The 124650-nt window shown below is 55.0% G+C and overlaps 1 protein-coding gene across 6 annotated transcripts; it reads right to left on the bottom strand.

Annotated features, from left to right (window-relative positions):
- Nucleotides 1–9879: 9879 nt before the first annotated feature.
- Nucleotides 9880–86496, bottom strand: OSBPL5 (oxysterol binding protein like 5). Of its 6 annotated transcripts, none has more exons than XM_063728350.1 (22): nt 86335–86496; nt 54385–54541; nt 51883–51965; nt 47925–48005; nt 47572–47673; nt 46010–46213; nt 45131–45215; nt 33536–33710; nt 33026–33218; nt 29965–30149; nt 28890–28971; nt 27829–27927; nt 27092–27188; nt 25630–25728; nt 16845–16942; nt 16354–16443; nt 16135–16271; nt 15475–15660; nt 15040–15166; nt 13111–13249; nt 12400–12502; nt 9880–10893 (listed from the first exon to the last, which is right to left on the bottom strand). In XM_063728350.1, exons 2-22 carry the CDS (start codon nt 54518–54520, stop codon nt 10755–10757), a joined length of 2640 nt encoding a protein of 879 aa, XP_063584420.1. In that variant the 5' UTR covers nt 54521–54541; nt 86335–86496; the 3' UTR covers nt 9880–10754. The 6 variants fall into 6 exon arrangements, with proteins under 6 accessions (XP_063584420.1, XP_063584422.1, XP_063584421.1 ...); XM_063728352.1 differs by having other exon boundaries at nt 46133–46213; nt 86335–86463; XM_063728351.1 differs by having other exon boundaries at nt 33047–33218; nt 86335–86458.
- Between the last annotated feature and the right edge of the window lie 38154 nt (nt 86497–124650).

The raw sequence follows: 124650 nt of genomic DNA on the forward strand, positions 1-124650 counted from the left end.
CCTGGGCTGTGCTGTCTGCCCATCCAGGCCCAGGAGGCTCACACCTGGAATGAGAAGATAGAAATACTTATGTACTGGAGTTTAGGATCAAAATAATCTCTGGGTTGTTATGATTTCCTATGAATTATTGACAGACTGCTTCAGTGGCCTCCAAGGGCTCCGGCTATCTGTGTTGGGTTTGCTTCTCCAAACAGCTGTACTATGAACATGATAGAAATCCCAGGCTCCCTCTGACCTCAGAAACTGAGGCTACCGAGGGTGAGCTAGTGGTCAGTAGGAGGACAGCTCTTCCACCTCCCCAGACAGGGCTCACCGCCCAACTGCCCGTGTTGCAAATGAGAGCAGGTGAGTGCTCTGTGGAGTCAGAGACTCTGCTGTCTCTATATGAAGCGTTATGCTGGTTTCCACCGAAGGACCTGAGACCTGGCAGAAAAGGATGCATTCTCCATTTGACATCCTGTTAAATCAAGTTTGGCCTAAAGCTGCCTCATTCCATATTTTAAGTTCAGCCTAAAGGTTTCTCTGTACATCATGAACTAAAACCTAAATGGAGGTGCAAACAGAGTGTAGACGACTCTTGTCCAGTCACTGAGTTTTGGCCCATCAGAGGTGGCCAGCTGTTCAAACTGTGTTCAAATAAGGCAAACGCCAAGTTGTAGCCAATCCAGCTGTCTCTGTACCTCACTTCCGTTTTCTGTACGTCACCTTCCTTTCTTTTTCTGTCCGTAAATCTGCTTCTGCCACGTGGCCATGCTGGAATCTCTGAGCTTGCTCTGGCTTGGGAGGCTGTCCCATTCCCAATTATTCTTTGTTCAGTTAAACTCTTAAATTTAGGCTGGGTGCGGTGGCTCACGCATGTTATCCCAGCACTTTGGGAGGCTGAGGTAGGCAGATCACCTGAGGTCAGGAGTTTGAGACCACCCTGGCCAAGATGGTGAAACCTCATCTCTGCTAAAAAATACAAAAAAATTAGCCAGGCATGGTGGCGGTTGCCTGTAATCTCAGCTGCTTGGAAGGCTGAGGCAGGAGAATCACTGGAACCTGGGAGGCAGAGGTTGCAGTGAGCTGAAATCATGCCACTGCGTTCCATCCTGGGCAACAAGAGCAAGACTCTGTATCAAAAATAAAATAAAATAAAAATAAATAAATTTAATTTGGCTAAGGTTTTTCTTTTAGCAATCTCATTAACATTTCACTTAGACAGTGCGGGCCTCCTTAGGCATGTTTCCTAAGGGCAGGCCAGTTCTTTCTTCTGGAATGTTTTCTCCATTTCTCACCTTGGCAGCCCTCCACCAGCCTTCCTGATATGAGGCTCCCTGCTGCAATGTTAGAAGAGTGGACCTGGCTCTAGGAACTTCCTTTCTTTTTTTTTTTTTTTTTGAGACGGAGTCTTGCTCTGTCTCCCAGGTTGGAGTGCAGTGGCGCGATCTCGGCTCACTGTAAGCTCCGCCTCCCCGGTTCACGCCATTCTCCTGCCTCAGCCTCCCGAGTAGCTGGGACTACAGGTGCCTGCCACCATGCCTGGCTAATTTTTTGTATTTTTTTAGTAGAGACGGGGTTTCACCGTGTTAGCCAGGATGGTCTCGATCTCCTGACCTCGTGATCCACTCCCCTCGGCCTCCCAAAGTGCTGGGATTACAGGCATGAGCCACCGCTCCTGGCCTTTTTTTTTTTTTTTTTTTTTTTTTGAGTTGGAGTCTTGCTCTGTTGCCCAGGCTGAACTGCAATGGTATGGTCTTGGCTCACTGCAACCTCTGCCTCCCAGGTTCAAGCGATTCTCCTGCCTCAGCCTCCCAAGTAGCTGGGATTACAGGCGCCTGCCACCACATCTGGCTAATTTTTGTAGTTTTAGTAGAGACAGGGTTTCTCCATGTTGGCCAGGCTGGTCTCGAACTTCTGACCTCAAGTGGTCCACCTGCCTCGGCCTCCCAAAGTGCTGGGATTACAGATGTGAGCCACTGCGCCCAGCCAAGTCTACCAAACATTTAAAGAAGAACTAACCCCAGCCAGGTGCGGTGGCTAATACATGTAATCCCAGCACTTTGGGAGGCCGAGGCAGGAGGATCACTTGAAGCCAGGAGTTCAAGACCAGCCTAGGGAACATAGGGAGACCCCCGTTTCTCCACAAAATAAAAAATAATCAGCTGAGTGTTGTGACGTGCACCTGTGGTCCCAGCTACTTGGGAGGCTGAGGGAGGATTGCTTGAGCCAGAGAGGTCGAGGCTGCAGTAAGCTGTGATCATGCCATTGCTCCCCAGTCTGGGCAACAGAGTGAGACCCTGTCTAAGAAAACAAAAAAAAAGTCAAAGGACTTGAAAAGACGTTTCTCCAAAGAAGATATAGAAATGGCTAAAAAGCAGATGAAAAGATGCTTGGCTGAACATGACGGATCATGCCAGTAATCCCAGCACTTTGAGAGGCTGAGGCTGGAGGATCACTTGAGCCCAGTAGTTCAAGACCAGCTTGGGCAACATGGAGAGACCCCCATCTCCATTAAAAAAAGAGAGAGAAAAAAGATAAGAAAAGAAAAGATGCTCAACATTACTAATCATTAGGAAAATGCAAATCAAACCCACAATGATATACCATTTCAGACCCATTAGGATGTCTATTATCAAAAAACAAAACAAAGCAAAAGAACAGAAAAGAGGTGTTAATGAAGAAAATGGAACCCTTGTGTACCACTGCTGGGGATGCAAAGTGGTGTCACTGTTGTGGAAAACAGTTGCTTGAAAAATTAAAAATAAGTCAACAAAAGCAGATATAGACAAATGTGATTGCATCGAACCAAAAAGCTTCTGCATAGCAAATGCAACAGTCATCAGAGTGAACAGACAACCTGCAGAATGGGAGAAAATATTTGCAAACCGTACAACTGATAAGGGGTTTATATCCAGAATATACAACAACTCAATAGCAAGAAATGAACCTAATTAAAAAATAGGCAAAGGACTAAATAGACATATCTCAAAAGAAGATATGCAAGTGGCCAATAGGTATATGAAAAAATGCTCAATATCTTGATCATCAGGGAAATGCAAATTAGTACCACAATGAGATACCACCTCACACCTATCAGAATGGCTATTATCAAAAAGACCAAAGATAACAACTGTTGGTGAGGCTGTGGATAAAAGGGAATCCTTGCTCATTCTTGGTGGGAGTGCAAATTATTGCAGCCATTATGGAAAACAGTACAGAGGTTCCTAAAAAAATTAAAAATAGAACTACTATATAATCCAGCAATCTCACTGCTAGGTAGATGCTCCAAACCAGTGAAGTTAGTATATCAAAGAAATATCTGCACTTCCTTGTTCATTGAAGCACTAGTCACAACAGCCAAGATAGAGAATTAACCTGTGTCCATCAACAGATAAATGGATAAAGAAAATGTGCCATGTATACACAATGAAATACTATGCAGCAAGGAAAAAGAAGGAAATCCTGTCATTTGTAACAACATGGATAAGCCTGGAGGACATTATGTTAGGTGAAATGAGCCAGCCCAGAAAGCCAAATGCTGCATGATCTTACTCGCATGCAAAGTCTAAAAAAGTTGAACCCACAGAAGTGGAGAGTAAAATGGTGGTTACCAGGAGTTGGAGAGGTGGTGAGGAGGTGGCTGGGGAAATGTTGGTCAAAGATTCCAAAATTTCCGTTAGACAGGAGGAGTAACTTCCATGTATAACATGGTGACTACCGTTAACAACAATATATTAACCGGGCGTGGTGGCTCACGCCTGTAATCCCAGCATTTGGGGAGGCCGAGGTGGGCGGATCACCTGAGGTCAGGAGTTCAAGACCAGCCTGGCTAACATGGTGAAACCCCGTCTCGACTAAAAAGACAAAATTAGCTGGGTGTGGTGGCGGGCGCCTGTAATCCCAGCTACTCAGGAGGCTGAGGCAGGAGAATCGCTTGAACCCGGGAGGCAGAGGCTGCAGTGAGCCAAGATCGCACCACTGCACTCCAGCCTGGGTGACAGTCAGACTCCCTCTCACAGAAATAAAAAAACCCACAAAAGACCAACAATATATTATATTCTTGAAAAATGCTGAGAGAATAGATTTTAAGTCTTCTTATCACAAGAACAACTATGTGAGGTGTGCTTATGTCACTTAGCTTGATTTTGCCATTCCACAATTGATACATATTGTAGAAGATCACGGTGTACATTGTAATATATTCAACTTTATCTGTCACTTTTTTTTTCTTTTTCTTTCTTTTTTTTTTTTTGAGACGGCGTTTCACTCTTGTTGCCCAGCTGGAATACAATGGCACAATCTTGGCTCACCACAACCTCCACCTCCTGGGTTCAAGTGATTCTCCTGAGCCACTGTGCCTGGCCCTGTCACTTTTAAAGAATAAGGTAAAATAAGTAAAAATAGAATTACTGTATGATTCAGAGATTCTACTTTTGGATATATGTTCACAAGACAGGAGGAGTAACTTCCATGTATAACATGGTGACTACTGTTAACAACAATATATTGACCAGGCGTGGTGGCTCATGCCTGTAATCCCAGCATTTAGGGAGGTGGAGGTGGGCGGATCACCTGAGGTCAGGAGTTCAAGACCAGCCTGGCCAACATGGTGAAACCCCGTCTCTACTAAAAATACAAAATTAGCCGGGTGTGGTGGCCGGCGAGAAGAGAAAAGGGGGCCCCTCGCAGGCCTCCCCTTCCCCAGCGTCTCCAGGGCAAGCACCACCTCTAGCCTTGTTCTCCCCCAAGATGTCTTGGGAGTCCCTTCCAGCTCTGGTCCCCAGCCAGCACCCCCCACGTCTGTCCCTCCTGCTTTTGGGTATTACATACCCAAAAGACCTGAAAATAGGTGCTCAAACAGGTATTTATACACCCACATCCATAGCTGCATTATTTATTTATTTATTATTCATTGTTTTCATTGCCGTTGTTCTTTTTTTTAACTTTTATTTTAGGTTTGGGGATACATGTGCAGGTTTGTTATATAGGTAAACTCGTGTCATGTGGTTTGTTGTACAGGTTATTTTGTCACCCAGTACCCAAGAGTTATTTTTTCTGATCCTCTCTCTCCTCCCACCCTCCACTCCCAAGTAGACCCCAGTGTGTGTTGGTCCCCTCTCTGCGTCCATGTGTTTTCATTATTTAGCTCCCACTTATAAGTGAGAACATGTGGCATTTGGTTTTCTGTTCCTACATTAGTTTGCTAAGAATAATGGCCTCCAGCTCCATCCATGTTCCTACAAAGGACATGATCTTTTTTATGGCTGCATAGTATTCCGTGGTACCACATTTTCTTTATCTGGTCTACCATTAATGGGCATTTAGGTTGATTCCATGTCTTTGCTATTGTGAACAGTGAGCAGTATTACTTATTTCTTTATTTTTTATTTTTTGAGATGGAGTTTTGTTCTGTCACCCAGGCTGGAGTGCAATGGTGCAATCTCGGCTCACTGAAACTTCCGCCCCCTGGGTTCAATCGATTCTCATGCCTCACCCTCCCGAGTAGCTGGGATTACAGGTGCCCAACACCATGCCTGGCTAATTTTTGTATTTTTAGTAGAGACGGGGTTTCACCATGTTGGCCAGGCTGGTCTGAAACTCCTGACCTCAGGGCGATCTGCCCATCTCGGCCTCTCAAAGTGCTGGGATGACAGGCATGAGCCACCGCGCCTGGCTGCAGCATTACTTGTAATAGCCAAAAGGCAGAAGGAAAAAAAACTGAGTATCCATGAACAGATGAATGGATAAACAAAATGTGGTCTATTCATACAAGAAAATACTAATTCAGCCAAAAAAAAGAAGGAAATTCTGGCACATGTAACAATGTGAATATACCTTGAAGACATCTGAAGTGTTGACTCATTGTAGTTTTGATTTGTTTTCCTTACAATTTGTCAAAGACCTAAATATAAGAGCTAAAACTGTAAAGCCACTGACCAGGCTTCGGAATTTGGCGTCCCCCAGCACAGGCCCTCCCCATCCCTTCCCCAGTACCCCTGCCCCCCGGCCTAGCCCAAGACGTTTTCCTTGCTGCCTGGCCACTTCCTAGGGAGGGGAAGAGGTATCTTGACTTTCACCCCTGACCATGCACCCCAAGAGGGTCCAGGCTCCACCAGCCTGGAAGAGAAAAGGGGGCTCCTCACCGGCCTCCCCTTCCCCAGCCCCTCCAGGGCAAGCACCACCTCTAGCCTTGTTCCCCCCCCAGGATGTCTTAGGGGGCCCTTCCAGCTCTGGTGCTCAGCCAGCACCGCCTGCATCTGTCCCTCCTCCTTCCCTCATTCCCACAATATTTTCTGAGCAGAGTTGGGGGCAGGGGCAGGTTGGGGAAAGGCCACCATTGCTCCTGCAGTCTCCTGTCTGGTCTGGGATGTGGAACCGAAGCCCAGGTGGCTTAGCCAGTCATAGCCCCTCAAATGGCATGGCTCAGGGCAGGGGAGGGCTGGGGACTGAGACCAGGAAGGGGTGCCCTGCTGCAGTAGGGCAGGAGGCACAGCTCTGGAACCCCCATCATCAGCAAACGTCACCACCTGCCGTTTTCTCTCCAGGGTCCGCATACAAAACTCACCTGGAGAACCCTTCATTGATGGACCCAAAAACCATGTTCAGGGTTTTATTATTTTATTTATTTGTTTTCATAATATTAATTTTATTCTACAGTTGTCTTTAAACCGAAATGACACTATTTTCTTTGTGCCGATATCTGTACTTTCTGGAGAATGAGTGTATAGGCCCCCTTGAGAGAGAGGCCCTCCATGGTATGGTTTTGGTGAGGTTGCTTGGAAAAAACTCATGTCTGGACTGATTCTTAAAGCACACCGACCCACCACGCCGCAGCTTTGGGGTCTAAGTGTAGATTATTGTCATCACTGCCTGCTCCTCACTCTGTGTATTTGGTAATGCACATATTTCCTAGTTTCTCAGGATGTTCCCCAGGTCGCCAGCCTTCTCTGCAGTGGCGTCGGCAGGTGCAGCGGGCCATGCTTTCCTCTGTGACCTTTCTCCAGGTCTTTCCAGGAATGGAGATGCAGCATCATCATCACAGGTGGTAAGCCCCATATCTTTGCCAGCAATTCCAGCAGAAACATTCAGTGTAGCTAAGTCCTGCCTTGCAGAAATGTCTCTCTTGAGGCGTGCAAACCACTTTAAGCAGCTCACTCGAATCACACTCCATAAACTTACACAAGTCTCTCCAGGTGAGTAGGAGCTGATTGGAAATGGGCTTCAGTGGACATAGCTCTGCGGTCAAAATCCCAGATGGACAGATTTGGAAAATATGGGGGGGCTTGGCGGGGGGTGGTGGCTCACGCCTGTAATCCCAGCACTTTGGGAGGCTGAGGCTGGTGGATCACTAGCGCTCAGGAGTTCAAGACCAGCCTGGCCAACATGGTGAAACCCCGTCTCTACTAAAAATACAAAAATTAGCTGGGCGTGATGGTGTGTGCCTGTAATCCTAGCTACTGGGGAGGCTGAGGCATAAGAACTGCTTAAATCTGGGAGGTGGAGGTTGCAGGGAGCCGAGATTGTGCCACTGCACTCTAGCCTGGGCAGCAGAGTGAGACTCTGTCTCAAAAAAAAAAACAAAAACAAAAAAAGAAAAGAAAAGAAAACATGGTGGCACCTGTCATCACAGCCAGCAACAAGCACCATAAGGTCTCTGGCCAGCCTGTTACGCTGGTTTCTGTCTTGCTTCCAATTAGAGATATAACAGGACACACAGGAAGAGTGTCAAACACACATCAGGAATCAAACGCTCCTGGCGCATGAAATCCGTCACAGTCTGGCATCTGCAGTAAGCCCTGCAGCTGAGATACCAACACAGTTGGCAGCATGGAGGATTTTCTTCTGATGAGCTGGAAGCTCTCACTGCGCCCTCTTCAACACAATCAGTGCAGCCTGGGCTTTTGATTTCAGACCAGTTGATTTCCCCTGAACCTTGACAGCCTCTATGGCATATTCATTTGATGAATCCTGCCCCAGGAGCTCCAAAGAGTGACATCTGGAGCTCTCCAAATAGTGACACTGGCTACAATGAACCTTGTTGAACATTTGAAATGCTGGTCAGGTGCCCTCCCTTCCACCTCCTGCAAAGTTGCAAACCAAGGCCAGGTGATTACGGTTGTAAAGTGCTCCCTGAACACCTGTGTAGGCACCTCTTTGGGCATCAGCTGAATTATTCCCTTAGGATTATGCTCACCCTAGACACACTGGGGTCTGGACTCTGTTTTTTTCCTCTGGGATAGTTGCTTTCTCTTCCTTGTTGATTTAAAATAGTTCTCAGCAAGAGGCTGGGAGCCATGGCTCACACCTGTAATCCCAGCACTTTGGGAGGCCAAGGCAGGAGGACCGCTTGAGGTCAGGAGTTTATGAGCCTGGGCAACATAGTCAGACTCCTGTCTCTAAAAAAAATGAGCTAGACATGGTGGTGTATGTCTGTAGTCCCAACTATTCTGGAGGCTGAGGCAGGAGGATCGCTTGAGCCTGGGAGGTCGAGGCTACAGTGAGCTTCGATTGGACTACTGCACTCCAGCCTGGGTGGCAGAGTGGGACTTTGTCTCAAAAATAAATTAAAAAATAAACAGTTCTAAGATAGAGGGAGAATTCTGGAGGGGATTCCAGTCTTGCCCCTGCGTGTGTAAGGTGCTGGGGTGTTGGGGGAGGGCCCGCCTTGTGGTGAGCTGGAGCTGGTGGGAGGCAGACCCCTGGGTAGGCTGCCTCTGGGCAGGGCATCTGGCTGAGCACGTTTGCTTTGCACGGGCCTGGGGTGCAGGTGGCAAGATAGGGGTCCCGGGCAGGGTGTCTGGAACAGCCTGCCCCGGCATCAAGATGCAGAAGGCTGTCACCCCCAGGGCTCACACTCTGAGCTCATGTTTGCCCCATGGTGTGTGGCCTCCACATAGGGGCACTGGAGCCAGGCAGGGCCCCCCGCCCCATCCTCCAGGTGGTTCGGCAGGGGGGAGGTGGGGTCTTGGGAGTCCTGGCTGGCTGAGGCGGACATGAGGCTCCTCAGAGGAGCTGGGGGGGCAGGACCCCCTGCCTCTCCCTCTGCCCCAGCCACAGCCCCTCCTCTCCTGGGGCCTTGGGGAGTCGAGGTGGGGAGGTGCAGAGGGAGGTGGTGACCCAAGGCCCTTCGCGTCCCCCTCTCCTGGGCGCTGCCTGGCTGCCCTCCCTTTCATCACCCTTGTCCTCTGGTTGCTGTGAGGGGTGGGCTGCAGTCTCCCTCTGCTGTCACTTGAGGCCTGTGGTCAGGTGCCCCACCCCTCCTTCAGGGGCACCCTGGGCAGGCCCACTCACTGGCCTTGGTGTCTGAGTACCAGGGGTGGTGGCCACAGTGGAACCGAAGCAAGGGGCAGCGGGTCAGGTGGTCCATCCTGGGGGGTCTCCTTCAGTAACTGGCAGCATTGGCCTCAGGGGCTGTGCCAATGCCTCCCAGCAGCCTCTGAGGTGCCTGGAGCGCCTGTGGGCAGTGTCACTCTGTGTTCCCCACTGGCTCATTCGGTGATGGGACTCCAGCCTCCCAGCATTTGCTCCACAGGGCGGGCCGGCTGCCCACGGCTCCCTGTGAACTCTGCACCCTCCTCCCTCCCGGGCCCCTCCACCCAGCCTCACACAGCTCCACGCTGGCCTTGAGTCTTTCTGGGAAGCCCTCCTCTCGTTTCCAGAAGTCCCGCAAGAAGAGCACACATATGTGTCTGTTTATTTCAAGGTGTGGAGCACAGACACATCCCCAGATGGGGGAGGAGGGGAGACAAGGACACGGGTACAAAAACTGGAAACAAAACCATCCGCTACAGCTCAGACGGCACCGCCACGACGTAGTTTAAGGCTCTCTATGTATATATATGTGTAGAGGCTCACACACACGCACACGCACACGCAGAGCGGCACGGACACGGGGACTGAGGCCAGACGTGAAGGCTGACTGCGGCTCGCAGCCCGCCTAAAATATTGCAATTATGTTTATTAAAAAAGTGTAAAATGGGAAGACTGTGCATCGGTCTGAGTAAAGTGGCGAACTTGAGCCTCCCCGGCTCGGGTGCGGGGCCAGCTAAGCCACACCCCTGCGCCCCCCACACCCCTGCACACACCTGCACCCACAACCACCTCCACCTGCGTGTGCCCCCACCAGAGCGAGCGTCCGGGTGTGGGGGTGGGGTGGTTCCAGGACCTACCTCTGTGGGGCTCCCATCCAAACCGCACATGGTGGAATAAAAAACCAAAATGCCCTCCCCAGAGCGGCCCTAACCTGTCCCTGGCACCCACCAGTGGCCCCACTAGGGTGGCCCTGGCAATGTGGACAGGGTCTCCGGAAGGCAGGCCTATGCATCCGTGTGTGGGGGGACTCCTGGGCCACTCGGGGCTCCCTGGCTGCTCCTCCAAACCTGCCCACTCACTGCTGCTGGGGTGTGACCATCCAGGGCCCCTGCAGGCCCTCCCACCCTAAATCCATCCATCCCCCATGGCAAGTGGAGGCTGGACAGGGGGTGACACGGCAAGATGGCCAGGAGTGCGTCGCACAGCAGAAGCTGCATTTGGCTTTAGCATTAAGGCCGGCGCTGGGCAGAAAGCCCTGCAGAGAGGCCAGTGCCCCCGAGAGGGGCCCAGCACACCTGGGCCCGCAGCGCCCTTGTGGCCCCGGGTCCTTCCTGCGCCTGTACTCCCCGTCACAGTGGCTGTGCTTGCCGGGCCTCTCTGCCTCCATGGAGCAGGCTTAAAGTGCTGGGTGCCTGGGAGGGAGGGCTCGGGGCTGGCCAGGAGCTCTGCCCCCAGGGCTCCTATTTGAGGATGTGGTTAATGAACAGCTGACACGCCAGGAATACGCAGAGCAGGAACCAGGATCGGGGGCTCTGCAGGAGGCCTGGGGTCGGTGCCTGTGCTGCCCGTGCTGTGGAGCTCAGCATGGCCGAGAGGTGCCTGCAAGGACAGGGGACAGATCGTGGGGGCTGTGCCAATGCCAGCAAGTCCCCCTCCCACAGGCCAGGACGGTGCCCTGGGTGCTTGACCAGGTGCTGGACACAGGGCTGAGGTGGAGACGGGATAGCCCTCCAGGGGCATCAGAGCGGGTGGGGGTGGAAAGCTTGTTAGTGGGAAGGCTCCACAGCACCATGGCTATACAGGGATTCCCTGGGCACATCCAGGGCAGAGGAGGGTCAGGGATCGGGGAGTCAGCCTTTTACATCCTCCCTGTCCCAGCCCTGTGGTTATGGCTGAGTCATGCCTCTGCCATCTGCATATGTTGGAGTCCTAACCCCTTCCACCTCAGATAAGACTGTATTTGGAGATGGGGTCCTTAAAGAGGTATTTATTTAAATTGAGAACATTAGGGTTGGCCCTGGTCCCATGGGACTGGTGTCCTTATATGAAGAGGAGATGAAGACACAGACACAGTGAGAAGGTGGTGTCTGCCAGGCAGGAGAGAGGTCTCAGGATAAACCAGCCCTGTGGCACCGAGATCTCGGACTCCAGCCTCCGGGACCGTGAGGGAGTAGACGCTGCTGTCCGAGCCCCTTGCCGGCAGTACCCTGCTGTGGAGGCCCTGGCCCTGAGCTGGAATACTTTGCCGTGGAGGGACCTGGCCTCTCACGTGGTATCCAGTTTGCTGCAGAAGCTTCTGGCTGAGTCCTGGCCACCTGCCTGACAGCTGACCTGCTTCTGGGGAGCCAGGCCTCCCTGTTTCTCTGCCCACACAGCCTCACCAGGGAGCACCTTCTGGAAATGCTTACACGGGGACAATAACAGTTCTCCAAGGCTCTTGAGCCTCACAGAGCCCGGGCCTGTGCCCTGGCTGCATTTCACCCTGGGGTACTGCTATCAAGCCCACTTTACAGAGGGAAGGCTGAGGTGTGACAGCCAAGGTCCCACAGCCAGTGAGACCCTCAGCCTAGCTCAGAGCCAGGAGCTTTGGACCCGAGAGGGACCTTGTGCTCTGCTCCCCATCGGTGGGATCTGCTGACAGGAAGGGGCCATGTGGCCCTGGTGGCCTGCACCCGCCAGCTCTCGGCCACTCCCATTTGCTCCTTCCCCAGCCATTCCTGAGAAGCCACTGTGCGCAGGTGCGGGGCCATCACAGTGAGCCCAGACTGCCACCTCGCTCTGCACACCTCAGGGTCTCTCCTGGGGCTACCCCAGGCCATGCTGGGCTGGTACCTTCCTCTAGGCTTCAGGACATCTCCGGCTCAGTATCTGCCAGGCATGGCCAACTTGGCTGGTTGATCATCCCGCACCGCCTGCCACTCTCACACCCTCTCTCCTGCCCTCGGCGGTTGTCTTCCTTTCATCACCCTGGAGGTCTTGTGGGTTCCAGCTCCAATGACAACCCTGGCCGCGGCCTCCTGGCCTCCCCACCTCCCGCCCTAGCTCTACCAGGTCTCTCGCACTCTCTGACCCGGAGTCCGGACGGACACCCTGAGTGTGGCCCACCTGTGCAGCTCCTGCTGGGCCTCTCGGATGGAGAGGATGGCCTCGTGCAGGGCCTGCAGCCGCCGCGCCTCCTTCCTGCACCGAGGGCATGGGCTCTCACCACCTGGGATGGCCCCGAGGGAGACACAGGAGGGGAGGGGAGAAGCAAGGATGAGCTGGAGGCCCGGTGGGGCTGGCATATGGGTCACAGGGTCATATCCAGCTTGGGCCTCCGCCCCACCTCATGGGAAACCTGCAGGGCCAAGCTGGAGACACGGAGATGAGGGAGGGGCGCTGAGGATGTTTCTGGAGGGAACTCCCAGGCTGGACAAGCCACTAACAGGCCTGGGAGGCAGAAGTGGCCAAGGCAAGGCCCATCCATTAAAGAGGCAGGGACAAAGTCGGGGAGACACAGCTCCCGGTGACAGGAAAGGAGCAGAGGGCTGGGGCAGGATGCCACTGGACCTACCCCTCCCGCTGCTGGGGAACCCCTGGCCTGGGCCCACTCCCTTTCTTCCCCGCCCCCACCATTCCCCCTGTCGGCCCTTGGGCTGCCTCCCAGACTCTGAGAGGGCAGAGCCTGCTGGGGGGCCCCTCAGGGCAGCAGAGGAGCTTTCGCTGGGAGGCTGCCCTACATCTGGGCAGGTGCTTCTCTGGCCTCCCCTCCAGCCCCGTCAGCATCTGAGGCGTCCACCAGACAGAGGCCTTGGGGCTGGGCCCAAGGGGGCTCACCAGGGACAAAGTCACCATGCTGCTCCTCATCTGAGAGCTCTGGGCAGGACTCAGGCGTGGATCCGCTGCTCTCCGTGGCCTGGCTGTGGCCGGAGGGCTGGTCGCTGGCCTTGCGAAGCCGCTGGTCTGGGCCAGATCTCTGCAGAGAAATGGAGCTGCTGCAGCTGAAAGCCACCCACACCCCCTGCCCAGGCCCCAGGGACATGTGGTGTGCTCATGCCAGGACAGTGCTAAAGGCGGCAGCCAGCAGGGAGGGCAGCTGCTGGGCTGTGGAGCTGGCTGGAGGGATCTGTCTCAGCTCCAGCATGGCCTGGAGTAGCCATGGTCCCTTTGGGCCTGTTTCTTCGTGGGTGAGACAGAGTTGCTGACCCCTCACAGTGAGCCAGGGCCTGCAAGGCGGTGCAGACACACCTGCCCTATGCTCACCACGGGGTTGCATCCAATAAATGCAGAGATGATGGCATGGGGGGCCGAGGGTCGTTCTGACCCCTGAGCCACGAGGACAGATGAAAGCCGAGGCCACTGTGGGAGCTGGCAGGTCCATAGGAACCCCAGATGGCTAGGGTCCCCATGTCAAGGGGCATCTCCTGGGGGGAACCCCAAGACTCAGCCAGCTGCTCACAACCCCAGGAGTGCAGGCAGAGCTCATCCATTCAGCCCTTACTTGAGCTCACAAGGAACCCAGAACAGGAACCGATGCTCAGGGGTGGGGAAAGAGCAGAACCTGTCTGTGGGACCACCATGTAACAATAGGCCTTCGGGACCAGAGAGGTGCCAGGGACGCTCCGCGTTGGGTGTGGTCAGCAATGGGGCAGGTGAGGTCAGAGCCGGGGCAGGTGGGGTCAGAGGTGGGGCAGAGGGGTTTGGCCACAAGGTACTCCATGGGACAGTTTTTGAGGCATGGCGGGGCCCAGGCTGACTGCAGGGGCTGAGGGGTGGGAGGCTGCAGAGGGCATTGGGGGTGGACATCTGTTGGAGATCGGTGGGGAGAGGCTGAGGAGTGGGACTGGGAGGGGCTGGGGCCAAGGGAAGGCAGGAGCTAGCAGTCTGGCCTGAGCCCGGGGGGATGGAAACAGTGCTGCAGACAGAGGGGGTGCATCTGTCTGCCTTCCTGAGGCTTCTTCCCTAGTCCCTTGGCAGGCAGAGCATGGGACATGCAGTCAAGGAGATACTGCGGCCCCCAGCTTGCTGGGGAAGTTAGGGCCATCAGGCAAGCATGGCCTCTCATCTGAGTCTGGCCCAGACGGCATCAGCTGGGGAACACGCCCCCATGCTGCCCGCTGCGGGTGAGCACTGGCCGCGCTCTGCAGGCTCTGCAGGCGCTGCAGGCTCTGCACGCAGTAGGTGCACGGCTGGTGCGGTGCAGCTCAGCACACCTGGAACGGGGGGCGTGTGGGTTTGGCGCCACCTGGTGGCCGCCCAAGGCATGGCACCAAGACACACCCTAGGCAGCTTCCTCGGGTTTCTCCCTGGAGCCTCCCTGCTGTCCTGCTTCCCCTTTCCAGATACAAGATCTCTGCAGGTGCTTCCTCCTCCTCCTCCTACCTGGGCAGGGCCCTGGGCTGCCCTGACCTTCTGTTTCCTGATCAGTGGAATGGGATAATGTGGCTGCTAACTTGGCAGAGGGAGACTTTGGGGGCAGTGGACAGAGACAGCAGACACAGGGTCCTACACGCCAAGATGCCCCTAGAACTAAGCATCCTGCAAATCCCGGTTTCCTGAGTCCCATGCTGGGCAGAGAAGGAAAGGGGATGGGGGGCTGGGGGATGAGGGCGTGAGGGCCTAAGGTTGCGTCCCAGGTCCGCTGGGAGAAAAGGGCCAAGACTTAGCGGAGCGACGAGAAGGGAGGAGCGAGGTGAGGAGCGAGGGGTGGTGGTGGCCACACGTGCAGCTAAGACCAGCCCTGGGTAGGGCCTGTGGGGTGCTGACCTCGTGCCTGGGCCCTGGGCTGCCCAGGAAGGTGGTCTGGCGGGCCACGGCCTCCTGCTGCAGGGTCCGCAGGATCCCGTCTTGCTCAAACTGGGCAATGTCCTTCAGGGGGTCCCAGGGGCTGTGGCTGGAGGGTCCAGAGGGCATCCATCAGCACAGGCAGTGGCCCTCAGGTGAGGGGGCTGTCCTGGCCCAGGCTTCAGCCCCCCAACAGTGGCCAGAGACCTCCAGGAGAATGACCACTGCCCACACCCCACGGGCAGGGCCTGCAGTAAGGACTGATGGTGGGGGCTGTCACTATCTGACCCTCCCCCACCGACTCCTCCAGGGGACAGGCTGAAGGTGAGAGGGAAGCCAGGAGCCCCTGGGCCCTTCTCAGCCTGTCTGCTTGGCCCAGCCCCACCCTGTGGCCCCCAGGGCTTTGCCAGCACTCACTCCTCGTATCGGTAGTGCCACTCCTGGGTGATGGGGTCCAGGTGGAACAGCTGTGGCTTCCAGGGCATGAGGCTCTCCTGCCGCTCGCGGGCCCGCCGCCGCTGTGCCTCCTCCAGTGCAAACTTCTCCTGTGTGGCCCTGTGCTGGTCGCCCTTGCTGATGGCCCTGGTGACGTGCTGCCAGAGCCTGCGGGCCAGCGACCCGCCCTGAGCCAGTGGCCCAGGCAGCCCGACCCCTAGGCAGCTGGGAATCAGGGCCCCTTGGCACCAGAAGGAAGGCACACAGCAACCTCTGCCTGATTGCCTCCAGTGATAGGGAGCTCACTACTTTGAAGGGAGCTTTTCTTTTGTCCATGAGATGGGTTTTTCCAACACTGAGCTCCCATCTCCCGCCTGCAGGGACCTCCCTGTGCACCTGTTGGTCACCCGCCAGCAGTGATGCAGTGAGAGGTCAGGGGAGCCTGCTCCTCTCCAGGCCACACCCCCTCCCTCCATCTGTCCTTTCCAGGACACGTGATCTGTCACCAGGGGTGCACCAGGCCTGCCCTCCCTGCCAGGGACATCCTGGGGCCATGCTGACAGCACTGCAGCCCTGCTGACCTGCCTGCCCGGCCATGTCGGGCTGTGATCAGCAGGGTCCCTAGGTGCTGACAGGCCTCACCTCTCGGACTCCAGCTCCATCTGCTCCTCCAGCGGTACCGTGTGCTGCCTCAGCCTCTGCCTGCGGACCTCCCCGCTCGGGGTCCAGAAAAGCGCAGTGCTTCCACTCCCTTCCTCCTTGATAAATACGTCCCTGTCCTGCCCCAGATGGCCAGCGTGGTCAGAGGCTGGCCTGGTGATGACCGCCCGGCCGTGCCTGCCCTGAGGGACGGCCCCTTACCCAGTGGCCACTGAGGCTCGCCAGGACTTCCTCTCCGGACGTGATCTTTCCCGAGATCTGGTTGATGCTGGTGCTACCCCCGAAGAAGGGCTGCAGGGCCACACCCAGAACAGAGCCCAGTGAGCGGGGGCTGGGGCCTTCAGAATCACATCCTCATGGGGGCACGGAAGAGTTATTCTCTTGGGGTGCCTGGGAGCCCAGGAGGGATGGACCCAATACTCGCCAGCGAGGCCTTTGGGACCCCCACGCCTCCGCTCAAGGATGTAGTGTCCCTGCCACAGAGACACGGCCTAGGCTGGCTCCGCTGTGTGGCTGCAGGCAGCAGCCTGCCCTCTCTGGGCCCTGTCTGTGTTCTGGGATGTCAACAGCCGCTCCCTTCATGTGCACTGCCTTGGGGAACCTTCCTTGGGGCCTGGGGAGAGTGTGAGGGGGATCCCCAAGCCCTCGTTCCTTCCCTGGCCTCGTCTTCCCCAGGCTGCAGCCAACACTACCTTGAGTTTGAATTCCAGCTCGGCCTGGAAGTTGTTCTTCGCGCACTCGATGGTGACCTTCCCACCCAGCTCCATGGTCATCGTGCCATACAGGATTCCTGAAATGCAGCCAGTGTCAGGGGCCAGGCGGCCCCAGCCCTGCTGAGCCCCAGGCCCTGCTGAGTCCCGACCCAGCAGCACCGATCCCTGGGAGGCCTGTGTCAGTCCCCGGGAGGGTGAGAAGGACAGGAGACGCTGGGAGCAGAACCCCACAGGGAGAGGCTGGTGGGGGTGCGGAGCCTGGGAGGCGTGGAGCCTGGGAGGCACGCCTGGTCCCTCAGGGACCACTAAAGGGGCTCTGTCCTCGCCAGGGCCTTTGCTCATGCCAGGTGTCGCCTCCTGTTCCAGGCTCCCGGGAGGCCACCAGCCCTGTGAAACACGCATCGTGCTTCATTTGACTCTGCAGTTCCCGCTCCGGCGTCGGGCTCCTGAGGGCAGGCATCTTCTCGCTCACCGCTGCGTCCCAGGATGGCACCCAGAACACAGCGGGCACCAGCACCCATGATGGCATCCCGTATGTTTAAAAAAATTAATACATCTTTTTTTGTTTTTTTTCAATTAATGAAGGAAAGAACAACTCTTCCATGTCTGGCATACGGAGGAGTTAATCTAATTAAAGCACCACCACCACCGCCATCAAAAGCAAACATTCGCACTCTAAAAACCACTTAGAAATATGTGGCAAAATATGTCTCTTAAAAATGAAGAAAAGGAACAACAAGCTACTTGTTGCAACAAAGGCTTGAAACACCCCCAAATCCCTCCAGAGGGGGCTGCATGAGTGCACCCTGGCCCATGAGCACGATGGAAAGCTATGCAGCCTAGAAAGACAAAGCGGCTTCTCTGTGCAGCTCTGGGGGGTCTCCAGGCTCCACGGAGAGGAAGAAGGCCCAGGAGGCGGAGGTTGCAGTAAGCCAAGATCACACCACTGCACTCTAGCCTGGGCAACAGAGTGAGACTCTGTCTCAAAAAAAAAAAAAAAAAAAAAAAAAAGAAAGAAAAACAAAGCAGATCTGACCTCCAGATTGTGATCACTAAATATTATTTCCTAGTGAAAGGAACCTGGAGCTCCCTGGAGAAATGGTCGATTTGAGGTCTAGTGTAGGAAATGTCCTAGGTGCACACATGGTCAGGGCAGAAGGAAGGATGCCAGCAGAGCTACTGGGGTGTGCAGGGGGCCCTAGAGCCAACTATGGCCCCCATTGGCCAAAGATGGGGCAATTTCAATATCAATAAAGTTAACAACTGAAAGGTTCTGAAATCACCAAATACGTTCCTATCAAATAATACGTGGCAATAATGACCTTTGCCAGTCACCTTTGGAAGACAGCAGGGGAAAAACTCATTATTTTGAAAATATAAAAAACCTGGGATTTATCCTAAAACAAACCAATCCTGTTGGGTAACCACATAGTAGACAAGGGGAAGTTTCTCTTTCGAGAAGCCTTCCGGTGATTAAGTGAAAGAGGATGGAACGTCACCATCTAGCAATGCCTGCTACATGAACGGATCCAGGCGTTGAGAATCAATGTCCGCTAATGTCACAAAGAACAACAGGCCCTGTGCACCCTGCTGTGGAAAGACACAAAACCCCCGATTAAGCGTCGTGTTGAAAAAAATTGTGCTGCACGTGATCATGCATCCTGAGATCAAATCAATTGGTGGTTTATAGGAAATCCCAAGGGCAGAGGAATGCAGTCAGGAAAATCCATGCTGGAGGGGACTAGGAGGAAATGACTAACACACTGCAAGGGAAAAACAGGAGGCAGGGACATAAAGAAGACATAAACACAGGGCAGCCATGCACGGAGCATGGCCTGATGCAGAGACCTAGCCAAATGGCCAGCTGTCACGTGTGTGGGGGATCAAGACACAGGCACGTGGCAGCTGGGGATCTGAACCTAGACTGTAGAATCGATGACAACAAAGAGTTTGTTTGTTTGTTTTTGGTCTGATGATAGTATTGTGGCTATGGTTAAGAAGGGAAATCCCGGCCTGGCGTGGGGGCTCACGCCTGTAATCCCAGCACTTTGGGAGGCTGAGGTAGGCTGATAACTTGAGGTCAGGAGTTTGTGACCAGCCTGGCCAACATGGTGAAACCCTATCTCTACTAAAAATACAAAAATTAGCTAGGTGTGGTGGCGCATGCCTGTAATGCTAGCTACTCGGGAGGCTGAGGCAGGAGAATCATTTGAACCCAGGAGGCAGAGGTTGCAGTGAGCTGAGATTGCACCATTGCACTCTAGCCTGGGTGACACAGTGAGACTCTGTCAAAAAAAAAAAAAAAAGAAAAAAAAAAAGAAAGAAAGAAGGGAAATCCTTATCTTTAATGATATAAAATAAAATAAAATACACAAATGACATGACATGATATTTGAAATTTACTTCCAATTAATTCAGCGGAGAGCATGAAGGTGGGTGGCTTGCTGTGCTGTGGGTACATGGGGTGTACTGTACTTTTATATATGTTTGAAATTTGCCATAATAAAAAGTTGAAAAAAATATATGAAGCACGGATGAGTCAATGAGCATGCAAGAAAATATGGGAATTCCCCCACAAGAAAAAATAAAGAGGGAGAAGACGGGAGGAGGAGAGGAAAGAGGGAGCAGATGGGAGGAGGAGGAGAGGAAAGAGGGGGAAGACGGGAGGAGGAGGAGAGGAAAGAGGGGGAAGATGGGAGGAGGAGGAGAGGAAAGAGGGTGAAGACGGGAGGAGGAGGAGAGGAAAGAGGCGGAAGACGGGAGGAGGAGGAGAGGAAAGAGGGGGAAGACGGGAGGAGGAGAGGAAAGAGGGGGAAGACGGGAGGAGGAGAGGAAAGGGGGGGAAGACGGGAGGAGGAGAGGAAAGGGGGGGAAGACGGGAGGAGGAGGAGAGGAAAGAGGGTGAAGACGGGAGGAGGAGGAGAGGAAAGAGGGAGCAGATGGGAGGAGGAGAGGAAAGAGGGTGAAGACGGGAGGAGGAGGAGAGGAAAGGGGGGAAGACGGGAGGAGGAGGAGAGGAAAGGGGGACGATGGGAGGAGGAGAGGAAAGGGGGGAAGACGGGAAGAGGAGGAGAGGAAAGAGGGGGAAGACGGGAGGAAGAGGAGAGGAAAGAGGGTGAAGACGGGAGGAGGAGGAGAGGAAAGAGGGGGAAGACGGGAGGAGGAGAGGAAAGAGGGGGAAGACGGAAGGAGGAGAGGAAAGAGGGGGAAGACGGGAGGAGGAGAGGAAAGAGGGGGAAGACGGGAGGAGGAGAGGAAAGAGGGGGAAGACGGGAGGAGGAGAGGAAAGAGGGGGAAGACGGGAGGAGGAGAGGAAAGGGGGAAGACGGGAGCAGGAGAGGAAAGTGGGGGAAGACGGGAGGAGGAGGAGAGGAAAGGGGGGAAGACGGGAGGAGGAGGAGAGAAAAGAGGGGGAAGACGGGAGGAGGAGGAGAGGAAAGAGGGGGAAGACGGGAGGAGGAGGAGAGGAAAGAGGGGGAAGACGGGAGGAGGAGGAGAGGAAACGGGGAAGACGGGAGGAGGAGGAGAGGAAAGGGGGGGAAGACGGGAGGAGGAGGAGAGGAAAGAGGGGGAAGACGGGAGGAGGAGGAGAGGAAAGAGGGGGAAGACGGGAGGAGGAGGAGAGGCAAGAGGGGGAAGACGGGAGGAGGAGGAGAGGAAAGAGGGAAGACGGGAGGAGGAGGAGAGGAAAGAGGGAAGATGGGAGGAGGAGGAGAGGAAAGGGAGCAGACAGGAGGAGGAGGAGAGGAAAGAGGGGGAAGACGGGAGGAGGAGGAGAGGAAAGAGGGGGAAGACGGGAGGAGGAGAGGAAAGAGGAGGAAGACGGGAGGAGGAGGAGAGGAAAGAGGGGGAAGACGGGAGGAGGAGGAGAGGAAAGGGGGAAGACGGGAGGAGGAGGAGAGGAAAGGGGGGGAAGACGGGAGGAGGAGGAGAGGAAAGAGGGGGAAGACGGGAGGAGGAGGAGAGGAAAGGGGGGGAAGACGGGAGGAGGAGGAGAGGAAAGAGGGGGAAGACGGGAGGAAGAGGAGAGGAAAGAGGGAAGACGGGAGGAGGAGGAGAGGAAAGAGGGAAGACGGGAGGAGGAGGAGAGGAAAGAGGGGGAAGACGGGAGGAGGAGGAGAGGAAAGAGGGGGAAGACGGGAGGAGGAGGAGAGGAAAGGGGGGGAAGACGGGAGGAGGAGGAGAGGAAAGAGGGAAGACGGGAGGAGGAGGAGAGGAAAGGGGGGGAAGACGGGAGGAGGAGGAGAGGAAAGAGGGGGAAGACGGGAGGAGGAGGAGAGGAAAGAGGGGGAAGACGGGAGGAGGAGGAGAGGAAAGAGGGGGAAGACGGGAGGAGGAGGAGAGGAAAGAGGGGGAAGACGGGAGGAGGAGGAGAGGAAAGAGGGGGAAGACGGGAGGAGGAGGAGAGGAAAGGGGGGGAAGACGGGAGGAGGAGGAGAGGAAAGAGGGGGAAGATGGGAGGAGGAGGAGAGGAAAGAGGGGGAAGACGGGAGGAGGAGGAGAGGAAAGAGGGGGAAGATGGGAGGAGGAGGAGAGGAAAGAGGGGGAAGACGGGAGGAGGAGGAGAGGAAAGAGGGAAGACGGGAGGAGGAGGAGAGGAAAGAGGGAAGATGGGAGGAGGAGGAGAGGAAAGGGAGCAGACAGGAGGAGGAGGAGAGGAAAGAGGGGGAAGACGGGAGGAGGAGGAGAGGAAAGAGGGGGAAGATGGGAGGAGGAGGAGAGGAAAGAGGGAGCAGACAGGAGGAGGAGGAGAGGAAAGAGGGGGAAGACGGGAGGAGGAGGAGAGGAAAGAGGGGGAAGATGGGAGGAGGAGGAGAGGAAATGGGGGGAAGACGGGAGGAGGAGGAGAGGAAAGAGGGAAGACGGGAGGAGGAGGAGAGGAAAGGGGGGGAAGACGGGAGGAGGAGGAGAGGAAAGAGGGGGAAGACGGGAGGAGGAGGAGAGGAAAGAGGGGGAAGACGGGAGGAGGAGGAGAGGAAAGAGGGGGAAGACGGGAGGAGGAGGAGAGGAAAGAGGGGGAAGACGGGAGGAGGAGGAGAGGAAAGAGGGGGAAGACGGGAGGAGGAGGAGAGGAAAGGGGGGGAAGACGGGAGGAAGAGGAGAGGAAAGAGGGGGAAGACGGGAGGAGGAGGAGAGGAAAGAGGGGGAAGACGGGAGGAGGAGGAGAGGAAAGAGGGGGAAGATGGGAGGAGGAGGAGAGGAAAGAGGGGGAAGACGGGAGGAGGAGGAGAGGAAAGAGGGAAGACGGGAGGAGGAGGAGAGGAAAGAGGGAAGATGGGAGGAGGAGGAGAGGAAAGGGAGCAGACAGGAGGAGGAGGAGAGGAAAGAGGGGGAAGACGGGAGGAGGAGGAGAGGAAAGAGGGGGAAGATGGGAGGAGGAGGAGAGGAAAGAGGGAGCAGACGGGAGGAGGAGGAGAGGAAAGAGGGGGAAGACGGGAGGAGGAGGAGAGGAAAGGGGGACGATGGGAGGAGGAGGAGAGGAAAGGGGGAAGACGGGAGGAGGAGGAGAAGAAAGAGGGGGAAGACGGGAGGAGGAGGAGAGGAAAGGGGGACGATGGGAGGAGGAGGAGAGGAAAGGGGGAAGACGGGAGGAAGAGGAGAGGAAAGAGGGGGAAGACGGGAGGAGGAGGAGAGGAAAGAGGGGGAAGATGGGAGGAGGAGGAGAGGAAAGAGGGGGAAGATGGGAGGAGGAGGAGAGGAAAGGGGGAGCAGATGGGAGGAGGAGGAGAGGAAAGAGGGGGAAGACGGAAGGAGGAGAGGAAAGGGGGGAAGAGAAAGAGGGGCATTTGTTGATCTGAGATCTTGGTTTCTGAGGTTCCCGTGGGAAGTGGCGGACAGGTCCTTGGGTCAGAGTAACCAGGAGAGATATTTTCCGAGACATTTCCACTAAGCAGGCACTCTCACATGGCTACACCCTCAACAAGAGGAACAGTCGCAGAAAGGCCGTTCATTCCAGAGGGAGAGTCAAGGAAACATTTGTATTGGGCCTGCGCTCCAGGGGTTAAAAAGAAACCCCAGAACTCTCCATGAATGTGTAGAGTACGTTTGGGATTCAAATCTATACTTCCTCTGTGTCCCAGAAACAACCTACTAAGGAAATGTGAGAGCCAACAAAACAATTTCAGCCAACAAAACGAAAACAAACAAACAAAAACCTAGCAAATTAGAATCCCAAGGTTTTACTAAATACAGCCATTCTTTGAATAATTATTGAGCACCTTCAAGGGCAACACTATGGACAGTGGGGACATAGCAGCAAACAAAATAGAATATGAGAATGACCAGATAGAGATGATAAAACAACTATGTTTATTACAATGCTCAAAGATTTATAAGAAAGGATTGCAAACATGACCAAGGAACAACGTATGAATATAAAAAGAACAGGCAAGGCCGAGCGCAGTGGCTCACACCTGTAATCCCAGCACTTTGGGATGCCGAGGCAGGCGGATCACCTGAGGTCAGGAGTTTGAGACCAACCTGGCCAACATGGTGAAACCCTGTCTCTACTAAAAATACAAAAAATTTGCTGGGTGTGGTGGCGGGCGCCTGTAATCCCAGCTACTCAGGAGGCTGAGGCAGGAGAATTGCTTGAACCCAGGTGGTGGAGGTTGCAGTGAGCTGAGATCACGCCATTGCACTCCAGCCTGGGCAACAACAGTGAAACTCCAACTTCGTCTCAAAACAAAAACAAAAACAAAAACAAACAAAGAAAACCGGCAGGTTTGAAATGAAACCAAGTAGAACTTCTCGGGAAACAATATATCAAAATGGAAAACTCAGTGGATGAGTTACACATCAAGATAATTAGAGTTAAAGATACATCTAAATAAATTATCTAGAATGCAAAGAGATAAGAGATATGATGGAAATATTAAGAGAGACAAAGCAGAGGAGGAGATGGTTTAAATTCTGTCTCATTGGAGTTCTAGGAAAAATGGAGAAATCAGGAGTGAGGCACTTAAAAAAATGGCTAAAAATTTCTGGACTTCATCAAAGCCACGAAACCTCAGGTGCAAAGAGTTCAAACAAACAAAAACCCTCAATCAGCACAAATTAAAAAGAAATCCAGATCTATCAAGCCATAAAAAGACATGAAGGATTTTTTTTTTTTTTTTTTTTTTTTTTGAGATGGAGTTTCGCTCTTGTTGCCCAGGCTGGAGTGCAATGACATGATCTCAGCTCACTGCATCCTTCACCTCCCGGGTTCAAGCGATTCTCCTGCCTCAGCCTCCTGAGTAGCTGGGATTACAGGCATGCACCACCACGTCTGGCTAATTTTGTATATTTATTAGAGACAGGGTTTCTCCATGTTGGTCAGGCTGGTCTTAAAATCCCGACCTCAGGTGATCCATTCGCCTCGACCTACCAAAGTGCTGGGATTACAGTTGTGAGCCACTGAGCCCGGCAAGGATTTTTTTTTTTTTTTTTGAGATGTGGTCTCATGCCAGCCCAGGCTGGCATGCACTGGTGCCACGATGGTTCCCCAAAGCCTCTGCCCCCTGGGCTCAGGTTATTCTCCCACTTCAACCTCCCAAGGCTGGGACCACAGGTGCACCACCATGCCTGGCTGATTTTTTGGTACTTTTTGTAGAGACAGGGTTTCGCCATGTTGCCCAGGCTGGTCTTGAACTCTTGGGCTCAAGTGATTCCCCCACCTCTACCTCCCAAAGTGCAGGGATTTATAGGCATGAGCCACCACGCCTGGTGGAGGAATCTTTAAGTGCATATTGCTAAGTGAAAGACGCCAATCTGAAAAGGCTCCACACCATATGATTCCAACTATATGACATTCTGGAAAAAGCCAGGGCCTGGGGGGACCGAGGAATATGTGGCTCCATCTATTCATGTCTAATCATAAGAGATTTTTAGGGTAGTGCAACTATTCTGTGAGATGTGGTAATGGCAGAGACATGTCCTTCTGTATTTATCAAAACCCACAGAATGAGCAACACAAGGAGTGAAAGGGAAGGTGAACTGTGTACTCAGTTAGTAACAATGTATCAGTATTGGCTCATTGATGGTACCAAATGTAGCACCTCAGTGTGAGATGTTAATAACAGGGGAGACTGTGTGTAGGGGACACACAGGAACTCTCTGTACTTCCTGCTCAATTTTTCTGTAAACACAACACTACTGTAAAAAAGAAAGTCTATTAATGAAAAAATAAAAAAGAAATCCAAACTTTGAAACACTATAGCAAGACTACAGGGCACCAAGGCAAGGAAAATATCTTCAAAGCAGCTACAGGGAAAAGCAGATTGTGTAACAAATACGCTGACAGCTGATCATCCCCAACAGCAATGGAAGCCACAAGGCAAGCAAAACGCACATATTCAAAGGGCAGTAAAACAGCATCTACGTGGAATTACCCACCTTCAAAAGTCATGGGCGAGGTTGGGTGCGGTGGCTCATGCCTGTAATCCCAGAACTTTGGGAGGCCGAGGCGGGCGGATCACCTGAGGTCGGGAGTTTGAGACCAGCCTGACCGACATGGTGAAGCCCTGTCTCTACTAAAAATACAAAATTAGCCAGGCATGGTGGCGCATGCCTGTAATCCCAGCTACTTGGAGCCGAGATCACGCCATTGCACTCCAGCCTGGGCAACAAGAGCGAAACTCCATCCCCCCACCACACAAAAAAAGTCATGGGCAAACGAAGGCAAAGTAAAGATACCTTCAAGCAAATAACCAAAGGGTTTTGGCATCTAGCTGCTCTCACAGAGCCTGGCTCTGACCTCGGGGTGGGTGGCTGAGCCTCTCACCTTTGCAGTGGGCATAGGGCATGGTAAGGGTGTAATCCTCGGCTCGGTTCAGGAAGGTGAGCGTGGCTTTGCCATCCAGCAGCGCTGACAGCGAGTTCCCTGCAGAGACAAGAGGCAGCAGGACCAGTGAGTGCGGACAGCCCCTTCACACCTGAGGCCACCCCTAAGTCACAGGGTCTGAGCTCCTTCCAACAGCTGAACACGCTCCTGGCACTTCTAGTGGTGTGACTGTACATGAGTCACTTAACTTCTCTGGGCCTCAGATTCTGTAAAATCCCTGACCAGTGTGCACAGGACATCTGTGCTGAGAGGTTATTTCACCTTTGACTTGTTAGCGGTTTATTGCAGTCACAGAACTGAAGATTCACAGGGTAGAGGCTGCAAACTTTTTCAAACTCGACTGAGCCCTGCTCAGATTTTAAACATCCCTGTGGAGGGGGTGCGCCCTGCTCGGGGCCATGAGTCACAGGTACTGCTGTTGAGGAGAGGACAGAGTTGGAAAAGGTGGGCTGAACCTGAGGGTCGCACCTGGGACCCCCTCCCAGACTTCCACACACCCAGCAGAGAGCCGAGCGCACAGAGGCAACAGGCGCACACCTGCCCATGGATGAAACTGATGAAAAAGGTACAACGGATGGGACGAAATGCAAACGAACACTTTCTGAGCACCCAAGTCTGCCAGGCCCCAGAGCAGTGCAGTCCAATGGGGCTGTCTCTGAAGACCAGAGCTTCCCTCCTGCCTGTCCCACTCTGGGGCCAACACTGAGCCTGTGTGATGTGGCAACAGAGGGACTGCAGTTTCAGTTTCATTTCTTTTTCTTTTCTTTTTTTTTTTTTTTGAGACAGAGTCTCACCCTGTCACCCAGGCTGGAGTACAGTGGCACCATCTTGGCTCACTGCAACCTCCACCTCCCGGGTTCAAGCGATTCCCCTGCCTCAGCCTCCCGAGTAGCTGGGATTACAGGCAGGTGCCACCATGCCCGGCTAATTTTTGTATTTTTAGTAGAGACGGGGTTTCACCATGTTGGCCAGGCTGGTCTCAAACTCCTGACCTCAGGTGATCCACCCACCTTGGCCTCCCAAAGTGCTGGGATTACAGGCGTGAGACACCGCACCCAACCTTAGGTTTCATTTCATTTTAGCCAATTCAAATAGTCATGCAGTGCTCTGGGGCTGCTCAGGCCCAGTCCGCACCTTTCCATGTAGGTGCCCTCTCTCAGTCCTCACAGCGTCCCTACAAAAGGTGCCCACTCTCAGCTCAGGGGAGCTGCGGGCCAGCTCTGCCTGATGGCCGGGTCTGAGCACTTCACCACCTCACCACCACATGGTCTCTGACTACGAGGGGTTGGGAGGGACAGGCACATGGCCCCCACCTGAGATCTTGGTCCACTGGCTCCTGGAGCGCCCCCCGACCATCGCATTTCCCTGAGGCCCCAGGGAGCGCCCGGGGTGACCCCCTCACCATAGAACCTGGACTTGGCTGTGATGCTGCCACTGATGCAGAAGCCGTCCTTGCGGTTGCTGACGTGGAAGGCAGACACGGGCGGGTGGTGGGACACCTGCGTGCAGGGAGGCGGCTCTGTAAACGGCCCCGGAAACAGGTAATCCCAGGAAGCGAGAGCCCAGCTTCCCCCAAAAAACCCCTCCCTGTCCCTGACGCTGCATCCCCTCCCCCGGTCCCAGGATTCGGGTAGGGGCCTTCCTGGCTCTCGCTTACGACGCCTAGGGCAGGTAGGCCTCAGCTGTGGGGTTTGCGGGCCCTGAGTTGCCCCAGAAGGCCCCCTTGGGAGATGGGACACACTGTCCTCTCCCTAGGGAGACACTGTCTGCTGTTACAGTCATGGTGGTGTCTGCACCTTTTGCAAGAATCCCTGTTGGCAGCGGCTGGGTCCACAGCCCTTCCGGTGCACAGGATGTGGGGCCCCCGGGAAGCGGGCCCTCGGGGTCACGCTTGCCCCTGCCTGCTGCCAGGGCCCCGCCCCCACAGAGCCCCGCCCCCACGGAGCCCCGCCCCACAGAGCCCCGCCCCCACGGAGCCCCGCCCCACAGAGCCCCGCCCCCACGGAGCCCCGCCCCACAGAGCCCCGCCCCCACGGAGCCCCGCCCCACAGAGCCCCGCCCCCACGGAGCCCCGCCCCCACAGAGCCCGGCCCCCACAGAGCCCCGCGCCCAGGCTGGGTGCAGCGGAGGTGCTCTTGCCTGCTCTGCTATGTAGAACGTGCGGCTGTCAGTCTGGGGGTGCAACCAGCAGCAGCGGAAGGTCTCCCCCAGGATGGGGTTGTACGGCTTCTTGATTCCCTGCAGACAACAGAGACTTGTGTGAGGAACCAGGTGGGTAAGGGGCCCGCTGTGCAGAGCAGGTGAGGGATGTGGACTGAGGGGCAGCGTGGGTGGGCTACCCGCTGCCTGCTGGCCTGGTTTGCTGCTAGCATCTGGGAACAACACCTCACTTCTGCTTTGTGGGGACTATGCTTTGCCTGTGGCTTACATTCTTGGGGGACAGCCTCAGGGGAATCCTGTCCTCTTCTTAGCTCGGACAGGGGACACGAGAACCTGACCTTGTCACACTCTCCTTGGACCCTGGGTGTAACCTGCACACAGCCTGCTGAAAGCTACGGAAGGCACCGGGCAGTCAGAAGTCCTGCCTCCACCCCAAACCTGCTGTGTGACTCGGGCCATCCTTTCTCCTCCCTGAGCCTCAGTTTCCCCATCTGCACAATGAAGAAGTGGAACCAGGGTCGTGGTTTTCAAACTTGCTTCCCATGGAACCCCAGGGCTCTGTGGTGGGGTCAGGGGAGCTGCGGGCCCTCTCGCTCACTACAACCAGAGCAGCCCTGCTATCATTGGAGGCCTGGGTTTGGGGTTCTAAAAGGGGGTTCCATGGCTAAAAATGTATGAAAACCACAGATCCCAAAGGTACCTTGAGGTTTAAGGTTTCAAGCCCCTTTCTTTTGGCACCATCTGTAACACGGCCTGAGGCTGTTTTCTTGGGGGGTGGGGGAAGGGGTCCAGCTTGGGGCCTTGAGGGATGAGACCACCCTTGGGGGCCTGGCCTGAGCCATCCAGGGCCCCAACTGTGGGAAGTGGGGCCCTGTCCCCCATCACCAAGGACCTGGGCCATCTGTGGGAGTGACCAGGACCCTTCTAAGCCATGTGGGGTAGGGGGTGGCCTGGGGACTCGGGGAAGTGCCAAGGGACGAGGGCTGAGCAGACAGACCCCTGCGCCGCAGCCCCACCCTCCCTGGCTGGCAGGGGCTCACCTTGGGCTTCTTGTAGAAGCCAGACAGGTACCACCGCAGCACCAGCTTCATGCGGCTGTAGGCATCCTCCTCCACAGCAGCCCTGCCATGGGGCAGGAGAACGCTGACCCCAGCTCCGGGGGCCGTGGGCCACCCTCCCTTTCCCTGACCCCTCCCTCCTACCATCCCAACATCCACCCACTCAGCTGGAAACAGGCCGCTTGGCCCAGGCGCTCTGGTCACCCCCAAGCAGGATAATTTTCTCCGGGGGAGTGGGTTCTTCTAATCAGAAAGTGCCAGGGCTGCTCCCACGCTGGGGCAGACAGGACACTGCTGACCTGGGCTGCCAGGGTGCTCCTGTCTCCAGGAAGCCTCCCTGCCCATGTTCTTGTTCCCACCTGCTCCCTCTGCCTGGCTCCTGAGCCTGCAGCCCCCTTCCTGCCTCTGTTGCCCCCTTCCAGTCTCTGCAGCCTCCTTCCAGCCTGCGTACCCCCTTCCAGGCTCTGCTGCCCCCCTTCCAGCCTCTGCAGCCCCCTTCCAGCCTCTGCAGCCCCTTCCTGCCTCTGCAGCCCTCTTCCAGCCTCTGCAGCCCTCTTCCAGCCTCTGCAACCCTCTTCCAGCTCTGCAGCCCCCTTCCAGCCTGTGCAGTCCCTTCCAGCCTCTGCAACCCTCTTCCAGCCTATGCAGCCCCCTGCCAGCCTGCGCAGCCCCCTTCCAGCCTGCGCAGCCCCCTTCCAGCCTGCGCAGCCCCCTTCCAACCTCTGCAGCCCCTTTCCAGCCTGTGCAGTCCCCTTCCTGCCTCTGTAGCCCCCTTCCTGCCTCTGCAGCCCTTCCCATCCAGCTCAAGGGTGCAGGGCTCAGGGTGCATGGCAAGTGCTTGGGACTGACCCCCCTCTCACCACGGATGGCTGGTTCCTCCCAGGCCCATCTTGGAGACAGGGCCCCCTGGGAGGCTACAGCTGCAGGAACAGTGGGCTGAGATCAGCCAGGGGATTCTCTGGAAGCCCCCACAGGGCAGGCAGGGGCTGCGGGGGCTGCAGGGTCTCATGCAGATGCAGGACGAGGTGTGGGGCGCCCCTTCCGGCATGGTGCGCACCTGGAGAGCAGATCTACGTGGTAGAAGTAGTCGGAGAGCTTGTTCAGGAAGGAGCGCGGCTCCAGTACGAATGTGGGTAGCACCACGCGGGACAGGTCCATGCCTGGCCGTAGCTGCTTCAGCAGGGTCCACATCAGACTCTTGTTCTCCTCTGACACTGTCTCCACCTGGGACGCCTCGCCCAGCTGCGGCAGACAGGCTGCAGTCAGGCCCTGCCCGGAGGAGCCGGGAGGAAGGGGTGGCGGGACAGTGGCAGCTCTGGCTGGAGGAGGCTGTACCCGCCACCCCTTCGGGTGTAAACCCCTGGCCTGGCCCCTGTGGCCTCATGAGGCTGACTCAGCCCCATCAGATGTGAACTCTTCCCAATGCGGCTCCACCCCGCCCCTGTCTCTGCTGCTGGCCCAGGGACCCCAAGCCCTGCCCTCCTCAAAGCCCAGGGTGCAGCCTCCCAACACCTGCTGTTGAAACCCGTCTGTGCATCGTGGGACCCCGGGCCCAGGGAACAGAGAGACTGCAGCCCACCCTTTCTTCACAGCTGCCTGGGGAGGCAGGGATTTGGCCTGCTCTTCAGTTTTTTAAAAAAGATTATTGTAACATTTCTTTTTCTGTTTTTGAACTACTTTATTGAGGTATGATTGGTATACAGAAGCCTTCAGATATTGAATGTGGACAACTGGGTAAGTTTGGAGGTAAGCCTGCTCCCGCGAAACCGACACGGGTACATGAACTCACCCCTCCCCTTCCGAAGCCTGTGTGCCCCTCATGAAGGCCCCCTCATCTTCTCCTTTTCTGAGACATCTAACCCTCACCACAGCTCCCGAATACGTGACTTGGGGTGGCAGGGCTCCCCTTACTCCAGACTTGCACCTCACTGCAGCCCCAGGGTACGGGGACACTGGTCCTCCCCCTCCACAGAGGGGACAAGTGACTTGCCCAAGGTCACACAGCTGCTATGCGGCAAAGGTGAGATCTGAACTCAGGGCTCTCTGCATTTTTAGCCCGACGGCAGCTGCCCCAGGGAGGGGGCAAGATGGAGCATGGCCTGTGAGTCCTGCATCAGGATCTCATCCCTGCTGCTGGGACTCCTCAGGCCAACAGCTTCGCCTCTCTGTGCACGCATGGCCACGGACAGATCCTCGTGGCACTGGGCCAGTGGATAGTGTGCGTGGATACCCAGGAGCCATGTCTGACCCCATGAGGGGTCATGGGGAGCCCAGTGCTGTAGCTTTGATTTCCAAGTCAGCTTTGGGGCTTGGAAATCATGGGTAGCTTCGGCTGTCGGGAATCCTCCTGCTCTGTCCATGTGCTCCTGTCCCGTCCTCCTTAACCCTCTCCACCAGGCTTCTGCCCTCTTCTCTACTGAGACTGTCTTGCTGTAGGTCCCCACCACCCCTCACTGGTCCAGCAGCCATCCCTGCTTCTCCTGCTGCTCTACCTCTCAGCCCAGCTGGCTCTGAGACACCTGGGCTCCTGGCTCCTCCCACCTCCCCGTCCCACCTCTATGAAGCCTTATCTGTGCTTGGCTTCTGAAGTTTGGGTGCCCAGGCCCCTTGGCTGCCCGCTCCATGCCCTCTGCCCGGAGCCCCAGGCTTGCACCCGCAGCAGCCCGCCCTGCCTGGCTCACAGCAGTGTCGCTCATCACCATCTGGTTGAGATCTGCCCAATCCACCTTCCGAAATACCCTGAGTCTGCCCACTTCTCCCTTCTCCATCACAGCTGGGTCCAGGGTGTCCTCAGCTTTCTCCTAACAATGGGTCTTCCCTACGGGTGGCCCAGTGTCCACACCCGCCCCTCGGCTGTCCCGAGGCCCTTGCCTAACCCGCCGGTGGCTTCCCCAATACTCTCAGCCTGAGGCCCCCAGGGACCTCAGTCCACTCCCCACAGGCCCATCCTAACCTTCCCATCCCCGCACAGAAGCCTGAGCTCTGTGGGAACAGCAGCCCACAGGGAGGCCATGGTGTTCCACTGAACGTAAGGATTTCACAGACCACGGACGAGCCCACTCTGTCCCCGTGCAGAGCAAGATGCGAACACAACGCTGTCCAAACAACGCTGTCCAAACAACAGCAAGGACCTAATTCCTCTTTCCTGCTGAAACCGGGACTGCCCCTTGCCCTCAGTGACAGCCACGGCCTTGCTCTTGTCTCGCCTCCCGGATGAGAATGACAAGATCCCAGATCACAGAGCCCCCTGTTCCTGACAGCCCCCACCCCAGAGTGCAGCTCCCACCCCAGAGCCCAGCTTCCTCAGCCTGCACCCATCACCCAGCGGAAGCTTAGATCCTGTGATTCCTTCCGGACTCCCCTTCCTGAGGCGCCCCACGGTGCCCAGGGCCACGTGAGCTCTCTCCAGCTGCGGGGAGTCAGCTGCCCTGGCTGTTCATCTGCAGGCATGCTCTGGGGACACTGCTGCCCACCGCCTGCCCCCTGCCTTGAGCTTGTGCGCTGGTGGTCCCTCTTCTTGGAATGCCATCCTCCCTCCCGTCACTCACATCTTCAGAAAGAGCCCATGGCCCGGCTTGCCTCCCTCACCCGCTCCCCAACCTCCTCTCGTGTTTGTGAGTTTATCGTCTATGTTTCCTGCTGCCCATACACTGGGGGCCCAGGGCCCAGGTCTGTCTTGTTCACGGCTCTCCCAGGGCCCCAGGTGAGCACCAGGTGTGCAGGTGCCTGTGAGCATGGGACTCAGGTTTTGCACGCCCTCCCGTGCGCTCCTCCAGGAAGTGGGGCCGCCCACCAGATGGGGCCAAGGGCCCCTCCTGAGCCTCCTGTTCTCCCATCAGCGCATTCCAGCCTGAGGAGGGAGTTGCTTGTTTGCAGCGAACCCCTGCCCCATCCCCGCATCTGCACCCCAGCCAGCCAGTGGGGCAGCCTCTTTGGAAGAGGGGAGGAGCCTATTTCCCTAAAAGACAGCTCCTGGACTCACTGCCAAGTGATGGGGACAAAAGCCACCCGCTGGGCCCTGCGTGCTCCCTCCAGGATGAGGCATGGCTACCTCTGCTTCCAGAATGAGGGGCTGAGGCAGGGGAGACGCGTGGGGCTCCTGGCTGGGGGGCTCTCACCTCCCCCAGCTCCTCCCGGACCTGCTCCACATATGTGGTCCCTCTCCGCGCCGGGGCCCCAGGGGTCTCTGACTGGTCGCTGCCACTCTCTGTCTTCCGGCTATGGTCCTGGGTCTCGGCATCTGACTCCTCAGGGTTCTCTCTCTCCGACTTGTCTGAGAATGCGTCGTTCTCCAGGGAAGACCCGTTCAGTCTGGAAGGTGGATGGTGTCAGTGGGTCCCTGTCACAGGTGAGACCCCAGCACACCCCTCTGGGCCGCCCACCCCTCGCTGCTCCGCACTTCACATATGTTCCTGCCTGTCATCACCTCCACAACCCACGTTTGACACAATCAGCCCCGTTTTATAGAGGAAGAAACCGAGGCTCCCAGGGCACACTGCAGCGAACAAGTCCCTTCCTGCAACCTGCAGCCCACCAGAGCACAGGCTGGGGCCGTCCTCTCCACTCTTCCTCGCCTACAAGGAGACCCCATGAATCAGCACCACCCCCTGCGCCCTCGCCCCACTCACGGGAACAGGTCTTGGTCTGGGTGGATGGTGGCTGAGGCTGGCAGCCCGCAGAGCAATGAGGGTGATGCGTCTGGCGAGGTCCCTGGCTCCCCGTCTCGGCCTGGCTTGCAGGAGCCCAGTCTCAGCAGGCTAGAACAGCGTAGGGCCAGCTCCAGGGCATCTAGCCAGCAGCGACCTGTGTGGCACATGGGGTGAGCAGGCCCCACCCCCACCTCTCTATATCCCCCATACCCCAAGGAGCCACCAGAAGGCTCCTCCTTACTCTCACTCTTCAGGGACCCACCCCTGGCCCTGCCCCAGCAGGGACATGCCCTCCCTTCCTGCCCTCACATCCAGCTGCAGATTGTGTGGAGGCAGACATCGGGAACCCCTGAGGATGGAGGACTTCCCGAGCAGGCAGACCCGGCCTAGGGACAGGTGTGCCAGGGGAGGCAGCCCTGCAGAGGCACCTGGGGATGCTCACAGCACGTCCCCACACACCTCCACCACCCACATCGCTGACGAGGGGCCGGCGTAAGTGACCCCTGCAGGTCACAAACCCAGAACACTCGGAACCAGCCTCCCACCCTGACAGGTTTCTGCAGGTGGAGTCAGGGAGGAGGGTCCTCCCTCACTGGGAAGCACTGGTCAGGGTGCCGGGAGCTCTTGCCGGCCTGGAGTCCAGGGAGGAGGGTGAAGAAGGCTGAGGAGGGGCTTGCACACCAGGGAGGAGCCCTGTCTGAGGCCGCCCAGAGGCTCTGTGGGCAGCGGTGGAGCGGGAGCCAGTCGACAGCTGGGCGCCTCCGAGCCCCACTCTGGGCCCTGTGCCCTGCTGCCTTCCTAAGCAGGGTGACAGCACCACCCAAGGGTCCTCCTGTGGGGCATGTGTCCACCTGGGTGACACCGATGTCCTGGTGTGATCACTAACAGCGGCCCCCGCACTCAGAAGAGCATCTTGTGGTGGCCTGTGACAGGTCACACTATTAATAAGTGTTTTTTTTTGTTTGTTTTTTGAGATGGGGTTTTGCTCGTTGCCCAGATTAGAGCACAATGGCGTGATCTCAGCTCACCACAACCTCTGCCTCCCGGGTTCAAGCAATTTTCCTGCCTCAGCCTCCTGAGTAGCTGGGATTACAGCCATGCACTACCACACCCGGCTAATTTTGTATTTTTAGTAGAGACAGGGTTTCCTCATGTTGGTCAGGCTGGTCTCGAACTTCCGACCTCAGGTGATCTGCCTGCCTCGGCCTCCCAAAGTGCTGGGATTGCAGGTGTGAGCCACCACATCGGCTCAATAAGTGTGTTTTTTGTTTTTTTTGTTGTTGTTGTTTTGAGATGGAGTCTCGCTCTGTCACCCAGGCTGGAGTGCAGTGGGGTGATCTCAGCTCGCTGCAGCCTCCAGGTTCAAGTGATTCTCCTGCCTCAGCCTCCCAAGTAGCTGGGATGACAGGTGCCTGCCTGTAATTTTTTTGTATTTTTAGTAGAGATGGGGTTTCACCATGTTGGCCAGGCTGGTCTCAACTTCTGGGCCTCAAGTGATCTGCCTCGGCCTCCCAAAGTGCTGGGATTATAGGTGTGAGCCACTGCGCCTGGGCTGTTAATAAGTGTTATTCAAAGAAAGGCTCCTGGGGTCATGTCAGGTGGGCAGATGGGGCTGAAGAGCATTGAAGGCGGTTCTGTGCCTCTCTGAACCTCTGCCTTTTTGAGCTCCTGGAGACAGTGAGTTTCTCTCCCTCACTTCGAGATCCATGAAATCCTGCTCTTCGTGGAGCATCTCAGGGTCCAGTGTAGGGAGGGGCCTGCCTAGACAGTGGCTCCTGGGTCTCTAGAGCTGCCCTTCTCGTTGGGTTGGGGGGATATCTGGGATCCTGCTGGTTCCACTGCAGGCTTGGTTGGTGCCAGAGCGGCCAAGCCTGGGTTGAACACCAGGGTTGGGGGAGGGATGGCAGTGGCTGGTGGTGGGGAGCTGGAGGGGTCACAACTGCCGAGTTGGCCCCAGGGCCTGAACACGTGTGCTTTGTAGCTGCCACAAAGGACTAGACATCCTGAATATTATGCATCCTTCGAAGCTCATTCCGAGACCTCTTCCTCCTCTTCCTGGAAGCCCACCCTGATACCCACAGGGGCTGCAGACACCTCTCCTCCCGAATGGTGGCCCCTACCCTATCAGGGGCTCAGCTCACGCCTCAGCCCAACCTGCCTTATCTGATGGTTGGTTATCCACCTCACCCAGGAGCACAGAGGCTGTGGGCTGCCCTGTCCATCCCAGGGCCTGCATGGGACCTGGCAGAGTGGGGGACTCAGGATGGCCCAGGAGGGAGCACGGATGTGGCATCTGACCACCAGGGGTGATGTGGCACTGAGACTCCAACCTGAGAGGCACCGGAGCCCCGTGGTCAAGGTCAGGCTGCTTTAGGTCTGCACCACTGGTGGCATGGGAGCCCCTCACCCCACTGCTCTGGGAGGCATCACCCTGGGGTTAGAGGAGATGGAGCAACTGCATTTACCCAGAGCAGCCACTGGAGGGCGCGGTGGGGGTAGGGCCCCAACCTCAGGTTAGAGGGAGGAACAGCCAAGAGGGAATCCCTCCAGGCACAGGATCATTGCAGTCACAGCTGCCTGAGCGGCCACTCAGGGAACAGCAACAGTGTGCAATGCATTTGGGAGTCAGGGAAATTCGCATTCTAGCACTTTCTTGCTGGCAGTTTGCCTGTGCCTCAGTTTCCTGATCTGTCTAATGTGGATGATAACAGTAGAACCTGTTGGTTCAATGGTGCCTGGTGTGAAAGAAAAATCTTGGGCCCCTCAAATCACTAAGCTAAAGGGAAAAATGCAAGCTGGGAACGGCTTAGGGCCAACCTGACTCCCATTCTATTCCAAGTCACCCCTCTGCTCACTGAGATAAATGCATATCTCATTGTCTCCTTTGGAGAAGCTAATCAGAAATTCAAAAAAATGCAGCCATCTTTCTCTTACCTACCTATGACCTAGAAGCCCCTCCCCGCTTGAAGTTGTCCCACCTTTCCAGACCAAACCAATGTTCATCTTACATATGTTGGTTAATGTCTCATGTCTCCCTAAAACCAAACTGTGCTCTGACCACCTTGGGCACGTCGTCAGGACCTCCCGAGGCTGTGTCACAGGTGGGCGTCCTCAACCTTGGCAAAATAAACTTTCTAAATTAACTGAGACCTGTCTCAGATTTTCAGGGTTCACATTTTGGTAACCACGGAGGGATTCTGAATGGAGATGCCCCTGACTTTTCACAAGTTTCCTATTGGTGCTTGGTACCAGCTTGAGCTAACTTCATGGCTCAAACCAATAAGACAATTTGCTGAGGCCTGAAAGCACCTCCCTACCGCGCCGCCGCACCCCCCCTGCCCCCCGCAGAGAATCCCTGATCTCTCAAAATTTGGTCAAGATCTAAAGTTTATTTTGCTTTACAACTTCTCTTTTTGGAGTTTTACTTGCTTCCAATACAAGGAAGGCAAGTTTTCCCTGCTTCCATGATGATGGAAGGCAGGTAACTCCTTTATGGAGTTTGAGCTCACTTCCAACAGGGAAGATGAATTTGTTTTTTCCTGCTCCTAGGATGGTGGAGATCTTAGTTTTCAGCCTGAGACCCATCCCTAGGGAAGTAACTGAATTGTGGTTTGTCTTGGCTAAAGTTAAGATTAACAACCAGGTGGTCTTAATTTCTCCTTACCATTAGAGCGCTCAGTGATCACATAAGTTGTGCGATTGTTTGTTTTCCTTAACTGTTTTTTTGTTGTTTATTGTTTCTGTTTTTGTTGCTTTGGTCTTTTTCCCATTGACCTCTATCTGGCTTGATCAAATCCGAAGGAAGTTCCGAATTACGGGGAACAAGGCCTCTGAAGTGGCTAAATTCCCCTCCCCACACCCACACACAATGGTGGCGTGATGGGGGGAGACAAATGGCCACAGCAAAAGGAAAAAAAAAGATTTTGATTTTGACTACTAAGGGGCTTTATTGATATAACAAGACCACATTTTCACTAGCCAGGACAAACTGAAAGAGTAATGACTGTACTTCTGTGTCCTCGTTGAAATTTGTCCTAGTTGAAATATGGAATGAGATTTAAAAAGATTTTTTCAAAGAAGCTCAATGGTTAAAAGTCAGCTTAATGAAAAGCTAACATCCAAGCTGTGTGTGTGTGTGTGTGTGCGCATATGTGTGTGTGTGCATGTGTGTGTTTGTATTTAAGAGACCTTCATGTTTTTGTTTTTGTTTTTCTCCTAGGACCTTGTCTTTTTTTGAGCAAAAGGTTTTTTTCTTCTCAGTTGACTGAATTCTGTTCCTTGATTTACTTCTGCTGCCTCTCCTTTCTCTTGCACCCTCTGCCACATGGGGGACCTAAAATAGTTTATAGTAGCCTGGGGTTCCTTAAAGAAAATGGAGAGGGTGCCAGACTCCCTTTGGGGGAGAAACTTGTTTTTTCTTATGAAACCTCAAGCATGTAAACAGACAAGTTTGTCTCAGCTCTTAAACTGCTTACTTTTGTATTGTGTAAACTGTTTTGTGTTTTCTTTTTCTTTTTTTTTTTTTTTTGACTAAAGTAGTTATTGCAACAGTGGTTACTCTTGGGCTTTTAAGGAAGAGTGTGGTTTAGACACTTAGAAATGTCTTTGTTTAAAAAAAATTTTTAAGTGCACTATAAAAGCATCATGTGGTCTAACCTGATAATAATTCTCCCTTTTTGGAGACCCAGGATTCAGTGTGGGCTCTGCTCAGAGCTCAGAGAGCCACTTAAATGACAGGTAGTCCCTACTAAATAAAGTTGGTCTCCTTATGCAATCCTATGATGGATTTCTATTATTTTGTTTGATTTGGCATCCATCTTTAGTCTCCCTCTAGCACCACCAGACTTTTTTTCTCTGTACCTTATGATGCAAATTTTGCTATTTGATTTTCACCTGAGTTGTTTCCCTTAATATGCAAATTTAAGGCTACTTAGCTGACAATTGCCTAGGGCTGTGAAACAGGTTATCAAGAATCTGAAAGTCTAAGATAGGAAAAAAAGTTTTTATAAACCTATGAGATGTACTTCTATTGGCATGCCTAATAAGTCTATGTATTTATGTGTTGTGTACACAATGTTTCACTACTGAAAATATATAAAAGGGCTCTAATTGATTGGCTGAAGAAAATAAATGCACTTGAATCAAATACTTGATCAGGAAAAAAGAAAAGATGAGTCAAATGCTTTTTCAAGTTTATGTAACTTAAGTAAAATCTTTAATAAATAAGCTAGCTTTAAAATTATTGGTAAAGTAATATTAGAAATGTCTTAAGAATTGCCAGCACATATTTTTGTTTGCATTTATTAATCAAGCAATTTCATACTTATCCCTGCCAAATACCATAAGGTGTCAAAATTTGGCATAGGAGTTACGAAACTATAAACCCAGCCCAAGACAGAATGATCTTTGCTTGTGTAATCTTTAATAATGCCTGTAATCTCAGCACTTTGGGAGGCTGAGGTGGGTGGATCACGAAGTCAGAAGTTCAAGACCAGTCTGGCCAATATAGTGAAACCCCATCTCTACTAAAAATACAAAAATTAGCCAGGCGTGGTGGCAGGCGCCTGTAATCCCAGCTACTCGTGAGGCCGAGGCAGGAGAATCGCTTGACCTGGGAGGCAGAGGTAACAGTGAGCCAAGATCGCGCCACTGCACTCCAGCCCGGGAGACTAGAGCAAGACTCCGTCTCAAAAAAAAAAAAAAAAAAAATAAACATTTATATTAGTTTAATAAAAATAGCTATATCTTAAATTTAGTGTGATTACCATAACTTCTAATCTGGTGGCTTTAGGTAGTCTAGTCCACAGGCAGTAAGGTTTATTTTGAGAAAGACTGTTACAGTCTTTGTTTCAGCTAAACTATAAACTAAGTTCCTTCCAAAGTTAGTTTGACCTATGCCCAGGAATGAACAAGGATAGCTTGGAGGTTAGAAACAAGATGGAGTCAGTTAGGTCAAATCTCTTTCACTGTCTCAGCTATAATTTTGCAGTGGCGTTTCCATAATTTAAATAATGACAACTGCAGTTTTTATAAATAATCTAGGTAAAAGATTAAAATAATTAGGTAAATGTAATAGGACAAATACTTGTAGACAAACTCATCATAATTTAGAATTTAAAGTTACATTAAATAAGATATTTCACTATTTGGATATTTTCCAATAAAAATATATTTGTAGGAAAATAAAAAAAAGCATGTCCTTTTAAAAAGGTGAACAATTTTTGCCTAATTCAAAGCTTATTTAAAGGTCATGTATAAAACAAGGTAAAAGGAACCAGGAAATAAAAGAGTAAAAGAGATGTAAAGAAAGTTATAAAAAAGTTTTTTTTGGTGGGGGGTAAGAAAGCTTAAAGAGAAATAATTTCATATGAGAAAAAATCTTGTATGGTAAATTTAGTCCTAGAGTAAAATGACTGGTTGTTTAAGAAAGAGGGATGTTCAGGACAAACCAGAAAGTCCAAGCATGTCATGAATGGTCTATGGAAGTCACAATAAGAGGATCTATTAAAAAAAAACAAAACCTTTTATATGATCAAGTTGTCTATGACTAAAGGGAAATTATAATGGTCTTTCTAGAGATTGCATTTGATGTAAAAAAACAGTTATAGACTAAAGAATTGGTTAGAACAATGACATTTTCTTTTTCTTTTTCTTTTTTTAGACAGAGTCTTGCTCCGTTGCCCAGGCTGGAGTGCAGTGGCATGATCTTGGCTCACTGCAAGCTCCACCTCCCGGGTTCACACCATTCTCCTGCCCCAGCCTCCTGAGTAGCTGGGACTACAGGCGCTCGCCGCCGCGCCCGGCTAATTTTTTTTTTTGTATTTTTAGTAGAGATGGGGTTTTACCGTGTTAGCCAGGATGGTCTTGATCTCCTGACCTCGTGATCTTCCCGCCTTGGCCTCCCAAAAGTGCTGAGATTACAGGCGTGAGCCACCACACCTGGCTGACATTTTCTTAAGGGGTTGATTGAATCAATTATAAGATATTTTAATTTTTTAATTTTAACCCAAAGTTCAACTTTCATTGCATCTTGCCAGTTTCAGTTTTCTCTTCCCTCTTAAAAGGAACAAAATAGTAACACTTCCCTTCAACTTATTTTCAGCTCATGTAAGTTTTGTTTTCCTCCTCAGGTTCTGTTGTTTTTTTTTGTGTGTGTGTGGCCTGATGCTAACAATGTTTTCTTAAAGAAAATGTTTTCTTCTAACATAATATTCTATACACTGCAGAAGGTATTTTCTTTTGCCTTTTGGTAAGTGGCCTAACAGATTTTAGGTTTTATCAAAATAATTCATATGCCATTATTATTAAGTTTGGTTTGCTTAGGAAAAACTGAGATTAAAATTTTTTTTTAATCAAGGTTATTCTGTCCTTATATCTTCTTGTATGTGCTTTTAAAGTCCTTGTGACATTGAGTTACAGGGATTTGACTCATGGTCTAAAAAGAACACGAAGTCCTACTAAATTTTAAACACTGACAGCAATTAAAGCTTCATCTTCAGGCCCGGTAGAAGATGCCAATCAAAATAAACCACATTCCTGAGACACAGAAATTAAAGCTGTTCAACTCCTCAAGGCCCAGAGACTATCCCAGAAGAGATAGACATGTGAGATTGTAAGGGCTGACTTTCAGAGATAAAGTAAGTTCAGTTTCTCTATAAATTAATCATTAATGTCAAAGGCACACTGATGCAAGACTAGCATATGGGCCCCTGTGTCAGATTAACAAGGTTTTCTTGAAACAATAACTGACTCCTTAATAAAGGCTATAAAGGTTTATGGAAGTTATATCTTATGATCAAGATGAAAATTTTATAGATTGTAATTTTGGAAAACAATTTAATTGGCTTCATGATATTAGAGCTTATTGTTTGGAAAACTAAGTCTCCTGTCTCAAAGAATGAAGGTTTTTGCCTTTTTTTTTTTTTTAAATCCTTGAGGTATTACTTTGTTCAAATGAGTGAATTATTTTACAATGACTTGTAATCCTACTTTGTAATATCAAGTGTTTTAAACCTTTAATATTTGACAAACTTTCCAAAATCAAATTATAAATTATGACTTTTTCTAACCTAATCCTTTAAGATATTATTAATAGGTTCCCTAAAGTCCAAAAACGACATATTTGGCTTATTTGGTATAAAAATTATACAGGAAGCAGTGTCAAATATAAAATGGTGTTTGGTTTTCTTTGGGCTGTATTTGTATAAATATGTTATTGGTATGTGTTCCAAAATTATGGGAAACTCCTATAATTATGATATGACCTAATGTACATTATCAGTAATAATTATAATTGTTATGTTAAATTATTTTGTACCACAGAAGTAACAAATTTCCTTGTCAATTGTGTCTTTGTCTATGGCTGCCCTAAAACTTTTTGTCATCCACAAACAATCGTTGTCTTGTTTTGATCCTCTTTAGAAGGTGGTTTTATAATCAGCTATAAAACTCTAACAGGTGCTCTTGAATGCTGGTTTCTGATAACTTTAGAGACTGTGACATCAGAATAGAGGAAAAACTTTCAGGGCTCATGTAGAGCTGAAATGTTCATAAATATCAAGCAGAACAGGAATTAACTGCATGGACTAAACTAATAGAAGTGTGAAGTAATCGCCAGGTGTGGTGGCTCATGCCTGTAATCCCAGCACTTTGGGAGGCTGAGGTGGGTGGATCACTTGAGGTCAGGAGTTCGAAACCAGCCTGGCGAACATGGCAAAACCCCATCTCTACTAAAAGTACAAAAATTAGCTGGGCATGGTGGCGGATGCCTGTAATCCCAGCTACTCAGGAGGCTGAGGCAGGAGAATCGCTTGAACCCGGGAGATGGAGGTTGCAGTGAGCCGAGATGGCGCCACTGCACTCCAGCCTGGGCAACAGAGTGAGACTCCATCACACACAAAAAAAAAAAAAAAAAAAAGAAGTGTGAAGTAATCTTCTTGACTTTTTGCTTAAAACATTGCGGATCCTTTGTTTTGTTTTTCAGAGTCAAGAAAACTTTAAGCTATTTACAGCTTTTAACAATTGAGTAAAGTATACTCCTATGAACAAAATTTGGAGCGTATTTGTTTCTCTCTACCTAATTTTTATAGAATTTGAAAACTATCTGTGAGTATTAGTTACTTATGACAATACAGTTATTTGCATAAGTGCAGTAAGAATCTGTTTTCATTTGTAACAGGACACAATTGGAGAAATTGGTTATTTTACCAAGGCTTTGCCTGGAATGATGTGCTTTCCTTTAAGGACTGAAACTTGACTTATGGAGCCAATGAAAGCCCCTTGGAAAAACTGGCCTCATATCTCATCTACACAGTCCCTGTACAGGGTTCCTGACCTGTGGTAAGTAAAGAATGTCACTTTCTGACAGGCCCAGGAGCTCCAAATTTATCTTGGAACCTCAAGAAGATAATAATTCACCCAACTTATAGGCATTTAATGGTACAAATCTATGACTGGGCTCAGCTTTAAAAAAGTCTTATCTGAGATTCCTTCTATGGAACAAAGTTCCATCAAAGACAATTTAAAAGCCTATGTAAAAAATAATTACTCTTGCTGCACTGTATATAAATAATTAGTCCAAGTATAATAAAGCAAACCAGTCCTACCATGACTCGTCCTTAGTTAAAATAGGAAACTGGAGAGAAAAAATTATGTTTCAAAAACTATAGTACAGCTGTTGTTAGATTCTAGTCTTCCCTAATGTTTTTCAATTTTTGTTATTTTCTACACTTTGGATGAAATTCTAATTTTTGTTGGCTACAAGTCTTCAAAATAATGTTTTCAATTTTTTTCCTTCATTTTTTCCTAATTTGGAGTCACTGAAGACTAAGCTGTGCTTTCTTAAAGCCCTGCAAACTTAAACTTCAGAAGAAAATAACAGCAACCTACTTACATACATAAGCCACTTTCATGCCTGCCTACTGACGTATGGACTTCAGAGAAATGTGGCCTATACCAGTTTCCCAGGCTTGTTCTTTCGTTTGTTGTTGTTTTTCTCCCTTCCTCCCACTATTTTCTCCTCACAGGACATGAGACTTCACAACCTTCTAAAAATGAGCTTTCCTAACAACTTGGGACCGACCTGTGTAGGAATAAACCATCCTAGCCATGAGAGATCAGGTGGAACCTGAGATGAGAGACTTGTTTTCTTCTAAAATGCTTTCTCCAAAAGATTTTTAAAAAGGGGGGAAATGTGAAAGGAAAATATCTTGGGCTCCCCAAATCACGCAACTAAAGGGAAAAGTCAAGCTGGGCACTGCTTGGGGCCAACCTGCCCCCCCATTCTATTCAAAGTCACCCCCCTGCTCACTGAGATAAATACATATCTGATTGCCTCCTTTGGAGAGGCTCATCAGAAACTCAAAGGAATGCAACCATTTGTCTCTAATCTACCTATGATCTGGAAGCCCCCTCCCTGCTTTGATTGTCTCGCCTTTCCAGACCGAACCAATGTTCATCTTGCACGTGTTGATTGATGTCTCGTGTCTCCCTAAAATGTATAAAACCAAACTGTGCGCTGACCACCTTGGGCAGATGTCATCAGGACCTCCTGAGGCTGTGTCACAGGCGTGGCCTCAACCTTGGCAAAATAAACTATATAGTTTTTTTTTTTTTTTGAGATGGAGTCTCCCTCTGTCACCCAGGCTGGAGTGCAGTAGTGTGATCTTGGCTCACTGCAACCTCTGCCTCCTGGGTTCAAGCGATTCTCCTGCCTCAGCCTCCTGAGTAGTTGGGATCACGGGCACCCACCACCATGCCCAGCTAATTTTGTATTTTTAGTAGAGACAGGGTTTCTCCATGTTGATCAGGCTGGTCAAACTCCTGACCTCAGGTGATCCACCTGCCTTGGCCTCCCAAAGTGCTGGGATTACAGGTGTGAGCCACTGCACCTGGCCTGGCAAAATAAGCTTTCTAAATTAACTGAGACCTGTCTCAGATGTTTGGGGTTCACACTGGCATGTGGTTGGAGCTCAGTAATTGTTATATGGGTGCTCTTATAAGGTCACTGGGTTCTCATAACATTGGGGTGACAGGTTTTTTTTTTTTTTTTTTTTAAGATGGACTTTTGCTCTTGTCGCCCAGGCTGTAGTGCAATGGCATGATCTTGGATCGCTGCAACTTCCACCTCCCAGGTTCAAGCAATCCTCCTGTCTCAGTCTCCCAAGTAGCTGGCATTACAGGCGCCTGCCACCACGCCTGGCTAATTTTTGTATTTTTTAGTAGAGTCGGGGTTTCACCATGTTGGCCAGGCTGGTCCTGAACTCCTGACCTCAAGTAATCTATCTGCCTTGGCTTCCCAAAGTGCTGGGATTACAGATGTGAGCCACCACGCCTGGCCTTTGACAGATGGTATTTTAATGTCACATTTTACTCATGGGGAAACTGAGGCTAGGCATGGGGGCTCTGTGAGTGCAGGCCTGACTCTAAGCTGGGTTCATCCTGGCCAGACTTCAGGCTGCCGCCAGGCAGTAGAAGGGACTGAACTGGGGCCACCTGTACCTGGGCTACAACCTCCAAAGGGGGCCCACTTCAGGTGGGGGCACTGGGGAGATGCACAAGCTGGTAGGGACTCACCATCTGACTCGGAGGCGGCCCTGAAGATCAGGTAGCTGCTGGGCAGGGGCTGTGTGATGGAGCCCACGCTCTCACCTTTGGGGCCCTGGAGAGAGAGAGATCTGGGTGTCACCCGAGGCCACACCCAGGGCCAGCTGCACAGACAGGTCAGGCAGAACCATGTGGACTCACACCCGGGACCACCTGGACACCCCCAGGCCACAGGGCCACCAGGTGGGGCCAGGCACCTGGCCAGGTAGACACTTGGCTGCAGAGGCGGGTAGGTGGAGGACCTCTGTCCCCTTTCTTAGCCGGCAGCTCTGCCCTCAGCTTTCCAGCTCTGAGCCTCCCAACTTGGGGTGTCCAGAATCAGCAAAGGCACATCCAGGATGCCCAGTGATGTTGGAATCCCAGAGAAACCATGAGTAGCTTTTTGGTGTAAGTATTTCCCATGCACGACTGGGGTCATACTTGTATGAAAGAGCCCTGATGTTTCTCTGAAATCCAGACGTAACCAGGTGTTCAGGGTTTCTCTGGTTTCCTACCCGTTAGAGCTGGCAGGGCAGCCCCGGGGTTAGGAGGGGTGAGGGCTGCGTGCTGTTCCTCAGCCACCCCTGGGGAGCGGCCACTGTTGTCCCTCCTGGACAGCAGCTGGGTGAGGGGCTGGGGTGACCTTGGTGCCACCCTGCCACCTCCTTGCAGCCTGCCGTGTCCTTCACATGGAGGACCAGTGGCCATATCTGATCCCCTGGCCTCATGTTGGGCTCAGAGAAGGTGAGAGACCTGCTCGAGGCCCCAAGGGGGCCATTCGCTGGCTGGCTCCGCCCTCCACCAGGGCCCCAGGAATGAGCCCCTTGGCCCTACAGGGCCACTGTCTTCAACCCCAACCCTCTGCAGCACCTTCACGGCCCAGACGGACTGATCCAGCGGGTGGAAGAGCTTGAAGCAGAAGCCGTCCTTCTTGGAGGGCCGCTCGATGAGCTCACAGCAGTGTAGCAGCACCGTGCCCACCCACTGGCCCACCTTGGGCGTCTTGTAGATGAGCAGCACCCCCGGCTTCAGCACACACCACAGCTTGGTCCAGCTCTTCAGGGTGCCGCGGATCTGCAGGGAGGGTGCTGGCGTCAATGCCCACCCTCCGGGGCCGCCACTCCTGGGGCATCTTGATGGCTTGGCGGGGAGCCAGGCACAGCCCAGGGTGGGCTGCCGAGGGGCCCTTCTCCTCCCTCACTCCCCCACACCAGTTCGGAACTCACCCCTTCCTCGCCCCCACTCCCTGGGGTGGTGTCCTGTGTCCCTCCTGTGCCCGAGCAGGGGCCAAGCCACGGCAAGCGGTGCCCCAGGACTCAGAGTGGAACTCAGGGCAGGGTCCTTGTTCAGTTTTTAAAAGGAGCCCATGTGTTATGGTGAATGCATACGTGGCAGCAGGGACAGATTTACTTGTGAGGGTCATGTGGGTCAAGTTTAAGGTCAAGGGCCTCAGGGAGGAGCCAGCAATGAGTGGTGTGACTATTGTAACTGGCAGCTTTGTAGAGTCTTTTTTTTTTTTGAGACGGCGTCTCTGTTGCCCAGGCTGGAGGTGCAGTTGCGTGATCTTGGCTCACTGCAACCCCTGCCTCCCAGGTTCAAGCGATTCTCCTGCCTCAGCCGCCCGAGTACCTGGGATTACAGGTGCCCGTCACCATGCCTGGCAATTTTTGTATTTTTAGTAGAGACAGGGTTTTGCCATTTTGGACAGGCTGGTCTCAAACTCCTGACCTCGGGTGATCCACTCACCTTGGCCTCCCAAAGTGTTGGGATTCCAGGCGTGAGCCACTGCGCCTGGCCTGGCAGCTCTGTAAATTCTGAAAGTAGTTGTCTTCTTTTCTCATTCTAAATACTCACTTTTGCACCTAACTTTTGATTCATAATTTTGGTATGGGGTAGAAGGAGCCTACATGGGCCTGGGCTCTGCAGACACCAGGGCTGGGCACACTTATCTGGTATGCGTTGCCCAGCAGCCTTGGAGTTGGGCAGTTTTACCTCCACTGTGCACAAGGGGAAACGGAGGCTCAGAGGCAAGTGAATGGCCACGGTCTCCGTGAGGCCTGAACACAGGACACCCGGCCCTGATGTGGGGTCCTCTCCCGGAAGCCGCAGCGATGGCTCCCTCCGCAGCGCCCTCTGCCCACTGGCCAGGCCCCACCTTATTTGGAAATGGGGTCTCTGCAGACATAATCAGGTGAAGATGGGGCTACACTGGAGTAAGGTGGCCCTAATGCCTCCCACCGGTGTCCTCATAAAAAGGAGGAGACAGGTGGATAAGGAAAGGCCTCATGAGGACGGAGCAGAGGCTGCAGTGATACGGCTGGATGCAGGGAAGTGAATTTCCATCGTTTCAGGCCACCTGGTTTGTGGTCCTTTGTTATGGCAGCAGCACGCTGACCCGCGTCCTGGGTGGCCGGTGGCTGGGCGTCACCTACCTTCAGGCTGTCGGCCATGATGACCACGCTGGGGTCTGTCAGAGCGCTGAGCAGCTGCCGTGTAGCGCGCTTCTTCTCCTGCCGGTAGTTCTCCTTCTGTGCCTGGGCCCGGGGCACCCGCGGTGGGTCATGGGAGAAGGTGCTCAGCTGCCCCAGCTCCTCCCACCACCCAGCCCAGGGATGGGTCCAGGGGCAGGGGCAGGGGCAGGGGCAGGAGAGGGAGCAGGGGGCGTGGAGGCGACCAGGTGCGGTTTGTCCCCTCCTTTTGACAGGCAGGGAAGATGACCTCCCTGGCTCAGGTGGTCGTCGGTCTGACAATGACACTGCTGCACCCTCCCCAGGCCCGGGCTCACCTTGAGAGTCTCCTTCTTGGTGACCCTGGCGGTGGGGGACACACATTCCTTGTCTGACCCGTTGCACAACCTGTACTCTGCCTACAAGAGAGAGGTGGGTGTGGGGGACAGGGCACAGGGGACGGCCCAGGGCTAGGAGCCCAGGTTGGCCTGATGCCAAGGATATGAGAGGCAGAAGTCAGAGAAGGGCGCTCCGCTCGTTTCCCACCTGGCACCCTCCATCCCCCCCCCACCAGCACTTCCCGGGCTGCCACGGGGGGATGGAAGAACAAGGGTGGCTGCCGAGCGCCCCTCCACGGGCACACGCCAGTGACAGGAGGGGACCCATCCGCCCCAGGGCACATGCTGGGATGGGGCAGGGCAGTCACGAAGGAGGGAAATGTGGGGACATCAGCGTTTAGGGCTTACTTCCTACGGGTCTGACTGAGCCCTGAGGGACAGCCGTCTTTGAGGGGACACTTGGGAGGCCTCTGAGGAAAGCAGTCAGGGTGCCAGAGGGTGGAGTTCGCAGAAGAGGAGCCCGGCGGCGGCCATGAGATGGCGGCAACAAGCACTCAGGCTGGGTCTCTGAGGACCAGCCCTGCATCCACCCAAAAGAACAGCTTCCCTGCCTTGTCTTCCCCCCACGGTACCCAGCATGGCTGCTCCTTGGCCATTGCATGTGCCCAGCTCTGGGCAGGGCCAACGTACTGGTGGGGGGTGTGCAGTGGGGGTGCCCACCCCATCCCCTGGGAGCCATGGGCACAGGTCACTGTCCAGGCCCGAACCTGAGCCCAGCACGTGGCTGACTGCACGGGCCCAGGGCGGCAGTCCCAATATCTTGGAGGCAGAAGGCGGCCACGGTTCTTCTACAGATGGGGAACCTGAGGCAGGGTAGGGGGCGAGTTGGGACACAGAACCAGGTCTAAAGCCCGCAGGCTGGGGACAGCAAGCTACGACCCGAATCCTGCCTGCTGCCTCCTTCCGCGTGGTCTGCAAGCTAAGAACAGCTTCCACAGTTTTAATCAGTTGAAAAAAAATCACAAGAATAATTTGTGAGATGTGAAAATTATATGAAATTCAAATGAGGAGTCCATAAATAAGGTTTCCTTGGCACACGGCCAGGCGATCCGGCAGGCGTTGTCCGTGGCTGTTCTCGTGCTTGGATGGCTGCGCTGAGTACCTGGAATGGAGCCTGCGCCGCGGCGGGGCCTAAATGCCGTCTGGCCTTTTCCAGAGAAAGCGTGCCCGTCCTGCCCTGCTCTGGCTGGGCGTCTGCGGGTGCTCAGCACTTTCCAGCGGAGCCTCCAGGGCGAGGAAAGCCTCCCTCAGGCCTTCTCCTGGCTAGAAGCCTTGGGCGCTGGGGACTGCCCCCACCTCAATCATGATGGTGCTAAGTACAGAGCTAAAGCCTTGTCTGCTGGGGCACCAGGTCCTGTTCGGGTGCTGCCTGTATTCATCCCCCTCATTCTCCAGCCATGCATGAGGTGGGGCCGGTTATTGTCCCTATTTTATTTCTGTGCCTGGGAAATCAAGGCACAGAGAGGTGGAGAGCTAGCAAGGGGCAGGGCATGGAACCGTTCCACAGACTGGCGGTCCTGGCAGCACTGGGCACCAGGCTTGGCCTTAGGCACTGAGGTTAGAAAGTAAAGATGCCAGTGTCCTGCTCTTTCAGGGAGAGACAGACCAGCCACCAGCACGCAGAGGCGGGAAGAGCCAGGGGTCAGGTGAGCACTGCGGTTCTGCAGTTCTGTGAATGGATGTAAGCACATTAGATCCCACAGCTCAGATCATCGTTGTTATCATCAGCATTGTGCAGAGGAAAAGCCTATGCACAGAGAGGTTCAGAAACCTGCCCAAGGTCACACAGCTAATAAGGAGCTGAGCTGGGACTGAACCCAGGCAGTGTCGCTCCAGTGTGGCACTTTCTTAGCCAAGTAAGAGCATTCAGGATCATAAGAAGAAAAGGGCACAAGACTGGGTGCCTGGGGGGCTCTGACTTGGAAGCAGTCTTTGGGCTGACGATGAGTGATAAGGAGGAGGCAGATCTGAGTGATGAGGCATGTGCTGGACCCTGGCCAGTTGACAGGCCTCCAGGGACCCAGGCTGGCAGAGAAGGTGTCCTAAGTTGCCCTCCTGGGAGTCCCCTGAGCCAGGATCTTGTTCATGATGCCCTCAGTTACCTTGGCACATGCTGTTCCCAGCCTGGAATGCTTTTCCCTGTGGCTGGATAGCCCCTGCTCCTTTCTTTCTCAGGCCCCCTGAGCTGCCTCCCCAGAAGCAGGACAGCTCATGTCCCTGCTGGCACAGGTCCTAGTGACACACACCACCCTTGGCCCGCCCAGGATTTTGCAATACAGCCACGCAGCCGTTTCTGTGGTGAGCTGATGACTGTCTATGGCTTCCACCAGGGGACAGTTCTACCTTACTGCCCATTCACACCAGCAGCTGGCGGCTTAGCAAGCATCTCGAATGAATGGATGGATGGATGGATGGATGGATGGATGGATGGACGGACGGACGGACGCACGAACCTGCTGCCAATTCCCCTCTGCCCAGCTCCCTACTAGATGCAGCTGAATGGAGCTGTGCGTATTTGAGGCAACATAGGAAGAGAGAGGCAAGACCGGGGGGCGTGGGATGGAACACTTGCAACCCCTGCTCCCCAACTGGGCAGGACCCTTGGGTCTGGTCACTGCAGCCCCTGCAGCCCCAGCACTGCAGACAGTGCCTGCCCACTCCTCCCTCCTGCAGGCCAGGTGGGTACCCCATCTAGGCACGCCAGGTCCTCTGCTCACTCCTCAGTGCTACTGTGCATCAGCGCACAGTGCCACAAGGAGGCACCTGAGAGATGAGAAATGCTGCTCAGAACTGTGAACTTCAGGCTGACCAGAACTTTGCAACCTATGAAAATTCCTTAAAAATATAATTTAGGACCACCTACGGAACGGGAGGAAGTAGTCACAAATCATGTATCGGATAAGGACCTAATATCCAAAATGCATACAGAACTCTTGCAGCTCAGCAACAAAAAGGCAAACAACCCATTCCAAAAATGGACAAATAACTGGAATAGACATTTCTCCAAACAGGACATACAAATGGCCAACAAGAGCATGAAGATGTTCAATGTTATCAGTCATTAGAGATGCAAACTGAAGCCACAGTGAGATGCTACTTCATACCCACTAGGATAGCTATAAAAATAATGCAAAAAAGAACAAATCATGCCTGTAATCCCAGCACTTTGGGAGGCCGAGGCGGGTGGATCATGAAGTCGGGAGATCGAGACCATCCTGGCTAACATGGTGAAACCCGTCTCTACTAAAAATACAGAAAATTAGCCGGGCGTGGTGGTGGGCGCCTGTAGTCCCAGCTACTCTGGAGGCTGAGGCAGGAGAATGGCGTGAACTCGGGAGGCGGAGCTTGCAGTGAGCCGAGATCGTGCCACTGCACTCCAGCCTGGGTGACAGAGGGAGACTCCGTTTCAAAAAAAAAGAAAAAAGAAAACGACAAATCAGAAAATAGCAAGCGTTGGTGAGGATGTGAGGAACTGGAGCCCTTGTGCACTGCGAGTGGCCATGTAAGATGGTGCAGCCACTGGGAAAGGAGTTTGGCAGTTCCTCCAAAGTTAAACAGAGAATTTTGAGGGTTCTATTGTCATCCTGGAATTACCATGTGACCTAGTAATTCCAATTACTCTAGGTTTATACCCGACAGAACTGAAAACTGATAGTCAAATACACGTGCACACATGTTCACAGAAGCATTTTTGATGACAGCTATATGGTGAAAACAGCCCAAATATCCACCAGCAGCCCTCCCGGAGCAGCACAGTCTAGGATTGGGAGCTGTTTTCCTGGAACAGGCTGGAACGGCAGGCTCAGCTGGACGCCCTGCTGTCCTTTTCCCCAGCCGTTTCCTGCTGTCCCCAGAGCCAGGCTCTGGCTCATGGATCCTCCTACACCCAGGCTCTTACCGGTGGCACCTTCGTGGCAGAGCTTGGGGTCGGGGGCCCTTCATCCCTGGGCAGCGACGGGCCGTTGGGCTCCATGTCCTTCCCTGCAAGAGAGCGGTAGGAGTGAGGACCCAGGCGTGGTGGGCGGGGCCGGGCTTCTCAGGCCGGCTGCCTGGTGTGGGGCAGGCGAGGGGTGGGTGCGGATGGCCTGGGAGGGGCAGGAAGTCAGCCGGAGGTGGTGGCAGGAACAGGACACTGCCTGAGAGGTGTAATAAACGCCAGCGAGCGTCACTGTGGGAGGAGTGTGCCAAGAGAACTGGCAGGGCCTCCAGGACCTACAGGGAGGAAGCTGGGACAGGAGCTGGTAGGAACTGGCATCCTGGGCCTGCTGTGGTGTGCAATTTGGGGTCTGTGAAGGCCAGAGTCCCCAGTTTTCAGACAAAGAATGTGACATCCAGTCTCAAAGACACACGGCAGGTTTGGGGCCCCTGGACTGTGCATCCCTCTGGCTGGATGCTGCCGGCCCCTGCGTGCTGGGCTCGTGCCGGGAGGTGGTCAGTCCTGTCCGCCATCCCACCCTGGCAGGCTGGGTAAGGAGGGAGAGGCGAAGGAGGGAGACCTGAGGTGTCTGCGTTTGCTCCTGGGGGAAATGGCCTCCCCTTCCCGGCTCTGTCTGCTTTGGTGCCAGTTTCCCAAGATATGATTTCTGGGCAGGAGGAAGGAGGGGATGGCTGCAGGGGAGGCCTGAGGCCTGCCCAGCAGGGCCGCTTCCGCTGCTTCCTGTGGCTGGTGGGCGAGGGTTGACTGCCCCGGTCCCTGGCACTGAGACTCGGAGGGGCTGGGGGCTGGAGTGAGCCCCATCCTGCCAAGGCCTCAGGCGACAGGCCAGCAACAGGCTGGGTGCGTGGACAGATGCCACAGACCAGCTGGAAGGCCTGGGGTCTACAGCCGTCCTTCCCTGACAGCCCTGGGCAGGGACTGGATGGGGATGAACGGAAAAGCCAGGACGGTGACCTGAGGAAGTGGTTCTGTCCAAAGGTCCTGGACTGTGGCCACTCACAGTCACAGAACATCACTGCCCCTGGCTGGCGGTGGCTGCTCCCCCACCCAGGAGCCTCTGCTTCCCCATCTGCAGAGTGCTACACCCCTGACCCAGAGTGCTGGTGGGAGGCCAGCAGGAGCGCTCTTTTCTCTGGTGCTTTCTCATATGGTTCTAGGGGCTTGGCCTGTGGCCTCCAGCAAACTACTTCCCATGTGGATGCTGTCTCCTGGCTGGGAGGACTCAAAGGCTGGGGCCCTCGGACCACTCAAAGGGATAGGGTGCAGGTGCCCTGGGCAGGGGGAGGTCAACACTGGTCCTTCTCCTCGCAGCCTGTCCACACCCACCCCACTCCCCTGGCCTGGGACCTGCCACCTCCATTCCTCAGAAAAGGCCCTTCCCAGCCCATGTTCTGCACCGCCTGGGCCAGTTGCTTGGTGGTCCGAGTCCCTCTGAAACTGACCAGCAGCTGGGACCCGGGCCTTCCCCTCCCCACCCCTGACTCTGCAAGTGCTTCTAAGCCTCCGGCCAGGGTGAACGTGACAGCAGAGAATAAAAGGTGTGGGATTTACCTTGCCGGGTGTCGAGTGCCCCTGCCTGCCATAGCACCTTCAGCAAGGCCACCTCTACACTGGGACTCTCTTTTTCCATCTATTGGATGGGACTTTGGCTGTGACCATCCACATGCCCCTCGAGCCTGGGTGGTGGGTCCGCCCAATGCTCTCCCACTTCCCCCAGAGAAGGACAGATGACCATAGCCAGGCAGGGCTGGGGCTCCCACTTCCTCAGCCCCAAAGCAGCCCATGAAAGGAGGGGGGCAGAGCTGGGGAGAGGCCCCCCAGGCAGGTGCCTGCCGCTACCTTCTACTCTCAGGGGAACAGGGGAGGAACGGCTGGGTTTTCTGGGGGACAGCAGTCACAGCTCAGCCTTGGCTGGGGCAGGGGTTGTGAATAGTGAGGTGCCTGGAGCGTGGCAGCATTGGCAGGCAGAGGTTCTGAGTCTGTGTGCTGGGTGCTTTATCCACAATTGCACGAAGGCAGGCCTAGTTCCAACTGTTCCCTCCCAGAGCCCAGGACCCACGTGTAGCTGGGAGTAGGTACTAATATTGTCCCATTTTACAGATCAGCCAACTAAGGCCTAGAGAGGTCAAGTAGCTGGCCTGGGGTTACCCTGCCAGGACTGGGGCTCAGGCCACCTGTCCCTGGAGCCTGTTTTGGGACGACTGCACTACATAACTCCCAAAGCCTGGGCTGTGGGAGCCCCCTCCTCAACCAGATGGGCTTCACCTGGCTCCACAGGTCAAGCCAAGAAGCCGTATTACCCGGCGCTCTACCGAGCTACAAACAGTTTGATCATGAAACCCGCACAGTCCCCGGCATTGGAGGCTGTGGACCTCAAGGGGCACGGAGGGGTCGGGCCGCCCGGGGTCACCCCACCGGGCCCAAGTTGAGGGCCAGTTTGCCCTGCCCACGGCCGGCACTTACCTGGGCTGAGTGGGTAGAGCTCATTGTCTCCGCCGAGGAGCAGGTTCCGGGTGAGCTTCCGGGGGTCGACTTTCTGAGGGGTGGAAGAAGGCGGACACAGGGAGAAGCGGCGTCGGAGGAAGGCCTCCTCCTTCATGCTGTGGGCGCTCGGGGGCTTCTGGAAGGAAGGAAGGAGGGGCAGCAGGAGGTCACCGCCCCGGAAGGGGCTTCAGAGCCACGTGGTGGGGGTGCCCCTGGCTGAGAAGTCTCTCTCTCAGGGGACTTCTGAGGCAGGGTGAAGAGGGCCTGGGCCCTGGGAGCCTGGTGGTGGGTGGTCGGCCAGGACAGCCCAGGTCAGGCGAATGGCTTTGGCTGGTGCCAGCCTTTTCCACGCCTAGCAGGAGGGCTGGACGGAGTCCTGGTCAGAGAGGCTCGTCACCACCCTCGGAAGATGTCCTTCTCAGAACCCCTACCCCAGGTTCTGTGAGACCCTGGCCGCAGCCAAGCAGACCCACTTTGAGACACAGGTTTTCCCTCCCGACCATGTGACGGCACTCTGTGGTGGGGAGGGGTCTAGAGCTTCTATGGAGAAGACGCACGGGGTTGAGACCAGGTGGTCCCTGAGCACCAGGGAGTGGCTGGCCTGGTGTTGGGCAGTCCAGGAGCCTGGCCTGCCATCCACCTAAGGGTCCCAGGAGCGCCTCTGGTTAAGCCCGCCTGAAGCTTGGGTGCCCCAACGGTTTCAGTTGCACCCACATGCACCCCAGCAAGAGAGGGAGCTCTGGGCGCTCACGGCCAGGCACACCTGCGTCCACGCCCAGCCCAAGACGTTGCATTCCCGGTGGGAGCTTCCTTCCTGCTTCACAAAAGAGGGAGGACCCACAGCCAGGCCCTGACACCCACCTGCCTCGCTCTCCCAGCCCCGCCCACTGGCAGACCTGCCTTTCCCCTGTGGGTTCAGAAGCGGGTTTCTTGTTTCCTCCCCTGGAAGGAGAGAGGACAACAGGCGGTCCCCTCTGTCCTGCTCCCCACCAGCCCTACCCCTAGTAGTGCTGGGCCAAGCAGAGGATAATTGATTGCAGTCATGCCTTTGCAGGCACTTGAAGTTGACGGCGCCAGATCCACCGAGGTCTCAGCCCATTTTACAGACGAGAAAACCATGGTTCAGGGAATGGAAGGCCTCGCCCTGTAATCGTGACCTGACAGGGGTTGGCAGAGCATCCCCTCCAGCTTCTAATCCTGTGTCCACTTCCCAAGGGCGAACTCCTTAAAAACTACTGGTCAATTTTCCTCCTTTCCCAGTTTTCTGGGGCTGCTTCCTGCTGCCTCTGGGCAGGCCAGTGGCATCCTGCCAAGCCTGGGACAAAGGCCTCGAGTTCTCCCATGGCCCTGGGCTTTGCTGGGGGCGCCTCAGACACACAGAGCCTTTCCTGCTGTGGCTTCAGGAGTGGGCTGGGTGGCCCAGGGTGTCTGTGGTCCTGGGGGCTTCTGTCCACCACCCCAGAGCCCCCTCTGTGCCCCCAGTCCTGAAGTCAGAGTGGGGAGGGGCTCCAAGGCTGCAGCCAGGCTGGGCCAGCCCCTCCCTCACCCGGCCCCTGGCCCGGCTCATGACTTTGGCCATCTTACACACAGGGAAACTGGCTTCAGAGAAGCTGGCGTTCTGGCCCAGGTCACAGAGCTAACAATCAGCAATGCCTGTCCTTGAGCCAGGTGGAACTGATTCGAAAACCCAGCCGCTGAGCGTCTGCCCACTCAGTGTCTCAGCTCGGCTCAGCCAACCTGCCACAGGGAAGCGGGCAGGTGCGAAGTCCTGTCCCTACTTGTCAATCACAACAAACATGTCCTACTTGCCCAGGTGCAGCTCAGGCTGGGAACCAGCAGCTGAGCGGAGGCCGGGCTTACACACTCAGCCAGCTGAGATTTTCCGAGCACCCAGGCTGGGCTGGGCACCAAGCAGCCAATGAGAGCTCCCTCTGAGAGCGAGCCTGCTCTCAGGACCCACAGAGAGCCCCGGGATGTCCCAGGCAGTGTGGTGACAGTGATGCCCAGGTAGGTCTCCCTCACTCGGAACCTCCTGGGGCAGGGAGAGGGGCTCACAACCTAGCCTCAGCTGCCTTGTTTGGCTGTCTGCTCCAGTTCCACCTGGGCCAAGATGCAGAGGGCATAGGGATCTTGGTACCTTTCTGCTCAGATACCCCACATGCCTTCTCCTAGCACCAATGACATCCAGTGGGACTTCTTAGTCTGTGAGTGCCACCATCCACTCATCTATACACCACACTCTCCCGCTCCCTTGTATCCCTCCATCTATACATACATACATCTCCCTTCCAGGCATCCATCCATCCATCCATCCACCCGCCCACCCATTCATCCATCCATCCATCCATCCATCTACCGTCATCCCATCTACCATCAATCCATCCATCCATCCATTCATCTACCATCCTCCTATCTATCCATCCATCCACCCATTCATCCATCCATCCATCCACCCACCCATTCATTCATCCATCCATCCATCCACCCACCCATTCATTCATCCATCCATCCGTCCATCCATCCATCCATCCACCCATTCATCTATCCATCCATTCATCCATCCATCCATCTACTGTCCTCCCATCTATCCATCCATCCACCCACTCATCCATCCATCCACCCACCCATTCATCTATCCATCCATCCACCCACTCACCCATCCATCCTCCCATCCATCCATCCATCCTCCCAGGCATCCATCCATCCATCCACCATCTTCCCATCCATCCATCCATCCACCCACCCATTCATTCATCCATCCATCCATCTACCCGCTCATCCATCCATCCACCCACCAAACCATCCATCCATCCTCCTGTCCATCTATCCATCCATCCATCCATCTACCATCCTCCTATCTGTCCATCCATCCACCCATTCATCTATCCATCCATCCATCCATCCACCCATTCATTCATCCATCCATCCGTCCATCCATCCATCCATCCACCCATTCATCTATCCATCCATTCATCCATCCATCCATCTACTGTCCTCCCATCTATCCATCCATCCACCCACTCATCCATCCATCCACCCACCAAACCATCCATCCATCCTCCTGTCCATCCATCCATCCATCCATCCATCCACCCACCCACTCACCCACCAAACCATCTATCCATCCTCCTATCCATCCATCTATCCATCCATCCATCCATCCATCCATCCATCCACCCATCCACCCACCCTCCTTCCCTTTCAGGCATCCATCCATCCTCCTGTCCATCCATCCATTCATCCATCCACCCACCTGCCACCCCTCTATCCCTCCATGAAGCTTTCCAGCCAGTCAGTTGACCAGCCTGATTCCACCTTCCTTCCCATTCACCTCACACTCAGACACATCTGAGGTGGTATTCAAATAATGTCTGAAACACTGATACAGAACAGACACTCACCAATCCAAATGCAATACAGGTGTGTACCAGGGACTATCACTCTGTGTGCCAACAACCCCAGACCAGTGTCCAGTGCCCCGGGCCCTGCAGACCACCTCTGACCCGCTCAGACAGGGTGGGCAGCAGCTCTCATCACAAGGCATCCTGGTCTGTGGAGCCCTTCTGGAGCCCCCCATGCCTTGGACTTCCTGATGCCCTACAGCTGAGAGGTGCCTGCTGAGTGCTCCCATATGGTCACCTGGTAGGGAGGTGTTTTGTTCATTTTAAAGGCCACATCTCCCCAGTGGCTCCATATGGCATTTAGAACAAATCCAGTCTCATCTCATCCCTGTTCCCCAAGCCCTCCCCGCCACCCCATTCCCCAGCCTACTCTGTCGCCCACTCTGCTCCAGCCACACTGGCCCCTTTATGCTCCCATTCCTGCTGAATGCGCCCGCCCACCATCTCCACCTGGCCCGGTCCTTCTCAAATTCCACTCTCAGCTTCAATGTCACTTGCTGGAGGCTTGGCCACTCTGGGAGTCGATTCGGACTCTCCATGTAGCACTGGGAGTCCTTGGAGGGCTCCACATTGCACTTCTTTGTTCTTCGCACACTCTCTTGTCCCACCAGACTCAGCGCAGGTGAGGGCTGGCGGGGTCTGATCGTGGCTCTGTCCTAGCAGCCAAGGCAGGGACATGCGGCAGGTGCTTCCCATGTGTTTGGATTCACACAGGCTGCCTGTCATGTGTCGCACGGCTCTGGGGTGGAGACCCTGGGTGGTTGTGCAGCAGACACTCCCCAGTGGAGGTGCCTGGGGTGCCTGCCTGCCTCTCCACTGTTCCTGAGGTCTCCAGGTCAGGGCAGGGTCCTCAGAGAGGTAAGCAGAGTTAGTTTCGGGTTGATTTCCACTGGAACCCTAGTGAGGTTCCCATCCCCCAGCCATCTGCCACGCCAGGCATTGCCTAAGGAATAACGGAGAGTTGGCATCTGCAGGGTGTGAGCTGCTGAGGAATGAGGACCTCTTGGCGCTGGCAGGACTTTCATCCACTGTAGTGAAAGCTGAAGGCTGGGAGCCCCAGGGAGCACAGCCCCTGATGGGAACACCCCATGAGGGGAGGGAGAGAAGGAAAGAAGGATGGGTGGACAAGGAAACAGACACGCTGGCTGAGGCAGCAGCGACCTGGGATCCCACTCAAACTGGGAAACACAAAAGGCCTGTTATCGCCACTGGCCTGCACTGCCTGCGGGGAAGCCCCAGGCCAGGCTCCAGCCACCAAGGACTCCAGGTGGACCCTCTAGGCCCAGCCCTCAGGATTCTGCCTGCCTGAGGCCACCCAAGGTTGATGTGGCAGTCGCTCTCAGTGGCCTCCATGCCCCGGGAGGCTGGCCTGTCCCTGACACCAGCAGCGCCTTCATCCCCAGAGCCCCCAGTGACTCTCTGCTCATCTGTACACAGCTGGGCCTCAGCCTGCAGTTGCCAAACCCTTTTCCGCCACTGTGCATGGTGCTGTGTCCATCTCCAGCTGTGGTCTCACCCTGCCCCCACAGTCCTGAAGTACAAGTGCAGGAGGGGACGCTGTGGGGCCTGGGAGGAAGGAGCCCCAGAGTGCCCCTCCCACGGTGAGACTGTCCCTGGGGCCAAAGAGGAAGTGTGGGCAATTCCAGTCTGAAAGGTCACGTTTCTGCCTGGTGGGGCCCCAGCCCCAAGACCCCAAGGTCCCCTAAGGAGGCTCACTCTGGAGGCCAGGCCCGGAGGCCAGGGAAGAGGGGGTGGCTGGGGAAGAAGGCGGGGCTTGGTGGGTGTGGGGGTCACTAGATGTATGTGGTCCCCAGCGCCTAGCTCTGGCCAAGCCTTGGAGGAGGGAAGGGTGCAGGCCTAGAGCTCAGAAACAGGCAGGTGACAGGTGGGCCTGGAAGCCACCACCTGACCCCAAGTCCAAATCAGCCATAACCCTCTTCTGCAGCTTCCATTCCTGGGGGGCCTAAGGAAATGTCCTCTTCCAACGTCGCATCAGGTGCTGGGTTGCCTTGTGGGCCTCCTGCTGTCACCACACAGGACAGGAAGGGCCTCCTGCTCTCCTCCAGGGGCCGTGTGTTTGCCACTGTAGCTGTCCGCTGGCCACCCAGCAGCCACGACTTCCATCGCTGGGGGTCGCCTGTGCCCCCAGGAACCAATTCTCCAAGTGCCCCTTGCCTGGGGGAGCGCCAGGTTTTGTTCAGCTGTTGGGCAGACCTAGTGACCAGGGTGGGGGCCACTCTTCCTAGTCCAGAGTGAGCCAGGCCCACTCCCCGGCCTGTGAAGGCTCAAGGTGAGCAGGGCTGGCCCCCCAGCCCCTCCTCCTGCTGGTCCCTAGCCCATCCCAGGTGGGTGCCCTGCCCAGCCGCTCTTCTCAGTCATGACTTTGTGCCTCTTTGGGCTTTTTGGAAAGGAGGGAGGGGGGCACCAAAAGGGAACACTTTGGACTTGGGTTGGGGTGGAGACCCGCTGTCCACCGAAAGAATGGGCTCTGAGCGGAGCCTCCTCTGCCATGTGGCGGGATGGGCCGGGGAGCCCACAGGGGCTGGGCTTCAGCTGCGTGAGTGGGTCTCCTCAGAGGTCTGCTGGGACTTGGGGGTAGGGTGGGGGTGATCCTGTGACCCAGAGAGGGGCTGAGGCTGAGGGTGGGGGAGGGGCAAGTGTGGGTGCCGGGTGCAGGCCCGTGGGCAGGGCCAACCACCAGCCTGGGAGAGCTGACAATCCCACTTGTGGTCCCACTAGGCTGGAGAGGGCACGCGGGAGAAGCTCGGCCCATGGAAGGCCCCCCCTTTCTCTGCACCCCAGCCCCCGAGCTGGGCTTTTGCTTCTGCCTGGCCCTCTGCAGGGGGCTCCTCCTTCTTCCTTGGAGACTCAGCCCCTTTGTCCAGGAACCTTTCCCCTGCTGTCAGTCCTCAGGAGCAGCTGACCGCCCCCGTCCGTCTCTTTGGACCTGAAGTGCACCCTGGCGGTGCTTCGCTTTGGCCCGGGTGGGTTCCCCTGAACTGAGCTGTGCTGGGCTGGGCAGGGCTGTGCTTCCGCTAAGGGACACTGGCCCAGCTGACTTCCTTGACTACTCAAGCACCTCTGGACCCAGTGGGGCGGGGCACACACAGGGGCCAACTCTGCATCTCTAGAATGAATTCGCTCACGGCTGGAAGGAGGCTTGAGAGACGCTGGAGCTGCTAAGGGCCGGGGAACGTTCTGGAGGGCCAGAGAGTAAGTGGGACAGAGAGCCAGAACCGTGGCAGCCAGGCAGAGGCCACTCCTGAGGCCCTCCTCTGGGCAAGGAGGTGGATGCCCAGGCAGGCAGGGATGGGTGCCCCTTCCAGGTCCTCTCCTGAGACCCCAGCACCCTCCTCCAGGCTGGCCCCAGACTCCCACCCCTGCCTGTGCCCAGGCCAGATGGACATGTGGGGCTCTCGGGGACTGCAGGTGGCCGTGATGGTGTCGTGCAGCTGCTGCACTCCTGAGACCACAGCTAAGACACCGCCCCGTGGTGGCAGCGCCTGGGGGCCACCCTGCCTGCGGCAGGGTCCCACCCACACCCAGAGCCACTGCTTGACCCCCCTTCCTGTTAACCACAGGCACCTCCTGGTCCCCTCCTCATGGCTCCCACTTCCTCCTGCCCTGCCGAGTTTCCTGGGCCACCTAGGAGTTGCGGAGGGGACAAAGGCGAGGGCACAGGAAGGGAGTGAGCTCTGACTCTGGGCTGACCACCCCTCCCCAACCCCCACTGCGTAGGCTGGAGCAGGCTCTTCCTTCCATTTCTCATGTGTGGCATGAAAGACCCCTTCCACCACTGGGAGACAAGAGGTCCCATGTGGTGCCAGCCCAGAGCAGATGGGGAGGGACAGGTCAGGTTCTGCCTCTGTCTGGCCAGCCCTGTGTCCCCGAGGATGCTTGCCTCTGGACACCTGGGGAGGGGCCATGCTCTCTGACCCCATGCCAAGGCCAGCTGTTTGGCAGCATGGGGCCAGAGCCAGTGCACATGGCCCCCCTTCCTCCCCCAGCTGCCTTCCCAGCAGTTATCAGGCCTCCAAAGTGCTCCTTACCCCCTGCTTCCCAGACGCTCGCCTTCAGGCTGGGATAAAGGGATTCTTGTAAAGAAAGGTCACTGGCGCCTCCTCAGGCCGCATAGAGCCGTCAGCTGGGGCCACACTTAGCTGAACCTCGGCCAGGGGCAGACACTGCCTCCGCTCTGGGAAAGGCTGAAGCTCTGAGAAGGAATCCAGCTGAGTCCCGGACTCACTCTGCATCCTCCCTGTGCCCAATTCCTCCTCTGTCCTCCTGCAGAGGCCTGGGGACCGCAGAGCTGGGGGAAAGGGCCCAGCCATGCCTCCATTGGTTGTGTGGCCTCAGCTGGCCACCTTCATCTCTCAGGGCCTGTTTGTAAATCAGGACTTGCTCTGAGCCAGGGAGATGATGTCCCAGGCCCACAGGAGGCCCTGGGGAAGGCGCCTGCAGAGGTGAGTGTGAGCCCAGACCCAGCCCCCTCCACGCCTATGTGGCTTCCTCACCCACAGCCCAGAGTGACAGGGCTGGGCCGTGCTGCATGGGGGCAGACAGGAGGCTCTGGCCACTGGGGTGCTCCATCAATTGGCAGGCGCCAGAAAAGCAGGAACTCTGCAGCCAGCCTTCAGCAGTAACATCCAGCACAGATACTTCTGCCTAAACCAGATAGATTCTCATTCAAGACTGCGGGGGGGGGGGGGGGGGGGGGGGCGGGAAATGCTCTGAAATCACAAGGATAAAGGAGTATAAGCCCACATGCTTGGCTCTTCGCACATGGGATGGAGAGGTCAGTGGGTCCAAGGAAGGACAGCAGCCATCTGTTAAAGGACAGCAGCCATCAGTTAAAGGACAGCAGCCATCATGTCAACACCATAGGTTTGCATTCCAGAAACTTGCTAAGGTCCCAGTGCAAGTGACCATGAGGAAACCATGCAGGCCTCCTGAGTCACCCCAGGGAGACCACCACAGCAACAGATGCGCTCCCTGAGAGCAGACAGCAGGACAAGGGACCAGGCTGCTGTGTCTGGGTGGACCGAATGCCTAGTGCTAATGTGGGCAGCCTGACCACCCCTGCAGGAGCAGCAGCCTCTTCAGAGAGCTGTGGCATGCACTTCAGCTGTGGCAGCTGGGCCCTGGGGGGCTTGGGACATGGGCTTTCCCAGGACATCTGCTGCACTGATGGACCTTAAAGCCCCCAGGTCCTCCTGGATGTTCTATCCCATCTGACATGATTCTCAGAACGCTCGTAAGGTGTGGGGAGCAGGGGTCATCATCACATTTTAAAGATGCAGTGGGCTGGGTGTGGTGGCTCAAACCTGTAATCCCAACACTTTGGGAGGCTGAGGCGGGTGGATCGCTTGAGCCTAGGAGATGGAGATCAGCCTGGGTAACATAGTGAGACCCTGTCTCTATAAAAATAAAAACAATTAGCCGGTTGTGGTGGCACATGCCTGTGGTCCCAGCTACTCGGGAGACTGAGGTGGGAGGATCGCTTGAGCCTGGGAGGTCGAGGCTGCTATGAGCCATGGTCACGCCACTGCACTCAGCCTGGGTGACAAAGTGAGACCCCCATCACACACACACACACACACACACACACACATACGATGCAGAAACCGGGACCCCAAGAGGGGAAACGGCCCATCTAAGGTCTCGCGGGCCAGGCTGCGCCTGGGACGCCCTCAAAGGAGCGCAGCTCAAGCCCCAAATCCCCTTTGCACTTTGGAGATAGCTGTGGAGGGGAGGGGGAGACATTTCTCAGAGGCAGCCGTGGAGTGGTTGAACTCCAAGAGGGGCACCGGAAGTGGCCTGCACCACTGAGGATGCAGTGTCGAGCCATGCCTGCATGTTCTCCGGGCTGCCTCAGCCAAGTCCTGTGCCTGTGGGCCCGGCCAGGCCAGCCCGTCCCCGGCCCTGTCCACCTGTCCTCCTGATCGACACCAGACCCACTGAAGGCTCAGAGCAGCTACCGGGTCAGCTGGCCTTGGTACCCCAACCCCACACCTCTGTAGCCAATCACTCCACCAGCCCTAAGAAGCCCTGGCATGGGGGCTGGCTGGGCGTGGTCCTTGAGGCAGGCCTGGCCCCACCACGTTCCAGCCAGACCCAGCCCACCTGTCCCAACCGAAAGAAGACTCTGATTTTCAGATGCTAGCTGCAGCCAGGTGGCAGCAGGGGTCAGCCGGGGAGGGGGCAATGGGGTGGGGGCCGTCACTTAGAGGCAGCGCAGCTGGAGGCAGGGGCCTGCTGGGATTGTGGACACAATCTCAAACCCGCCATGCTGAGCCTCAGCCTTCACACTAGACATAGGACATGAACCTGGGCCCCCAGGGGAGCCTGGACACCCACTTCCAGAAAAGACGCTCGCCCACCGTGCTGTGGGGCTGGCCTCTGTCCTGAATGCCCTCAGGCATACCTGGGGCCTCTTCTGGGTGGTGCCAGTGCCCCCTTGCCTGGCCCTCCTGGTGAGGCTCCTGGGCTCGGTGTGCCACCCCCAGTGAACTGCCCTGCAGGCCGCGGCCTACCCAGGTGGGGGGACCAAGGGAGAAGCAGCTGGGCTGTGGCCGCCTAGGGACACGCAGCTGAGAAGCTGAGCACATGGCTGTGTCTCCTCATCTGGCCCCAGCCTGCTCATCCTCATAATGAGGGGGGCTGCACTGTGGGCGAAAATGCACGGACGCAACACACCCAAGAGAAACAAGCACACCCCCAGGTGGTCCGCGCACGCATGCTCCCAGCAGCACGGCTCAGGGCCATCAGAAAGCGGACACAGCCAGACGTCCACACGGGTGAACGGATAAACATGGGTCACATCTGTGCGACGGACAGAAGAACATTCGGCCTTCACGAAGCAGGAAGCACAGCACTCACACATGCGACGACACGGATGAGCCGCAGAGATGCGCCAAGCAAAAGAAACCAGATACCAAAGGCCACATCTTGTCTGCTTCCACGCCTACGCAGTGTCCAGGACAGGCAGGTCCAGACATGGAACACAGACTGGTGCTTGCCAGGGCCCGGCCCGGTTCTGTCCCGGTTTCCTGGGGCTCTTTGGGGAAAGAGTACGGGCTTTGGAGTCCACTATGACTGGAGGGTGACCAGATGATCCTGGAGCCCTGGGCCCTTGGTTTGCTTTACTGCAGCCCCGGGGGGTCCTCCTAGCTCCTGGCTGTGGTCAGAGCTGAGCAGAGCTCGAGGAAGGCACCCGGGCTGCAGTGCATAGCAGATGCTGTGGAATCGGCAGCTCTTGGGATCATCCTGCGTGGTGGGAGCTCTGGGGTGGACATTGGGTTTGGGTGGCAGGACCAACGGTTCATGGCCTCAAGTCACACTGAGTCAGGCCTGGCGGGGGCCGGCTGCTCCAACACCCACTGAGCCCAGCAAGCCTCGACGGCTCCTCCCATCCTCAGGGGGTCCCACAGCCCTGAGACCAAACAGGGGTTTATTGTTTGTGAGGTGGTTCAAGCAGGCTGCATCAGGACAGAAATACACAAAAAACCCAACGCGGGTGGAAGTGACAGGCAGGTGGGGACAGAAAGTGCCCCCTCCTCTGCAGCTCACACCCTGGGGGATACAATGAAACCGCTGACAATGAGAGCCCCAGGAAAGTGGGGTGCCATGGTGCCAAGGAGCAGTGTGAGGTGCCCTCGACATGGTAAAGCCCCGTGACGGGGAGCTGGAGCGTGCAGAAAAGCTGGCAGCGGTGGACTATGGGTGACCGATGCTGTTTCTTTAAAAAACAAAGTGGAATTTCCACAACTCTTCACATTCCCATCAATGCATTGATCGTGATCACAGCCAGCAGCGAACCCGCCAGGCTCCGTGGCCTGGACCAGCTGACCTCTGCAGGGGAGTGCGGGCTGGGCCTGGCCTGACCCCGTTCCACCGACACGGAGACAGCAGACGCCGGCCCCAAATTCCACCACCTGTGACTGGCCGAGCAGCCACACACGCGGGTGGTCTGATTTTGGGGACACCCTATGTTATGCTGCCTCTTGGGGATCATTTTTATAATGGGAAAAACACGTCCCCTTTAAAAATCCTGCAAGTCCGGGGTCTGCTGGAGCCAACCCCCAGTCCCCCAAGGCATCCCCACGCTCAGGCAGCCACCCTGGCGGGAGGTCAGGCCTGGGGCCAGGCTGCAGCTCATTCCGCAGGACCTGCGAGGCCCACCCCCCTGGCACCTGGATCCTCCAGGATGGTCTCATACAAAGATCTTCGGTAACATCTGCAGAGACCCGGATTCCAAGCAAGGCCACATCCACAAGTACCTGGGGTTAGGACCTGGACACATTTTTGGGGGACACTGTTCACCCCATTACAGGCAGCTTCTGTAGCATCTAGCCCAGTGGAGGCCTTTGGGGGGCAGCCTGGCTCTTTGCAACTCCCCACGGAAGGGGCACCGTGCTCCCCTCAGCCACAGGAGCCCATCCCTCCCCGCTCTGCCTGGCCCTCACGCTCTCTGCGTGCACCTGTGCTGGCCCCGTGCCCACCTGGATTAGGCGAAGCCCATCAACTCGCCCCACTGCCTCCCATCGCCTGTGGCAGAGCCACCGTCAGCCCCTGGATGAACCTCTCCCAGGGCTCCAGCCTCCAGATGAAGCCTTGGGCTCTGCCCCTCCCTCCACCACCAGCTGTGCCACCTCAGCAGGGCCCGCAAGTCTGTCACACTGGCAGCCCCTGCAACCAGTTCCACAGGCCAGACCGCTTCATGAGCCCCATTCCCTTGGTCACATCCCCTCCTCCCGGGCCAGCACTGTCTCCCACTGCCCCACAGCCTCCACTGAACCTTCTGGAAGCCACCCCTGCCCAGCGAGTTGGCACTCACTTGCCTGCTGTCCTGGCCATGATGTTCTTGGGGTGGGGGTTTGGCCTCTTGAGGGCTGGGAAACGTCAGACCCGGCTGCAGTCCCAGCGCCGGCTGAGACCCACACACAAGAGCAGGGGTCCGCACTGGGGGCTGCTTCCTGGAGGACATTCACGGACTCACACCCTCAGACCCCAGACCAGCAGGGCCAAAGTGGCATCTACAGCCCCTGTGCAATTCACAGATGAGAAGAGGGAAGCCCTGGTGGGAAGTGGGGCCTGGCTGACCAAGACCGGACCAGAACCCCGGCCTGTCGACCTCAGTGGTTGGCAATGGGCACCTGGTAGCCCATCCTGTGTTCACTTAGCTTTGTTACCTGGAGGAAAGTCACAACTCCGCGACACTCCTAGATGACTCTGGGTGGGCTGAGGGTTACAGGGACACTGGTACATGCTCCCGGGGTCACAATCGGCAAACGTGCTTTGAACACCACCCTCAGTTGCCGTTCCATCTGCGGATGGGAGGGTTCACCTGGGGGCCCCTCCACCCTGCCGGGAGCAAGTCAGACCCAGTGGCCTTGGCCCCAGGAGCCCATGGAAGCTGAGTGTCGTTTCTATTCCAGGCCCTTCCATCTCACCAGATGCTAGGGGTACAAAGAGAAAAATAAGCCAGGGTCCCGCGGCCCCGTCGGCGCTCTCAGACCAGGGCGGGCAGACCAGCAAGACGGACACACTGCCCTTATGAGCCGCGCCCCCTGGCACACCCACCTCTGGGGAAGACTGTTCTTTCCTGCAGGAAACCCCCCGGGCGTGTGGGACTCTTTGAGGAGCCAGAGCTCATTCCGGGGGAGGTGAGGGCAGATGAGGAGGGGAACTCACGGGAAGGTAGGAAAGGGGTCTCATTTGTGGATTCCTCTACAGGATTTGGGGGGACCTCTGAGAGTGGGGGACAGAGAGAATGCAGGTGGAGATTCTGGCCTGAGGAGAGGCTGGGTGGGAAGTGGTGGCCAGAAGCCCCCTGCCTGTGGGCACGGCTGTTGGACCCTGTCACGGCATGGCTGGGACGAGGCACCCGGTGTCTTTCTGGCACCCGGTTTCCATCGCACCTGGTTTTGGGCACTCCATCGCTTGCCTTCTGCAGAGCTGCTAAGCCGCTGGGCACACAGCTGTGCCTGAGTGCCTGGGGAGAGGCCAGTTCCAGGCTGCAGTCTCTCTGGGGAGGGGGACAATCCTGGGGCCCCTCTGGGGTTTGGGAGATGACTGAGTTGGCCTTTGTACAGCCTGTTCTGAAATGGCCTGGCACAGGGCAGCACAGACTGTAGGGTCCCTGGCAGCCAGAGCCCCTTCGCTGTGGCTGGAGCTGGTGTTTCTATTTATGATTCACCTCTCATGCCCCTTCCCAGCACACCCAGCTCTGGTCTTCATGAGTGGCTGGGATTTTAGAGGTGGCTCAGCTGAGGGAACAGGGGTCTTGGCAGCTGTCACAACCCTCCTGAGCTAAATGCACAGCCCGCACCTTGTTAGCTCTGGGTAGACCGAGGCCCCAGCTCTGTCCTGGGATCCTTCCCAGTCACCCTCACGTCCTGGGCTTCACTTTTCCCCAAGGCAGAACCACAGCCGTGTGACTCATCCGTCTCAAGCAGGCTGGGTGGGTGGGAGGGCTGCAAGGCCTCTGTGAGGCCTGAGTGCTGGACTTGGGACTCCTGCTCCAGAGTCAGGGGCTAGGGCTGGGCCGGGCCCACCCAGGAGGACGCTGGCAGACACCCTGGGGGGGGGGGGAGCAGGCGCCAGCTCAAGGACTGAACATGTCTGACACTCTGTGTCCCACAGGGCTTGCCACAGGCCTGGACACAGCTCCTGCCTCTGCTGGCCGACCTGGCTTGACCTCAAGCTGCCTGGGCCGGGACAGCCACAGCCGAGGCCAGCCCACGGTGACAAGGCCTGCTTCCAGCCTCTCCCTCGTGCCCCAGGCTGTGGGTCAGCCCAGTCAGCCCTGCTATGGGCACACAGCCCCGTGCAGGCCCAGCTGGGACGGAGCAACGCAGGCAGGGCTGCGCTGACCTCTCCAGAGGGCCGTTTGTGAACTCGAATCATGGCACCAAGTGCTCATGTGTCCTTTAAGCCAGGGGTGGACTTCCAGAAATTTACCCTTAGGACTAAAACACCCTGTAATCAATATCCGCTGGAAGAGAGGCGGACGGCTGGCAGCGGCATTTATGGGAGTGAGCGTGTCCAGGGACAGGCGGGTGCGTTGGAGCAGGGAAGGCCGGGGGCGGCCCTAGACAGGGCACAGGGACACGCAAGGTGCTGGGGAGGAACAGGACCAGCCTCGGCGAGTGGGAGTTGATGTGCACGACCCGGGCCCTTCCGTCTCGTCTGGGTCTGCACCACCAGGAGCCTTTTCTTGTGACACTACCATGGGCCTGGCCTCACTGAGCTGCCCTCGGTTCCCAGGACCTCTGGGGCCACTAGCTGGGCTCCTGCCTGGTCACTCTCCCGTTCTTCATCCTCCCCACTCCCCCGGCACCCAGCACTTGGCACACTCGCTGCAGAGGCTCCCATTCCATGGTGCAGACAGCTCTCCCTGCACTCCCAGTGCCCGAGCATGGAGTAGGTGCCAATGAATGCCTCCTGGGGGAGTCTGACCACGATGTGTATACAGTACAGCCGGGATTCCCCCCGGGGAGCAGGTCGGAAACCGCACCTGCTGACTTTCTTAGGTGTCTTTTGGGAAGGTGGGCTGGACCCCACCACATACTCCCCAATGTCATGAGGGGCATCGGGGTGGGACCTTTCAGAACCTTCTCCACTCCTTCTACTATCCAACGCTGACATGTGGGCCCCCACCCCTGACCTGGGGAGGCAAAGGGCCGGGGAGTCAGGGAGGGTGGAGAGGAAGTGCCCCTCCCATGACACGTACTTTGGCCCCCACACCTTCCTGCTGGCAGCCCTGAAGGCAGGTAACAAGATGGAAGAACAGAGGTCAAAGAAGAGAGAGGAACGGAGGTGAGTGCGGAGTCTCTTTCCAGCGGCTGTCCAGGTGGAGGAGACGGGGCGCTGTCTGGAACCGGCTTCCATGACGGTGGGGCGGGGGCACCGTCCTCTGCACTTTCGTACATCTTTGACATTTTCTATCATACGAAGCCAAATAGGAGAGGCCACAGATTTCTCTTGAAGGCACAAACTGAAGGGAAATCCGCTACCCAGATGGAGTTTTAAGAGGAGAATTTTGGAAAAGCCTCAAAGCAGGAGAGGAAACTGGCGTGATAGCAGCATTGCATCCCCCAGAGGGAGGCTGAGGGTTTTTAAGAAGGCAAAGGTGACAACCTGCTAGATAAGAGGCTCAAACAGGTGAAAAATCAAGTAATCGGCACAAGATAAAAGAGGTTATTAAGATAAGGGGATTAAGACTCAGGATGAGCTGGAGAATTAGCAGAGGAGCTGAGTAGCCTCTGCTGTGGGTTGGCAGGGGCCGGCCAGGTCTCCTCCGTGGGCTGCAGCCTCCAGAGAGGATGGACCCCCAGAGGCTCAGAACCTGCCCCAGCCCTGACCTCCCCACTGGGCCCACCGCAGAGCCACCTTTATATATCAGCTGCCAAAGCCACCTCCTGGCCACTCCAGCCCTGCATCTTAGCAATAGCCCTTTCCAGAGGCTTCCAGCCTTATGAGAATGACTCTCCCACTGTCCAGGGCGTTATCAGATTTGAAACAGGCCCCCCGAGCATCCACACCACCACACTGGAAGCCCCCAAGGCCGGAATGCAGCAGAGGCCCGAGTCAGGCCCCCCAGAGCTGTCTTCTGTTCCCACAGGCGTGGGCTGGGGGGGCAGTCGCCCTTTGGGAGACCTCCTAGCACCCCTACCCTATCTGGTGGCCGGGAAAGGGGCACGATCTTGCAGTGTACTTGGCTCTGGTGAGGGAGGCAGTGGGTGCTGTGACCGTGGCTGACCCTCTTGCCAGCATGCTCCCTGTCCCCATCAACATCACCAGAGTGCTTGCCGCTCCATGAGCTTCCCCTGCTTATGTGTGCCTGTGGCAGGGGTGCTGCCCGCGCAGGCCGTGGGGACAGTTTATGCGTCAGGTAGCAGCAGCAGGTGCCCGCTGCAGCCTTGCCCAGGCTCCTTTGATCTGATTTGGTCCTCACAGTCGTCCTGGGAGGCAGGTCCTATCAGGATGGGTGGTTTCCAGCACACAGCGGTGCTCCCCGAGGCCCCTGCGCCCTGTCCCTTCTTCCTCTTTGATCATCAAACGACCCCCCCCCGTCACTGACCAGTCAACGGGTGGTCACTGCCCTGGCAGGCACCACGTAGCCCGGGGCACAAGGGCCAGCTGTGGCTGCTGCTGAGTGTTCCCTGTGTGCCAGGTGCTGACACGCACGATTGTGATGGTGACCTTGCATTCGTCTTTCATCCTGACTGCTCACCACCCCCTTCCCAGGCGCACACACACACACACACACACGTGCACAGATGCACGCATGCACACACATGCATAAGCAGACAGATAGCTATGCATGCACACACATGCATAAGCAGACAGATAGCTATGCATGCACACACACAGACACACACATACACACACACAGCAAATCAGGATGCTGAAGCCAATCAGCGGCTGTTTCCCCTGTCGGCATGGCCGCCGCCTCCCAAGAAGGCACTGTTGCCCTTCTGCCCCAGGCAGGAGGCTCCAGGCTAAGGACCGCGTGCCTGAGGCTGAGCCAGTACAAAAAGGCAAGTCGCCCTCGGGAGCCAGGGTCCCAAGTCCCCAGGGGGAGCAGACGGTGCTTTTCTCCCCCTCCCTTTTTAAAGACAGCTTTTTTAAAAAAATGTTTTTTGGTTCCCAGGTAAACATGTCTGATGCAACCACAGTCCTGTCCCAGGTTGTCTTCCGGGCACCTGGGACCAGGCTGCAGCCTTGGGAAGGAACCCAGCAGCTCCTCCTCCTTAGGGAGGAGCCCAGCAGCCCCCAGGTGGGCATGTCCTGCCCGTCAAAGCTGGGCTGCCATGTCAGCAGCGTACAGGAACCATCTCAGGGGTAAGACAGGGGTCAGGAGGCCAGGGGATCAAGGTGTCTCACCCAACAGACACAGAGGCCAGCAGCCTGTGGTGTCGTGAGAGCTCACTGGACAGACATGTCTCCAGGGGGGAGCAGAACTCTTCCCTTCCCTGGGGTCTCCCCAGTGGTCACACCCAACTTCCATTCCCAGCTCACTGCTGACAGCCTGGGTGCCCCAGGCAGCTCCTGGTTTCTTGGAAAGCCTCACTGTTCTCATCTGTGAAATACGGCAACCCCCTGCTCCCTAGAACTAAACACAACTGTGATCACGCACGCCTGCATCTGTGATGTCGTCCCCATGCCCCAGAATGCCACCCATGGTGTTTCTACAGGTTCCGATCCTAGTCCATCTTCTCGGGAGTCACGGCAGGCTGCCCGCTGTGGCCACCCTCTCCTGGCGGTGGAGGGTCGAATTGTGTCTTCATGAAAGGTGTGTCCAAGTCCTAACCTCAGTACCTGTGACCCTGACCTTGGAAAGACGGTCACTGTATGCGGTCCTCATCCAATGCCTGGGGTCCACGTGTGAAAAGACAGGGGAGGAGATACAGACAGAGGAGAACGTGCTGTGAAGACAGAGGCAGAGATCGGAGTGATGCAGCCACAAGCCAAGGAACACCTGGAGCCCCTGGGAGCCAGAAGAGGCAGGAGGAATCCTCCCCCAGAGCCTTCAGAGAGAGTGCAGCCCCGCCAGCACTGAGATTTCAGACTTCTGGGCTCTATCACTGTGAATGAATCTGTATTGTTCTAAGCCATCCAGTTTGTGGTCATTTGTTATGGCAGCCCCAGAGCACTCATGCCCTGGGTACAGAGCTGGGAGCAGGGAAGGGCCTGGCCAAAGGTGTGAACACCTCTTCCTCAGCCCCTCTGCCACTGGCATGAAGAAATTGCAGAAAAGTCCCCGCTCCACACAGCAGGTGACCAGACAGACCTGGCATCAGCCTGACCTGGCCGCTTCCTGCCAGCACAGCTGTCTTCACCACTCCCCATGTGCTGGGGGCGCATCCAAACCGACCCCTGCCCTTTCCCCCATGAAAAGCCAAGGGGTTGAAGATGAAGCCTCATGTACCTTTATTTCCCCCACGGCACAGAAAACCGTTCTTATACCCCTCTGGGATCCCCGCTGAACACACTGTCCTGGTGTTAATCCAAAAAGAAAACCGGTGACTCCTCGGACAATGGTCCGTGACTTGGCAGATGCCAGTCTGCCCCGTGGGAAGGGGTCTCCAGGCAACACAGCCACACTGTGCTGGGAACCTGGATGGGCCCCGTCACTGGGGTCACCTTCTCCTGCCTCCCTGGGGCGGGCTTTGCAGCCCCGACAGCTTCCTGTTCCTCCGGCTGCTCCTGGAGAGGGGCCCGTTCTCAAATCCCCTGGAATTGGCCACTGAAGGCCCCCTCTGCCTCTCGAGCCAGCTCGGAAGTGTGCACGTCACCGATGCTTCTGGTGACACCAGCAGTACAGGCGGCCTTCGCCATTAGGTCACAGTGAGAAAGCGAGGCCTTCTGCATTCTCTTCCCAGCCTCCTGATTACATCAAGGGACAAGAGTATGGGTCTTTTTGGTGGCTCTGCCCCTGCTCATCTCTCTATTTAAGGGAGGCAGAGTGGCCCTGGGTGCAAAGCTCACAGCAAGCAATGTGAGTCCCTGTGGCCAGAGCACACAAAAGCTAACATGTAGTCAGTGGTTCGTGTTCATTGTACATGTTTTCATAGTTACCTGCCATTTATCACAGGTGATGTTGATTTTTTAACTGCAGCAATCATTAGCACATCTTCTAGGTATAAATGTACTTCAAAAAGAAGTGAGTTGATTTATTAAAGATCTAGGTCTTAAATAACAGTATAGGTGACATTGGATTGCCAAGGTGGTCTGCGCACACTGAAAGCTGTTCTAAAAATGCCAGAAGCTGCTCAAAATGTGGGGCCCCTTTCTGACCGAGAGGCTCCTGTGTTCCCTTCTCCTGCGGGCAGGGACCAGGCCTTGGTTTTCACCAGGTCCCCTTCCAGGGATCCCACGTGGAACAGCAGTGGGGGCCTGCAGGATTATCAGGAGCAGCCTGCAGGGCGCGATGGGCTAGGGCTCAGGTGAGGCACGCAGCACCCCTAAGCCTGGTTCTATCCTGAAAGGGTACCTAAACGTGAACAGAGCCGGTGCCTGCAAAACCTCCAGGAAGAGCTGGGTGCGAGTGGGTGTTTGATACACGCTGCTGGCTGTCAATACCGTGTGATCAACACTGGATGTTGAGCGAGAAACAGAAGAATGAAGAACACAGAAAAGTAAAGAGCCCTCTAAACAGCCCAATCAAGCATCATGGAATACCGCGTGCCAGATCTCATTCATGCCTCGCTGGCATTTCCCGGGTCCTCCTGCCGCGTCCGTCCGCTCCTGGTTTGCTCACTTTTCTAACAGTCTTACTCATCTGGTTTCCTAGACAGCAGTGGGTGGGAACGAGCATTGACAGCCCCTCCAACAAGGAGAAGAGGAGGAGTCTGGGGCCATTGAGTACAGGGAGAAACGGCCCACAGAGTGCAACATCCCCCAGGCGACAGGGGTTCACAGCTACGAGGTGAGCTGCTTCCAATCCCAGTCCTGTCATGTAGCGGTGGGTGACTCTGGGCAGGTTTCCTCACCTCTCCGAGCCCCAGTGTCCCCACCTGTAAAATGGGGACAATAATAGAACTTCCGGCATAGGGTTGTTTCAAGGGTTAAAGGAGATAAGTCATTCCAAAAGCCTCCATAAAATACATGTTAATCATTATCAAAATTAGCTGTTATAATGACACTAGTCAGCAGGAAGAGGGTTCCAGTGTTTCTCATGTAGACCTCAAGGTTGCATGTAATGCATTTTGGGATATGCACAGAACAGGGCAAACGTGTTCAAAGATCTGAACCTCCATGGGATAAGCTGCTCTTGTGTGGGAAAGCCCCCTCTAGCCTGAAGATGTGGCTCCCTGAGGTCACAAATTCCTGGGGCTATTCCTGCTCTGGCAAGCGGCGGGGGCTGATGACGCCAGCACTGTCGCTAGGGCTGAAGCCCAGGAATAATGAATGACCACAGCCAGGAACAGGCGCCCACCAGAGACAAACAGCATGTTCCTTGCACATTCAAAACAGACACAGTTTAAAATAATGAACAGGGCGGGAGGACAGTTATTTGCCTGAGGTCATTCGTTAAACCTCAATTTAAAAACTGACTACAGGCTCAAGCTGCCGGGAAGCAAAGCCCCAAGTTGGCACGACTCCCGAGCGGCCCACCAGGCCCGGCTGCGGGTGATGGGTGGGTGTCCACTACGGCTGCTCAGGAGAAGTCTATCGTTTTCATTTTCTTTTTTGCTACATTTGGAGTTCTCATCAGAGCCCTGGATAGCAGAGGCTCCATATAAGTGCAGCCCAGATAAGCTGGGAGCCCCGGGGTTACCAGTTCCCCAACAGCGCTGTCAGCACCGCACACACAGCAGGGAGCCCCAGGGCAGCCCCGCAGCCCCCAAGGAAGGTCTGTGCCCGGGAAACACACGGCATTCAAACCACCACTGGTGTGTGGCCCCTTATCCACTCCCCCTGGGAGGAAAGGACCATTGTGGTGTCCAGAGGGCCACTGTAGGAGGTTTTTGCTGGACTGCGCCAGAGGGCAAAGGTGAAGGGGCAGCTGACGCACTCCAGCCCGCAGATCCTGGCCCAGGATGCTGGGACCTGGAGAGCATGGCCCTGCGTGCAGCACCTGCCAGTAGGTAGCAGGATGTGTCATAGAGGGCTTGCTGACCCCAAACACGCCGAGTCACCGGCACCCTGGCCTGCCCGCCCACTCTGCTGGTGGGACAGAGCGGCTGATAGCGTGTGGCACAGGAGGGGTGAGCCCGGAAGGGTGAGCATGCTCCTGCTGATGCTTCATTCACCAAGCGGGGGTCTCTACAGCTTGCCCAGGTTCCAGCTGATAAGCCAAGGCTCTTGGGAGGGCACAAAACCGTCAAGATTGAAGCAGGTGAAACCTGAGAACACTGCACACACTCATGGGTGCCGAAGGCTCTGATCACATCAAAATCTAACTCCCGGGGAACGCTGAGTCCTCACAGGGATAAAAACAGAACCCACTGACGAGACGCCCGGCAGTGCGGGGACCCTGGGGTTAGTCTGACTGCTCCACTACCCACGGTTATGGGCTAAATTGTGTCCCCACGATCCACGTGTTGATGTCTCAGCCCCTAGGACCTGAGAAAGTGGCTGTATTTGGAGATGGGGTCTTTAAAGAGCCCCCTATATACCTAATGTAAATGACGAGTTAATGGGTGCAGCACACCAACGTGGCACATGTATACATATGTAACAAACCTGCACGTTGTGCACATGTACTCTAGAACTTAAAGTATAATAATAACAATAATAATAATAATAGCCCATTAAATTAAAACAGGTCATTAGGGTGGGGCCTAATCCAATCTCACTGGTGTCCTTATAAAAAGAGGAGATGAGGACACAGGCACACAGAGGGATGACCCTGCAAGGACACAGGGAGAAGGTGGTTGTCTGCATGACAAGGAGCGAGGCCTCAGGAGAAACCAGCCCTGCAAGGCCTTGATCTTGGACTCCGGCCTCCAGAACTGAGAGAATCAACGTCTGGGCTGCTTAGTGGTGGAAACCCCAGCAAACTCACACACCCGCCCAGGAGGGCCTTCCTAGGACAGTTGGGCTACAGCACCAGCTTCCTTGGGAAGAGGGGATTTCTCCCTGGCCACATCCGGAGGTGCTACAGGGCCCCTCTCCAGGAATAATGCCCGGCACAGCCTGACAGACTTGGGCTCAAATCCTGCCTGGGCCACTTCCCAGCTGGTGACCTGGCATGATCCCAAGCACCGAGGGGAGATGGGTGCCCCAGCTCTGCCACTCACCCCAGCTCTGCCACTCACCCCAGGTCTGCCACTTACCCCAGGTCTGCCACTCACTCACCCCAGCTCTGCCACTCACCCCAGATCTGCCACTCACTCATCCCAGGTCTGCCACTCACTCATCCCAGCTCTGCCACTCACTCACCCCAGCTCTGCCACTCACTCACCCCAGCTCTGCCACTCACTCACCCCAGCTCTGCCACTTACCCCAGCTTTGCCACTCACCCCAGCTCTGCCACTCATGTCCGACGCGGCCGGACGGCCAGGGCAGCAGCCACTATGCCGACAGTTCACTTCCATTTAACCCAGCTTTGTGGAGATGCCACGGGTCTGGGGCTTGGCTGGTATTCCCAAGCCCCGTCTCCCCATCTTTGGCAAGGCCACACACGTGTGGTTTCAGCAAGGGGTTGCTGTGCTGGAACGGGCTGTGAGCAGACCTGCAGAACCTCGGCCAGACCCCGCCCTTCCTGGGCCCTCAGTCTCAGGCTCAAGCCTGTGTTTCTGGTTTTAATTAACAAAATGTGTTGGTCACTGAGAGGCCCCTGGGGGGCCCTGGCAAACATCTTTGTATGGTGTGTTCCCTGGGAGCCAGGATTCCTCCCACAGCCCTATGCTGAGGCAGAGTAAGGGTGGGGTAGGGATGATTCCCTCTGGGACAAGGGAGAAGGGAAGGGAAGTCAGCACTGAGCACAGGAGGGACCAGGCCACATCTCGCTGGGCTGCTGACCCCACCCCAGGTCAGCCCGCCGGGAGAGTGCCCTTGGCGGTGCCCAAGGAAACCGGAATGCAGACCTTGCTCCAGGGACGGAATGGAACTACCAGAATGTCCTTCTGAAGGTTGGAAATCCATGTGATTTATGTACATAAAGCAAGGAAAATGTACAAGGAATACAGAACCACACAGACAAGAAGAGGTTGCAGAGGGCGATCAACTACTGTTTTTGCGACTTCTCTGAGACTCTAAAATGATCAGAAAGAAGGATGTGAGCGGAACGTCAGTGGTCACGTGACATCTGTCTGCGTGTGTTTATGGATCCATCCATATATAGTAAAGCCCAAAACCCGCCTGGGAGTGTGAGCCTGGAAACCCAGGATGGCGGCTCTGGGGAAAGAAGCGAGCTCTGGGGCCCTCCCTACACGCAACTTGTAGCTGCTGAAAGATGCCTAAAGCAAATACAGCCAGGTGCCAGGACCTTGACGACGCTGGCGTTGGTTCTGTTATTCTGTATGTTTCCTGTGTTTAGATCTTTCACAATTATTCACTATGCATGAAAGTTTTCATTAATGATAGGCATGATAGGAGGTGGCCCTTCCCTGCTCTGAGAGCCCGTGCCACTTCCATACAGGCCAAGAGCTGGCACCCACGGTGAGCTGGCTCATGCTCCCACCACGTCCCGAGGCACCTCCAGGAGGCTGGTCCCACAGTGGCCCATTTCACAGACGAGGAAACTAAGGCCTGGGGCTTTAGGACTTGCCCATGGCCCCACAGGGTGGGGATTCCCACCTGCTTTGCCAACCGCTAAGCCCACGCTTCAAGCACCGCGCCCCGTCCACAAGGTCAGACGGGTCACTCCTCGGGGCCCCAAGGGCAGCAAGCTCCCAGCTCGCACAGGTCAGAATGTGAAGGACGCCTTTACAGGGCGGTGCTTACGGCCCAGGGCACCTGGCTTCACGCATTAACAATCAGAGAGCCGCGTGCCTCTGTGCAAAACACCCAGGCCAAACACATGGGAGCAGACTCACGGCCCATGATGGGGGAAAGCAAGCGGCGCTTCCCGAGCATGTGGGAAAAAGTGGGCCTTGCGGGGCCCAGATCTAAGGGAGTCAGGGCCAGCAGCAGAGAGACCCTGACCCGTAAAAGGATGGGAAAGAGCAGATAAGGAATGAGGCTGGACTTACGAGAGGTCACCCTGATGAGACAGGGTTCCAGGAGAAGGTGACGTCCCCAGGAGACCCGGGGAGGCCAAGAGGGGGCCTGGGCACCAAGCTAGCTAGCCTAGATGTCTGATGTTCCACTGGTACTGAGGCAGTGCCCCGATGGAGGCAGGCTTTGCAGGCCTCAGAAGGGCCCGTGCCAAGACAGAGAGGGGCAGGAGAGCCCCAGCCAGCTTGGCTCCATGGCTGGGGTGGCTCCACAGGCCAGCCCTGTGCTCAGCAGGTGGGCACCACAAGGCCACTTCCTGCCACCCACATCACTTTAAAGTGTGAGCACCCAGCAGCCCACGGAGCAGAGATGAAGGCGGCCCCGCCCCCGGCCGGCTGGAAACTGAGTAACTCGTTCTCCTCTGCTCACAACAATCAGATGAGGGAGAAACTGGCCCAGCCTGCTGGGCTTGCAGCAGCCGGAAGGTTCTTCTGGCCATTGGTGGGCACCTGCCAGCAGGGAGGGTCTGGGCAGGAAAGAGCCACATAGCTGCACTTGGTGCAGGGACGAGGGTGGGGATTCCTGATGGCCTCGACCACGGCAGCCATGTGTGTTCAGCAGCACACTGGGGCCAAGCACCCTTGAGTGCCAGTCACCAACAGAGAGCACCTCTGTCCCCCTCTCTCTGGGAGCCTACGTGGGAGCTTGGCTGCCGGGCTGGGGAGGATGGCCCACTGTGGCACTGTAATGGGACAAATAACCAGGCCCTGTCCTGAAGCGGCCTCAGCCTCAGGTTTCCAGACGGGGCCCACATCCTGACATTTCTAGGTGTTCTTCATGCTCCAAACTCTCCCAGCCTCCTGTGGCCAAGCGGCCTGCCCCGGCCTGCCCTTTGGGGACAGCTGTGCCGTTCTGAGGCAGAATCTAGGTCTCGGAGCGAGAGAGATCTGTGCTCTCCTGCGGGAGCTGGGCCCAAAGTGGAAACCCAGCATGGGTGCTGGAGTGGGCGAGGGTTCCCTTCAAAGCTGGCTGCTCTTTTCCTCTGCCCCAAGGAGATCAGAGGGTGCCATGTGGGAGCACGCGCTCCTACAAAGCACAAACGGCTCTTGGTGCCCACACTGGCACCTGCTTTTCTGATCTGCAGAGCGCTCTTCCTGTTCTGGCCCCAGGATGTGCAAGACAGCAGGGTGGAGCTTTGTGGGAAAGTGGGGCGTCCTCGGCAGCATCAGGCCAGTCCACCGCCCCAGGACCAGCCACGGGGACACCCCACTTGCAGAAGCTAGACTCATGGAGCATCGGTGACACATGAGACCTCTTCTGGGCTGCACACACTGGTGCAGGAGAGAGGGAGGGAGGAAGGACGAGAAAGATTTCCAATCACTCAGTCTCAAACCTTTGAAAATTAGTGGACGCTTCTTTCTGCATAAAACCTGGGGTGCATCCTCAAGATATAAAACAGCTCAAGGAGCAGGAGCAGATGGACAGAAGCCCTTGGAGAAGCTGGGGCCTCGGGAGTGAAGCGGGAGCTCTGGATGTCCAAGTTCCCTTCTCGGTTCCTGCCAGAGTGTTGCCCGTGTGCAGGAGCCTTAGCCCCGCAGGTGTGGGGGTTGTGGGCAAATGTCAGGGATGGGGGTGCCTTAAAGATGGAGAAACTGAAGCCCAGCGAGGAGCAGCACCACGACCCTGCCATTCTTGGGGCCCCATTTCCTCCGTCTCAGAGGGGAGCCTGTTAGATACTGTGAGCCCTCGGGCCAGCCACCCTCTGAACACAAGGGACAGCAGGGTGAGGGCACAGGTGAGAGTGTGCACGCACCCTGAGGCCACAGAGAATAAAACATGAGGGTCGGTTTTTGCCCAGGAGACAGGTATGTTCTCGAGGTGGGCGCGGGGAAGAGGTAGAACTCTCAGGTGTCCCTGGGGCTGGGGGATCTCACTACCTCTGTAGCTTGTCTTTGAGCATTAATGCTAAGTCCCAGCACCCCGTCCACAGCACCCCAGCCTCAGGGTAACGAGGCCTGGTACCTAACCCACAAAGTGCTCGCTGGTAGGGAGTGTGCGGGTCAGACACTAAGGCATTCCAGTTCTCCCTGGCCCTGTGCCAGGCCGCTAACTGGATCCACTGCACTCAGGGACACCATGTACTATGGTCCCTGCTCTACAGGTGAGGACAGCAGCCTCGAAGAGCCCAGGCCAACTTCTTCCCATGGACTCGCTGCCCCTTCACAGGTCAAGAGTCCCCTGAGACAGCTTAGGGCAGCCTGGGACCAATGCCAAGTTCAGGAGCAGAGGAGACGGCTAGAGAGGTGGAGGGTCTGCCAGCAGAGACAGGGTCCACCTGGGGAGGGCCAGGGCCACGGCTGGGTGGGGTGGCCCAGGACTATCTGAGCCAGGGAGATGGTGGCTGAAGGGTGGAAACCTTTGACTGGCAGCCCATAGGGGTGGGGTAGGGAGTCATGCCAGTCACCCGCACAGTGGCTGATGCTCACCCAGCGCTGTGTACAAAGACCATCTCGGGACTTCTCATGGGCCAGCCATGAGCATCACTTTACAGATGGGGTAACCAAGGTTTAGGAGGCAAATAAACTCTGCTGACCCTGGCACCTGGGGTGAAGAATTCCGGCTGCGTCTTCCTCGGCTAGGCCTTCTGATCAGATCCGAGGCGGTGCCTGCCACCATCACCACCATCAATCTCTTAGGCCCAGCCGCCTCCCTGCCCTGGCCCCGCCAGCCCTCCAGAACAGGTTCACATGCCCCACCCTGGTGCCTGCTGGCTCTGGCTTGAATTTTGCTAAATTTGGGTGACCTCCTAAGGCAGCAGTGGGTGGGGTGGGGTGGGGGTGAGGTTTATCCTGTAAGGAGGGCATCTAGCGTTCCTGCCCCACGGGCCAGCGTCGGGGCTCCTCTCCCTCTGGCCAATGTAGGGAGCCTCCCTAAAGTGCTCCCCTCCCGCCCAGGACCAGGAGCTTCCCCAAAGCAGCACAGTCCAGCAAGCAGGACGCCTGGACCCTTTAAGCGATCCGACTGCTGCTCCGTATTCACCGCAATAGGCGGGCATGGGCAGGACGCACTGCTGCCAGAGTCCCGGCCCTTTAAGCGACCCACACTCCCCGCGTCGCATTCACCCTAATAGGCGGGCATAAAAAAAATGCCGTTGCCTGGAGCCGCAGCCCAGCGAATGGGACCCACAGCGGCGCGCCCTTTAGTTGACTCTGTCTTATTCGCCGCAATAGCTGGTCATGAGAAATCCCGCTGGCTGCCAGGAAAGGGGCGCGGAGATGCGGATGCTCCGCCCCAACACTACGCCTTCCTCTGCTGACTATCCCCAAAGTTCCCTTTAAATGACACCCCCCCCCGCCCCCACCCCCACATCGAGCGCCGTATTCACCCCAATAGCACATCAATCCCTCCGCAACGCCGGGCTACTGAGCGCTCCCTCCCCTGGCGGAGGAAGGCCCTTCCCCGCGAGTAAGCAGCTGAGAATGGGCCAGCGAGAGAAGGGACAAAGGCACGGGCGACAGAGCGCCCTCTGTGCTGTCCCCGAGCGCCTGGAGGCCCGTTCCCTCCTTGCTCAGAAGCACAGGGCACTTCCCAAGGGGCCATCCGTGACCAGCAGTCAGGGGCATTATGTCTCCAAGCTGGGGTGGTACTTCTGCTCTGCCAGGTACGGCACGGCTTACTGCAGGTTTGCCATCTCCCCTGGCCTTGGATGAAGGGAAGGCGACCCCAGGTTGGTCACAACGGGCAGCCTGACCAGCTGCCTGCTGAGGTGGGGTATCCTTCAAATCTCCTCCCTATTTTCCACTTAAACTCCCTAAGAATGTACATATTTAGAAGGAATACCGTTCAGTTGTTGAGCCTCCACTTTCCCCTTCATCCTTGTCTTAGTGTCAGCAGGGTCAGAGGGGATCCATGGGCCAGTTAAGTCCATCTACATTCACCAAACACAATATTAGGCATCCTGAGGACGTGAGACACCCTAAGGGCTCCATTCCTAAATCAGAGATGATGGGACTCTGGGAAGAGTCACGCACTCTTGTCCTTCCCATCCTAGAGCGTGGAGGAAATGAGCTGGTCACGTCCCACACCAGCCGATGCTGGTGAAACCAGGACATGGTGGGTGGGACTTGCTAGATGGGGGCAGCCAGTCTCAATCTACTGACCTCCCTGGGATGAGACAGTATGATGGCTTTCCACATGTGCCTCACTTAACCGTAGAGCACCTACTGTGTGCCAGTCTGGGAAGAGAGCCAGGAGCAGACTTGCAGGCAACCGTGCTTGGGGACAGATGCCGCGCACCAGCGGCACCCACCATGAACCTGGCTTGGCCCAATCGCTTTTTCCATAGGAAGCCATTCAATTAAACAAACATGATCATTTCAGTATAAATAAAGAGAAAACAAAACACAGAGCTGAGAGCTGCTTTGGAATGGGTAACGGGTCAGGAACAGAGACTCTCTCAGAGAGGCAGCATCCGAGCTGGGACCTGAATTAGATGGAGCCCACCAAATGCAGATCCAAGGAGGGGCCGAAAGCAGAGGCACAGTCAGTGCAAACGCCCAGGAGTAAGAAGCTGGGGCTGAGGCCAGACTCCTGTGAGCAAGGAGGGGAGAGGGAGGGCAGAGGGAGGGCAGAGGGAGGGGAGAGGGAGGGGAGAGGGAGGGCAGAGGGAGGGGAGAGGGAGGGGAGGGGAGAGGAGAGGAGGACAGGGGAAGGGAGGCGGAGTGGAGGGGCGTCTAGGGCCTGTGGGGTCTGGAAAGGTGTCAGGACTTACTGAGACCCATGGCAAATCTCAAAGGGCTCTAAGTGGGCAAAATACATGAAGTGGTTTATCTTTTTAAACACCATGCTGGCTGCTGGCTGGAGAAGGGCTAGGAAGGCCATGAAAGGAGAGCCTACTAGTTAGCTGATGTGGAGCTCCAGGCAAGAGCTGGTAGGGCCAGGAGGGGGGTGGAGGCCAGCCCTGGAGGGAGCAGCCGGATGTGAGGTGGGCTGGGAGGCCGAGCAAAGCATTTGCTCTCAGCCTGCCTGGGTGGCTCTGAGATTTGCAACAAAGGCCCTCTAGGAACTCTGGATCCCTCTAAGCCAGCCAACAAGGCTCATGTCCCACCCCCTCCCCATCTCCCACCTCAAGCCCTGGTCCTGAGGACACAGCTGGTGCCCACTCCGCGTGTAGATGCTAGCACAAGGCAACCTCACACTCTTGTGGACATGATCCCAGAGGCCCTGGCTCAGAACAACTGTGATGCTAAGAGAACAATGTGGTCCTTAGTCCAAGTCCTTTGTACTCGACCGCCAACCCTACCACTCTGCGGAGCAGCTTCACTATCTGCCTATACATCTCCACCGGAAAGGTTACCCAGCCGTGGCCAAGACCCAGCCACCAAGGCCCCAAAACCTTTAAAAATCTTGGCCAGCCCAGGAGCCCCATCCTCAGGCTGTCAGTTGCCTCCTCAAGCTGCAGGCTCGGTAAGTCTTCAAGCAAAGCTGGCATCGAGAACAATATTCTTTTCCTTTGTGCCGGTCACAAGCAGCATGAGGACATCCAGGGCAGCATGCCTATCCCTGTCGGGAGGCCAGTGGCCCTCACTTGCACCACCCAACATCTACTCCCCAGCACACTGGTGCACTCCCTGGGCTCCCCTGCCAACCTGCAAGCGGTGGGCACTTCTACCCACCTAGCCCTTGGACTCCGCAAGGGGAGCTGCACCTAACGGCTCCCTCCCCGACAGCTCCCTTCCTATCAGAATGACCGGGATCCTTTTGGCACTGTGCACCCCTGGACCTCGGCCCCTCTACAACCCCCTGTCCCGGAGGTCAGAGCTTCCAGCTCCCCAGGCCTCTCCGGGAGAACCCTGAACTGGGTCCACAACATTTCTCAGCTGCGGTCACGACTCAGATTCACCTGTCCCTTGAACAATAAATGGGAATGGGGGCGGGATGCACCTTCTGTCATCTTGGGTAAGTTCTCCACCTGCACGCGGTGCCTGTGTGTGTGCAAACGTGTGCAGGCTTAACCACAGAATCAGCAGAGAGCACCAGTCCCCAAAACACAGCTGTCAGAGACACACACAGCCCTTCTACCCGCCGGCTTGTCACAGAGTGTTTCTCCCTCCCCCAAGCGTTACATGTCAGATTACTATCAGCGCTCAGAGCGGGGCCAGGATTTCAGGAGAGAAACTGATACCAGGCATTCTCAGCATAGTAAATACAATCCTGGGTGGGGGCGGGGCGGGGGGTCTTGCATTCATATTCTGTAAAGAGCTGAAAGCAGTTCTTTGAAGAACATGGCCTATTCATGGCCCAGTCTGGACCCAGAAAGGAGCCACCACTGGGCCTGCAGGATGGCTGCCCGGGGTTCGACATCTGCAGGGCAGCCTCTCTGAGACCAGGCCCAGGACTGCAGGTCAGAGGCTCCTCATCTGGCCCATCTGCTGTGTCACCTTTCCTAAACACAGCCTGGCAAGACAGACACACGCGGTGCCTGCCTCCTGGCACCCCAGGCCAGCCCCACACGCGTGCAGGCAGACAATAGGATCTGCAGTTCTGGAGCTTGAGACCTGAAGGGAGCAGCCGGGCACATGATGCCACCCCAGGTTGCCCCAAACCTGCCCGATGCCTGCAAAGCCCCCACTCAACCTGGCAGGTTCAAGGAACAGCAAGGCCCTGTGTACCAAGGAGGTGGGATAAAAACGTGCGGAGGAGCCTTACTCTTGGGGGTGGGGAGCAGGGTTTCTGTTCAGTCTGGGATCTGGATCAGCCCTGGTGCAGGCAGACCCAAGAGCATCTACCTAGGATCCCAAAGGCTGGCCCACTTCTCCAGGCTTTGGGAGGCTGTATCAGATGGGGTGGGACCCTTACAGAAGTCTGCCTGTAAAAGGCACCTTGAAGAGACTGGGGCAGACACACAGAGGGGAGCAAGTTGCGAAATGGCAAAAGAGGAAATCCACCCAGCCGCTTCGGCAGGGCAGACCCGCTCAGCCCAAGGATGAGGGAGGGGCAATGGGCTCAGCCCAGGGATGAGGGAGGGGCAGGTAAGCCCACCCTGTGACCCCTCCATACCCCCAGGAGTCACCCCAAACCCTAACTCCAGTTGGCTTCTGATAGGAGGCAGCCCAGCGGTGTGGGTGGGGGTTGGCGGCGGTGCCTGGGAAGCCCAGGACGGGCCTGTTGCCCGGGGGGCTGCAGACTCCAGCCTCCTTCCCGCCCGCCCCACCCTCCCGCACCCCAATCCCCGGGAGGAATCTTCAAGTGCACAAGACCCTCTTGAGGACTCAGGCACCTCAACAATCCCTGAGGCTCCATATCTTCAGGGGGTCAGTGCCCCAGAGATGGGGGCTGTGGGCAAGGGTCCTTCCCTAGCCTGTAATCCAGGCAGCCCCCTGACTCTGCGGACTCAGACACAGCAGTCCTCCCAAGCCCGCAGCTGGGACGCCAGACTCAGATCCCAGACCCCATGCAGACCCATCAAGACCTGGCTCCTTGGAGCCCGCGTCGGCCGAGCTGGGGACACAGACCCCCAGACTGGCCAGGGTCTGTGGTGGTCAGACCCAGCCACCCTCCCTGGCGGTCCTGGCTCCTTTAAGCCCCACCAAGTGGGGAGCCGAGCTGGGCGCGCCGCTTCCCACTCGCGGGCCCCACCCGCCCCAACCCGCCAGGCGCCGACCCGCCCTGGCCCGGGGCTCCCCCAGGCTCCCCCGCTCCCCGGCTCCCCCGCGCGCGACCCGCCCCGGCGTGGCTCCCCGCACTGGCTACTGCCAGGGTCCGCAGGGCTGCGGCGCGAGCTCCTGGATCCCTTCGGCCGGCCCCCCGCGGCCCTCGGTTCGCTCCGGCCCTGCCCGGCGGGGCCCTCCGGATCCTTCCCAGCCCGCCATCCCCCCGCCGTCCCCCGCCGCCCCCCGGGCCGCCGCGCTCCTACCTCCTACCGTGCCGCGAGCTCGGTGCTCCGGGCCGGCCGGGCGCGCGGGGTCTCCGCTGGCGGCGCGGGCCTGGCTGCAGGAAATGCCAGCAGATGGTCCCCCCGCGCGAGGCGGAGCGAGGGCGCGGCGGAGGGAGGAGGCCCAGGGAGCCCGGAGGCGGGAGGAGGAGGCGCGGCGGCCGCAAAACCCGGGCCGAATCGCCGCGCGGAGCGGGCACCCAGGGGGCCCCCCCACCGGCTGCCGCTTCTCCTCACCCCCTAACCCCCCGCGCGCACTCCGGGGCTCGCATTCACCCGGGCGGCCAGAGGTCGGGACACTCCGCTGAAAATGGCCAGGAGGCTTGGCGAGGTGGGCAGTGGTGAGTGGGGTCAGCTTCGTGGGGTTCTCCAACTTAGGGGTGCAGGCCCCCAGCCCACCCTAGCCAGGGTGCGAGGCGCCTCCTCTCCCTTCCTGAACCCAAGAAACTGTCGCCGTTTCTCCCCGTCTCAGGAGCCATCAGAACACAAGAGGAGCCCCAGACATCTGAGCCCATTGTCCCTGCCCCTTATGTGCTAAGAAGGACCCTCAGTCACACTCTGTTTCTAACTGTACGTCTTCTCAGGACCCTTTTGACAAGAACCTACCCTCATGTGCATTTCTTCCTGTGTTTTCTCCTCACCTTCTTCTACCCCCCAGAGACCTTTTTAGACCCCTCAGTTCTCTTGTATATAAAAGACATTCTAATTCCCCTAAACAGCATCCCCATGGGAGCTGAGAAGTCCTCCCCTGTCCCCTGGCTCCCTGCCTGTAGACCCTAAATTGGGTGTGAGCCCAGGGTTGGCCCCAGGGCGTTTGCATCCGTAGTGTCCAAGCCTGAGGTGCACTGCAGGTCCTTCCTATGGTATGTCCCCAAATGACCAGAAAAACTGGGAGCTGGGCTCTGGCATCCCCAGATGTAGGTAGACCCCAAGAGGGCATGGAGCCTTTTCCACGCAGAACCTTAAAAGGGACAGAACTGACCCTCCGCAGAGAACCCCGGGCTCCTCCCCAGGCAGAACTGCCACTGACAGGTGTGTTTCCACGGTTTCACGCTGCAGGTGCATTCGGGAGGCCATAAGCCTGGCTATCATGGGCATCTGCAAGACCTCCCAGCAGGGCTGCGGAGGGCGAGCGGCCCAGGAAGGCTCCTTCCAGCACCTGAAGGGGGAGCGGCACAGCGTGCAGGTGCTCTGCCCACAAGCCAGACCCCTTCCCGTCTCAGCCCTGGCCTTGCCCACCCCGTTAGACAAGTTGGTGGGTATCCTCCTGGGCATAGCAGCACCAGCCGCTTGTGTGCTGATCACAGGAACCCACGGCTTACGGAGGTGAGTGGGCTGATCAGACTTGCCCTAAGCTTACCCCCAGGGCTAGCATTGCCATTCCATAGTCACTTTGTGAGGCCTTGGGATGCAGAACTGCTCAGTGAAGATGCTCAGGGCCATGGTGGGACCCTGCTCCACGTGGCCTGTGGCAGGCGGCCTCTGCCTCTGCAGGAGAGGGTCTGCGCAGCTGGGATCCACAGACACCTGCTGGGTCTGCTCTTTGAAGACTCTGCCCAAAGCTGAGGTGCTGCTGCCTGGTAACTTGCTGGTTGCTGGAGCCAATCCAAAGGGAATTAGGGAAGAAAACAAAGCCCCTATCCCTAGGGCGGAGGTCTCAGGGGCTGAAGTAGGGAAGGTTGCCAGTTGCTTGATGCTGGCTGTCCGGGGTCTGGGTTTCATGAAATGACACTGCTGAGGGCAGAGGTCAAAAGTCAAAGAGGCACCTGACAGGGTGGGGGAAGGGGCCATAGATGACAGCAGGGTGGGGCTGGGGTGGAGCAGGATGAGGGTTGAGCCTCTCACTGGGTAGTGTCTGACAGCCAGATGGCCACGCGAGAAATGAAGAACACGCCACCTGCCAGGCTCAGCGACAGGTGTCAGTTGTCTGTCCCACTTCCCAGCAGGCTCTGCATTTTTCCAGAAAGCCCCATTTCCAGCCTCTTGCCTGGTTTTGGAGAGGCAGTGAGCCGAAGAGGTTGCCCCCAACAAGAGGTAGGTCCGAATCCTGCTGCTGCCAGAAGGAAGCTCCGTCACCAGGCAGTGGCTTGTTCCTCCTGGGACCCTGCTTCCTCTCCTGTCAGATGGACACGGCATCTGTGCCTGGTGGCCAACACAGGAAATGAAGGCGTGAGAGGTCTCAGAGATGGGCAGAGTCAGGTGCCAATGGCACCAGCTTTAGGGGGGCACGCCCAGTAGGCTCCACCATCCAGGAGCCCTTGAGCAAGTTTGTGCAACTGGCCATGCCTCAGTTTCCTCATCTGTAAATGGCGATGACCAGAGCAGTTTCCGCTGCATGAGCTGCCGTTAAGTCTCCAGTGGGCCAAGAGACTTTGCAAGCGCTGGCTGTTGGTGGGCACTGGGGACCATGAGTGGACTATGGGAAGGAACGGCTTGCAGCGCCCAGCTGGTTAGTTTGGAATTTATGGTAATTCAGAAAAATATGTCTGTGATAAGTAAGAATTTAAAAAATGCTTTGCAAGCACAGTGCAATTTAAAATCAGGGCAGTTCCAATCCAAGTCTCCAGAATGGCAGTTCTCTGCTAGGGGCGGTTTTGCCTCCAGTTTCCAGGTGGCATTTGGCACTGCCTGGCGATAGTTCTGGCCGTCGTCATTGGAGGTTGCTACTGGTGTCTAGTGGGTAGAGGCCGAGGATGCTGCTAAACACGTTGTCATGCATGGGACAGCCTCCACCACAAAGAGTGACCCGGCCCCAAATGCTGGTCATGCTGAGGTCAAGAATCCCTGCCCCAGAAGTGAATACATCTCCACCTGCTGGCATCACTCCTTGGTTTCGGGTGGGTGGTCTAAGCCCCCAAGGCCTCCTGCTGATGGAGCCCCTACCCTGTCCCAGTTTCTTTGTATCTCATCTACTCCTGACACTGACTGAGGGGTGAATAAGATGGCTGTGGGCACCTTTCTCGTGTCAGACCCTTTTCTGAGGGCTTTAGACACTTGGTGCATTTAATCTGCCTCACAACCTTATGAGCTGGTTCTGTCGTGATTGGCTCCATTTTACAAATGGGGAAGCTGAGGCACAGCAGGCGAGGCAGTCATCAACCTTTCTGGCTCCAGAACTGTGTTCTGATCCGCTGTGCTCTGCTACCTGGTTCATGATGAAGACCCACCGGCGCAGAGGAAACCCCCCTGCAAAAGCCCCTGCCCCTTCTGCTGCATCTGGCTGCCTCCCTGGGAAGGGCTGGGGTGGCCAGGACATGTGGGAACAGGGCTGGGCCCAATCCAGAGAAGGTGCCACCAACCGGGGAAGCCTTGCTCAGGGCTACAGCCACTACAGGAGCCAGCGGGGCTGGGTGTGGCCCCCTAGGGAGAGACCTTAAGCAGGTGTGGGCCGGCAAACTGTCATCGGTTATCTCCTTCAGTCTTTTTCAGCCTTTTTTTTTTTTTTTTTTTGAGACGGAGTGTCACTCTGTCGCTCAGGCTGGAGTACAGTGGCGCAATCTTGGCTCACTGCAACCTCCGCCCTCTGAGTTCAAGCGAGTCTCCTGCCTCAGCCTCCTGAGTAGCTGAGATTACAGGTGCCTGCCACCATACCCGGCTAATTTTTGTATTTTTTGTAGAGATGGGGTTTCACCATCTTGGCCAGGCTGGTCTTGAACTCCTGACCTTGTGATCGACCCGCCTCGGCCTCCCAAAGTGCTGGGATTACAGGCATGAGCCACCGCGCCCGTCCGTTTTCAGTCTTCTGAGGCAGCAATAACCACTTCTCTCCATTAGACAGATGACGAAACCGAGGCCCCAGTAGTAAGGGGTGCACCTGGACTCTGGTGGGTCTCCGACTCCTAGTGGGACACCTGCCCGGTTTCCCTGGGCTGCAGTGGGGAGACCCAGGGGTGAGCCTGGGCTCTGCTGCCCTCCCTGCTGCCCTGAGGGCACATCCACCACCAGGGGTGGTCTCTTGTGGGAGCTCCTTCTGTTTCCTTCCCTGTGCAGGGGGAGGAGATTACATCTCCCATAGGCGGTAGGGCGTCAGTGAAACTCAAAGCGTCCAGATAGTCTCCATGGCACAAAGCTAATCATAAAAACATCGCAGCATGTATGGGCCGTTTGCCGTGTGCCTGGCACTACGTCCTCAACTTCACGTGACCGGATTGCATCCCCCTGCACTGCCGGCAAGCCTGTGGTTATCAGTATCCCCAGCTTACAGATGCCGAAGTGGAAAGTCAAGGAGGTGAAGCCACCAACTCTAGGCTGGCCACTGGGTAGTGTCCCAGGCAGGACTGGAAGCCAAGCTAGCATTCAGGTTACAGGAGGCAGGCTCTCCTCACTGTTCCCTCCTTCAGGGCTGGACACGGCTGCCACTTTGGGCCACCAGCCATGGGAGGGAGCCAAGTCCTTTCCTCTCCTGGATCCCACAGGGGTGCAGGGGCTGGGGGCCTGAGGAGGAGCAGGGACGTACTGGGTCCCCACATGCGTTCCTCCTCCTCTTCCTAGGGAGACTGTGGTGGCATCTCCTGGGCTGAGTCACAAAGCTAGGTGTGGGGAGTGGGGCACAGCAGTGGCTGTTTTCTGTTCTTTTGGTTTTTTCCTGGGGCAGCCTGCAGGACTTCCTTCCCAGCTCTGGGCCGCACTGCCCACAATGTGTCCTGAGCATGCCTGCTGCCTGAAGGCTCGCTCCAGCTCTCTGGCTCTGTCCACCTGTCTGTCTCTGACTCTCTTACTCTGTGTCTCTCTGTCTCCCTCTCTCTGATGCACACGCGTGCGTGCACACACACACACGCACACCCACACACACCCCTGTCTTCCAGAAAGCCACATCTAAACTTGTGATTCAGGCATTGTAATATGACCGTAATAAAAATGGAGTTTCCCACCTCTCTTGGTGACAGTATTTGGACTCCCGCCTGAAAGGACAAGAAGGTGCTATTTATAGGGTCAAAACCTCCGCAGGACTTGGCGGGAGGCTGAGGTGGCTCCAGGGGGCTGTGGGTGCTGCTGAACGGCATTGGATATGTGGGATAAGCTCGTGCTCAGACGTCCCCACGAGTGTGGAGCCAGTTCTCAGAGGTGACTCCCAGGGTGGCGGGCTCTGCCTGAGGCCCTGTTATGTGCAGCCAGCCCTATGTCATCCTTCACCACACCTGGCCAGGAGGAGGAGCAGGGCCTCATGGGCACTGCAGTGAGGTTGGTGACACACCCCAGAAATCTCACGGGGTAAAGAAAGAAATGCCCAGAGGTCCCCAAAGCTGGCCGGTGCCCAGGCTGAGTGGAGGCAGCTGCTCCGGGGAAGCTGCTGGCTGGGGGTGCTGCCTTGGGCTCCAGCCGGGCCTCTTCTCAGGGGTCAGGGGCATGCCCAGCTCAGAATCTGGGTTTAGGAGCCCCTTGCCTGTCACCCTTGGCCATGGGCTGCATCTGCCACAGTTGTGGGCGTCCGCCTGCCCCACGGTGGTGCTGGAGGCAGGGAGGGAGGCTGGGAGGGGGCAGTTCATGGGGGACCCAGGCTCCTGCTTGGGGCTCTGGGGGGAAGCTTCTGTCCCCGCTCTGAGGAGGGAGGCAGTGATCCTCCCCGCCCAAGGAGCAGGCACAGCATGTTGGGCAGCTGTGGGTGGGGAGAGAGCCCTGGGCAAGGCCGCAGGGACCTGGGGGTGGGGTCTCCTCGGTGCTGGTACCCGAGGGAGCAGATCAAGGGGCACCTGGAACAGACACATCTCAAAGGGAGGCACATCGTGTCCGAGTTCTCACCCAGGAAGCCCGGTGTGTCCACTTGGGAGGTTGCAGACCCCGCAGGTGGAGGGGCAGCCTCCCGGAGGCTGCTCACTGAGGCGATGCTCCCTGGCAGTGACTCCTGAGATCAGAGCTGGGTCCTGAACCTCGACGTTGGCTCGGGGCTGAGGACCTGCTGCAGGAAAGCAGGGCCCTCCTGGGACACAGACGAGGAGGAGAGGGCTGAAGCAAAGCTGAGGCCTGCCCTCTGCATCCTGGGTGCGTGTGCCCCTCAGGAAGAACTAACAGCACCTGCCGTAAGCCAGAAGTACACAGAGTCACCTCATCCAGATCTAGCTCCAAGTTAATGAGACCTTGACCCTTCCTAGTAAGTCACTGACAGCCCATGAGGACGACGCCATCCCTGACTTCAGAATGCTGGTGCTCGAAAACACGCAGTGACCCTGGAGGATGTGAGGATCACATGAAACCCCGCTGTTTCTCTTCAACCAACAGACCAACTGTAAACAGGTGTGCTCGTTTCCCGGAACCGCCAGAACAAAAAGCTACCACACACCGGGGGGGCTTGAAACAACAGGAATTGGTTCCCCCACAGTTCTGGGGGCTGGAAGCCTGAAATCAAGGTCTCAGCAGCTGGGTTCCTTCTGGAGGCTCCAGGGGAGGGTCCTTCCCTGCTTCTCCCCAGTTTCTGGTGGCCAGCAATCCTTGGCACTCCTTGGCTTGGAGATGAGTCCCTCCAATCTCTGCCTCCATCCTCAGCCACGGCGTTCTTCCCTTTCCGTGTCTGTGTCTCAAATCTCCATCTCCTTTATCTTATCAGGCCACCACTCACAGGATTTAGGGCCCACTAGGGTAATCCAGGATAATTTCATCTGAAAATCTTGCATTTGATTACATCTGCAAAGACCCTATTTCCAAATAGTGTACATTCACAGATACTGGGGGTTTGGACTTGCCCAAGGTACCCTTGGCAGTGTTGTGTTGATTTTCCCGTTGAATGCCATTGGTTTTGGTGAGCCGGTTGAACTTCTTTCCTGTCCTAAATGCTTGTGTTCTGGGTCTCTGTTGAGTGCACAGCCTCGGGGCCTGGAAGCCTTGATGGAGCAGATCCTGGCTCTGTGCCTCAAGCTGGAGGCCGTTCCTGGCCCCTACTAATGGAGAGGGTTGAATGGGGCGGTCAGCACCTCCCAGGAGCAGTGGAGGGTCTACGCTTTTCTAGAAGCTGCCCTTTCGGCTTGGTGATTTCCAGCCAGGAACAACTGGATACCCCGAGGGGCACGATTTTGGCAAATGCACATTGGGGTGGAAGGCTGGCTTCCCTCCAGGGATCGTCAAACTGCCCTTGGGAGGATCATGGGAAATCTGGCATGTCTGTCTTCCACCTGTTGGGGAGGGCCTGGGGCTGCTTCCTGGTGACACACAGTGAGTGGGTGTGGAAAGGAAACGACTGTCCCAAGGCAGGATCTGACCGAGGGAATCTGTAGGCTTAGTGGCCAGCCTGTGATACCCAGGAGAGATGCCGCCTTTTCCTCTCGGGATACAGAAACCCAAGACCACAGAATCACATGGCCAGGTCTGTGGGGTGGGAGGGGAGTCCCAGATGCTGCAGACGCTGCTTGTACTCACAGGGCCACCACTGAGAAGTCACTTTCTTATGGAACTGGGGTTGGTTGGCAGGTGTAACTTGCGCGCTGAGAGGCAGATGGAAAGGCCCTAAAGATGACCAAGATCTGGAGGGAGGGTCACCCAGGACTCAGGACAAGCCAGTATTGGGGCATGCATAACCTGGGGCTCTCCTGTCACCCCTGCAGGAACAATGAGACAGCCCACAGCTGGAGATGGCTACTCATTATTTTTTTTTTTTGAGACAGAGTCTCTCTCTGTCGCCCAGGCTGGGGTGCAGTGGCGTGATCTCGGCTCACTGCAACCTCCGCCTCCCAGGTTCAAGCGATTCTCCTGCCTCAGCCTCCCGAGTAGCTGGGACTACAGGTGCCCACCACCACACCCGGCTAATTTTTGTATTTTTAGTAGAGACACGGTTTCACCATGTTGGCCAGGCTGGTCTCAAACTCCTGACCTCAGGTGATCTGCCCACCTCGGCCTCCCAAAGTGCTGGGATTACAGGAATGAGCCACCACGCCCGGCTGATGGCTACTCATTTAAGAGGAGCTAGAGCAGTGATTCTGAGTGTGTGCCTGGAGTCTCCCAAGTGGACAGACTCAGCCTCTGGGGGTCCTTGAGACCCTTTCAGGAGTCCAAGAGGTCAAAGTTATTTTCATTGTAATACTAGGATGCTATTTGCCCTTTCCACCCTTATTCTCTTACAACTTACAGTGGAGTTTTCTGGAGGTTGCCTATGTGTGATATTGCAATGGAGAGAATACAGAAGCAGATGCAAGGACTCAGCTAGCATCTGTTAAGCCAGGCATTAAGGAGACTGACAAAAATGTACCACAATGCCACTCTTTTCACAAAATATTTTTGTTTTGTAGAATACGGTTAGTTCTCATAAATAATGTGTTATTTACATTAACAATGTAATGGGTTTATAATAGTTACTTTTTAAATGAGTAATTAAACGCAGATTTTAAAACATTTAGTGAATACTGATAGACATAACCTACAGAAACAAATGTTCTTTGTGGTTCTCAGTAATTTTTTAAGACTACAAAGGACCCTAAGACCAAAAGGCTTGCAAACCATGGATGCAGAGGATGCTGGAAGGCAGACTAAGGATTCCAGTATGGTGTGCTGAAGAGGGGTTGGGCTTTGGGGTCAGAGTTGGGTGTGAATCTAGTCTTTGCCATCCTCACCTATTCCTCTTCTGCCATTGTCACCTCAACCACCACCATCATTATCACCACCACCATCATCATTACCATCATCAACCATCATAGCTTTCAACATCATAATCACCATCACCACCACCACCACCACCATCATCACCACCATCATCAACCATCATTGCTTTCATCACCATCACCATCATGATCACCATCACACCTTCATCATCATCACCATCATCACTATCACCATCATAATCACCATCACTATCATCATCGTCATCAACCATCATTGCTTTCATCATCATCATAATCACCATCACCATCATCATCGTCATCAACCATCATTGCTTTCATCATCATCATAATCACCATCACCACCACCACCATCATCATCATCACTATCCTCACCATCACTATCATCATCACCATCATCACCATCGTCAACCATCATTGCTTTCATCGCCATCACCATCATAATCACCATCACCATCATCATCGTCATCAACCATCATTTTCATCACCATCATAAGCACCATCACCACCTTCATCATCATATCACTATCACCATCATCACCATCATCACCACCACCATCATCATCAACCATCATTGTTTTTATCACCATCACCATCATTATCACCATCATCGTCATCATCACTATCATCACCATCATCATCATAATCATCTCTATCATCACCATCATCACGTCCTTCATCAGCATTACCATCACCATCACCAGCATTACCACAATGCCACCACCATTTCCATCATTTCCACTACGATTGTCATGACTATTCTCACGATTACTGCCTCCCTTTGGCTGAGCATGGGCTGTGTGCCAGACACTGTGTCAGGTCTTTATAAGTCATTTTCTCTAATCACCATAGAACTCTGCCAGGTAGGTAGTATTGTCCATTTTTACAGGTGAGGAGACTGAAGCTTATAAAAGTGAAAATGCTTGGTGGAGCAGGCTCTGAATACCAATCTGTTTGTCTCTGTTCTCTTTAATCCTGGGATGTTACTCAAGCTTGGTTTGTCTCTATTTGTTACTTGCTAGTTGGGAATATTGCTAATGCTAATAGTTTGCTATTACTGAATATCTACTAAGGACCAGGCACTGACTTTGTGCATGTCAGCATTATCCTAATCCTCTTGATCATGTAAAACAGGCATTAAAATTACACCCATCTGGGGGTGGGAGAGTCCCATGTGAAAAGCATCATCCCCCAGGCCTGGCACACTGTGGCACTGGGTGAATGCTCACCCCTGTTGTCACAGTGGCCCCAGCTGTAAGACTTGCATGGGGGAGGTGGCCAGGCCTGTGGAAGACAGCAGAGGGGGGGTGTGGCAGGGTGGAGTGCAGGCTAGTGACAGTGAGGCCTCCTCCCACCTCTCAGCTCTGCTCTGTTCCTTGGGCTGGGGATGCTTGCAGCAGGCCCATGATGCTCCCTCTCCCTAATCACATATTTTTGGAGTACCTATTGGGTGCTAGATAGTGTCTAGGCATGGGAACATGGCTGTGAAGGGGACAAACAGTAGTCCTGCCTGCATGTTGCTCACAAACTTTTATGAGAAAGACAGAAAATGAGTGCATGAACACAGCCCCAGCGATGTTATGAAGGAAAGCGAATCCAGGGCAGGAGGTAGGAGGAGGCATGGAGTGTTGAGTGGGCTTGGAGAGGGGACCAGGGAGGACTTTTTCTGGGGAGAGGACATTTGGGCAGAAACCCTCATGAAGCAAGGGAGTGGGTGAGCCACAGCACTTCAGGGTTCAGTGTGTCCCAGGCAGAAGAAACAGCAGGCACCCAGGCACCAGGAAGCTATGAGCTTGGTGTGTTCACATAATGAATGGCCAGAGGCCAGTGTGGCCAGGGGGAGGGAGGGACAGGAAGTAGGTCAGGGAGGTTGCAGGGGCCATCACACCTGGCTTCCTGCCCCATGTGGAGTTTGATTTTATTTTGATTGTGATGGAAGCCATTTAGGGGGTTCTGAGGAGGGAGTGTGAAGGTCTTTATTTTTGCTGTACAGGCAGAATGGAGACAGGAAGTCTTGTAAACAGAGTCAGTGTTGTTTAGAGTTGTTTTGGGGTGCCTGAATGGGAGGTCAGGAGAAGTGGACATATTCAGGTACATTTTGAAGTCACCAAAGCTGACCCAAGCTTGTGACCTTAGGGATGGAGAAAGAAGGTTTCCTTCCAGTCAAAGGCAGTGAAGGCAGCAGGGCCTGGAAGAGCAGTTAGGGTTCTGGCTGGCTCTGCCACTAGCTAGATGGTTTCAATCTCTTGATGCCTCAGTTTCCCACTTGTGCCTAGATAGTAATATGCCTCCCAGCTCTAAAGGGAGTACTGAGACTCCAGTGAGGTAATAGATGGGAATCACACTTTCTATTTTGAAAAACGTCTTCTTTTGCAATGTGGTCAGATACAAGCTCCTTGAGGTCAGAATCTACATTCTTCTCCCCAGTGGGTCTCCCTTGTGCCTTGTTCAGGGTAGGTGCTGCAAAAGTGAATGTGGAACTATAGACCATGAACCACAGATGCAAAAATCTTCAATGAACTATTTGCAGATCAAATCCAGCAATATATTAAAAGGATAATATATCATGAACAAGTGGGATTTATCACAGGAATGCAAGGCTGGTTCAACATTTGGAAACCAGGCAATGTATTTACCATAGCAACAGACCAAAAAAGAAAAACCATATAATCATCTTGATAGTCGCAGGAAAAACGTCTGACAAAGTTTAATCCATCCAAAATTTATCCATCCATGGTAACAGCTATTGGAAAATTAGTATTAGACAAGAACTTCCTCATCCTAATAAAAGGCATCTATGGAAAACCTACAGCTAACATCATACTTAGTCATGAAACGTGAAATCCTTTCCCCCTTAAACTGGAAACAAAGTGAGATGTCCACTCTGACCATTTCTACTCAACAGAATACTGGACGTCCTAGAAAGTTCAATAGGGCAAGAAATGGACATAAAAGATATACAGATTGGGAAGGAAGACATAAAATGGTCTTTGTTTGCAAACAACATAATTATCTATGTAAAACATCCTAAAGAACAAGTGAAAAAGCTACTAGAACTAGAGAGTGAGTTGAAAAAGGTCTTAGGATACAAGGTCAATGTACAAAGATCAATTGGAGGCCAATTTCTATGTACTAGCATGGAGCTATAGAGCTATATAACATTCATGAGTTGGCACGCCCAATATTTTTAAGATGTTCATTTGCCCCTTGCACTGATTAATAGGTTCAATGCCATCCCGATCAAAATTCCAGCAGGAATTTTTGGGTAGAAACTGACAAGTTTCTTCTAAAATGTATATGGAAAGACAAGTAACTAGAATAGACAGAATAATTTTGAAAAAATAGTTGGAAGATTTATATACTAATTGATTTCAATACTTACCATAGAATGACAGTAATCAAGACAGTGCAGTATTGGTATTGGCAAAAGAACCCACACATAGATTAATGGATTGGAGCAGAGAGTCCAAAAATGTATGGTCCATGGAATTTTTACAAAGATACAAAAGGCAGTGGAAAAAGGATAGTCTTTTGAACAAATTTTAACAATTGGTGACCTTATGCAAACAAACAAGTAAACAAATAAACCTTGACCTATACCTTGTGCCCTAAAAATTATCTCAAAATGGATCATAGACCTAAATGTAAAACCTAAAACTAAAACTTCTAGAAAAATACATAGGAGAAAATCTTTGTGACCTTGGATTAGGGAATGGACTCTTAGAACACCACAAGTCATATAACACCATAATCCATACCAGAATAAAATGATAAATTAGACTTCATGAAAATTAAAACTTCTCTTCTTTGAAAGACACTGTTAGGAGAATGAAAAGACAAGGCACACACTGGGAGAAAAATCTTTGCAAAATGTGTATCTGATATCCAGGATACAGGGAGGACTCTCAAAACTCAATAAGAAATTTAAAAATGGGCCAGAGATTTGAACAATCACTTCTCCAAAGAAGATATTCATGTGGCAAATGAGCACACAAAATGACACTTGACACCATTAGTCATTGGAAAATTGCAGCTGAAACCACAATGAGAGACCACTATGCACCCACTAGAATGGCTGGAGTTAATAAGTGCCACGTATTGGTGAGGATGTGGAGCCTCAAAGACTGCTGGTGAGAATTCAAGATGGTATGGCCACTGTGGGAGACAGTCTGGCAGTTTTTGGTAAAGGAGAGCACACACAGACCATGGACCTAGCCATTCTGCTCCTGGGCATTTTAAGTTAAATGAAAATGTGTATCCATAAAAAATGCATGTAAATGTTTATGGTGGCTTAATTCATAAGTGCCCAAGACTGAAACAAGCCAAACACCTTTCAATGTGAGTGGATAAACAAAATGTGGTACATCCATTCAATGAAAAACTATTTAGCAATCAGAGGAACCAACTACCCATAACAGCATGGATGAATCTCAAACACATCCTGCTAAATGAAAGAAGCCAGAAAAATATCTGCATACCGTAGGTCTCATAAGACATTCTAGAAGAGGCAAAAATGTAGGGATAGAAAACAGATCAGTTTTACCAGGAGCTGGAGGTGGTAGGGAGAGGAGGATTGACCACAAAGAAACACCCAGACAGTCTTTGGAGTGTTGGAAATGCTCTGCCTCTTGATTGTGGTGGTGGTTACACAACTGGATGCATTTGTTAAAACTCACAGAGCTACACATGAAGGAGAGTGAATTTTACAGAATATAATTGGGTTTGGGCCACTACCCCTAAAGGCACAATCCCAAACACTGTAACTCTGAATGTTGGAATCCTGAAAGACCAAAATTCCCAAAATACCCCGTCTCTACTAAAAATACAAAAAAAAAAAAATTAGCTGGGCATGGTGATGGGTGCTTGTAGTCCCAGCTACTCGGGAGGCTGAGGCAGGAGAATGGCGTGAACCCAGAAGGTGGAGCTTGCAGTGAGCCGAGATCATGCCACTGCACTCCAGCCTGGGCGACAGAGCGAGACTCCGTCTCAAAAAAAAAAAAAAAAAAAAATTCCCAAAATATAATTCAGGAAAAAGTAATTAAAAAAATATTTTAAATACATTTGTTTACATTTGTTTAGTTGGTGTTTGTTTTTTGCGATGGAGTCTTACTATGTCACCCAGGCTGGAGTGCAGTGGCACAATCTCAGCTCACCACAACCTCTGCCTCCTGGGTTCAAGTGATTCTTATGCCTCAGCCTCCTGAATAGCTGAGATTACAGGTGTGAACCACCACACCTGGCTAATTTTTGTGTTTTTAGTAGTGATGGGGTTTCATCATGTTGGCCAGGCTGGTCTTGAACTCCTGACCGCAAGTGATCCACCCACCCAAAGTGCTGGGATTACAGGTGTGAGCCACCACTTCCGGCCTATATTTACATTTTAAAAGGGAATTTATTTGAGAAACATGAAAACATGACAGAACTTTCATAGGCCACTTTGCACAATAAAATAGGGTATAGTAACATGCATATTTTTGCAAATATAAACCCTCAGATGTACTAATAACAACAGTTTAAGCAGACAAACCATATTCATAAAGAAATATGTCAAAGGCCGGAGACCATCCTGGCCAACATGGTGAAACCCCGTCTCTACTAAAAATAGAACAAAAATTAGCCGGGTATGGTGGCATGCACCAGTAGTCCCAGCTACTTGGGAGGCTGAGGTGGGAGAATCACTTGGGCCAGAAAGGCAGAGGTTGCAGTGAGCTGAGATTGTGCCACTGCACTCCATCCAGCCTGGGTGACAGAGTGAGATCGTGTTTCTTAAAAAGAAAGGTATGTCAAAAAGGGAAACGTATAAATGCATAGCACTGTGGTTGGTAATTATGTACAGCTTCACACCTGCAGCCATCTGAAATACCATGAGAGATACCCTAAGTCTTTTGATGGGATCAGTTGGAAGCTGAGAAGGGTCAACGCTGTATAGGCAGTTGCCCAAAAGGTTGAGATCTTTGGAAATTTTATCTTTCACAAGTGCAGATATTTAAAAAATGACATCTCTTCATTTAGTGAGGAAGTCTGAATGTTTTTACACATATACACAATGCTTACACACAAAGTCAACAGTGCGATAATGCACTTTCATGGAGCCAAATTTACGAAAAATGCATAAAATAAATTAGAAGGTTCTAACAGTCTGTATTAGTTCTTTTTCACTGCTGATAAAAACATACCTCAGACTGGGAAGAGAAAGAGGTTTAGTTGGACTTACAGTTCCACATGGCTGGGGAGGCTACAGAATCACGGTGGGAGGCAAAAGGCACTTCTTACATGGCAGCGGCAAGAGAAAAAATGAGGAGGAAGCAAAAGTGGAAACCCCTGATAAACCCATCAGATCTTGTGAGACTTATTCGCTATCATGAGAATAGCACCAGAAAGACCTGCCCTCATGATTCAGTTACCTCCGCCTGAGTCCCTCCCACAACAGGAGGGAATTCTGGGAGATACAATTCAAGGTGAGATTTGGGTGGGGACACAGCCAAACCATATCACACCTTAACATAATTTATGCTTCTAGTGTTGGAAATGATATGAAGATGAAATACAGCATAACAAATTGGTGCACTATGCAGCCATAAAAAATGATGAGTTCATGTCCTTTGTAGGGACACGGATGAAATTGGAAATCATCATTCTCAGTAGACTATCGCAAGGACAAAAAACCAAACACCGCATGTTCTCACTCATAGATGGGAATTGAACAGTGAGAACACATGGACAGAGGAAGGGGAACATCACACTCTGGGGACTGTTGTGGGGTGGGGGGAGGGGGGAGGGATAGCATTAGGAGATATACCTAATGCTAAATGACGAGTTAATGGGTGAAGCACACCAGCATGGCACATGTATACGTAGATAACTAACCTGCACATTGTGCACATGTACCCTAAAACTTAAAGTATAATAAAAAAAAAAATTGGCGCTAAGTGTGAAGGGGCGGAAATTGTACATGATTGAATAATTTGGTGGAAGAGACTTCCTAAATGTTTCACCTGCATTTTCACTTCTTCTGTGATCTTTGAAACACTTGTTGCACTTGGAGAGTGGTTGTGGTCTACAAATTGTGTCTTTGCTGTCCATTTGCAAGTCTGGTTATTGATCAGCAGTTGCAGTTAAGCGATTTCTGCATACACAGCCTTAATAATAATTAGCTTTAAATCTTTAATCTTCCATCATTAAGTAGCCTTGTATACTTAACTTATCACAGCCTTTTTGCAAGGGATCACTTTCACAGCCCTGTTCCATTATGTTGTGAGAAACACAGTAAGAAGGAATATTTGACTTCCCCAATACCAGATCTATATCAGGCTTCTCCAGTGAGACAGAACTGATAAGATATGTATACAGATATAAGAGCAGGGATTTCCCTGGAGAATGAGCTCACGTGATTATGGTGGCTGGGAAGCCCCATGACAGGCAAGCTGGAGATCCCGCAATGCCAGGGGCAAGGCTCAGTCCAAGTCCAAAGGCCTCAGAACCAGGGACGCCAGTGGTCCAGTGGTCTCTAACTCTGAGTCCACAAAAGCCTCAGGACCCAAGGGGGCTGCTGATGTATGTCCTGGGGTCCAAAGGCTGGCAACCCTGGATTTCTCATGTCAAAGGCAGCAAAAGAAGAGTCTGTCCCAGCTCTCAGAGAAAGACTGATTTGCTTTCTGTTTCTGTATTTATTCTTTCTAGGCCCTGGTTGATTGGATGGTGCTTGCCAACACTGAGGGCTGATCTTCTCCCGAGTCCACTCAGACTCACACATGAGTGAGTGAAGTATTATCAACTCTAAAATAAGGGTGATAACTAATAACAGGGTGGAAACGCACTGGTATGATGCCAGCACAAAAGGTTTGTCAGGGCAGACGTTCATTCCTGCTATTCTCAAGTTTTGTGATTGAGCAAGTGTGTTTAGATGCTGCTTAGCTGAGAATGTTTCCATCTCCTCTGGAAACACCCTCACAGATACAACTAAACTACTGTTTTACCAGGTTTCTGGGTACCTCTTAGCCCAGTCAAGTTGATACCTGAAATTAGGTCCACAGGTCTACCTCTTGTCACTTGGCACCCACACGCATCTCTTTAGATCATACTTAACTTCCAAATAAAGACATAACAAGGTCGTAGTTCTGCCCAACCGGTGCAACTGTCCTGTGTACAGACAGACAGGCACCAATCCTTTCCCCAGGACTCAGCTTTCAGGATTTCGGCATTCAGGATTTTAATCTGACATGAGGGATTTTAGATTTAGGGATTTCAGCATTGTGGATTATGCAGTTCAGGATTGTGTCTTTGAGGATTATGATTGACACCGAATACAACTATACCTCAAAAAAGGCATATGAATGGAATGCTGATAAAAGGATCCAGGCCCCCTCAAAAAAGGCATATGAATGGAATGGTGAAAAAAGGATCCAGGCCCGAGCGTGGCTTATGCTCAAATCCTGTCTAATGCACAAACCACATTTGCTTGCTTTCGAATCGTTGCTTATTACTTATATGTGGCGGGGGGCGGGGGGCGGGGGGGGGCGGGGAGGGGGAAAGCAGCAGGCATTGAAAACACTCCAGAGGTGGCCGTTTCCAGAGACACTTCTGGTTCTGGCATGCTGGGGTCTGGTCACCAGGGCTGTGCTGGGGGCCCCAAGCTCTCTGAAGGTGTGCTTTCTGGGTCATGAGGTGGGGGCCCCACAGATATTGGTCATCTGTGGAGGGTAGCAGAACCGCCCCAGGGCGCCATCGATGCTGGCAGGGGAGGACTGCCCGAGGGCCTCTACAGGCCGGGCCGGGGCTGGGTGGGTGCAGCCACTTCAAAATCCCTGAAAGCAAATGTGGAACCTTGAGTGAGTGTCCAGTTGGGAAATGACCACAGCCTTGTCCTGAGCTGGGTGAGGGTGGGTCTGTCACCGCAGGGCTGAGGGGCACCTCTGTGTGCTCCTTGCCAGAGGAGCTTGGCAGCAAGTGTGGGGTGGCTCTCCTAGACAGCAGCAGCTCTGCCTTGGGGTCTGGCCCATTCCCAGACACAAGTGCATGCAGACAAATGCTACGGGTCAGGTCCTGCCCAGTCATTGGTCTCCTGAGCTGTTGGGTGCCGGGTGTGCCCTGTGATAGGACAGCAGCAGAGCTCAGCTGCTCCACCTCGTACTTTGGCCAAAGATGAAGGGGCACACAGTGGCCCTGCAGGGCTGTAGAGCAGTGCTGGAAGCCTTGGCTGCGGCGGGGCAGGGGGCAGTCACCCTCTGTCTTAGTCCTTTCTGTGTTGCTATTACAGAATACCTTAGGCTGGGTAGTTTATAGAGAAAAGAGGTTGGCTCATGGTTCTGGTGGCTGGAATGACCAAGACTGGGCAACTGTGTCTGGTGAGGGCCTCAGCAGCTTCCACTCATGGCACAAAATGGAAAGGGGCAGGCATGGGCAAGGAGACCACATGGTGAGAGAAAGCAAGAGTGCCAGACTCCCTCTTTTTTTTTTTTACTTTTAAATTATTATTTTTAGAAATAGGGTCTTACTCTGTTGCCCAGGCAGGAGTACACTGGCACTATCATAGCTCACTGCAGCCTTGACTTCCTGGGCTCAAGTGGTCCTCCTGCCTCAGCCTCCTCAGTCACTGGGACCACAGATATGGCCACCACACCTGGCTAATTTAAAAAAAGTGTTTTTTTTTTTTTTTTTTTTGAGATGGGGTCTAGCTATGTTGCTTACACTGGTCTGGAACTCCTGGCCTCAAGTGATCCTCCCACCTCAGCCTCCTGACATCCTAGGATTACAACTAGACTCTTTAACAACCTACTCTCCAGGGAATGAATCATTTCCTGAAGAACTCACTCTCTCCCTTGGGAGGGGTTAATCCATTCATGAGGGATCTGCCCCCATGTCCCAAATGCTTTCCACTAGGCCCTTCTCCTATCACTGCCACACTGGGGACCCAATTTCAAGATGAGTTTTGGTGGAGACAGACCACATCCAAACCACCCTCTCTGACCCTCTCCTGGTACCAAGCTCTCTGGCCAGGGAGTAAAGGGGCCCTCACTCTTGCATTTGCCGAGGGTTGAGACAAGCGTAGGCTGGCAAGAGCAGTTTAGCAAGGACAGAGTGAGGGAAGGGTAATTATTTCCTACCTTGGAAACTCTGTTTCCCACCCCAGCTGCACGACGGCTGGGCCATGCTGGGCCTGCAGCTTCTGGTCCTTGCCTTGACCTCCTCAGGATGGGAGGTGGACTCCAGAGAAGGCCTTGCCCAGTGCCCATCCCCCTCCTTCTTCCTTCCTAGTGGACACCATGTCCTCTTCAAAGTCCACACCCTCTGTGGGACAGAATTGTAACTCCACCTCCCAACAACTCACCATGGTTCTCTTCATTTCTATTCAAGGACCCGTTTTGTGGAAAATCTTAGCCCATTCAGAACGTGTAAGCATTTGGGATTACTTTTCCAATTCTGGCCTCTCGCAACCCAAACAAGGTCAAGAACGGCTCCATCCAGTAGAACTTTCTGAAGTAATGACAGTGTCCCGCAAGCTGCCTGGCTCGCTGTAGGAGGAACCAGCTGCACACAGCTCTTTAGCTCTTAAAATGGGGCTGGTGCCACCAAGGAACTGAGTTTTAATTAATGTTGTCAGTTTAAGTAACCCTGTGTGGCCAGTGGCTACACTATGGACAGTGCAGATCTAGACTCTTAAAAGTGGTTTATCTGGCCAGGTATGGTGGCTCACGCCTGTTATCCCAGCACTTTGGGAGGCTGAGGTGTGTGAATTGCTTGAGGCTGGGAGTTTGAGACCAGCCTGGTCAACATGGTGAAACTCTGTCTCTACTAAAAATACAAAAATTAGCTGGGCAAGGTGGCGCATGCTTGTAATCCCAGCTACTCAGGAGGCTGAGGCATGAGAATTGCTTGAACCCGGGAGACAGAGGTTGCAGTGAGCCAAGATTGCACCACTGCACTCCAGCCTAGGTGACAGAGTGAGACTCCTCAGGAAAAAAAAAAAAAAAAAAAAAGGGGGTTATCTGGGGTTGGGATTGGCGGCTCACACCTGTAGTCCCTACAAGTAGAGACCAACCTGGGCAACATAGTGAGACCTCATCTGTACAATAAAATAAAAAAAAATTAGCTGGATGTACTGGTGCATGCCTCTAGTCCCAGCTACTTTGGAGACAGAGACAAGGGGGTTGCTTGAGTCCAGGAATGTGAGGCTGGAGTAAAATATGATTGCACCAGTGCACTCCAGCCTGGGTGACAGAGGGAGACCTGTTTCTTAGGTTTAAAATAAAGTGGTTGATCTGCTTTTTTTTGAGTGACTTAAACAACAAATATTTGTCTTTCACAATTCTGGAGGCTGGAAAGTCCAACATTAAGGTGTGTACTCGTCTATTCTCACATTGCTATGAAGAACTACCTGAGACTGGGTAATTTATAAAGAAAAGAGGTTTGACTGACTCACCGTTCCACAGGCTGTACAGGAAGCATGGTGGGGAGGCCTCAGGAAACTTACAATCATGGCGGAAGGCGAAGGGGAAGGAGGCATGTCTTACATGGCTAGAGCAGGAGGAAGAGAAGCCAGGGGGAGGAGCTACACACTTTTAAACAAACAGGTCTCATGAGTACTCATCACTATCACAAGAACAGCAAGGGGGAAGTCCATCCCTATGGTCCAATCACCTCCCCCCAGCCTCCTCCTCCTCCAACATTGGGGATTACAGTTCCACATGAGATTTGGGCGGGGCCGCAAATCCAAACCATGTCAAAGTGCAAGCAGGTTTGGTGTCTGATGAGAGCGTGTTTGCTGGTCTGCAGATGGTCACCATTTTGCTGTATCCTCACCTGGAAGAGGCAGAGAGAAAGCTGGCTCTCTGGTGTCCCTTCTCATAAGGACACTTATGGGGGGAGGAACCCTCCCTCACGGCTTCACCTAGATCTAATTCACTCCCATAGGCCTCACTTCCAAATATCATCACGTTCCGGGGGAAGGTTCCAACCTACGAATGTTGCAGGGACACACACATTCTACCCACAGCAGTAGTGATGCTGTATCAATTTGGGAGCTGATAGTAAACTAGCCCAAAGTGATTCTCCAGTTTCTCTCTTCCCCTACCATAGTGACAGAGAAGGCCTCATGGTCTAAATAACATAGCTAGAAGTTGGTTGGTAGAACCTTCCTCAACATGGCCTCTGAGTGACTAGCAGAGTCTTCCAAAAACCTCAATAGACATGCAGTGTGAGTTAGAAATAAACTTTTGAGTTCAATCACTGAGATTTGGGGATAGTCGTTCTCTTTTCCTTTCTTTCATTTTTTTTTTAATACTTCCAACTGTATTTATTGTGAAAGAGAGCGTTCTTATTTTTTGGGAAACACGTTCTGATTTTATTTTATTTTATTTTTATTTTACTTTAAGTTCTGGGATACATGTGCTGAACGTGCAGGTTTGTTACATATGTATACAGTGCCATGGTGGTTTGCTGCACCTATCAACCCGTCATCTAGGCTTTAAGCCCCTGCATGCATTAGGTATTTGTCCTAATGCTCTCCCCGCCCCCTTTCCCTTTTCCCCCAACCCCCTTTCCTTGTCTTTTAAAAACAAGTTTCCATTTTTTCTTTTAGATTTAAGGAGAACATGTGCAGGTTTGTTACAAGGGAATATTGTGTGGTGCTGAGGTTTTGGTAAGTGAACTTGACAGGAGCCTCTGGCAGGTTCCTGCCCCGAGAAATCAGGGCTTCCGAGACACCACCAGCAGGACAACTGGTAGAGCCTCCAGGACCCCTGGCAGAACCCCTGACAGTTACATCTCTTTCCCGAGAGAGGACACCTCTGTGTGCTCCTTGCCAGAGGAGCTTGGCAGCAAGTGTGGGGTGGCCCTCCTAAACAGCAGCAGCTCTGGCTTGGGGTCTGGCCCATTCTCAGACACAAGTGCTTGCAGACAAAGGCCAGGGGTCAGGTGGATGACTGATCCTGTCACCCAGGTAGTGAACATAGCACCCAACAGGAACTTTTTCAGCCCTTGCCCCCTCCCACCCTCCCTCCTTTTGGAGTCGCCAGTGTCTGTTGTTCCCATCTTTATATGCATGTGAACCCAAGATTTAGCTCCCATGGGTAAGTGAGAACGTGTGATATTTGGCTTTCTGTTTCTGTATTAGTTTGCTTAGGATAATGGCCTCCAGCTGCATCCATGTTGCTGCAACAGACATGATTTCATTTTTTGTGGCTGCATAGTATTCCATGGTGTATGTGTACCATGTTTTCTTTACATCCACCCTGATGGGCACCTGGGTTGCTTCCACGTCTTTGCTCTCGTGAACAGTTGCTGTGACGGGTACGCAGGTGCAGGTGTGTTTTTGGTAGAATGTTTATTTTTCTTTGGATATGTACCCAGTGATGAGTGGGGTTGCTGGGTTGAATGGTTGTTCTGTTTTAAGTTCTTAGAGAAATCTCTAAACTGCTTTCCACAGTGGCTGAACAAACTTACACTCCTACCAATAGTGCATAACATAAACTTTCCCTTTTCTCTGCAGCCTTGCCAGCATCTGTTGTTTTTTTGACTTTTTAATAATAGTTTATCTGCTTTTCTGTTGAGACCTCTCTCCCTTTAGGCATTCATGGGTGATTAGCAGGTGGAAAGGGTCTGGGGTAAAAAGAAATTGCCCATTAAGATGTTGAGACAACCCTAACTGATCTACAGATTCAATGCAATCCCTATCAAAGTCCAAATGATTTTTTTTTTTTTTCAGAAATAGAAAAGCCTATCCTAGAATTTGTATGGAATCTCATGGGACCTAAATAGCCAAAACAATCTTGAAAAAGGACAAAGCTGGAGGACTCACATGCTCTGATTTCAAAAGCTTGTGCAAAGCTGCAGTCATCAAGACACTGGCACTGGCATAAAGACGGACACCGAGACCAACCACATAGAATAGGAGCCCAGAAAGAAACCTTTGAATATGCGGGCAGATGATTTTTAATAAGGGTGCCGAGACCATTCAATGTGGAAAGAACAGTCTTTTCAACAAACAATGCTGGAAAAACTGAATATCCACATGGAGAAGCACCAAGCTGGACCCTTATCCTACACTGCATACAAAAATTAACTCAAAATGGATCTGAGTCCTAAAGATAAGAGCTGAAAACACAAAACTTTTAGAAGAAAACATAGGGGAAAGGCTTCCTGACATTGGATTTGGCAATGATTTCTTGGATATGACACCAAGGCACAGGCAACAAAAGAAAAAACAGACAAATTGGACATTATCAGAATTAAAAACTTTTGTGTATCAAAAGTCACCATCAAGAGTGAAAAGACAACCCACGGAATGGAGAAAATGTCTGCAAATCACATATCTGAGAAGGGATTAATGTGAGAAGATGTCAAGAATTCCTACAATTCAGCCACCAGCCAACAGAAACCAAACAACAGATTCGAAAGCGGGCAAAGGACTAGAATACAGATTTCTCCAAAGATGATAAACAAATGGACAACCAACATGAAAAGATGCCGGACATCGATAATCATTAGGAAAATGCAAATCAAAGCCCCACTGAGAGGCCACCTCTTCCTGTCAGGATGGCTGCACTCAAAACACAGCACCTCACTGCGTGCTCTCGGCACCTCACTGCAGCTCAGGGAGTCCCCCATGGGCGTCTCCAGGGTGCAGGAATGCATTTAACTGTTGTTGCCACATCTTGACGCTCATGTATCCATCCATGCATTAGTGCATGTGCTCATCATTCCATGTACATGGGCGGAGACCCCAAGGTGCTCTTAGCCCGGGGCAACTGAGGAGGAAAAATCTCTCACAAGGCTAGGCGCGGTGGCTCACGCCTGTAATCCCAGCACTTTGGGAGGCTGAGGTGGGCAGATCACAAGGGCAGAAGATTGAGACCATCCTGGCTAACACGGTGAAACCCCGTCTCTACTAAAAATACAAAGAATTAGCCAGGCATGGTGGCGTGCGCCTGTAGTCCCAGCTACTCAGGAGGCTGAGGCAAGAGAACTGCTTGAACCTGGGAGGCAGAGGTTGCAGTGAGCTGAGATAGCGCCACTGCACTCCAGCCTGGGTGACAAAGGGAGACTCCGTCTCAAAAAAAAAAAAAAACAAAAAAAACGTATAGTGGTGGGGTGGTGCCTTTGGTCAGTAGCCCTCAGGACATACTTGTGAGCCGGCAGAGGGTGCGATCTGGTGCCAGATATGCTCTAACGGGGGTTCTGGTGACAAGGATCCAAGGATCCAAGGACCCACAGCACAGAGGCAGTGAAGGCAGACTCCAGGGTCCCAGTGGAGACTCCCCAATGTCTGGAGGGTACCAGGGAATTAGCATTTTCAACAAAGGTTCACTTGAGTCTTAGCTTATTCAACCAAAAAACCGTAGTGATATGGTCTGGATCTGTGTCCCCACCCAAATCTCATGTAGAATTGTAATCCCCAATGCTGGAGGTGAGGTCTGGTGGGAGGTGATTGGATCATGGGGGTGGATTCCCCGCTTTGGTGCTGTTCCTGTGATAGTGAGTTCCCCCCAGATCCGGTTGTTAAAACGTGTGCAGCACTGCTCGCCTCCCACCTTTCTTCTTCCCCGGCCATGTGCACTGCTGGCTGCCCCTTTGCCTTCCGCCATGATTGTAAGTTTCCTGAGGCCTCCCGAGAAGCCGAGCAGATGCTGGCAGCATGCTTCCTGTACAGCCTGCAGAACCGTGAGCCAATTCAACCTTTCTTTATAAATTACCCAGTCTCAGGCATTTCTTTATAGCAATGCAAGAAGGGCCTATAATACATGTAGCTCCAGAGGGCAGCCCAACCGAGAGTGGGAGTTTCTGGAAGGGTCCTCAGCAGGAGTGGCTCTGACAGAGGAGGGGAACAGGCCTCATAAATGGGGGCAGCTACTTGGGAATCGGTGGCTTCTACAATGAAGCCGAGGGATGTGGATGTGGGAGCTACACACGAGGATGTGATGGCTCAAAGGCAAGAATATTCAGGGAGAAAGCGTAAAACAGTGGACAGGCACCACCGCCAGCCGGCTGTGTTTCTGGCGGCCTCCACAGAAACCCATCTGCTCCTTCTCTACTGCTTGTAAGCCTACTCCTCCTTCAGCTCTGGGGTCTGGCCTCACCTCCTCCTGGAAGCCCTCCCAGATCTCCTCCTAGTTCAGCTCACCTCCCTGAAGCCTCGGGGTGGGAATTGGGGGTGACTGTGGCCATAAGCCCTGGGAGATAGACCCCAGTCTGGGTTTGTCTGCCAGGGTCTGAAGAATGTGGGGTTGCTTAGCAGGACTCCATGCCCAGCTGAGACCAGAGGACTTGGGGGAGTGACGTGGTCAGAAGGGACTCCGACGTCCTTGTTCTTGGGACTTGTTATCCTCCTTTTCTCCCAGCTGGGGTGCTTTTGCTTGGTGGAGCATCCACGTGCAATGTGTAAACAGGAACGCATTCACTGCAGGTGGGGCTGGCTCCGGTAATCATCCATACACGTAGGGAGCATGCGGGTGGAGACTTGTGAGTTTCAGGTGGCAGCGTCCTTTCCTGAGAGCACCTCCCTTCTCCACCCAACCCCTGCCTCCTCCAGTCTCTTCTCTCCCCCAGGGACCCAGCTCAGGCCTGTGGCTCGGCAGCCAGAGCTGAAGCCAGTGGGTGTGGGCAGATCTGCTCTGGCAGAGAAGAGGGCAGGGTGGGCCTCGCTGGGGTGACCCAACTGCTCCCCAGACAGCCTCTCCTGGGGCCACTGCTGCCCCCTCCTCCCTCCAAGCCAGGTCATTCAGGCTCTGGTGCGTCTGTGAGCACCACCTCCTTTCCATAGAGCCCCTCGAGTCAAGCAGCCCCCTTCCCTGTACAATGCCAGCTGCAGGCTCCCAGGAGGTGCCCAGAGAGGGTCTCCCTCCCAGCTCTAGGATTCCTACTTTATTGGTGGTGGCACTTGCGGGGTCCAGGCCTCAGGGGTTCTGCCAGCTCCCCAGTGGTGTGGAAGCGTAGTCAGGGTGAAAACCTGGAAGGAATGGGTTCCCTTGGGGTTGCCAGAAACCCCCAAACTGGACAGGGAGGCCATGGATGACTCAGCTCATTTTCTGAGTCAGGGCTCAGCAGGCCCCAGGGAACTGAGTCCCTGACACTCAGAGGGGACAGGGGTCAAAGGGAAGATCCCTCCAACTTCTGAAGGGCTGTGCGATATAAGGAGCAGGAGCCGGGGACGGCTCAGCCCCTCCAGGGCCACAGTCAGCTGGAATCGGCCACCGTCCTTTCTCAGAAGCGGAAAGTCCAGGAGATGTGGGCACACCGGCTCCCCAGCCCCCGACACATGCACAGACGCCTCTCTACGGTGTGAATAAGTCACTTGGCACAAAATGCTGCGAGTGTGTACCCACTGGGACTTCAGCTCCAGGCATGAGGGGGGATTTGAGGGCAGAGGCAGCGTAAGGGGATCCACCTGTGTCTGCCACCCCAGGAAGTCGCTGCCCTGGAATCTCAGGGAGTCCCCCTTCCCCTTGCTTTAATGATTTTCAGCCTGGAGCTCTACCCGGGAACCTAGATGCGACCCGCATCCCAGAGAGGCGGAAGTGGCTGGAGGGTGTCTTTGGGGTGAGATGGGAGGCCTGGACTGAGGGGCCAATGGTGGTCTGGGAACACAGCCCCCACTTCTCCCTTCTCCAGAGACACATCCCCCAACACTGTATGGGCAGAGGGGCTTGGCCAGGCCAACCAGAAGGGAGGGCACCTCCAGGCCTTTGGCCACCTCCACCTTTTCCCACTTGGTCTCTTTGCTCTTTCCAGCTCTTTCTGGCATTTTCCGGCATTTTCTGGCCAGAGTAGAGCTGTGGAGGTCCTTGATGGATGAGATCCTTCCTGGAACCCTCATCCCCTGCCGAGTTTAGGCCTCCACCTTCCTGACAAGAGGCAGGTGCAGCAAGAAGGGGACCCTTCCACTGGGGCAGCTCCACCCCAGCCCCGGGTCCAGGGCCTCTGGGGAGGGATGTGGCCTCCCTGCATCACCTCCCCTGCCGTCCCCTCCCCTCTTCCCTCCTTCGATGTTGGCCCCAGGACCAGGCCCCTTCTGAGGGGTGTGGGGGATGTTGAGGACAGAGGGTGTCTTAGGAACCAGGAAACTGTCTCTGCAGGCCTGCTGCGCACCGTTGGTCCCAGGATGTAGGTGGGGGAGAGTGGATGTTCCTTCTCCTTTGGGGCCGGCTGTGCTCCTGCTGCCTCTTAGGCTATCTTGCAGGGTGCACCCCCTACATAGAGACCCTCTCGAAATCCAGGAAGATGCCCACTGCTCTGCCTGGTCATCTGCTGTGAACTACTCAGGCAGCGCCCCCTAATTCACACGTGGGTGTGAGTGATTGCTACTCGCTTATCTTGAATCTTTGAGAGGCTTTTACATTCTCACCGAGAAACAAAACCTTCATCCCCTTGACCCAAAAGGAGCACGTGGTGATCGTCTCCTCCCCTGAAGAATAGCTGCTGAGGGCTGGGAAGGAGAAGGATAGGGACCCCCCCATCAGGAGTCTCTCTAAAACCTCAGCCTAGCAGACAACACAGCAGGCCGTTTAAACTTCCTGGGCCTCAGCCTTCCCATCTGTAAAATGGAGATCTTCATAGCACCTTCTTGGCAAGGTTTTGTAGGACTGAATCTGAGAGTGCCCACAAACATCAGGGCCCCGTGCCCAGCATGCAGCTGGCACTCCATTAATGCTCCACTAATCCCAGTGGTGGGGACCAGTGAGTGCCAGCGCTGGGAAGGGTCCAGGCCCACGGGGTCACTCATCATGGACAGGGTGGGCTTCCGGCTCCAGTCTTGTGCAGCTCACGTCCAGCTTCTCCCGCCTGCTCTTTCCAGCAATGGCCTTGGCCAAACCCTCCCACACTGACCCCTGCTGGGAAGCCAGGAAGCTGCTCTGGGAAAAATGGGGAAGTGGGAAAAACTCATCGCACCTCGACTGAGATAAGAGCAGGCTGGAAGGCCGGCAGGCTCCCTGGCACCACCAAGGCCTAAGCCTGGCCAGCTGGGAAACTTCTCCCACGGCCCCAGCCTTCCGGGACTGTTGTAAGCTGCCAAAAGTCTCCCTGTCACCATGCAGGGCTGGGTGCGGCAGAGGAGCCACCTCGTGTAGCACCTGTGGCTCAGCTCACCTGTAGGAAGCAGTCTGCCCAGGACACGTCTGCCTTGGGCCCTGGACCTGCCCCGGGACTCTGATTGAGCGGGGAGCAGAGGAGGCGGGATGCAGGTCTTTGCTGCAGACCTTGGTTCCTCCCTAGCAAGTGAGATGGGCTTGGGGCCCCACCTAGGTGGCCCTGGGGTCAACCCTGGGCAGTCAGAGGCAGCCTGGTGCTTGAAGGCCTCCCTCCAATGGCAGCTCCCCTGCCCGTGGCCTCTGGATAGGGCCCCATGGGCTGTCCCTGAGGCTAGGAACCAGTTCTGCCTCACAGTCTCGGTAGGAACTGGCCTTGCCCACGCCTTGACCTTAGACTTCTGGGGCTATGAGACAGTAAACTCCTGTCGCCTGGATCATCCAGGCTATGGACTTGGTCAGGACCACCCCAGGTCACTAGTGCACAGCCGGGTTATGTGGACTGATTGAAGGTGGAGGCACCAAGGCTGTGATGAGGGTCTCAGGACTTGTGAGCCGGGACAGGGAGAGAGAGCAGGCGGGCGTGGGTCACTGACGTAACTCTGGCTTTTGCCCACAGGGCCTGTGACTGGGCCAAACGAAAGTCCGCACAAGAGAAAGTAGGAGGGGATCTCGTATGCAGGAGAGAAAGGGGCCGGGCCAAGGAATCTGGCTCTGGCTCTGCGGCTCTGTGTGGGGACCCACTCTCCTCCTCTCTGGAGGGGCCCAAGCCCTCTCTACCACTCCCGCAGTGAAGGCACAGCAGCCAGGTGGGTGAGCTGGCATATGAGCAGCTGGACAGGCCCGTCTGTGCCAGGAGGCCTGCACGACCTTGCTTCTCCTTCACAGCCCTGACAAGGACGGCTCAGATGAGGCCTGTGATGACTGCAGGCTGCAGGGTGCCAGTGACGCGGCGGGTCCCTGGGCCCGGGCGTGGGGAGGGCTCCAAGCCCTGCAGAGCTGTGGCTCCCACTGTCCCTGGGTGTGGGGGACTGTCAGAGCTCAGGCCCAGGACAGGCTGACCTGTGTGGGCCGGGCCTGTAGGATGGCTTTTCTCTGCCTGGGTGGGGTCCTGGAGCCCCATCTGCTCTCCAGATGGGCTAGTGGGCAGCAGCCCCGTGGTCGCTCAGTGCCCAGGTGTGACTACGAGGCTGCCTGGGACCAGGCACCGTGTGCCCTGGGAATCTTGCCCAGTGGTGAGCAAAGCAGAGACTGTCCCACCTGCTGGGGCTGCCACAGGCAGTTCCGGCTGAGCTCAGGCAGCTCAGGTGCAAGGCTAAGCCGGCCTGGAGACTGCGCTCAGCTGCCCCTCCCTGCTGGTTTCTGACAGCAGCGGCAGCTTTGCTCACCGCCTTGAGTGGCACAGGGAGGCTCCAGCCCAGCCAGTCCCTGGATGGCAGGGCAGGGCCCCCACAGGCCTGGAGATGGAGCTGAGAAGATGCTGGAGCTTGGGAGGTCCAAGGAGGGGTAGGGAAGGTGTCAGGACATGAGCTGGGGTCTGTGGGCTCCTGGAGTGAGCAGGGGTCTGAGGAGATGGGCACTCATGTGACAAGGATGAACTATAGGCCAGCCAAGGACAGTCGTCCTGAAATGCAGGCTCCTGACGCAGCCGCCAGCCAAGACGAAATGTTTGCCAGCTGGAAGTGAAGGCCCAGGAGGGCCCAGGTTGTGTCCCAAGTCCCAGGGTCACCCTGGGCTGGTGCCATGCAGGCACGAGTGGCTGGCAGGGTCTGGGTGTCCTTATCCCAGCCCCAGCCTCACCCTGGGGGGTGTGAGCAGGAGGCAGGTGGGCAAGGTGGGTGCAGTCTTGTCTGACCCACGGAGTGTGTGTCAGGGGGCCACGAGGCAGCCAGGGTCTGGCCGGAGGTGCTGCAGTGTCTTGGGGGAAGACCCCCCAGGGCTGAGGGAAGGGGCATGAGTTTGAGTATTCCACTGGGTTGTCCCAGCTCAGGGATCCCTGTGGGGCCTGTGGGGGCCCCTTGGGCAGGAGCCCAGGCTGGATGTGTGGTTTGGGACTGCTCAGCTCTCTTCTAAATCCTCCCCCCATAAGCCCTGCTCCTCCCTGGCTGGCACCAGTCCAGTTGCACCCCTCAAAGTCCCCCCATAGTCACCACCTTCCTCTGGCTCCTGCTAGCTCCCAGACCCACCTCTGCCTATCAGCATGGGGTTCCAATCAGGAGAAGAGTCTGGACTTGACCTCAGCAGCCAGTGGCTTCAACTAAAGGCAATTCCAGCTCTGCATGTCCCTTGCAGGAGAGACCCATTGAGGCAGGGCAGCATCTGGGGATGCCTTGGGGAAGCTGGCAGGGGGTACCCAGGGAGGCCTGCCTGCCTTCTGCCTTCTCCCTCAGGGGCACCAGGCTGTCTTGCATCCCCTGCAGCTCGCCCTCCCCTTCCTTGGCCGCAGGAGAAGTGCTGGAGGGCCTGGCATCCGCTCAGCCCCATTGCTATGCCTTTCCTCACCTCCTCCTCTCCTGCCAGGTGGGAACCCCAGGCAAAGGAGATGCTGAAGAACTGTGCCCAGTGGTTCAGCCTCCTGGGACCAGCAGACAGCATCCCCTGGGAGGATGTGGGCCCAGCCCAGGGGTCCTCTGGGGAGATGGGGAAGTGAGCAGAACTGGTGAGCAGAACTGGTGTCTCCTTTCTGTATGGGCTGGGAAGCTTCTTGGGGGAGGTCTGGGTGCCGCCTTTGCCAGCCTCCGGGGTGTCCTGCCATCGTGGCTGGGTCCCCTGACTCCTAGCTGCTGGGGTTTGAGGCTCGGGCCCTGGACTGACCACTGCAGAGCCCAGTGGATCCCACCCCCTGGGGGCGGCTGCTCCTGAGGGCAGAGCCTGGAGCAGACACGCCCTCAACAGATGCCCCTGATCCCTACATTTATGGAGCATGTTGCTGTGGGCCACGGCCCCAGAGCCCAGGGGCTTTTTACTACCTGGCCTCCAGTACCTTGGGCCTACATGAATTTCAGTAACTACCAAAATAGCGGAGACGTAAAGCTGTGGCTCCCAGTGATGAGTAGAAAACGCAACATCAAAATTAATTCTCTAGCAACAGCAGCCACCCACACAAAGCGTCAGATTATGTGCCAGGCACCACACACAAGGCAGCTCATTTAATTCTCAGGGAGACAGTGAGGTGAGATCATTAGTATCATTTCCCACTTCACAGATGGGAAAACTGAGGCAGAGAAAGACCACAGGCGCTTGCCCAGGGACACATGGCTGGGAAGTACCGGGGCGGGGATTTGAACTCAGATCCTGTGAGCACAACCTTCACCCTGCTGTGCCTCACTGCAAGGCTCTGTTCAGTCAATTAGCAGAGTCTAGCTTGGCTCTTATGTCCCCCATCGACGTATTTATGATTTGAGGGCTGCGTCCAGGGCTGATGACAGGTGGCAGGGCTCAGCACAGCGCCCCAGGGCTCCAGCTCAGACTCCTGATCGCCCCAGCCTCCATCTCCCCCTGAGCAGTCCCCACACCTCAGTTCTCTGAGAGCCAGCGTGGGTCTGGCCTGGGAACAGAGCTCCAGCCCTGAGGGTTTGCCAAGGGTCCTAAGCTGCAGTTCGGGGGCATCTGGCCCGCTCAGGTCACTGGGGGTCTGCAATGGTTTGACAGGTCTCGAGAAGCACTGGTACCTGGGACTCCAGAAAACCTGCTGCTCAGAGGACACTAGGTGCAGGGTACAGGGTGCAGGTTGGGGTCCAAGGGGCCAGAGAGTCTTCGAGTGGATGGCAGAGGGCACCGGCCGCAGAATCACAGGACCACAGACTGTAGTGTGGGGTCCAGGCCGGGGCCCTGCTTCCTTGTCGCCCCAAGGCCCTGACCCTGCCCTGCTGCCTGGGGCCTCCCCACAGCTCCGTGGAGAGGCAGAGAGGCTGGGCCTTGCGCAAGGAGGTGGCTGAGCTGGGCTCAGCTGGGCTCAGATGCTCCGTTGCAGCCTGTTTGCGCTCCATCCCTAATTCCTCGGTTGTCTCCAGAATGGAGCTGGCAGTGACAGACACTGGATTTCAGGGCTGTTTGCTATCTAGGTAGGGAATACAGCAAGGGTAGCCCAGGGCTGAAAGTCCAGGAACAGATTTCTCTGCCCTGGGGGCTAGAGAGGGTGACGGTCAGAGTACAATGGGAAAGAAAGCAGCAGGGGTGCTGAGTGGAACAGGGCTGCCTGGCATGACCAAGGTCCCTGAGCAGGGTCATGGGAGTCCTGCTCGGCCCCCTCTGCTCCTCACCTCCTGCCTTCCCCACACCTTGGGAGCCCCCAGGATGCAGCCTGAGGACCTTCTAGAACCTACATTGTCCACATCGTCCCCTGGCTTGGAACCCTCCTGCCTCTGCTGTTCTTCGGACCGACTCTAAGCTCACGAGCCTGGAGTCTGATGCTCTCCGTGATCTGGCCAATGCTGGCCCCTCTGGCCTAGTCCCCATCATCCCAGGCACGCACTCTCCTTTGTGCCCAGCAGAGCTCCCTCAGAACAGAATGAAGAGGGGAAGGAGCATCCACACCACCATGCTTTGAATGTGGAGCCCCTTGGCCTAGAATAGCTTCCTGATACTCTGAGTCCCTGGGCAGTTCCAACTCCCTGGAGAGTCTAGGTGAGCCTTACCTCCTGCAGGAAGCCCCCTTGACTCTCCACCACCTCCTCCAGGAAGCCCCCCTGATTCTCCATCACCTCCTCCAGTAAGCCCCCCTGACTCTCCACCACCTCCTCCAGGAAGCCCCCCGACTCTTCACCACCTCCTCCAGGAAGCCCCCCTGACTGTCCACCACCTCCTCCAGGAAGCCCCCCTGACTCTTCACCACCTCCTCCAGGAAGCCCCCCTGACTGTCCACCACCTCCTCCAGGAAGCCCCCCTGACTCTTCACCACCTCCTCCAGGAAGCCCCCCTGACTCTCCACCACCTCCTCCAGGAAGCCTCCCTAACTCTTCACCACCTCCTCCAGGAAGCCCCCCCTGACTGTCCACCACCTCCTCCAGGAAGCCCCCCGACTCTCTACCACCTCCTCCAGGAAGCCCCCCTGACTCTCCAGGCAGAGTTGTGCCTCCTTGAGGGTAGGGCAGGGCTGAGCTTTTCTCATGGGTTGGACCCACCAAGTCACAGAGGAGGCAACGTCAGGCAAGGAACCTGGCAGAGGCAGGAAAGAGGCTCAGCACAGCCCGGGCCCCCTGCAGGGAAGGGCTCTGGGGGTCTCCTAAGCTGAGGCAGTCAGAGGAGTGAGATTTGACTGAGCCCCTTGCTACCTGGCCCTCATGGATGGGGCTCAGCCCTTCTGGGAAGGGAGGAATGAGCCAGTGGCCTGCTTGGAAGGCCCTTGGAGCACCTGGGGTGGACACATGGAGGCTGTGAGGTCCTTGGCTCTTCTGAGGCCCCTCTGGCTGTGCGGGGCTGGGAGTCTTAGTTTTGGGGCAGGACCTGCCTCTGGGATCAACCCCCACCCAGAACAAAACCCCATTAGCTCCCATGCTGGGGAGGTGAAGACCTGCACAGCCCCTGGCCTCCTCTTCCTCTCCCCTCCCTCCACTGCCACTTTCCAACCTCAGGACACCTCTGCTGCCATGCGGGCTTCCAGAGAGTTCTGAAGGAGAGTCCAGGGCAGGCTCGGGGCCGCAGCAGGGGCTTGCTGGTGTGGGAGAGAGGAATGCTGGCCGGAGGAGAGCTGCAAAGTGAAGGTGTGGAGGAGCCTCCTGGCGGAGCAGAGGATGGCAGGGGGTTGCTGCCGCTCTGTGCTCTCCACCATAGACTCCCAGAGCCTGAGAAACTGGGGGTCCTAGTGACAACCTCATTCAACCCACTCAGTTCAACCATTTTCTCATGGCGGCAGCTGGGTCCTGGGTCTCGTGTCCCAGCCCTGGACTACATCGCGTGAACTGACCAGTAGTCCTGGCCATGACGCACAGCTGCCTAGTGGTCCTGGTTAACTTTATGTCACTAACTTGAAAAGCGCCATGCTCGGAGCCTTAGGTGCCACCTCTTCCTCTCCTCACAGCCTCCTGAGGGTTCTGCGACGGGGCCTGTTCTCCCTCTCTACAGAAGAAGAGACCGAGTTCAGAGAGGCTCGATGCCCCGCCTGAGCCCGCACTGCTAGGACTCACACCCAGGTCCTGGGCCCCCCGAGTGTGTCCTCTGCCTTGAAGCAAGTTGGTCAGAGAAGCACATCCCTGGCAGTGGACTGCCTGGCAGAGGCATCAGCTGCTCTGCTGGGACCCTGTGAGGGCTCCTCTAGGGAGGCCACCTGCTGACCACGCTCGTGTAAGTGTCAGAGCACGGTGGTCTCCATCAGGCGTTGGGACCCCCCACTGGCTCTTGGGACTTGCAGCTGAGCGGATGCAACATGGCACGTGAGAGCAGAGTGGCTTCTGAGTGGCGGCTGGAAACCCAGCAGATTCAACCTGTAGGGCATGCTGTGCAAATGTTGGTGGACAGCGTGCAGCAGTTGCCATCAGCATCCCTCCCAGCCTCTGGCCATCGTGAGGCCAAGGCTCTGACCTCTTCCAGCACCCTGAGCATGAGGCCCCGAGAAGGCACCATCACACCCAGGGTCCTGTTTGTCATGACTACCTGGATTGCTCAAATTCCCATTTGACACAGGAAGACATAGCATCTCTGGAAATCGAGGCTGAGCTGGCAGGAGGGAGCTGGGATTCCCACCTGCACCTGCCTCTTCCCTGGGGATTTGCTGGTGGGACCTACAGGGACAGGTGGGGGGCTTGGTCCAGCATTGCCACTCCTCATGCGCCCCTCAGGAAAATGTCTAGAGCCATGGGGAGCTGATCATCCTTTCTTAGGAGCCTTTAGGCCAAAGGACAAAAAGGTGACACTGCCCCACCCTCACGACGCCAGGGACCCTGGACCTCAGGCCGAGGGTCAGCATCCCCGTGATCTCAGGCCTGAGGCTGGCTTCCCTTGAGGGGTGTCGGCCTGGCAGTGTGTCCCAGACAGCTCAGCTATCTCCAAAGGCCCTGGGAAGCTGGGCTTTGCTGACCCCACACTCTGCTCTCAGGACCCCCTGTGTGTTCCCAAGGGTCCGGCCAAGTCCCCTGCCAGCTCAGGGTGTATAGGAGACCCCTCCCTCACCACCGCGATCTCTCAGTATAAACTCCATTCTGCCAATGCAATATTAAGTCAAATTGAGAAATATCCCCTTTCAAGTCTGTTTCTTAAAAAAAAACTGTGAGCAAAAGAAGTCAAAAGTCAAAGGCACAGGTGGTGAACAGATGCTTCAGAAGTGACCTTGCAAGTCCTAATTTCTCATGTCCCATATCCTGTCTGGTGGGCGTCCCACCCCTGGAGGGAGGTTGGGCAGTCCCCTCGCCACCACGGCGGGCAGTGCTGCCCTGGAGGAGGGAGCAGGGCACCTGGATGTGGGTGCAATGCAGCATCCCAGACCTGGGGGCACCCTCGCGATGCTGCCCTGGAGCCCGCTGCCTGCCCTGCCTGCCCAAGGGGCTCTGACCAGGCTGAACACTGTTGGGGGTCAGCGGGAGAGCGAGGTGTCCAGACAGAGCTAATGCCCTGCTGGCCAAGGTGCCAGCCCCAGGGAACTTTGAAGAAGTCAGCAGAAAACTGGCTGGGGCAGGGTTGGGGGGCCCTGCACTCCCAGGCAGAAGCTGCTCCCAGCCCCCTCCCCACCACACGATTCCAGACCCTTGAATGCTTCCTCCACAGCGTCCCCTCGGACACCAGCGGCAGTGTGGCCTGTGGAGAAAGGAAACCCCCTCCACAGATGGCGCGAGGCTCCCAGGCGGTGGGCTGGGGGCTGCCTGGAGGCGGCACTCACCGTGCAGCAGGGCATGGGGGCGAGGCTGGGGTCCCTCCTCCGGCTGGTCCTGTGCCTGCTCTGCTCTGCTGCCTGTCCGGGTGCCAGAGGCACGACCACTTCAGACGGAGTATCCAAGACTTTCTGGGCACGGGCGGGTGTTTTGGGAGAGTAGGCCAGGCTGGGGGTGGGGGTGGGGGTCACTGCAGGCGACAGTGGCTCTCAGGGCGTGCCCAGGAGACGCGCATCCCAGCTGCACCTACAACTGCCCCTACGTGCGCTTGCCTGGGGCTGCCAGCTGTCCCTCCCGCAGGACCTGCTGCTGCAGCCGCCTTCTGGGCGCTAGGTGGACCTGGCTGCAGCCGCTGCAGTCCAGGAGCTATGCACGCTGCTGTTACCTAACACCTCGGAACGGCTCCGTCTCTGTGGCGGGCTCGCTTAGGGATTGCAGTAGGAAGCAAACGCTGCATGGAGAAACACCAGGAAGACCCCCTGACAGGGCACGGCACCGCAGGACCACCCATGGCCTCTCACCTCAAGGAGAGGTGCAGCAGAGCACAGAGACGGTGGGCGACAGCCTGGGGTCACACAGCGAGTTAGCTGCCTCTCCAATTCAGGCTTTCTGTATTCTGGAATTATTCCCCATCGCCTGGGCACTTGGCTCCCTCCCTGCCCAGCCCCTGCTCTGCCCCCCACACAGTCCTCATGTTCACCTTTCCCCAGGGAATGCCTGTAGCTTCTAGGAAGTGTCTTTTGGGAGGCAAGAGCACTGAGCCCGGGCCCAGGGAGGCTGCAGGCACCCAGGCACCCAACACACAGGTGATCCCGGAGGCTGCCCATGGGCGGGGGTGCAGGAGGGCAGGTGGACAGACCATCTCAGAGCCCTCTCCCTTGCACCTGGAATGTGTCAGCTGAGCCATCCCTGGCCTCTGCTGTGGGGATCTCTGCCTCCTGTGTGCCAGTGTGGGGCAGGGCCGGCCTCTCCTTAGCACAGCTAGATCCCCTGCTGGCCCAGATGCTGGGTGACCACCTCAGCGTGCTGTGGGAAGTGGCCACAGCCACAGGAGCCAGGGCTGCAGGAGGTTCTGAGAGGAGTGCCTAGCCCAGCCCCCACCCCTCTGCCAGGCACAATCCTACGAAAATTGTGTGAATACAGTGCTCAGACCACTCCCGCGTCCATCAAGGAGGGAGCAAAAGGCCTTGGAGGCCATGGCCTGGGTTTTGCCGCCGGCTGGCAGGGCCACTCAGGGGCCCTGTGCTGGCCTCATGAGGATCATGGGAGGTGATTTCTGTAAGGAAGTGTAGCCCAGTTCGTGGTGTGTAGTCAGGCTCAGCAAGCGCACGGTGACACGGTGACACGCTTTCTCTCATTTGGTCTCACCAGAACACTGCCTGCCATCCACCCGGTTCCCCATTTGACAGGTGTGGACATCAAGTCTCTGTGTGGCTCACTGACTGGTCCCAGGTCCCTGATGGAGGGTGGCTCAGGGGATGGCAAGCTTCACACCCCATGTGCACCTGAGCTGGGGCAGCTAAGGCAGAAGGAGGTGCTCTGTGGGGCTGGAAGTGGGGAGGAGGCTGCTCTGTGGGGCTGGCTGTGGGTAGGAGGCTGCTCTGTGGGGCTGGCTGTGGGTAGGAGGCTGCTCTGTGGGGCTGGAAGTGGGGAGGAGGCTGCTCTGTGGGGCTGGCTGTGGGGAGGAGGCTGCTCTGTGGGGCTGGCTGTGGGGAGGAGGCTGCTCTGTGGGGCTGGCTGTGGGGAGGAGGCTGCTCTGTGGGGCTGGATGTGGGGAGGATGGGGTGCAGGTGAGGGGCTTGTACATGTCATCATCTGTCCTTTCCGTTTTCATCTTGTCCATCTTGGGGAATCCTGGCATTCTAGGACATTCTGCACTCACTGGCCAGGGCCAGAGGCTCCCCACATCAGCCACTGAGAGTGGCTACGTCCCTGCACAGCCTCTCCCCCGTCTGGCCCCAGCAGAGAACCCTGACAGGACAGACGTCCTGTGCACTAATAGAGGCCAGAGGGGCCAGCTGGAACCTTCCAGATGCCACCAACTTTACCAAGTGGAGTATGGGTCATTGCCAGCGTCCTGCCCAGTGATAAGGAAACAAGGTGGTTGGGGGCACCACCCAGTGGTAACGAGGGGCAGAGAATGCAGTCTGGGCAGTTCTGAGGGACAGGGGCTTGGACCAGCGCACACACAGCACAGCTGCCCCATCCTGTGCCTTTTCACACCCACTGCAACCATGTGAACTCTGTGGCAGGTCCTGGGGCCGGGAGCTGCTTGCAGTATGGCTTTCTCTAGGGCTTGCTGGCCCTGAGCTCCAGAGTTGGAAGTTCTTGCAATGGACTTTGGCCACAGTGTCCTCCGTGATTCGATGGACACAGAGGATGCATTTAGTTTATGGAGGAAGAGAGAAAACCTGCCAGTCTCAAGATCAGGGGATAACAGGGAAATTCACTGTGATTTTGGTTTCCTTTTATTCAGCTGAGCAGATATTTTATTCTCTCTGTGGGAGAGAATGAAACCAGCCTCAGAGAGCCACAGGGTTTGTGAGTGGCCCTTAGTCAGGCTGCATGTGGCTTGGGAAGTTTTCACTTTCCAGGGAATTCATGAGTCTGAGCCAAGAGCGAATATTTGGCTATTCTTCAGGCACCTTGTCCCCTCCCTTTCTCCCCTCCCCTCCTTTCTCCTTGGCTTCCGCACTCCTCCCTTCCTTCCTTTCTGTCCCCTCCTTTTCTCCGTGATTCTCTTCTCTCCTCCCTCCCCCTTCCTTCCCCATCCCCCCTCCCCTGCTTCTCTTTTCTTTTCCCTGGCTCCATCCCCTGCCTCCTCTCACCTCCCTCTCATCCCCTCCCTTCTCCCTCCCCCACTTCTGTTGGGCAGTGGCTGAACCCCTGGCAGGCCTGCACTCAGTCCTGGGAGCCCCAAGGTAGAAACATGGCCCC

Source organism: Pongo abelii, chromosome 9 (assembly GCF_028885655.2).
Source record: "Pongo abelii isolate AG06213 chromosome 9, NHGRI_mPonAbe1-v2.0_pri, whole genome shotgun sequence".
NCBI lineage: Eukaryota > Metazoa > Chordata > Mammalia > Primates > Hominidae > Pongo > Pongo abelii.

What these genes read in the sequence shown, in the direction of transcription:
- OSBPL5 (XM_063728350.1), bottom strand. Translation starts at nt 54,520, where the DNA reads ATGAAGGAGGAGGCCTTCCTCCGACGCCGCTTCTCCCTGTGTCCGCCT. An exon ending in TCCGGGAGGAGCTGGGGGAG is followed by an intron (nt 30,150 to 33,025) that starts GTGAGAGCCCCC and finishes TGTCTGCCGCAG; the next exon opens with CTGGGCGAGGCGTCCCAGGT. An exon ending in ATGGAGCTGGAGTCCGAGAG is followed by an intron (nt 15,661 to 16,134) that starts GTGAGGCCTGTC and finishes GCTGGCCCGCAG; the next exon opens with GCTCTGGCAGCACGTCACCA.